Source organism: Urtica dioica, chromosome 6 (assembly GCF_054948205.1).
Source record: "Urtica dioica subsp. dioica isolate 48M chromosome 6, U.dioica_male_clone48M_v1_H2, whole genome shotgun sequence".
Classification (NCBI taxonomy): domain Eukaryota; kingdom Viridiplantae; phylum Streptophyta; class Magnoliopsida; order Rosales; family Urticaceae; genus Urtica; species Urtica dioica.
In genome coordinates this window covers 2,798,396-2,937,462 of record NC_142761.1, presented here as the reverse complement: position 1 = coordinate 2,937,462, position 139,067 = coordinate 2,798,396, and the positions used below count along the sequence as shown (strand labels likewise).

The 139,067-nt window shown below is 36.5% G+C and overlaps 16 protein-coding genes and 2 pseudogenes across 19 annotated transcripts; 5 read left to right on the top strand and 13 right to left on the bottom strand.

The window, feature by feature from the left end:
- Positions 1 to 17,390: 17,390 nt before the first annotated feature.
- Positions 17,391 to 22,648, bottom strand: SPL7 (squamosa promoter binding protein-like 7). The gene is made up of 10 exons (XM_089617169.1): positions 21,711 to 22,648; positions 20,831 to 21,003; positions 20,191 to 20,402; positions 20,027 to 20,101; positions 19,810 to 19,917; positions 19,499 to 19,616; positions 19,274 to 19,409; positions 18,864 to 19,026; positions 18,243 to 18,749; positions 17,391 to 17,719 (listed from the first exon to the last, which is right to left on the bottom strand). Exons 1-10 carry the CDS (start codon positions 22,322 to 22,324, stop codon positions 17,417 to 17,419), a joined length of 2,409 nt encoding a protein of 802 aa, XP_089473295.1. The 5' UTR covers positions 22,325 to 22,648; the 3' UTR covers positions 17,391 to 17,416.
- Positions 22,649 to 33,482: 10,834 nt separating this feature from the next.
- On the bottom strand, positions 33,483 to 36,286 carry LOC149392912 (uncharacterized; annotated as a pseudogene). The gene is made up of 3 exons (XR_016299954.1): positions 34,374 to 36,286; positions 33,891 to 34,298; positions 33,483 to 33,801 (listed from the first exon to the last, which is right to left on the bottom strand). The product of XR_016299954.1 is annotated as an uncharacterized LOC149392912 (transcript).
- Positions 36,287 to 37,785: 1,499 nt separating this feature from the next.
- Positions 37,786 to 41,482, top strand: SCL28 (SC35-like splicing factor 28). 2 transcript variants are annotated; one of them, XR_016299768.1, is made up of 7 exons: positions 37,786 to 38,202; positions 39,211 to 39,288; positions 39,432 to 39,593; positions 39,720 to 39,784; positions 39,929 to 39,956; positions 40,221 to 40,479; positions 40,707 to 40,848. XR_016299768.1 is itself a non-coding variant. In XM_089617231.1 (7 exons), exons 1-7 carry the CDS (start codon positions 38,033 to 38,035, stop codon positions 41,247 to 41,249), a joined length of 762 nt encoding a protein of 253 aa, XP_089473357.1. In that variant the 5' UTR covers positions 37,794 to 38,032; the 3' UTR covers positions 41,250 to 41,482. The 2 variants fall into 2 exon arrangements, 1 of the variants encoding a protein (XP_089473357.1); XM_089617231.1 differs by lacking the exon at positions 40,221 to 40,479 and adding an exon at positions 41,237 to 41,482 and having other exon boundaries at positions 37,794 to 38,202; positions 40,707 to 40,952.
- A 332-nt stretch (positions 41,483 to 41,814) lies between these two features.
- On the bottom strand, positions 41,815 to 43,584 carry LOC149392910 (Cox19-like CHCH family protein). Of its 2 annotated transcripts, none has more exons than XM_089617233.1 (3): positions 43,492 to 43,584; positions 42,844 to 43,044; positions 41,815 to 42,155 (listed from the first exon to the last, which is right to left on the bottom strand). In XM_089617233.1, the coding sequence occupies exons 2-3, from the start codon at positions 43,029 to 43,031 to the stop codon at positions 42,023 to 42,025; spliced, it is 321 nt and encodes a 106-aa protein (XP_089473359.1). In that variant the 5' UTR covers positions 43,032 to 43,044; positions 43,492 to 43,584; the 3' UTR covers positions 41,815 to 42,022. The 2 variants fall into 2 exon arrangements, with proteins under 2 accessions (XP_089473359.1, XP_089473360.1); XM_089617234.1 differs by having other exon boundaries at positions 43,498 to 43,564.
- Positions 43,585 to 43,978: 394 nt separating this feature from the next.
- Positions 43,979 to 44,351, top strand: LOC149392909 (Ribosomal protein L33 family protein). Its single transcript, XM_089616305.1, has one exon. It carries the CDS (start codon positions 43,980 to 43,982, stop codon positions 44,151 to 44,153), a length of 174 nt encoding a protein of 57 aa, XP_089472431.1. The 5' UTR covers position 43,979; the 3' UTR covers positions 44,154 to 44,351.
- A 6,982-nt stretch (positions 44,352 to 51,333) lies between these two features.
- On the top strand, positions 51,334 to 56,943 carry LOC149392908 (1-deoxy-D-xylulose-5-phosphate synthase 1, chloroplastic). Its single transcript, XM_089616304.1, has 9 exons — positions 51,334 to 51,812; positions 52,416 to 52,544; positions 52,642 to 52,806; positions 52,895 to 53,045; positions 53,123 to 53,394; positions 53,470 to 53,743; positions 54,463 to 55,052; positions 55,644 to 55,928; positions 56,601 to 56,943. Exons 1-9 carry the CDS (start codon positions 51,672 to 51,674, stop codon positions 56,748 to 56,750), a joined length of 2,157 nt encoding a protein of 718 aa, XP_089472430.1. The 5' UTR covers positions 51,334 to 51,671; the 3' UTR covers positions 56,751 to 56,943.
- Positions 56,944 to 60,917: 3,974 nt separating this feature from the next.
- On the bottom strand, positions 60,918 to 61,501 carry LOC149392907 (heavy metal-associated isoprenylated plant protein 19-like). The gene is made up of 3 exons (XM_089617862.1): positions 61,466 to 61,501; positions 61,300 to 61,381; positions 60,918 to 61,222 (listed from the first exon to the last, which is right to left on the bottom strand). Exons 1-3 carry the CDS (start codon positions 61,499 to 61,501, stop codon positions 60,918 to 60,920), a joined length of 423 nt encoding a protein of 140 aa, XP_089473988.1.
- A 267-nt stretch (positions 61,502 to 61,768) lies between these two features.
- LOC149392906 (adenylyl cyclase) lies at positions 61,769 to 64,204 on the top strand. The gene is made up of 8 exons (XM_089616499.1): positions 61,769 to 62,037; positions 62,335 to 62,445; positions 62,535 to 62,689; positions 62,780 to 62,873; positions 63,121 to 63,191; positions 63,283 to 63,389; positions 63,682 to 63,803; positions 63,904 to 64,204. Exons 1-8 carry the CDS (start codon positions 61,869 to 61,871, stop codon positions 63,987 to 63,989), a joined length of 915 nt encoding a protein of 304 aa, XP_089472625.1. The 5' UTR covers positions 61,769 to 61,868; the 3' UTR covers positions 63,990 to 64,204.
- A 719-nt stretch (positions 64,205 to 64,923) lies between these two features.
- Positions 64,924 to 66,402, bottom strand: LOC149392905 (uncharacterized). Its single transcript, XM_089617725.1, has 2 exons — positions 65,802 to 66,402; positions 64,924 to 65,382 (listed from the first exon to the last, which is right to left on the bottom strand). The coding sequence occupies exons 1-2, from the start codon at positions 66,081 to 66,083 to the stop codon at positions 64,996 to 64,998; spliced, it is 669 nt and encodes a 222-aa protein (XP_089473851.1). The 5' UTR covers positions 66,084 to 66,402; the 3' UTR covers positions 64,924 to 64,995.
- Positions 66,403 to 86,216: 19,814 nt separating this feature from the next.
- Positions 86,217 to 86,747, bottom strand: LOC149392904 (uncharacterized). The gene has a single exon (XM_089617861.1). The coding sequence runs from the start codon at positions 86,745 to 86,747 to the stop codon at positions 86,217 to 86,219; it is 531 nt and encodes a 176-aa protein (XP_089473987.1).
- Positions 86,748 to 87,354: 607 nt separating this feature from the next.
- LOC149392903 (CASP-like protein 1E2 pseudogene) lies at positions 87,355 to 88,297 on the bottom strand (annotated as a pseudogene).
- Positions 88,298 to 90,618: 2,321 nt separating this feature from the next.
- Positions 90,619 to 93,130, bottom strand: LOC149392902 (CASP-like protein 1E1). The gene is made up of 2 exons (XM_089616545.1): positions 92,666 to 93,130; positions 90,619 to 91,337 (listed from the first exon to the last, which is right to left on the bottom strand). Exons 1-2 carry the CDS (start codon positions 92,926 to 92,928, stop codon positions 90,998 to 91,000), a joined length of 603 nt encoding a protein of 200 aa, XP_089472671.1. The 5' UTR covers positions 92,929 to 93,130; the 3' UTR covers positions 90,619 to 90,997.
- Positions 93,131 to 97,221: 4,091 nt separating this feature from the next.
- Positions 97,222 to 99,678, bottom strand: LOC149392901 (CASP-like protein 1E1). The gene is made up of 2 exons (XM_089616390.1): positions 99,219 to 99,678; positions 97,222 to 97,836 (listed from the first exon to the last, which is right to left on the bottom strand). The coding sequence occupies exons 1-2, from the start codon at positions 99,479 to 99,481 to the stop codon at positions 97,497 to 97,499; spliced, it is 603 nt and encodes a 200-aa protein (XP_089472516.1). The 5' UTR covers positions 99,482 to 99,678; the 3' UTR covers positions 97,222 to 97,496.
- Positions 99,679 to 113,100: 13,422 nt separating this feature from the next.
- Positions 113,101 to 114,365, top strand: LOC149392900 (CASP-like protein 1D2). The gene is made up of 3 exons (XM_089616461.1): positions 113,101 to 113,437; positions 113,581 to 113,707; positions 113,889 to 114,365. Exons 1-3 carry the CDS (start codon positions 113,226 to 113,228, stop codon positions 114,111 to 114,113), a joined length of 564 nt encoding a protein of 187 aa, XP_089472587.1. The 5' UTR covers positions 113,101 to 113,225; the 3' UTR covers positions 114,114 to 114,365.
- A 639-nt stretch (positions 114,366 to 115,004) lies between these two features.
- Positions 115,005 to 116,676, bottom strand: PCB2 (NAD(P)-binding Rossmann-fold superfamily protein). Its single transcript, XM_089617235.1, has one exon. The coding sequence runs from the start codon at positions 116,433 to 116,435 to the stop codon at positions 115,203 to 115,205; it is 1,233 nt and encodes a 410-aa protein (XP_089473361.1). The 5' UTR covers positions 116,436 to 116,676; the 3' UTR covers positions 115,005 to 115,202.
- Positions 116,677 to 117,072: 396 nt separating this feature from the next.
- Positions 117,073 to 119,711, bottom strand: LOC149392898 (F-box-like protein). Its single transcript, XM_089617236.1, has 4 exons — positions 119,515 to 119,711; positions 119,225 to 119,383; positions 118,773 to 119,012; positions 117,073 to 117,662 (listed from the first exon to the last, which is right to left on the bottom strand). Exons 1-4 carry the CDS (start codon positions 119,584 to 119,586, stop codon positions 117,384 to 117,386), a joined length of 750 nt encoding a protein of 249 aa, XP_089473362.1. The 5' UTR covers positions 119,587 to 119,711; the 3' UTR covers positions 117,073 to 117,383.
- Positions 119,712 to 122,044: 2,333 nt separating this feature from the next.
- On the bottom strand, positions 122,045 to 122,488 carry LOC149392897 (uncharacterized). Its single transcript, XM_089617860.1, has one exon. It carries the CDS (start codon positions 122,486 to 122,488, stop codon positions 122,045 to 122,047), a length of 444 nt encoding a protein of 147 aa, XP_089473986.1.
- A 7,021-nt stretch (positions 122,489 to 129,509) lies between these two features.
- Positions 129,510 to 133,330, bottom strand: EMB2799 (NAD(P)-binding Rossmann-fold superfamily protein). Its single transcript, XM_089616398.1, has 9 exons — positions 133,074 to 133,330; positions 132,878 to 132,978; positions 132,631 to 132,806; positions 131,695 to 131,788; positions 130,565 to 130,697; positions 130,403 to 130,485; positions 130,215 to 130,300; positions 130,040 to 130,104; positions 129,510 to 129,921 (listed from the first exon to the last, which is right to left on the bottom strand). Exons 1-9 carry the CDS (start codon positions 133,258 to 133,260, stop codon positions 129,815 to 129,817), a joined length of 1,032 nt encoding a protein of 343 aa, XP_089472524.1. The 5' UTR covers positions 133,261 to 133,330; the 3' UTR covers positions 129,510 to 129,814.
- Positions 133,331 to 139,067: the final 5,737 nt, after the last annotated feature.

Below are 139,067 nucleotides of genomic sequence, written 5' to 3'. Positions count from 1 at the left end.
TGAACTTATGCGAGGAAACAGATCACGTGACAACTGCTACATGTGGAACCCCGCACCAACCAGCAAGTGTCTCTTGACCAAAGCAGATGAAACCAAGCTGTGGCATGAAAAGCTCGGTCATCTAAATCTCAGAAGTATGCAGAAAATTGTCTCTGAGAATGCTATCATCGGTGTCCCAAACCTGAAGATTGTTGAAGGTAAAATTTGTGGTGAGTGCCAGATTGGGAAACAGGTCAAGAAGTCCCACAAGATGGTGCAACATCTTACCACGTCTCGGGTTCTGGAACTTCTTCACATGGACCTGATGGGACCGATACAGGTCGAGAGTCTTGGAGGGAAGAGATATGTGTTCGTCTGTGTGGATGACTACTCCAGGTACACTTGGGTTGATTTTATTCGTGAAAAGTCTGACACTTTTGCTGTTTTTGAAGCTCTGTGTAAGAAGGTTCAGAGAGAAAAAGGAGAGAGCATAGGCAAAGTGATCAGAATTCGGAGTGATCATGGGAGGGAATTTGAGAACATAAGCTTTGCTAAGTTTTGTACTGAAGAATGGATAGCACATGAGTTCTCAGCTCCTATCACACCTCAACAAAATGGAATTGTTGAACGAAAAAATCGAACCCTTCAGGAGATGGCTAGAGTAATGATGTTGGCCAAGAATATTCCACCACATTTCTGGGCTGAAGCTTTAAATACTGCCTGCCATATTCACAATCGAGTTACTATTCGTCCAGGTACTTCCAGCACTCATTATGAAATATGGAGGGGGAGAAAGCCAAATGTGAAATACTTCCATGTTTTTGGTTCGGTGTGTTATATTCTTGCTGACAGGGATCCACGGCGTAAATTTGACCCGAAAAGTGATGAAGGTATATTCCTTGGATACTCTAGAAATAGTCGTGCATACCGTGTTTTTAACAAACGCACTAAGACTATAATGGAATCAATAAACGTGGTGATAAATGATGATAATCATGATGCTACTAACAGTCCTAATGATGAGGATGAAGTTTTTCCCAGTAACCCAGATGACAGGACAGATGTTGCTAACTCCTTGGACGACATCTCCACTGGAAATCCGAATGTCAGGACTGATGCTGATGACAAAGTTAACGACATTGTTCCAGTTGTTCCAGATGAAGGCTCCCCTCCTGAGACTGAACAAAGAGTCCCCTCTCGAAGAATTCAGAAAAATCATCCTGCACATGAGGTGATTGGCGAAATCAGTGAAGGAATAAAGACTCGTCCAAAACCTTCTGTTAACTACCGGGAAATGATTGGTAATCTCTGTTTCGTCTCTAAGATTGAACCAAAAAATGTTAACGAGGCTATTGATGATGAATATTGGGTCAATGCTATGCAAGAAGAACTGGTTCAGTTTGAAAGAAACCAAGTCTGGGAGCTGGTCCCCAAGCCTAACAATGTAAATGTCATTGGGACTAAATGGATTTTTAAGAATAAATCTGATGAACATGGTAATATAACTCGCAACAAAGCTAGACTTGTGGCGCAGGGCTATTCACAGGTGGAAGGTGTTGATTTTGATGAAACCTTTGCCCCTGTTGCGAGACTAGAAGCTATCAGACTTCTGCTTGGCATCTCATGTCACCTGCAATTCAAGCTCTATCAGATGGACGTTAAGAGTGCTTTCCTCAATGGGTACCTGAATGAGGAAGTCTATGTAGCTCAACCAAAAGGGTTTACAGATCCCAGCTCTCCACAACATGTCTACAAACTCAGAAAAGCTCTCTACGGCCTTAAGCAGGCCCCTCGTGCTTGGTATGAAAGACTTACCCAATTTCTTGTGCAGAATGGGTATACTCGAGGTGGCGTTGACAAGACTTTGTTCGTGAAAAAGGAGAATGGCAATCTTATGATAGCTCAGATTTATGTTGACGACATCGTCTTTGGAGGAATGTCGAGCAAGATGGTGGATCTTTTTGTTCGACAAATGCAGTCAGAATTTGAGATGAGTATGGTCGGCGAATTAAACTACTTTCTGGGCTTTCAGATCAAACAGATGAATGATGGTATTTTCCTTTCCCAAAGTAAGTATGCCAAAAACTTGGTGAAAAAGTTTGGCCTGGAGAAATCCTCTCACAAGCGGACCCCTGCCGCTACTCACATCAAACTCACTAAGGATGAGCATGGAGAATCTGTTGATCAAAGTCTCTACAGAAGCATCATTGGCAGTCTTCTTTATCTCACTGCCAGCCGACCAGATATAGCCTACTCTGTAGGTGTTTGTGCGCGCTATCAAGCCAATCCCAAAGCCAGCCATCTGGCTCAGGCTAAGCGAATCATAAGGTACATCTCAGGCACTGCTGATTTCGGTTTACTATATACCTATGATACTTCTTCTACGCTTGTGGGATACTGTGATGCTGACTGGGCAGGTAGCACGATTGATAGAAAGAGTACTTCTGGTGGATGTTTCTATCTTGGAAACAATCTCATCTCCTGGTTCAGCAAGAAGCAAAACTGTGTTTCCTTGTCCACAGCTGAGGCTGAATACATCGCTGCTGGGAGCAGTTGCACTCAGCTCCTCTGGATGAAGCAGATGCTCGCCGAGTATGATGTTGGACAAGATGTCATGACATTATTCTGCGACAACATTAGCGCCATCAACATCTCAAAGAATCCTGTTCAACACAGTAAGACCAAGCATATTGAGATCAGACATCATTTTATTCGAGATCTCGTGGAAGAAAAGAAGATCAAACTCGAATACATTCACACCGAGAAACAGCTTGCAGACATTTTCACCAAGGCTTTGGATGCTAACCGGTTTGAAAATCTCAGATCCTCTCTTGGGTTATGTGTTATTGATCAATAGCAATTATTGTTTATCGAAGGATTTTTTGGTCTTAACTTTTGCGCTAATCCTTCGCTGACTCTTGTTCGTGTTACTGGTGTGTTATTTCTCTCATGGGCCCATGTTTCTGGTTGGCCCATTCGACTGATTTGCCGGGCTATATTGCCAAGTGTTGTCTCTCAGGGCCCAGGAACGTTCAAGGCCCACTTGAAGTTGCGACGTCGTTTTTCTTGCCATGATCTCACCCATGCAGACGGTTGCTCTTCCGAGAAAGAAGGGGAAGTTATTTCCTGTTTGAATTTCGAAATTCCTTATTCTTCTTCAGTGCTCATAAGATTTGTTTCCCGAATTTGCTGTCTTACCCATTTTGACAGTTACCTTTGTGACAGTTTCCTCATTTCTTTTTCAAAAATGGTGGGTACAAGAAGCGGGATCAGTACCTCTACTCCCTCTGGAAAAGTCGAAGCCACAATGAGGAAGAAAAATGTCGGGACAAGAAAGCCCAGTGCTGAGAGCAACATGCATGGAGTTAGGGTTCGTGGTCTGAAACCCAGCATACGCGCCGATGGTCAGGCCGGAGGTGCGATCGCTGGGTCATCAGTACCACCTGAGAATCCATCTCTATCTGCCGCCAGACGCACAATTCTGAAGAAAGCTGCTCTCTCCATCACAGACATCACAGGAGGAGTTAGTTCCAGCAGCTCGTCTGAGGAAGAAAGAAGAAGTGCTGATGATCCTGAAGAAGAAACCCCATCTGGTGTTTCCCCCGTCGAAAGCCCTCACAAGGTTGTAATAGGTAATCCTACTGTCTCTGCCTCCTCTATTGATAAGGTTTCGTTGCCTCAAGAGCCTACTCCGGAAGATGCCATTGGGGGCATGTTAGGCTTAAGTAAAGATGTTTCGCAAGATGTGCCTGCATCTTCTCAGAGGCAAGAAAGAACATCCGACCCTATCCAGGATGTTGGAGAAGATATCCTTGCTTCTCTGAAAAGGAAAATTCAGAAAGATGATGATGTGTGTCTAGCCACTCTTCTCTCAGAGAAGAAAAAGAAGAAAAGAAAGCTGGTGGAAGAAGCTGCTCCCACTACCATCCCGGCTAAAAAGAAGATGAAGAAACCAGTAAAGATGGGTTTGAACAAGAAAAGGCTGAAGGGAAAGTCTGTTGAAAAGACAATTCCAGATGTTCTGAAAGACTTGGAAGAGGAAGAAGATGTTGCCCGTCCTGAAGGGATGTCTCTCATCTCCAGGAAAACTGTCGGAGGCCAAAAGCTTCCCAAAGATGTCCCCGCCGCTCCTCTAGACAATGTCTCCTTCCATGAGGAAGATCGTGTCAGAAAATGGAGGTATGTCTATCACAGATCCATTTTTCCGGAAAAAGAATTGTCTAAAGAGGCTCTGAAGATTGATGTGATCATGGAACTCTTGTCCGACGCTCAACTTGGGAAGACTGTCACTGGGATCGGTCCTTATTATCCCAGACTGGTAAAAGAGTGCATCGTGAATCTGTCCTCTGAGATTGACCAGCCCCATCACCCTGAGTTTGGGAAAGTCTATGTTCGTGGCCATTGCTTTGATATATCATCCTCTGCCATCAACGAGTTTCTGGGTAGAGGAAAAATTGTCACTGCTGATCGGCTTCCTTCCTTGGATGAGGTTGCCAAAGAGCTCACCAACGATGATAAGAAGACATGGCCCACCAAGGGTTCCCTGCCGTCCTCAGATCTCTCGGCAAAGTATTCTGTTCTGTACAGAATTGGGATTGCTAATTGGGCCCCTTCCTCTCACGGCTCAAGCATCAACTCCGACCTGGCATGCCTCATTTTCCAGATTGGCACTCGGGCGTCCTTTGACTTTGGGGAGTTTGTTTTCAGTCACCTGGCGAAGCATGCTAAGTCCTATGCAGTAAAGCTTCCTATTGGCTTTCCTTCGCTCCTGTCTGGCTTGCTGGTTGCTCAGAAGAAGGATCTGCTCAGGGCTGACGATGTTGCAGGTAAACCTCCCAGTGAACTCTCTTTCAGTCCTAAGTTGTTTGAAGGGAAACATGCCAGGGACCTTGTCATGCCTTCTGTCACAACATCTGTCCCGGCTGGCGGTACCATCAAAGTGGCTCCCCTGTCAGAAAATGCCAAGAGCGATATCCTCAAGGGCTTGTTGGAAGAAGTTGCTGCTCTTAAGGAAGTCATTGCCATCTCCTCTCGTAGAAAGACTGCGTGTGAGCGTCTTATCTCTGTCATGACTCTTCCTCCTACCATGGATGGTGCGTCCTCGTCTCAACCAGGTCCTGCCACTGGGTCTCATATCTCTGAAGCCACTGAAGACTCTGATTCTGAAGATGATGTGTATGAGGATGATCAGGATACTATTGGTTGATTCGATTCTGGTCTGTAATATTCTCTGTTCTAGACATCGTTTGCTACTTTTTCTTTTGTGCTTCAGACTGATATGTTTCGTTTTGGATGTTTGTAAGACAGCTCTATCGTACTTTTTCTGCTGAATGATATGCTGTTTTCCTAGTTCTCATTTCCTTTTCAGGCTTTTTGTTCCTCCCTCTGTGTTGGTCGATCCTTGCCTTTGGTATCTTTTTGAGGCAATCAGGGGGAGAGGCGTCATGAGGTCATTTATTTTGACTCTCTTTCTGGTTTTGACGCTTGTATGAGAACTGGTCCTGGAAGTGCTTGCCTAAAAAATAGCCAAAGGGGGAGATTGTTATTACGCTGTTTTGTTGGCTCTATTTTTTAGTGCAAGTAGTATGGAAAGATGTCGGATGTTATGTTTCATCTTCTGGTTTGACATCTTTCCTCGTGTGTGCAGACAGTATTTCAGGCAAGTTTCCAGTTTCGACAGATTGCTTCGCTGGTGAATTCTTGCTGAGTTATTGCCTTGCTGCTGTCTTCATTACAAGATATCTGCCTCGCTGGAGCCTTCATTGCAAGATATTCTCCGCTGCTATCTTCATTGCTCGAATATTCTCTTTGATGGAGTCTTTACATTGAGATATTCGCTTGAGGCCGGGTAAGGAAACCCGAGATACTTTCCAGGATTGTCCAGCTGCTATAAAAGCCGTGTGCTCTCCCTTAGCAGCTTCGACACTTTTGATCAAACACTCAGAGCTCTTAGACGTGCAAGACCGGCGGACTGGGAGGCTGTGTGTTTTGGTTTTAAGTGGTGTACTCTCTCAAACACTATTCTACAGATTGAGTGTATGTGAGTTTTGGGTTCTTGTGCTTTTCGTGATTGAAGGTTCACGTGCTTCTGAAGACTGAAGGTCAACCGAGCCAGGAGGTTGCTCGAAGGGTGGAATTGAGACGGAGCTCAAATTCAGGGGGAGTCCCTGTCTAGGTGATCACTGGTAGTAATAGTCTCTAGGTTTTATTGATTTGTTGATTGTAATCAGATATAACCTTGTGTGTACTATTGACTACAAGATAGTGAAAATCCTTTCCACTGGCAGCGTGCCCCCAGACGTAGGTGTGTTTCACCGAACTGGGTAACCATATCCTGTGTACTTTATTTCTGCACCTTTGTTGTTTATCCATATCTGTGTTCAAGCAAGTTGTCGGACACATTGTCAACACATTGTGTGCGACATCTTGCCCTTGCAACTAATCAGAATTTCAATGATGAAACTGCACTAAATTTAATCCCTTTTCTTTATGATCAGTGATGAATGGAAGCACTAAGTAAAATAGTTCACCATAATTAACAAACGAGTTTTTCGGTTGAGTTTGATTCACCGAATCCCAAAGCTCTAGTACCATAAAATAGATTGAGCTGGAGAGAAAATCTTTCAGATCATTCTTTCGATTGGTTTCGCTAGTGCCTCTAGTCCAAATTTCGTCTACAAATTGATCTTCACTTCTTTCTCTGTTTTAATGCTCATTGTCACCAATTCACAGTACTACTACGGCCACCAGTTTGGTCTAACATGGTTCAACCTCATTACCTCGATCTTTTATCGAATTATTTTTATTAAATAAAATGGAACTATACTTGTTATTAACTATATAAATTCATGACGCTCAATATAAGAAATCAAATATAGATATATGATTTACTGCGATGCACATAACAAATGTGCATTTGGTATACAACATTCAAGTGGATATAGGTATTCAGCTTTTTAAGTTCACGAAATTCTAATGTTTTGATATATTTGAGTCGGTAATGTTTTTTTACTTTGGTCCACGATGACCATATCGCAGCGAATTTGGGTTTCTTCGTGAACAAAATTGAAGAAATTGGAGTTTTGGAGATGCTTGAATGGAATAACTTTTATTACCGACAAGTGGTTTCTTTTTGTTTTTTTTTTTTTTTTTGAGAATCCTTTTGTACTCGTCACCGAGAAAGGAAAATCAACAGCTTTGCTTCGGTTCCAAGCAAGATGAAGATTTGGTGAATCTAAACTTTTTTTTTAGTTTTTTTTTTAAATGATATGAATGAGCATAGAATGATACATAAGCCAATGAGTCGTTTACATGCTTGAAAAAAAAGAGAAATTTGAGTAGAGTAAGAATTCTGCCTAAAATATCATTAGCAAAACGTCTGACCAACTATGAAGAACAACATGATTGAATAAGATTCACATGTTAAATCATTTTAAAACAGGTCATGAGCAACAACTTTTTTTCACACAGTAAGATTAAAAGCACTTCTAAACTAGCAAAATACCATTTATGATACAAGTTCTATTGCTTTATCACTTTCTTGTTTATTTGAAACAGCTTGATCTGTTACTTGGGTTTAAAGTATTCCAACAGCTTATAGCTTAGGATTTATTGTTTTAGACATCACACAAAGTGATACAGCTGGCACAAGTGCTTTTCTCCAATGGGAAGTCTGGTTGCGATACTAAAGTTAAAAACAGAGAGTAATTCTTTATTAACATATATATCCGATAATTATTTTCAACTTCATTCAACTCTTCTTTTTCTATATTTGCTTCGTTTGTTCTCTCTTTGTCTGGCTTTCTGGTTTGATATCTTGTTGTGTTGCTATGGAAACCGTTGGTAAGTGTTTAGTTTCATTGCATTCATTTTGTAACATATATTATTTATGGAGTACAAATCTCTCAATTATAGACTTATTATACTGCCGTAGATAATCAATATATAACGTCCTCTTATACGTTGTAAAATTAGATAATGTTTTTCTTTACAAATTTAAGAACAGAATTGGTGACTACAAATACGAATAGGCCTTTGCACGAAGGTCTTCTAAGTTTCGTCATGCAAATATTAAAAGAAATATTGCAGAATTATTTTTTCCTTATCGGCTACACTACATAGGGATGAACTGGTGGTCTTTAAACTTGTGTGTGGTTACGGTTTGACCTTCCAATATTTTTTTATTTTTTGTGCTCATTATTATAATCCGGACATCCACATTTGGTTGTTCAAAATGAATGAATGAATCTGATTTTGGTTGTTCAATATTCCAGTTTCATGGATGTCCTCATGGTCACGGCACAAGGATCCTCTCTGCCTGAGAGATGAAAAGCTGAATGAAAATAGAAAATGCAAAGCATGCTCAAAACCTGTGGTGGCTCCTTTCTACGTCTGCAATCAATCATGCAAATGTTTCATCCATAAATCATGCGGCGATTTGCCTATGGAGATCAACCACTCTTTTCATCCTTCTCACACCTTCCACTTGCACAGACCCGTGTCCATGTCATGTACAATTTGTCTCAAAGACTTCAAAGAACCTTCCCTGTTTTACAAGTGCAGAGATTGCAATCTCACAATGGACTTGGAATGTGCAACGATGATGATGTCATCGGTAGGGTCTGAACAAGGCCTCCAACACTTGAGCCATCCACATCCTCTGTCTCAGCAGATTGTTGCTGTCTCAGAAAGTAAGGCACTGAAATGCGTGGGTTGCGAGTCCATCATTTCAGGCACGGCTTATGGATGCGCTCACTGTGACTACTACTTGCATAAATGCTGCGCCGAGTCTCCACTGGAAATGTCGCCACATCTTCTTCACCCTCACCGTGACCACACTCTTTCATTCAATGTCAATGGAAGGAGCTTCAATTGCATAATCTGCGAGAAGAAAAAGAAAAGCCGGTGCAGTTTCAAGTGCGATCAGTGCACGTTTGCGTTGTGCTGGAAATGCCACCTCAGTGTGAAGCATATCATTACATGTGAAGATCATGAGCACAAGCTTTGCTTCATCAAGAGAACTCTAGGCGCAGAGGATGATATTGATCTTTGCGACGGCTATGATGCTTATTGCAATCGACCTGATCTTGTTGGGGACGCTGATATTTTGAAGGAGTTCAAACGCGGTGTTTTATCATCCAAACTGAAATGCGTGGATTGCAGTTTCACACTCCATTTGCTTTGCGGTCCCTTGCCGTCCAAAGTTAAGGATGAGTGTCATATACACCCTCTCACTCTTCGTGACTCGCTCATTGAAGACGATTCTGGAGAGTATTATTGTGATGTTTGTGAGACTGAAAGAGATCCCAGGATTCGCGTATACTATTGCGAGGAGTGCAAATATTTTGCTCATGTTCACTGCCTAATTTCTAAGGTGATTCACTTTCCACCATTAAAATTCAATATTAATTTTTACTAGATACAATTTTTGGTGAATTGTTTATAGTAATGACATTTAGTGTTGATAAATTTAATCTGACCCCACAATATTTGGGGAACTAGAAACACTATCAATTGCTACGTCTCTTAGGCTTTGTTTGGTAGGAACGAGGAAAAAATGAGTGGATGGATTAAATAAGATGGAAAAGAAAGGAAAGAAAAGTGATGGATTGTAATTTTCTCAAAAGTTGATTGGTATAATGAGATGAAAGATTATTTTTCATTCATTTGTTGTTTGGTATAAATAAATAAAAGAGAGGAAATAAGATTATTATTGTAAAATAAAACAAATAAGCTCTCCCTTCTCACAATCCTTCCAAATTGGGGGGATTTATTTTCTATGGGTCTCACGGATTTAAATCATTCCTACAACTATTTCCATGCTCTACTTTAAATATACCAAACAAGAGAAAATAAAAATCCTTCAACCCAAATCCATCTATATTAATCCATCCTTCCTAAAATCCACTCTACCAAACAAGCCCTAAGAGTGGACTTGAACTCATGACCTCTTCAAAATAATTAAAGGACTATTTTGAAGAATAGCCAAATTGGCTCAACAATATCAAGGGACTAGCCCAAGTTTCATTTTATTAAGTAAATAGCTCAACTTTAATAGACTACCTAAACTACCTCTCTCATCCATAACCTCTCTTAACCCTAACTCCTTCCCTCTCACCGCCGCCCCAAACGTCTTTGACGACGACTCCTCCACCACTGTCAATACTGGAAACTTGTCTGAATTAAAGACTGCACACAGGAGGAAAGATGTCATACCAGAAGTAGAAACATAACGACCGACATCTTTCCTCACAACTTGCACTAAAAAATAAAGCCAACAAAAAAACGTAGCAACAAAAATGTAATTATTTCTATTTAATAAATAAAGATATTCATTTTTATATATATATATATGGATATATTTTTTTTAAAATAATGTTTAATAAAGACCTTTTACAGGAAAAAGAAAATATAATAATTCTCTATATACATTTGAAAGATCTTAAACAAATATGTTTTTTATGATTGAATGGGTAAGAAGAAAGGAAAAATATATTTTGAAAGTTCATATATACCTAGATCTAACGCTGTTTAAATTTTAAAAGGATTACCATACCCATTGTGTTTCCGTGTTGTTAGATTTTGCGTGCATTGTGGGGAGAGCTCGAAGGTGTTAAGCTGAAGGCCCTCAGGAAAGAAACTTGCGAGGAAGAAGAATCGACAACGCTGACATTGAAGGATCTAATAGACAACCTAGGAGAGCGGGAGAAAAAATTTCTCGAATATTATTACAAATGGGAAAACACTACATCATCTAACGACAAAGGGAAATCGTCTAGGCTCCTGAGTGACGAAGAGATCGATGACACTCTACGGCTCTCTCGCTTCACACGTCAGGAATTCACCCATTTCGTTCGCAGGCTATATAATCATTTCCAATCAATAAGGCCTCTGGAACTGAAACCTAGCGATTTGGGGTTAAAGTTGGTCAAAGTGAAAGGCTACTACATACCACGCTTCTTGGTTGATGTACTCAAAACGTTGTTGCAGCATTTCGGAGACGATATAATTCCTGGGGATGAGTCTAAAGAGTTCGAAGGCTTCGTGCTTTTCATTATGTGTCAAGTGGTGAAAAGAATGAGCGATACTATGGTGAAGGACATAACCAATGAGCTTCTTCGAGAATGGTATTATCATTTGAGCTTCCTGAACCGCGTTGGTATGAACCTTGGGGCAGCTCGTAGGCAGTTCGAGAGGCTTGTGGAGGCATTCTTGGGTTTTCAGGTGCACAGACTGGAGAACGAAATCCCGACGGAGTTGCAAAGAAAGAAGGCGGAGTGGCAGAGGAAGATCACGGTGTTGGAGCGGAAGTTGGAGAAGTGCGAGGAATATAAAGGGTCGTCTGAGAAATCGGAGTACATGAAGTATTGCCTGAAGAAAGCTTCTGAATTGGAATGGAGGGATGGTCGTGCATGTTTTCCTGAACAACACGATCAAACTCCGCTGTTGATTTCAGAATATGAGTGGCCTTGAGGTTAGTTTGAACTTGATTAACTATTTTATACTGGTTCGGCTGTGTTTTTTTTTTCTTTTCAAGTTATTCAAAGTGTTGTACTTATGAGTTTAAGGCTAATTACTCTATGTAAACATGCTTTTTTTTATGTAATGAGAAGCCTGATTGAGACTAAAGTTGAAAATTGAGTGGAAAATAAAATTATTCAAATTTCTACATATGGAGTCTACGTTTTTCAAATTTTTATTTTATTTTCTATTATTTTCATTTTCCTTCAAATATTTCCTTGCATTTTCAGGTCTCTAAACATACCTTTAATTCATAGGGTTTTTTTTTTTTTTGGGTAGAACATATAGATGCAAACATATATAGGCTCATTTAGCCACCCTCGTTTAATATTTTTAAACCAACTATCATTTCATTAATAATAGCCAACTTCATACCACCACATTTCATTATATATCTCAATCACATTTAACAAAAAAAAAAGTCTAGTCTTAAAACCTAAACAATTAACCAAACATAAAAAAAAAAAAAAAAAAAAAAAAAAAAAAAAAAAAAATTGCACCTACCCTAAATAATATTAACTATAAATGTTAAGAAAATTAATTGTGGATGTTAATACAATTGATAATGAAAGTAAATACAACTATTTTAGGTTATATGATCCTTCAATATTTCAGGTTGTTGCTGCAGAATGGAAATCAAACTTATACTTCAACCATTTTGACACCACAATATGTTGCAATTTTAAGGTTTAGGGATTATGGCTACTAATGATTAGTAAAATTAACTATGAAGTTAATATCATTAGCCATGAAGATTAATAACATTAACTATGTGATTAATTGAATATGTGCAAGTAATTGTCAATTGAACTCTTTAAAATGTAATTTATGTAATGATTTTTAATTTAAATCTTTGGAAACCTCAAAATTGAAATGACAATGTGATTGCTTTGATGGATAATGTAATCATATTAATGATAATGGTAAATAATATTAACTGTGTAAGTCAATAACTAATAAATTATTAGATATTTGAGATTGTCTAATAATTTCTTAGTCATTGAACTCCATACCTCTATTTCAAGTTTCGGATTGGATAATAGAACTAAATTTTTTAGTTTGCTAATGTAGCAGAGAACTTCCGTTTTTGATAAATTATACTATCGATTTAACTGATTTTCAGTTATAAAAAAAAATTAAAAAAAAACTTTGATATTTTATCTCAATTTTACTCAAATCTTTCTTCACCCACATGTATAATTATATTTTAAAAAGAATATATGAAGTAGTCGAATGGTGGTATACCCTCAATTAAAAATGAAGATAAGGGCATTTCCTATACGACTCTCGGTTCATTTTTATCTATTTCCTGAGATGATGAAGAGTCGTAAACTTCTTTATGACGAGATAAAGACTATGAGTTGAAAGATTTTTTTCCCATTTGATCCATGTATGGTCATATAGTCTGACCCTAAATCGTGGATTATGAGTGTCGATCCATAAAGCGACACTAACATCGTCTAATAATAATTAACAATATAATTTCATTCTTCCTTGTAATTGCTTGTAACAATAAAGTCTCACGAAGACTATTGCTTGTAATTGCTTATTCATTAATAAAAAGTTGAAACGTTCATTCATTCTTCATTGTCTGTTTGAAGCTTTATGATAAAACCTTAGTCTTTAGTCCATAAAAAAACTTAACAACTTACGAAGAGACAAATGTAGATTTGCATGAACAAACTCTTCGTAGTTTGCTTAAAACGATATATTCGCAATCTAAGGGTCAAAGGACTATTGACCTCAGTATGATTGTTAGAAGAATCTATGATGTCTGGTTATGAGGCATTGAGAGTTGGAGACTCTATAGTTCTTCTAGGTATCTTCCGAAGGTACTGAATTGACCAGTGCACTTCTAGAGACAAGATAAGAACAAACCATTTAACCTCTTATGTCTCGAAGTCACTATGTATGAATTGCATCATGCTTACCTTAATCCTGAAATGAGACATGCCATTTCACACCTTAGTATTCTCATTTGAGAAAGTCAGAGTTCGGACTCACTATGTCATTCCGAACAGGGCCTATTGGTGAAGTACTAAGTTGTGAGTATGTCATGAGTAACTTTGTGAAGTTCTCATAGATATGGAATTCATGTACAAGATTGCTGAAATGCAATGTATGTCACCTCATGCTTTGTTCCTTGGAGTGTGAATAAATGAACTGGCCAGTGTCCAAATTGAGTCTTGATTCTTTTGGATGAAACAATGTGACTTGTTAGCTCCTCGTCAATACATTGTTTCTAACTTATTCACAAGCGACAAAGGAGTTGAGGAAATAACAGCTAGAAGGGTAAAATAGTAATTTTGTAAATCCCGACTAGCTGATGATATTCATGAAGGGTAAACATAGATAATATTCAGTGGATCCACTCCTTACAATTAGGTTGAATTCTTGAGTAGAAAATAAATTCATTTGAACCGATAGATTTTCAGTGTCAACTCTTTACTGGAGTCAGTTGACATTAAGCTAAACTTGGAAAAAGGTTTGTGAACTTTTGAGTCCAAGTATTTAGCTCAAGCTTTGTTCATTTGGATCCATGAGGTCACTGTCACAAATCATATCGAGTAGGAGTAGTTAAACTAGAAGCTAAGTCAAAACAAGAACGAGACAAGTTTTACGAAAATTGTCAAAATGGTATTTTTGTCCTTTTGGTCATAGGATGAAATGAATGTCAATAAATTTTTTGACATGGTCATATGATGACTCACATCCACTCGGCCAAGTTAATTTATTTGGGCCTTGTGGATTAATTTCATTTCATAAGAGTTTTATTGAAAATTCTTAATGAGCATTTCTCATGTTGTCATGAACAAATGAAGAAGCTTCTAGAAGCTCCTTCTAGAGAGCTTCTTGGCCGCCCATCACCCAAAGAAAATGGAGATTATTATGTGCATTAATGTATGAAGATACTTGCCAAAAGAAAAAGAGGAAACAAATTTCCTATACAAGGAAAGTGGATTTCGGCCAAACAAGTCAATGGAGAAGCAAACAAAAGAGGAAACAAATCCAAGGAGTTATGAAGACTCTCTTGGCCGTGTGCCTCTAAGGAAATAAGGGGAATATTGCTCATGAATATGTGATATTCTATAGAAGAGGAAACTACCTTATTGAAGGTAAAACCTCTCCTATAAATAGAGCACTCATTCCCTTCTTTCTATTCATCCCACATAAGTTAGAGATTGAGAGTTTCTCTCTCTACACCTTGTGGCCGATCTCCTCTCTCTTTCTCTAGTTATTTTTCGTTTTTGTTTTGGCACCTAGGTCCACACTTGACCTAGTGTTTTAGCTCTTCGACTTTGAGACTTGTTCTCGAGTCGTCGTGTTTAAAAGTGCCCACTCACTAATTCCTTTCTTTCTCGAGTGATTCTTGTGATAGAAACTTTCGTGGTAGCTCGAGTTCCCGAGGAAAGAAGAGAGAAGTGCTGCGAGGGGAGACGAACGTTTCAACCTTCCGAAGGCTTCTCAACGTTCAAGCTTCTAAAAGGTTAGTAAACATTTATGCCCTTTAATAGTTTTAATTACATGTACTTGCTCTTTGTCTAGGTTAGTAAAATCGTTTTACTTGTTTTAAAGAAAATTTTTAAATTCCACCGCTTGCTCGAAGCGTTAAACTTTTTCTTAACCCTAGATCAATTCCAACAATTGTACCACAAAATTAGATCCCATTTGTTTCCTCTAACTTTTCTCCATAATCTTAATGGTAACTCTATTGTAATTTCACTTTCATTTTTATCCCGGAACCCTCACTATTAGTATTCTGTTGAAGACAAGATTTTCAATTAATGATGGACTAAAACCTTTTGTTTTGCTTAGGCACTCTGGAAAGGTGATTAGAAAATTTGGTAGTTATATAAAGTATATATAATATACTTTTAAGAGACTTATAGTAAAGTGCTTGTTAATGCTTGAAAATGGATCAACACGAAAACCTGTCTGCGTTCGGTCTAAGGCCGGACCCTATGACCGCGCGGTGGTCAAACGGGGAAGTTGTCTCGACACTCGTCGCCTCCGTCGTGCCGGAAAGGGGTTTCCGACGGCTCTTCACCTGAAAAGAGAGAAACGTGAGCTAAAGAACCCCGGAGGGGTTTCCTCTGGCAAGCACTCAGACGCTCAACATTAGTCCGGGTGTTTTGCTTCAAAGTTCTAGAGAGAGAAGCAGAGGTTTTGTAAGTGTGAGTAAACTTACCTCCAAGTGTTGGAGATGAGGGTATTTATAGTGTTGTCTTGAGAATGGGGGTAGACTCATCATCTACTAGGGGTCCTTCTCTATTGTTTGAGGTCGGGATCTGGGTTGCTTGTATTGAGCAGGTCGCCTCTCTTTGGTAGGCTGCTGAGCAAGTCACTGGACAAGCCGCTGAGAAAGTCGTTAGGCAAGCCGCTGAGCATGTCGCTAGGCAAGCTGCTGAACAGGTTGTTAGGCAAGCTGCTGAGCAGGTCGCTGGGCAAGTCACCTTTTTTTGGCAGGACGCTAGGCAGGTTGCCTCTCTTTGGTAGGCTGCTGAGCAAATCGCTGGGCAAGTCGCCATTTTTGGCAGGCCACTAGGCAAGTTGCCTCTCTTTGGTAGGTTGCTGAGCAAGTCGCTGGGCAAGTCGTCCTTTTTTGGCAGGCCGCTAGGTAGTTTACCTCTCTTTAGCAGGTTGCTGAGCAAGTCGCTGGACAAGCCGCTGAGCAGGTCGCTGGGCAAGTCGCCATTTTTTGGCGGGACGCTAGGCAGGTTGCCTCTCTTTGGTAGGCTGCTGAGCAAGTCGCCCTTTTTGGAAGGCTGCTAGCCAGGTTGCCTCTCTTTGGTAGGCTGTTGAGCAAGTCGCTGGGCAAGCCGCAGAGCAGGTCGCTGGGCAAGTCGCCCTTTTTGGCAGGCCGCTAGGCAGGTTGCCTCTCTTTGGTAGGTTGCTGAGCAAGTCGCTGAGCAGGTCGCCATATCTTGGCAGGCTGCTGGGCAAGTTGCCCTTTTTTGACATCGGAGCGAGTTGTCTTTTTTCGGCGAGCCGCTTCCACTTGATCGCGCCTTTGAGCTTCCCGCCTCGTTTCTTGGGCCAGGCTCGATGTGCTTCTTTGATTTTTTTGTTAGCTAGGCTTTCATGTTTTTCGGCAAGAGAAAATCTCTTGTGCTTGTTGGTCGAGACTCGAGAGGAATAAATAAATGATATCCTAATAGGTGGTCATAAATATTATTTACACTTACACCTCATTATTATTAAAGGTGGGCATACTGACCGGTTAAAATTAATTTGTAGATTAATTTACATTTTAGCCAATTGAAATGAACCAAATAGTTAATTTAATTATTTGTTTTGGTCAAAATTACGCAAGCACTTAATTTTAATCAATTATTTTATGGTTAACGAACTATCAAGAAAAATAATATCGAAACTAACAGTTAATTGGTTCACCGTTCTAAAAAACAAGGTTAACTTGTTAAATCTTTAATCATTTTGAAGGGTTAACTGTTTCGTCCACTTTTATTCGTCAGTCAAGATTACTTTGAGCTTTGGTGGAATTTAAAAGCAATTCTTTATTCTCCTCTTTTTTAATATTTCATTCGTAGCATATACACTCACTCCTCTTTTGAGGACAATATAAAAGTAGGATAAATATAAAAGTAGGGTAAATAATAAGAAAAAAAAAATCATAATAATAAGTTAATAACACATTTGATATTTAAAACAAACCCGAATTTTATTAATCACCACCATTCACCAAGATGACAAAACATAAATGTGGAACAAGGAAGCTGAACCGAATCCTTGGCCAAGTTTTATGGGTTCAATACCTATGACTAAATTCATCGAGTCGTGAAACAACAGGCCATGGAAATTAACTCCAAGTTTGTCTATGTCAGTTCTAGTGTACAGCGAATATATACAAACGAACAAAAAAACACGTAAAATCTCCAAAAGAAAAAATAAATTCGCTCTACATTTTGTTAAACAAGCATCTACGGATTGAGACTGCGAATTCACTGACCTTGTGGGGGTGGAAGATAACCGAACAAACCCCTAAACAAACAGCCGCTACGGCGATCAGACATAACGTGGGTCGAACTCTCAACTCCGGCCCATACCCAAATCTCAAAGCTTCCATGGATCGAGCCCGACAATAAGAGGCCTCGTTCGACCATTTATCTGTACTCAAAATCGGAATTCTTTCACTTCTTTTGTCGTAAATCAAACCCACCGAATCTCCGGAGTTGCAGTCTACGGTTATCTCCGTGTCGTCCTGCAAATTACATAGCTGAATTTGTTATATATGTTAGACACAATATATAAAGTGTATTGCGTAAACTACAAAGGCATACCCTCACTTTTCAACTTCTTACTTGTGCAAAATAATACACTAACAATTTGAATTTATACAAAATAAAACTCACTTTTTAATTGTACAGATCTCCAAATTTATACATATTATTACATGATACCATTAGAGAAAAATTAAAGATTGAAGTTAAATAGTTGGGAATTTTATGAACAATATTATTCTTATCTAGTAAAACTAAAGGACATGCTTAATTTACGTAAATTAAAAAAGTGGGTTTAATTTTGCATAATTTACGAAATAAAAAAGAGAGTAAAGGTATTATTTTAGATGCAATCCAAATGTTAGGGTATGGTTTTACTTTAAAATGAAAAATTAAAGGTTTATTTTACACTTTACCCTAAAGTATATGACAAGAAATTACGGTGAGTTTAATATGTTATAACCCGGAACACAATTTCTAAATATAAACAAATATTATCAGTACCTGGAGGGGAAAAGAAGCAAGATCTTCATTTAGTAGTAAGTTTCTTGATGGCATGATTGGCTGTGAATTAGGCCAACGCCGTTGATGAGCGTAGTCCATATATTTTTGTAACATCTTCAAATCAGTGGCATTGGGTTTTATCTCAACAATCGAAGTCTTTAAATTTCGTAAGATCTTCTCCAGAATGGTGGTGGATTCGACCGCTACCAAAAATTTCAATAAGCATTCTAATCTTTGGACCTGAAAGGTTGTTGAAACCTGTTGGAAAGTCTCTAATCCGGGATTTTTCAGTAACCATGCTATGTCAACGATAAATTCGGAAAATGGTATTTGATTTAACGAAGAGGCTCCACAGGAGCTTGGCGGAGAGGTATCAGAAGAAAACCAGGGTGTCTCTGAGACTAAAGATCCGTCAAGTCTCTGTTGAATGAGCTTGATCTCCGAACAAGTTTCTTTGTCCCCAATCAATACGGGAATAAAGTTCGATAAGCCAGCTTCATTCTCGACCTAAAAATACCATATTATATCATACATATATAAATTAGCAATGTTAGTCATCTTACCAAAAAAATAAATTAAAAAATAGTTTTTTATTTATTTATTTATTAACAATAACATTACCTCAATAAATACGGGCCCGAAATGGTTGGCTTCCGTAACAGGGACTTGTATTTGGTACAGCTCACGGTGTAAATTACCATCACTCTTCCATTCAGTCCGAAAACGAGAAGAAGCTGGACTATAATTGTGTTCCAGATACTTTCCAGAGAAGGATACAAGAAACCTGCCATGGAAGAAACGGGAAGGAAAAAAAAAAGCATATAATTAGAAGTTCAACGTTTGAATGTTAAAATGATTTGAAATATTTATTGAGGAAGTGCTAGAATCATGTGTATGTGTGAAATTCAGATTGGACAAGCTATAAGAGGGAAAGCCACAAACAAGCAATATACATCTGTAAAATCTAAATACATAATCAAGAAATAATGCCATATTCCCTTTGAGGATAATTGTAAAATAACGAGTCGTACTGCAATTTTGGCTGTAACAAGTTACTACCACACGCAACAAACTCCATTGGCTTGCCTGCCTCGAAACATATCGGGTGAACATAATGAAGTATCGGAGCCCGCTCAACCACGCTGGCTTTAATCACGGATGAACCACCTATGCATGGCATAAAGACAATACATCAAAACACACAAACAGATTAATTTTTTGCAATATGCTTGATACTCTGTGGAGCATCAAATTACCTTCCAGAACATGGATAACCATATCGTTCAAATATACAAGTATATTTCCTCTTCCTGAAAGCATAGCCCCGGGTGCAACAACAAAGTTACGTACACATGATATAGGGTCTTCGGATAACTGCAAATTTCTCACATGATCTCTAAATTAGATTTACTTTCTTCACTTTCGAGAACAAAAAAGCTGGAGCGGAAAATGTCTTGACAAGATTTATATCTATAGATTTTTCCAACCACGTGTAAGCAGTTCTGATAAGCTACAATAGCATAAGCAACGAAGAAATTTTGTAAAGAGTTAATAAGTAGAGTTTTACCTTTATCCACATGAATCTTGGCATTGCGACAAACACGGTCAAGATGATACATCCAGGACGAATATACCCCTCCAACTCAATAGGCATGTTGGCCAGCCATTGGAATATCTGAAGACAGAGATGGCATACAGGTTTACTAAATATTTGCAACTTCTTACAGAAAAGTAAGTTATTTTTCTTTTAATACTAAACTGAAATAATAATCCGTTAATAGTACTTGGTGCCGAAGACGTCTAGGGAATTCAGCTGGATTCCAATCGTAGAGCTTGAATGAGATTCGCCCAGTCGGACACTAAATCACATTGAAATCAGTCGGCGATTATAAATTTGGAGCAACCAATCGATCAAATGAACAAGAAAATAGAGTTTCCGAACACCCACCAAAGACGAGTATGCACTCTTGTTACTGTAAGATATGGATACACCGTGCTTAGCATTATATTTCTCTGCTTCCATCTGGGTTTCACCGGAATCCGGCAAAGAGACGACGCCATCGCTATTCACATCGGGAGCCGTGTGAACGGGAGAAATACGCCCACCTGACTCCACACATGTTTCTTTCACAGCCATCTGACTGTCGGTTTGTGAAGAATCTGTGTATCACAAACTATCTTCCATGAGACCGGTGGAAAAAATCTTTCCGGAATTAAGGCCCAACATGAAGGGTGTTGTAGCTAAATAGCCAGGGTTTTCCAAATAGCTAAGGTTTGTCTAAAATTAATAAAATAAAATAAATTCATAAAACCAAAAAAAAAGTGGGTAAAATTTTTTTAGAGCAGTAAATTGCTTATATACAGGAGGAGACAATAATTTTATTGAGTGTAAAAAAAATGAACTACTATTTTTCTAAGAACCTACAACTTTGGCTATTTTATTAATCAATTAGTTTCGAATGGCTACATTGTATTTTTTTTCCAACATAAGCCCCTTTCGGGATGCTAATATGCAGTGTTAGATCCGAAAACTACAACATGGTGGCAGAAAAAGGAATTTAAAAAAAAAAAAAAAAAAAAATCAAAACCTTTTCCCGCCTCGCCATCGCCGCTGGCATCTTCACTTTGAATGTCATCCGGAGATTCCTTCCCAGCCGCTCCTTTAGACCCGACGGGCTTCCTACGCCGTCTGTTGTTATGACGCTCCAACTTTCTGCGGCAACTTCGTTTGCCTTCATCGAAGTCTGGCAATATGTGGAACCTGCAAAAGATTTTAAGTCCCGAAGAAACATCATGAGTTTTTTTTTTTTTTAATATAGATCAGAAGTCCCTCGCACATTTGGATTACACACAGAAATTGATTTCGCTCATTTGCATCTAAACTTGGTGCCATTTAAAACCATTGGAAAAGAAAAATAAATTTCTGAAACTTAGAACCAAGAAGGTAAAGACTAAGCAACAATCATAGTATGTAACTTAATCGGAGAAAAGAAACGGAGTTTTTTAGCCAAGTGCCAAAGCGGAAGTGTAAAGAAACAATCCTGAAACAAATTAAAGGAGGTATGCAACAGAAAACCAAAAGTCAAAGTTAAAAGCTACTCTTCTTTGTTCTGACATACAAATTCTAAATGTGAATAACATAAGTAAGTTGGATCCTGAAAAGGGCATTTATAAACGCCTAGAATAATGGATTCTCACTTTAAAGTGCCAAGTTCAAAATATATAATCTATCTAAAACCTGTCCATCAAATACTCAAATCATCAATTTCAATTGATCGAGCCCAAAGAGACAACTCAATCCTTCTATATCACGTCACATATTAACAATCAACATAAATAAACCAAACAGAAATTCTCACCTTAATCAAATCTAAACCTTTTTCCATTTCCAAACAATTAGCACAGCACAATTTACAAGACCAACCGATAAAACGACCTAAATATTCAGAGAGAGAGAGACGAACTCACTTCCCACACTGCTGACAGTACCGCTTATCTTCTCCGGCTATCTCCACCGTGGCGGCATTAGCGCACCGGAGACACACTCTATGGCGGCGATGATAGCCTTTCAGCTCCTTGATATCAGCACCGCACGACGGAACCTGGCACTTCGCCACTCCCGCCGCGGACCTAGCTCCGCCGCCGCCGGAACCTCCTCCGGCACCGGAGCCGCGCGTCCTCTGCCGCTTTTTCGCGTGCGCGGCTTCCTCTTCTTCGATCTCCTTCAGCCTCGCGTCCATCTCCGGACACGCGCAGGGGATCAGCCCCGCCAGGAAGTTCGAACACGTCATCCGAGGGTCTCGCTTCCGAACCTTCGTCGCCTCGTCTTCGTCGTCCGTCTCCGGAGCTCCGGCGTCCGGCGGCGGCGGAGGAGGAGCCTGAAGCTGCTCAGTCGGCTCCGCGGCGGCGTCGGAATTCCAATTGATGGCGAGATCGCCGTCGACGGTGAAGTCTAGGATGTCGCCCCAATCCCATAGGGCGGCGGGACCGATCGTTTCGTCGCCGGGGATCGGGATTCGATTCATGGCGTCTTTTTCCGAGTCGCGAGGCTGTGATGGAGACTGTGAAGACGATACTTCCATTAATGCTTGGTCCTTCTAATTCTCTCTCTCTCTCTCTCTCTCTCTCTCTCTCTCTCTCTCTCTTAGGGTTTCCGATTGAGAAAATGGCAGGTCACCAAATGCTCACCAAACGCTTACCAAACGAAGCTTTCGCTTTGGCTCAAAGTCTCTCTCTCCCTCTCTCTCTCTCTCTCTCTCTCTCTCTCTAAAAGCTTCTCTCTCTACCTGTATCGAAGTCCGTCTGTGCTTGTTTGGGCATCGCGTACACTTCGAATTGACGATTCCAATTTTTTTTTCATTTTCCTTTCTTTTTTGTTTAATTATCTTAAAATAATGACAGTTCTCTTTTCCAGGAAAATAGGGGAAATGTGTAATTAAATAATCATTAATTAATATTTTCGGTGACAAATATTTTTCGTGTAAACTACGGCTTAGCTGAGTTGCCAAACACCCTCGCTCTTGTTTTTTTAACCTGGGAAAGAAAGAGAGACCCTGGTTCTCACCATGAAAGGAAACACGGTAAAAAGAATAAGATTCATAAAGAGGGAGCTAGACATTGAGAGCCTTGCATTGAAATAAACTTCAATCAGTTTAATACAGCACATGTAAGTCTTACTAATATTTAAATTATTGTAGTACAATTTTATTTAACTATTTCAAATTATTTTTTTCGTCGGCGAATTATAATCTCATATTTTCTATGGGGAGAATTAGGCTTTCGACTTCTTTAAAAAAAGTTACGTTAAATTTTTTATTTTAACTATCTATAAATTGAGAAAATAATTAAATTAAGACAACACATTTGCATCATATTCAAATATAATAAATTGGTATTGTTTTTAATTGATATTCCACCGTAAATAAATAGTCAAGAGAAACACTTATTTTTACATTTTATTTTTTTACATGAGAATTTCACTTTAAAGCCGCTACGACCTTTCAAAATAAAGAAACGATTTCGATTTGTTGGTCCTCAAACTTCTATCCCGATCTCAAATAAACTTTGAATAATAATTACGAAATAAATAAATAGACTAGATTTGACAAATATTCACTAAACCATTTATTAAATTGAATCAATAAGATATATGAAGAGAACGAAATGAAATTAGGAATTAATTGACGAAGAACTAATGAATCGAGACTTAAAGAGCAGAGAGATTGTAGACGTAATCAGGATTACTCGTGTAGGAAAAAAATGTCTTATTTTGGTTCTTAAGCTCCTATTTATACAGGTCTTGAGCAAGGGTGACCGAACCCCTCTTCTTTCGGAGAACGTTAGGGTGGAAAGGTCTTTTTCGTCTCGTCATGCGCCACATAAATGATTGATCCGATATCAGAGGAGCGGTTGATTGATCTTCGAGATCCTCAATCTATGAACATCGTTGAAGGGTCTTCGTCTAATTATTCAGACCGAGCTAAGCCAAAATGGTTTAGCTCGCAAAACTTCCCACGACGAAATAAGCCAAAAAAAGGGCTTAGCTCTATTATTTTACTTGTTCATGACAAGATGAACCTAAAATGTTTTAGCATGCCTTGGGGTCACCTTTTGGACCTAAGTCATGTGCTAGATTTGAGTCCAGTAGTTTTTTTTTTTTTTTTACGAAGGAAGAAATCCAACACGAATAATTAGACAAATAATACCACAATTTAAATTGAACATTAAAATGTCTCGTGTACTTCACAAGGTACATGGAACGAGAGAAGATTAACCGTTCAATGTATGACGCGTGGTCATAGTAATCCGCGAGTATATGACAACATTTTCGGATATTTCACCTCCATAAACCACGCGCATATATTTTCACGCGCTAAGACGTCCCATCTTATTGGTTTAGTGGCGCCTGGTGAAACAACGACATGATAGCCCGCGTGTCCAATTTCCATTGAGAGTGTGAACATCGTGTCAAAAAATTACAAGAATAGTGGGACCGTGTGCCACGTGGACTGGTCCCACTAACTAGAAACCTTACAAGACAAAAGTGCTATCTCTTTGCAATTGCAATGACCTTTCGAGATATCTAAAGGCAAAATATATATAAAGTTTAACATGACAGTATTTTTGTTCTGTTAGCAATTATTTACAGTTAAATTTGTGGGAAACAAAGATAAAAAGACTGCTCGAATTTATATATAATAAAAAAATACGTATGATATTTATTATTTTTAAAATATTAATATTAACGGTACTTGCACATTTTTTTTTTTAACTCTTTCCAATTTACAAGAAACAAAATAACACAAAAGATTATCCACGTATATGATATAAACAAATACTTTATAGTATCGCTTTAACTTAAATGTGATGGATGTCTGAATTTATGATATTACCTACCACCACCGAATTATTTTTTAAAATATAAATATAGTCTCCAAGATAATCTAAGCTTGTAATAAATAAAAGACTCTTAAAAATTATTAGTTTAAAAGGACTACAAGCTAGATAACCTATTTGTATTTTTTTATATTATTATTAACACAAACATGCATAGCTAGATAAGCGTTTGTGTGTAGTTAATTCCAGATGTCTTTACTTAATCCATATCTCTGATTATATTATTTTCTCCATGTTGCTAATTGAGTGAACTTTAAACGAATTACCAAATCCAAACGCCACATTTGTTTATTTTTAATAACGAGAAATGCTGAGACATAAAACAGGCATGAAGCACGCACGTCTTCTCACATTGACCAGTTATGCGTTTACTTACTTGCGATTATTATTTTAATTGTTTTTCAGCTACAAAAAAATCTCCTAAATTATCGATATACATATATATATTTATATACATTTGCATTTTGGGGTTTGAACTTTGAATCAATTATTATATAACTAAAACAATATTGATTTTGTGGTACTTGTGATAAATCTAACAAGCCCCGTGCCGTGCCGATAAATGAATCTCTTATCAAAATTGGTGGTTGTAAACAGGGACGAAACCAAAAATTCAAATTAGGGGGTTAATATGCGGAAAAAAAAAATTGAGGGAAGGCTAATTTGTAAATATTTGGGTTAAATTTTAAAAAAAAAAAATTGTGAAAAAATGCAATTTTTTTTTGTGCTGAAGCTAAATAGCAAATTTAAAGTTATGAATTTGCAAAATAGCCAAGGTTTGTCTTAATTGAGTGAAGTAGGCAAAATGTATAGTAAGTTGGTTTCAAAAAAAAAAATTGAACCCAAGATTAATTTTTTTGAAAGTGATAAATTGTTTATAATAATTGTCAAAAATTTAATTCTGGCTGTAAAAAAAAATTTGAAAACCTAAATTTTGCTATTTTGCTGAAAAGTTGAAACATTGGCTATTTTGCTAATCAATAAGTTTCAAATGACTATTTTATACAATAAGTCTCATCCAATCTCTACAATTGAGTTGGTTAGAATATAAGAAAATATTAGACTTGTGTTAGAGCAGAGTTATTTGTGGTCGAGAAAACTTACATCCTCCTCAAAGATTCGTCCATAGTTACAAGGAATGAGGGAGACTCATAATAGTTGTAGGAGTCATTAATGCGAACGATGATGTCGAGGAGGCGCGCGACCCAAGACATGGTGAGGACAAGCACATGAGATTTAGCGTCCCTAATACAATGTGGGCAAGACCCACACATCCCGTCTCTGGAACCGGGCGAGACCTTGTTTATCGTCCGATGGGCGGGACGAGACCTCGCGCCCCACCCTAGACATGATCTCGCGTGGGGCAATGCCTCCCGTGACGCCGAGGTCTCATATGGCGCGCGAGACCTCACACAAGACATGTCTTGTGCATGGTCTCATTATGGTTTGTCAAAAATGTATTGTTTACGTCTTCATTAAATAAAAAAAATGCATAACCTAAAATAGAGACCACTAGTTGTGATAAACCTTGTACGAACGCGTAGCTCTCGCCGAGATTTTTATTTTTATTAATTCTTGTTAATTTAAAAAGACACCACACTAGTCAAGAAAATAGTAAATAATTATTAAATTTAATTTTAACACTTGGATCTATTTATTTATGAATAGTCTTTAAATGAAGTTTAACTGGATTAGCTTACATAATATCGTTGAAGACTACTAAATTTGTAATAAAATAACAAAACTTGACACTGTTAGTATTGTTTTTGACGCGCGCGCGCGCACGCGCGCACACACACATATATATATATATATATATATATAGAGAGAGAGAGAGAGAGAGAAATTTCATTAATTGGGCTTAATAAGTCATTAAATATCAAGATTAGACCCTAATGTTTAAAAATATCTAAATATGGACTTTTGGACACATTTTGGACCAAAATACCCCTGATTCAAAAATCTCACATTTTTCTCTCATTTTCAAATCATTTTCATCACAATTCTTTTCATTTTCGAATTGGTTGCGCTAGGATTAGAATTTTCGGTGGTCGATTTTATTTATGAATAGTCTTTAAATGAAGTTTAACTAAATTAGCTTACATAATATCGTTGAAGACTACTAAATTTGTAATAAAATAACAAAACTTGACACTGTTAGTATTGTTTTTGACACACGCACACGCGCGCATATATATATATATATATATATATATATATATATATATTAACTGATATCTATACATGGTCAACAAATTTAATGATGCAAATATCTGATTTGAAGATGATGATGATTTAATGAATATCTAAAATTTCAAATATTTGATAAATAGCTCTTTTTATTTTTATTTTTATTTTTATTTTTTAAAAGTAAAACGGTTAAGCAACAAGAAAACAAATTGTAGAATTGAAGTTCTCGAAGTAGGAATAAGAAAAAGTATATTCTCGAAATTATTTTTAGATACGGTAGCTTGGGTTATTTCCACTTCTACTTTTATAGAAAATTAATCCCATGATATTCATCTGTATAACGAGAGAAACAAAAGCAAATAAGGAAACATTAAATTAATAGTGCTTTAAAATATAACATTTTCAAAATAGCGGGTGTTTTAAATCATTTAAAAAATAGTAATTTTTCATTATTAATGGTTATTCTCCGTATGAATTCAAATTAAACAACAAACAAAGTTAAATGAAGCTCAAAATATTAAACCGTTTTTTTAAATATATATGTTGATGCAACTACTTTGCATTTATTGGCGATGTTTAATTGGCAAAATTGCTCATAAAAGGAGGATATCTGTTGCTGATGTGGAGTCTTCACGCGGCAGATAATATTTGATTTGTTGTAGATTTTGTGGCAACGTATTCTGCGACATTCTCGGAGTCATCAAATATCCTCGAGATTTTTCAGAGATCAGAAGATATGATATCCCTGATGCCAGCAACTGAATTGTGACACCCTAATTCGCCTCGAAGACTATATGTGGCGTCCTCATTTCATAGATTGTTTTTTGACGCTTTTGAAAACACTTTTTGAGAGATTTATTTTTTGAGTGTTTTAGCAGAGCTTAGAACGACCTGTGTTCAAGCTTTTAAGCTGTCTTTTACCTCTGTTTTGTTGTCTATATACGGGTATTTGTATTAGAAGCTAGAGGTTAGGTTTTTCAATTGTTTTTGTTGGGAAACACGTTTAGAAGTCTCGGGAGAGATATTCTGTGGGAATCAAGGGGATCTCGAGCTTAGGGGGAGCCTAAGTTGCTGTTGAAGAGGATAGACGTAGGTTGGGTAGCTAGCGAGGGAGTCACCGGGCAAAGGCCCTCCAGACGTAGGCACGAATTGCCAAACTGGTTTACCAATCTCTGTGTTCTTTATAATTTCGCACTTACAGCTTTTCTCTATTTGATCACTCAAATTTTAGTGTTTGTCACAGAATCAGTCACAACATATTTTGTGACATACGCACAGATTACGTAATTTCAATTGGTATCAGAGCGGTTCACTCCCCACCTTGAGTGTGATCCGTGGTGTTTACTGATCTGGTATTCGAGATGGATTTCATGAAGGAAGGTGGGTCGATTAGCCGACCTCCACTACTTGACGGCAGTAACTACTCCTATTGGAAGGCGCGTATGAAGGCATTTCTGAAGTCCTTGGATGAAAAGGCTTGGAAAGTGATTCTCACGAGATGGACTCATCCGACTACTAAGGAAGCCGATGGAAGCTCGACTCGCAAGCCTGAAGAACATTGGTCCCTCGATGAAGAGAGGCTTGCTAGCTCCAACTCGAAAGCACTCAACGTCATCTTCTCCGCTGTGGACGCCAACATCTTCAAACTCATCAACACATGCGAGGTTACCAAAGACGCATGGACAATCCTTCAAGTCCACCATGAAGGAACCGATACGGTACGTATGTCGAGACTTCAACTATTGACCACCAAGTGTGAAAATCTCATAATGGAAGAAAGTGAAACTATGAATGAGTTCAATTCTCGTCTTTGTGATCTGGCTAATGAATCGTTTGCTCTTGGCGAGAAAATTCCCGAAGAGAAACTTGTCAGAAAAGTTTTGCGATCGCTGCCCAAACGATTCATCTACAAAGTCACTGCTATTGAGGAGGCCAAAGACATAAGGAGCATGAAACTTGAAGAACTCATGGGTTTTCTCCGAACCTTTGAGATGACGATTGATCCGGAGCCCAAAACGAAGGGAATCGCCTTGAAAGCGGATGTCCATGAAGACCTTGCACCCTATGACGATGATGATATGGCTAAAAGCATTGCCCTGCTGGCAAAGAACTTCGGGAAATTTGGGAAGTACATGACGAAGCTCAACCACAATTCAACCGGGAATACCACAGAATCTACCCCAGACAAATTGCACAACAACAACCGGGCTCCAAACCCTCAGAGAAAACCAAAGGCTGCTGAGACATCACATGACCAGAGAGGCAAATCCAATGGGATACAATGCAGAGAATGCGAAGGGTTCGGTCACATACAGGCAGAATATGCGAATACACTCAAGAAGAACAACAAGAGCTACAATACTATTTGGAGTGATGAAGAGTCAGAGGATGCAGATAGTCCAACCAATCTCCTTGCATTCACCACTCAGAAAGTGACCGATCCTCAGTCTCATCAGGATGTCACAGAAAATGTCTCTGATAAATTCTATGATAACGATTCTTCCAGTGAGAGTGATGTTGAAATCTCATTGGAATCTGTCTCACAAGCCTATCATGAACTGTTTAGTCAGTGGACCGAAGTCGTACGGCTGAATGAAAACCTTCGCACAAAGGTTAATGTCATCTCTAAGGAAAAAGAAGTGCTTGCCTCAACCGTTGCTTCTCTTCAACGATCACTTCAGTCCGAAAAGATGCAGCAAGATAAGCTTCTTTCTAAATTTAATGCTCTTAAAAGAAATATTTGCATGCTCAATTCAAGAACATCCAATCTTGATGGCATTCTTTGCTTGGGGAAAGATGCAGGAAATCATCACGGCATTGGTTATGATGCCCGACAACTTGGTTCTATAACCACGTTTGTAAAAGGCAGCAAAAACCTAGAGGAGGGTGATGTCACAGAATATGCTGCAACACCTTCTGTGACAAGACGCAATCGGCGACGTTGGGCTTGTCATTACTGCCTAAAGCCTGGCCACATCAGACCTTGGTGCTACGGACTCCAGAAGATCTGAAGAAGCAGTCCCAGAGCCAGAGAAAGACCATTGCCTCTCCCAAGAAGATTTGAAGAGTTCGTGAACCAGACATCCGATGCAATGTCGCTTACACTTCACTCAGAGCAATGGCGGCCGAAGATTGGTATTTTGATAGCGGCTGCTCCCGCCATATGACCGGTCAAAAGAACCTTTTGAAGAATATCAAGACTTGTCCTAGTCACCATGTTACCTTTGGTGACGGGGTCAAAGGGAAAATCATCGGTGTAGGCACACTGAATGTTGATGGTCTGCCCCCTCTTGACAAAGTCCTCTACGTGCAAGACCTTAAAGCCAATCTTATCAGCGTCAGCCAATTGTGTGATGTCGAGCTCTATGTCCACTTCAACAAGACTACGTGCGATGTGACCAATGCCTCCAACAATCATGTTATGATAGGTAAACGCTCCTCCGATAATTGTTACTTATGGGTGCCTCTAGATGTGTTACCAAAAACCTGGTTGAAGACCAAACTCGAGGAATACGGGATCTCACAAGATATGCTCACTCTCTACTTCGACAATATGAGCGCCATAAACATATCGAAGAACCCTGTGCAACATTCTCGAACCAAGCATATCGACATACGACATCACTTCATTCGAGAACTTGTGGAAAAGAAGACGCTTACCCTTGAGCACGTCTCTACCGATCGACAACTAGCCGACATCCTCACGAAGGCTCTCGATGCTTCTCAGTTCGAAGCACTTCGATCCGCATTGGGTCTATGTGTTATCGAATCTTGAGTCATCACCTTTGTGAGCTATTTCCCTTACAAAAAAAAAATCGAAAAAAATATCAAAAAAAAATCGAAAAAAAATTAAAAAAATAAAGGGGAAAATATCGGCCCTAATTTCATTTTTGAACGAGATGTTTTTTTTTGGCCTCCTCAGATGCCATTCAGCGTCTTCTCTTTCTCCTGTTCTTGGTCGGGCTTTCTCCACATCCTTCTTCGGTTGCTCTTCATTGGACCGTCGTCATGTATTCACGCCGCCGCACCAGGTATTCCGGGCCCGCAGGTGATTAGGCCTAGGTGTCTCCGGGTGTCCTTGCAAACTCGCCGTCGGTCGCTGTGACTTCGCCGCCGGCCCCCGTGACCTCACCGCCAGCCTCTAGTAACTCTCCGCCATCTCTCGGGTCGGACTCTTCACTTGGGTCTTTCCGAGCTAGGATCCGAGCGTGGTACATGGCTAACCCCTCATACCCACGACCTGGGTCGTCCGTGGCTGTAGAAACCTCGGCTCAGTCCGCCTCTGTTGACTCCGTTGTTCAGGCCCAGACCTCACCGAGTCCTACTGAGACATGCTCAGACACGGCCCTTCCGCCTCGCCGAAAGTATCATCCCTTGAAGTCTCTACCTTACATTCAGTGTCGTACCCGGACTTCGGCACACTCCACGGCTCCGTCCACTGAACCCCCAACCGGAACCTCAGCCCGCGTCCCAAGTTCCAAATTCCGAGCCGCATATCTTCATCTCGCCAGTGGCTCGTGACTTGTGGGGGTCGATTACGCAGCGCGACATCCAAAGCAAGCTGTACCTCGACCGATCTCGATTTGAGTATGCCGATGTGCTTGATTGTCTGACTCATCTCTAGCTTCTTGGTACCGTCGAGGCACGACCTCGGTATTCTCGCTCGCTCCTGTTCGAGTTTTTGGCCAACATCCCGCCAAACATTGAGATGGCCAATCCACATGCTCAGTTCCAGACCTACATTCGAGGAGTGTCGATCGAGTTCTCTCCGGCCTCGATTAATGCTTTTCTCGTCCACCGTCCAACCGGTACTGTCGCAGCACCGCCTCCTCTCCGAGAAATCATCTCGAACCTCACCGGCGGGTCATTGACTAGTTGGTCGGCTCACTCAAGAGGATCCAGACTTTCTCTCTCGAAGCTCACTGAGTTCTACAAGGTACTGTTCAAGATAACACATCACAACTGGTTCCTAACCACTCACATCTCGAGCATTGAGAGGGAGCAGGTAGAGTAGCTATATTGCATCGCGCATGGCTTTTACATCGACATCGGCCGGATCATTTTCGACTCTGCTGTGCGCCACACGACGGTGACTTCACAGGTTCTCGTGATTGGCTTCCCTTACACTCTCTCAGCATATATTCTCTCTTGTGCGGACGTCGGTCGCGGTGACGATGAGCTTGGTCCACCTCAGCGCCCGATCAGGGTGGATCGCAGAATTTCCCCGTCGCGAGTTGTCACACGTCCGCAGCCTATGCTTCAGGATCTACTCCGCCACAGGGACATGCTTGCTCAGCTCTTGGCGACGACTGAGCTGCTGATTGCTACTCAGCAGAATCATCCTGCACCAGCCCCACCATCCACTTCCGCTGCCCCTACATGTGCTGGAACCGCCTCCGCATCGAACTCAGCCGCTGTTGACTCTGCAGACGAGTCTTCCGTCGGTTCTGCTGAGTTCTGAGACATGGTTGTTGCTCTGTTTTAGAGGTGATGAGCTTTATGTCTTTGTGTTGATTGGCCTGCGTTGTATTCTTTTCTTTTTGTCTTAGACTTTGGCTTTGTTTGTCTCCCGTTTCTTCAAGCATGTCTTCAGGCAAAAAAGGGGAGTAGTATCGAGGTTCATTAATATGTTGAGACTATGTTGATTACACTTATTTTTCCCATATTTTGTGTAATCTGAATTGATGCTCATCTTAGCGCGCGCGCTCGCGAGTTACACTTGAACCTCGCATTGATTTTGCCTAAAACACCGTCAAAGGGGGAGATTGTTGATGCAACTACTTTGCATTTATTGGCGATGTTTAATTGGCAAAATTGCTCATAAAAAGAGGATATCTGTTGCTGATGTGGAGTCTTCACGCGGCAGAGAATATTTGATCTGTTGCAGATTTTATGGCGACGTATTCTGCGACATTCTCGGAGTCATCAAATATCCGCGAGATTTTAAGCTGTCTTTTACCTCTGCTTTGTTGCCTATATACGGGTGATTGTATTAGAAGTTAGAGGTTAGGCTTTTCAATTGTTTTTGTTGGGAAACACGTTTAGAAGTCTCGGGAGAGATATTCTGTGGGAATCGATGAGATCTCGAGCTTAGGGGGAGCCTAAGTTGCTGTTGAAGAGGATAGACGTAGGTTGGGTAACTAGCGAGAGAGTCGTTGAGTGTAAAACCTTATTGTACCACGTTAACATAGTAAATTGCTTTCCACCGGGCAAAGGTCCTCCAGACGTAGGCACGAATTGCCGAACTGGGTTACCAATCTCTGTGTTCTTTATAATTCCGCACTTACAGCTTTTCACTGTTTGATCACTCGAATTTTAGTGTTTGTCACAGAATCAGTCACAACATATTCTGTGACATACGTACAGATTACGTAATTTCAATATATATATACATATATATATATATATAGAGAAAAAAATATTGTTTAAAACTTGAAAAATATTATTCTCACGATACAGACTCTATATACCTTATTCATGCAATTAGTTTCAAAAAAGCAATTTCACAAAATGCTGGCCTAACTCTAACCAACAATCGAAACTCTAACCATATACGACGACATGGCGACCGATCATGGTCTCCACTCGATAACTTGGGAACCCTTCGGGATGTTGTTCAAGAAAAAAAAAGGTTACATCAATCTCTCCCAAAGTTTAATAAGGCGGAGGCGGGAATTTAGGCGAAACCCATTTCTAGGCGGAGGCGGTAAGCCTTTAGGCGGTACGAGGCGTAAGCCTAAAAAATAATATAGAAAATATATAATATATATAAAATTCATATTAATTTTCAAGTTTTCATAAGTTTTAAAACAAAAACCAATCTAAAAAAAAGGAGTTTTAGACTAATATAAAAATGAAACTCGACGACACTAATCAAACAAATCATAGTCTAGCTCTTCGTTTTCTGAAAAATCGTCATCATCTTCCATGTCCTCGTCATCATCTAGGTGATCAAACAACGTTTTCTCCTTGCCTATGCATAATCAATTTGATTCACATTAGAACTTACATATGAGCAACAATTAAATCAATAATGTTCGTTAGCTACGTGATCATAGTTACCTCTCTTTTTCCTTTGTCCTTCGTTTTCACTAGGCCTCGTTCTTTTAGAACCAGAAGTAGTGGCTTCTCCACTCTCGCGTTCAGCCCGTTCCTCATTTTCAGCTTCCCCCATTAACCATTCATCATCGGAATCCAAGGCATCAACCACCAATGGATCAAATTCCTCACCATTGCTGATTTGTCGAGAAGTTAACTTCAAGTGGCGATCCTTTAACTTCTTGTTAAACATGATGAAAGCAAGCTTGTTCATCCTAGTAGTGGATAGCCGGTTCCTCTTTTTAGTGTGAATTTGGTTGAAGATGCTCCAATTCCTCTCACACCCTGACGCGGAACAAGTGAGACTAAGAACTTTGATCGCGAAAGCTTGAAGTTCGGGAGCATCATCACCAAATTGAGCCCACCAACGATCTACATTTATGGATGTAAAATTAAATAATATAAGCAATACATAATTAGACAATACATAAAATTTAAAAAACATACCGGGTGAACGTGTTTCGTAGCAAGCTTGTGCTGCCCTCATACCAAACATTCCTTGCTTGAGGTGGAAAGCTTCAAGTTGATCATTTGCTTTCATATAAGCATCATCGGGAATCATCCTATTCATGCACTTAAACAAACCGACCTTAACTTCTTTGTCAACATGGAAGTTAGGCCCGTAATGAAGCTGTTGGTTCAAGTAGTAAGCCACCGCATGTAGCTCATGATGTAGTTGACGCTCCCATTTTGTATCGATGATATCCCATATTTCTTTGTAGACAGCCTCTTGTCCATTAAATTCCTTCGCTATCTCCTCCTTTGCCTTGTCCATTCCATCGTAAATGAATCCCATTGCCGGAGCTCTTTCTCCATCAACCATCCTCAACACCTTAACTAGAGGCCCGGTGGTCTTTAGAGCATAGTTTACGCCACGCCAAAAAGCATCATCTCTAGCAACGACTTTCTTCATTTTTTCCCCTCGGATTTTTTTGCCCATGTACTAGAAGCCCATTCCTCAGAAGCAAACATTGCCTCTAAAGGTTGTCTCAACTCTTTAAACCTTTGCAACGTCAGGAAGGCAGTTGCAAATCTTGTGACGGCTGGCCGAATGATCTCTTTTTCAGTGAATTTCCTCATCAAGCTTAACACCCAACTGTGGTTTTAGATGAACTTGGCTACGTTCTTTGCTTTAAGTAAAGCATTTCGATGTTGCGGTAGGTCTCCAATCTTCTCAAGCATCAAATCAATGCAATGAGCTGCGCATGGCGTCCAATAAAGCCGCTGCCTTTTCTCCATCAACAGTCTCCCCGCGGCTTTATAAGCACTAGCATTGTCGGTTACAACCTGAACCACGATATCTTCGCCGACTTCTTCAACAACCTCGTCAAGCATCTTGAACAAAAAGTTGGCATCTTTGACATGTGCCGATGCATCTACGGACTTCAAAAACACTGTACCGTGCGGATTGTTAACAAGGAAGTTGATGATACCTCTTTGTTTTATGTCGGACCAGCCGTCTGACATTATTGTTACACCGGTTTGTGCCCACGTACTCTTCACTTCCTCCACCATCTTCATTGTTGTATTCACTTCCTCATCCAAACACCATGTCCTTATCTCGTACATCGAAGGCAGCTTTAATCCTCGACCGAAATTCCCAACGGAACGCATCATGCCAATAAACGATGGACTCCTTACCACGTTGAACGAAATCCCATTTTCGTAAATGAATCGCGCGATGTCGAGGCAGACTCTATTGCGATACTCTTTTATTGTACCTGAAGGGACATCTTTAGCATGATTCTCGTTGTTGTCGTCAGTCCTCGTAAATATGTCCATTGGTCCTCGTACACCTCGATTGGTCCCGGCAGAAGTACAACCAGTAACAGCCTCTTGAGTAGAGCCAAAGTATGAACCGTTCGCAATCTGCTCCTCTCGGTTTCTTGCAGCATTCTCCTTCGAGACTTTGTTAGCGTTGAGATTACCGGCACATCTCTTCTTCACGTCATCGGGAACCTTCTCGCAAGCTGTGATATTAGCATGCGTTCCCGCGAGATGGTCTTTCACCCGTGTAAGGCTTCCCTTAATAACCTTGTCGCAGAAAATACACACGCGATACGTGTAATTTTTCTTTTCCCCGGTCTGTTCATCAAAGACCATTTTCTCCGTAACATAGTCGTTAGAAAAGTCTTTTGGCTTTCGACCTTTCATTCCTATAAAAAAAAAAAAACATTGCTGTGAATTGCTTGTGACGCAGAGACTTTTGACTTGTGCAAAACTGTGACATGTGTGATTATGGCAAAAAAAAAAAAAAATTGCTGTGACTTATGACTTGTGCAAAACGTTTCCATCAACAGACACAAGCAAGTTTGAACGCACACATTGCCATCAACAGTCACGAGCTCGAATAATTATGGCAAAAAAAAAAAAACATTGCTGTGACTTGTGACTTGTGCAAAACTGTGACATGTACTGTGATTCCAAACCAAGAGTGAGTTCGAATAATTACCGAGTCAGTGAGGGAGGGACAGAGCAGCGTAGCAGCGTGAGGGAGGGACGAGAGCAGCGTGAGAGAGGGACGAGAGCAGCGTGAGACGAGAGCAGCGTAGCAGCGTGAGAGAGGAGCAGCGTGAGACGAGAGCAGCGTGAGCAGCGTGAGAGACCAGTTTGAGAGTCGGTAGAATATGGAGGGACGCTCAACGTGTGAGACCAGTGTTTTGCGTGAGATGAGAGACGGTTGACATACCAATATTTGTACGTACTTATAGTTAATTGTTATTAAAAAAAACTTAAAAACCTAAAAAAAGCCCGAATAAAAAAATGGCCCGATTATTTTGGCCCAGGTTTTTTTTTAAAAAAGTCTCATTTAAAAGGCTGTTTTGAGGCGTTTTGACCGCCAGAGGCGGGCGCCTTTTTCGGCCGAGGCGGAGAACGCCAGAAACTCACCCAGGCGTAAGCCTCGAGGCGGTCGTCGACCTAAAAGGCAAAAGGCGCGCCTTTGGGCGCGCCTCAAAACCGCCTTTTTAAAAAAGAGATTCTCTCCACTTATATGAAGTTTACGAAATTGGCACCATGTCGATGTCAAGGTTAACAACTATATCACAAAGGTAATGTGATATATAGGGTGTGTTTGGTATGCATCTCAAAAACAGTTTTTGAGATAAAAAAAAATTGGAAACAAAAAGTGAAAATTGTGCTTGGTAAAATTTTTGACAAGTTTTTAAAAAAATTTTGAAGTTCTTTTTAAAAGAATAAAGAAAACTGAAAACAAATAAAATGTGTTTTTGGAAAAAAATTTATTCTCTTCTCTCATCCTTCTTCTCACCCGCGCGCAAGACTTGAAAAAATAAAAAAGAAATCTGGCCATCTTCTTCAATCACCACCGAGCTTCACCATCGCCGCCAAATAGTTTTCATTTTTTTTCATTTTTTCAAAAGGTGTACCAAATAATTTTCATTTTTTTTTTCATTTTTTCAAAAACAAAAATGAAAACTGTATCAAACAGTTTTTTCAGTTTTTTCAATTTCTCAAAAACAAAAATGAAAACTGTACCAAACAGCTTTTTGAAAGCAACTGCAAAATAATTTTTCAGTACAACTATAAAAATTAGAAAATAGAAAACAAAAACTTTTTGAGTGAACTACCAAAGAAAAGAATTCAAATGGAGAAAGATGAAGAACGTCTAATTCAAAGCTCAGGCCAAAGCAACAAAATGGACTCTATTTGGCTCTATTCATTGAATTCTCTTGTGCTTTCGAGCTAACAAAAATTCAATACCCCAAATAATCTGTGCACTAAAATGAAAGAATTTGTAGTACTGCCATTTCAACTTAAATTACAGATATAGCAGCATAATTTCTTTAATTATAGAACTAATAATGAATTTTTTTTGTGCATTATATATTTTATCCTCGATCTCCGTTGAAGTAAACAAGCGTGCGACTTAAACAGTGTTTTCTTTTAACAAGATTAGTTTCTATTTTTCAATTAAATTTAAGAGGCAAATGAAATACTTTTCCCAATTTCACATTCACTCACTCCCTCCAAAAATAAAATCAATACATCATCGAAAGAAATCCTTTCTTTCCATTCTCACTCAGAAGCTCTTTTTCTCTGTTAGGGTTAGGGTTTGGTTGTAGCTCTCTAATCTTGCTCACATCGCCATGGGAAGAGACCGTAGCCGAAGCCGGAGCTACAGCCCTCGCCGCCGGAGCCGAACCCCGCCGCAGCGTGAGCGCAAGCGCCACGACGACGATCACCGCCGCGACCGCAGAGACCACCGCTCTTCCGGTCCCACCGGATTGCTCGTCCGAAACCTCCCTCTCAAGGCCAGGTATCTCCAATGCACCATTTCGTACTATCTAGCACTGCTTTTTAAATTCCACTTTGTATCGACTGTGTAGCAACGCTATTTCAAAAGAATTGGCGGGAATAGAGAAATATTGCAATGCCATAGTGTTGTTGAAATTGGAGTATAATTATCACGTATTCAATGTTCTTCATGTATAGTCTTGTTATTCGATTTGTTTGCTTGTCGCTTTTCAATGATCTGGATTGCGTGTATTGGATAAGTTTACGAATCACTATGGATATATCGCGTAAGTAGTTATAAATTGTATGCTTATATCATTGTGCGGTGCCAATTTATCTAAGCACTCTCAGAAATCTGATTATTATTCTTAGCGCCTTCTTTCCCTATATTGGCTTTTCATTAATGTGGTTCTGTATAGAACTGAAGACATTCGGATTCCTGATATCTTTCTTTCTGCATAGTCTTGTTCTTGGGCCTTTTTTTTCTGTCCTCTGTGTAGCTTTCATTAATGAGACTTGAATAAGCAGATAAAAACGGCATGCTTATCATTTTTCTGTTGCCAATTTATCTAAGCACTGACAAGAACCTGATTATTATTCTTGGCCCCTTCTGTTATGAGGAATCGAAAAGCTCAGCTATATTGGCGTTTTTCATTACACTGCTCTTGTACAGAACTAAAGACCTTTGAATTCCTTTTGAGCGATATGGTTCTTTTTGTATAGACTTGGGCTTTTGTAATTTGTATAATGGGGATTGAATATCAATTCCCCTTGGACGCAACAATTGGGTGCACTGGGGTAGTCTCCTGGTTGGTAATGGCCTCGTGGGTTTTAGTCGGGTCTTACTCGGACACCACGGTTATAACAAAAAATAAAAAAATTAATGGGGATTGAATAAGTAGACATGAATTGCATGGTTATCATTTTATCTGGTGCCAATTTACCTGCACTGCCAAGAACCCGATTATTCTTCTTGGCGCCTTTTGTTATGAGGACCTCATAAGCATACAATTACCGTGGTTTTGTACAGGACTGAAGACCTTCGGATTCCTTTCGAGCGATATGGCCCGGTGAAGGACGTGTATCTTCCCAAAGATTTCCACACTGGGTATATCTCTCTCTAGCTGTCTTCTTGTTTTTATTTATTCAGTGCCGTTTCTTTACGTACACGTTTTGCCTTTTTTATGTGATTGAGTGTGTTGAAGTTTTATTTTTTATTTTTTATTTTTATTTATTTATTTATATCTATAGGAAACCGCGGGGTTTTGGATTTGTCAAGTTTCGTGATGCAAGCGATGCTGCTGAAGCGAAACAGCAACTGAACGATTTGATGATTGGAGGGCGCGAGATAAGAATTGTGTATGCCGAGGAGAATAGGAAAACTCCTCGAGAAATGCATTTTTCGCGCCCAAGGTTTGGCAGATTACTTGTGCTCAATGATTTAATATCACAAACTATTATTATTAATTATTTATATTATTATTTAAATTATCTATTTTGTTGATTTGCTTCTCAAAAATAATAATAATAAATCAATAGTGGACGTTATGGAGAAAGCCACAGGAGAAGAAGTCCACCAAGATTGCCAAGACGTCGATATCACTGTTAGTTTTTTTTTTTTTTTTTTTTTTTTTCATATTAGTACGTGCAATTATTCTTATTTCTTAAAAATTCTCTTAATTTGCAGACTTTTTTTTTTTTTGTTTTTTTTTCCATTTCTGAATTTTCATGCATTTCTTTCTTCACAGCTTCCTCGCGGTCACCTTCACCTGTAAGGTATGACTTGAAGTTTCGAGTTGATATTCATATGATTGATTACAGTGAAAGTTACACACTGAATTATTCAGGGGTTGTTTAATGTATTGCAACTGTTTTAATTTTATCAGACCTTTGAGTGACTGATCTCAAGTAGCTTTCCCAGTTATAATTGCAAACACTAACACTTCAGCTTTTATTTTTATTTTTATTTTTAGTATTATTTTTTTGTCATTGTCATTAGATCAATTTAAATTTATATCTTGTTTTGCATATACGATCCAGTAATAAAGAAAGTAGAGCTTATAGTTGGCCAATGAAAGAAATGATCTTCAAAGAAGGGAAGGCTATTCAAAGTTTTTACTGGTAGAGGGTTGATGGCAATGGAATTGGCCAAGGAAAAGATAATAAAGGTTTTAGAAAGTTGCAAAGAAGCTATGAAGTTGTTCAGATGCTGATCAAGTGCCCTCACAATATAGAGCCTAACTCTCAATGTTTGGACAAAGTGTCCTATTTTTGTTCAGAAATCTTGAAAAAGGTTCAGGTAAAGGTTGCATTTTGATTCCTGGATGAGCATTTATAGTTGAATTTCTGTTATTTAAAAGCACGAAACCTAAGTTTCATTTTGTTCCCAACTTTTTGAAACGACAACCATGTTGAAAATAAATAATATACAAAGTTTGCTTGATTAAATTCTCGATCTTCTCTGTGGGGTAAAATTTTGATTTTAGTTTATTCTTTTATTGATATCTTCATCTGCTTTTTGAATAGGGACCGGGGATATAGAGACGATGATCATCGTTATCCGGTGCATTCTCGTTCGATTTCTCGATCTCCTCCAAATAAGCCAAGGAGGTCCGTTAGTCGTTCTTCGCGGCACAGGGACCACGACGAGTCCCCGAGCCCAAGGGCAGATAAAAGAACTCGAGCCGAAGAAAGAGTCCGTTCATCAAGCATGTCAAGGAGTCCAAGGGTTATGGACCAGAGTTGCTCAAGGTTTCGCTCACGATCCCACAGGTGAAATGTCAACTTGGTATTTAATAATACTTATATAGAAAAATTATACATTTGAACTAATTGGTTAGTAAAATAGCCAAAGTTACCATTGACACTGTTACTGGCACAATTAAGAAGTTTTTGCGAATTCATTATTTTCAATTGGGTGTATAGCTACAGCATCCTTGTTTATTTGTATTGTCCGGGCTATTTTTCAATTCTTCCTAATCTACCATTTTGATGAATAAATCAGTGAGGTTTTTATCGCTCAAGATTTTCCGATTTTTGTGATGTTTTATGCGCAGTCCTGCTCGCTGACAGAGCCGAGTTGGTTCGATGGCCGTTTCTGCTAAGAGTGTGGCTGTCAGAGGAATAGTAGAAAAAGACTTGTGGCTGCGTTCCTTTTTGTGTAAGAAACCTTATAACGTTCCGATTTTACTCACTGGAACGCCATTTTGAAGCTTTGCCAGCAAGTTGTTTCTATAACATAATAGAAGGCTTTTGTGGTTGACAGAATTTGCCATAACATATTGTTTTGTGTATTTGATCAATCTTACATCTTTTTGAGGACATCAATAATATGTAAATACCTAACTAACTCAATAGCTCAAAAGAGACCATATCTAATTGTGTAGGAAAAGTAGAAATTGAGAAACGAGTTGAGATATTGGGCACATATAAATTGAGAAACGTAATTGTGTGGGAAAGTATAATTACAGGGGTCAGTTGAATTGTGCAGTCATATGCAAAATGAGGACAAAGATTATCGTAAAACACTATAGGCCATAAATCCCTTGTGATCCAGAAATTTTTATTTATTTATTTATAGAAGTGGTAATTATATACCAAGCAAATCGAGAATGACAAAGCAAGAGAGGTTAAGTGCTCAAAAGCAAAAGTGCCAATCAAATAAGTATATGCAAGAGAATTTTCGTCAAACATGCAAGCGCAAGAGGTCAAATATAACAAACAAGTTCCGATCCCCGAACTGTTTGAAGGAACAAGCACTTGCTTTGCCGCCAAAAAAAAAAAAATTTGCAAAAATTTATTGTTAAAAATAAAGAGACTCGAAATGCAGAGTCGGGTTCTTCTCATTCAAGAGGGCACGATTTCTGGAAAGCTTCCTGTTCTTTGCGGCACAGATCGAACTCATTGGTGTGGTAATACATACATCCCACATAATCGTCCATCTCTTTCGTGCACCTATGATGAAGATCTCTCAACCTGCATTTAACGGAAGTTGAGAAGAAAAAGACGTCCTCGTTATGGTTAAAATAGTTTTTACGTGTCTCGGATTGAGCAAAAAGGGTTCAGGTATCATAATATCATACACTGCAGAGTGAAATATTGATGGGGTATATTTTAGCCTTATAAGTCAAAGTAACAAAGGCGTTACAATAATTTGAAAGCTTTTGACGCAAATCGGCACTCACAATTATTGATCAAATACACTACAATTTGATGCTAAAAGGCTCTTTGCAAAAACTCAACTACGCTTTTTTTCACAGAACATATGGACGAGATATACTAGCCATAAATGTAAGACTAACAAAGGGGTAGCAATAACTCAAATTGAAGCAAAAATCGGCTCTCACAGTGCTAACAAAGATTAGTATCTATCTAAAGCTAAACCTGGTTTAAGATTTATTCCACCGTGTCAGATTGTGAGCAGGTACATAGAATCGACGCTAGAGTGCGATTCTCATATAAAACTACGTGACAAAGTCCTAAAACCCGGGGACCAAGAAGCAAACTTGTTCACTTTTCCAAACACAAAAATCTAGCTATTTCGTTACCGACAAACAATCGAAACCAAGCTTAGTAACTAAATGAATGTATATCACTTATTTTCTTTCCCAAACACACAGGCTGAGAGTAGAGTTTAGAACAAAAACACGAATCAGGGACTTACAGGCCGAGAACACAGCGAGTGACTTGCTGGCCTTTGTCGAGGCATTTCTCGGGGTTCGGGTCCTTCTTCTTGCACTTCAAGAACTCCACGTTCTCGACCTGGCATCTGATCCCGATATGCTTCGAAGATGCCATCAGCACCGCAGAAGTCGGGATCGGCTCTCCCGTTGCATCCACAGAGCTCGACATCGCCGCAGAAATTCTGTTTCCGACAATGTCATTCGCCAAAGTAACAGAAATTGAATAAATAAATCAGAAATAGACAGCGTTTTCTTGCCATTCCTCATGTTTTATTGCCCAGAAATTGGCGTAAAGTTATTAATACAAAGGCAAAAAAAAAAAAATGGTTTAACCTAAGCACCTAAGAATGGTTGGAGTTCTGTGATAATGACTCCGAAAAAAGAAAAAAGAAAAAAAAATTCATTGCTTCAGTTCGCATTTTCATTCTATTAATGGCAGCTGAGAAAGTGAAGGTAAAAATTGGAAGCTGCGATTCGACAATTTCCAGGAAAAGGTAAGGATCGGAATCTCATAGCTGTTCTTCAAATTGAAAAAAAAATGGAAGCTGGATTTCAGATTTCGAGATTCTAAACGAAATTGAAAACAAAAAATGCATACATATCAACGAAGTTCTTGATTGTGTTCGTACCGTAACCTCGAGGGATTGATTGAAACCAAACGTCCTTCCTTGACTCTGAGTGAGCTTTTTGGGAAATTTCAGTTTTTAGGGCAATATAAGGATATTTATGAGAAAATCAGTAATTCTCATGATGTCGTTTCCTATTCTAATGTCGTTTATTGTATTTGTCGTTTGTTCGTCGTCTCTTTATGAAAACGACATTTTAGTATTTGGTGAGACCGACCGTACGAGATCACTCCCTAAACCCTTCTTCAACCTCTCCGAGATCTCGTTCTCTCACACACTCCGGCTAAACTCGCCTCCGAATCTCTCTCAGACCAAGCTTAGGTATTTCTCTCTCTCTCTCTCTCTCTCTCTCTCTCTCTCTCTCAATTGCATGTTAGATTGTTAGGCAAGAATTTGAATTGAATTAGGAAAAAATAGCAAATGTGCGAACGTTATTGAATAGCGGATTTGATTTTAGGGTTTTTTTGTGTGTGTGTGTGTGTGTGAAGGAAATGGGTGACAAGAAGAAGAAAGCGACGATTCTAATCAGACTGGTCTCAGCGGCTGGGACTGGATTCTTCTACGTGAAGAAGAAGCCTTCGAAGATGGTGGAGAAGCTTGAGTTTCGGAAGTTCGACCCTAGGGTTAATCGTCATGTTCTCTTCACCGAGGCCAAAATGAAGTAAATTTGTCTCGATTCATCTCTGTTTTGGATCAATATTAAATCGAGCTTTTGGCATTATTATACTGTAGACAATCTTGCCTCTTCAGTTGGTTGGGAATTTCGATGTCTTTATATCCTATAGATCAAGAAGAAAGGTGTTATCTTTGCGTAGAACCTGAATGGATGATTACATTGAATAAGAGAAGATATGATTGCTGTATTGTAGAGAATGTTATTAGGGTCACATCATTTCATGGCATCTTTTGAGATTGTTAGTGAGTCGTTTAAATTGTTTGATCATCAACATCAGGGAAGCAATTGTTCTCTCTCTTTCTCTGAAAAATGGTTCCATAGGCTTGACGGGGTTCGGAACCTATGGCCCGATCGCATATTTGGAACGTACCACACTTGCTTTAGCTTGTGATGTTTATATCGTTATTCGGTGATCCATTGTGAAGTTTCGGAGGGCGATTATACTGTCAAAGGCAGCAAATGTGGCTTCTTTCGAAGCTCCATCAACATCCTCGGCCACATGGTTCAAAGATAAGAGGCCATGGTGACCGAGAAATACTAAGCAATTACGGGATTTTCTTTGCCTCACAGGTTATTAAGTTCTCACCGAATTGCTAAAAAAGGACAACTTAATACAGAGAAGAATGCCCCGATCACTACTTTGGTATTATGTTCGCAGCCCGAAAAAGGATAATTCACAGTCCTAACTCTCAATCTAAGGGCAGGCCTGAGTCAGTGCTAATCTTTTTTCAAGACCTTGTTTCGAAATGCTTTGTATGTCAGACTGTGGGGGGATTTGGGCCGTGGGTTTCATAGTCAGGTTGCTGAATTCGAAACGCCAAACTGTCATCTTTGTCGTTATGCATCGGCACACATTTTATGCTCGCTTTGAACCACAAACCGTTGGAGTTTACGGCCACCAAAGTTGCAGAGTTTTTTTTTTTTTTTTTTTTTTTTTTTTTTTTTTTTTTTTTTTTTTGTAGTATGGTCGTTTAACTCCACGGTTTTACCGACGTTTACTGGGATGCATTTTTTGCCATCACATCTTCGCTAGTAACTTTGCCGAAAAACTCTTCGATTCAACGAGCACGCGGCTGAGAAGTACTGAATCGTTATTTGGAACACTATTTACGGTCTTATATGTCAGAAAAGTTGAAAGTATAATGACAATGCGAGCCGACACTAGGCCAAGCGACGATTGCAAAGTGCTTGAAATAGAGCGCCAGAATATTATGTAAGCTTCGCTTCAGGCCTTTTCCCGTTGCTGCAACATTTTGTCCTATGTTTCGTGTATCATTGTCCGAAAGCCTTTCATGAAAGGAAAACCAGCCTTTCCGACGCAACTGGTAGACCGGTTAATCCAAAAGACTCGGCAAAGCCCAAATTAAGTGAAAAGAACCAGAAATGTGCTACGGTTTTATTCATTTTGTTTTAATAAAACGTCACAGTTTTTATTTTTTATTTTTTATTTTTTTTATGCAATCATGTTATCATAGATGTCTGTGTAAAGGAGATTAGTTCTATCTCTAAGACCAACCGTAGATCTTCAAATTCATCTTCATTCTATATATTTGAATATGATTTGAATAGAGTATCTTGGTATTTGAAGATGCACTATCTCATCTCTATAATTTTTTTAGGGTAATTAAGCTATATAGTTTCCTGAAAATAGACAATTTATTTTTAGCCCACATTTTGTTAATAAATGGTAAATAGCCAGAAGGATTTATTTACAGCCAAAATATGACTAGACTACCCTTTTGTTTTCCCGCTCAGTTTCTTTCAATATTTACACGTAATCAAGTCAAATATTTGGTTATTAATGCTCGCGAATATCAAGGAGGTAATTATAACCGTGTAGCTGCGTTCACACTTAACCACAACCGCTCCCATTTATAGTTTTTCAAAAAAAAAAATGAAAGAGAACCGAGAGAGAGAGAGAGAGCCGAGAGAGAGAGAGAGAGAGAGAGAGAGAGAGAGAGGGAGTGAGAGCTCGAGGAAGAAGAGAACGCTCGACCGGACCACCATCAAACACCCCGTCATGAGCGGACCCAAAACCCGCGCGCGCTCGGACCGGGGAGTCGCCGGCAGTTGTCGAGAAGAGATTGACGAGGAGTTCGGCTTGAATCAAAGAGGACCGTCGGAATTCATCAAATTGAGAAGGTATTTCCCGTGAAAATTCATCAAATTGAGAAGGTATTCATCAAAGAGAACCGTCGGAATTCAAGAAATTGATTTTTTTTTCTCGTGCTCCCTGTTTGAATTTTCCGAGAAGAGAAGAATCTGCGTCCAAAGGTCCCGATCGATATTATGGACTCCGCGAAGAACAGTTTTTTTTTTTTTTTTTTTTTTTTTTTTTTTTTTTTCCAGTATGTTCGTGTAAATAGAAATCATATTTACAGTATATTCGTGTAAATACGAAGCTTATTTACAGTATATTCATTGTAAAAACAAAGCATATTTACAGTATATTCACTGTAAATACAAAGCTTATTTACAGTATAATCGTGTATTTGCACTGAAAAAAAATTCTGGAAATATTTTGAGCACGAAAATTCTGGAAATTATGAATATATGGAAGACAAATAATAGCAATGAATGAAGAATATATTTACAGATTTCATCCATAATTAATTGCACGAAAATATAAACTAATTACCTAAAGTCAACGACGAAAATTTCCAAATACATAACAATTAATGGTTGAGAACTTTCAAAATCTGCTCAAAATTCAAATTTGAAAACTTCCCTATTCGGTTTCAATATTTAATTCGAAATTAAAAAAAAAAACTGCCTAATTAAAATAGCGTAAGGGCAAAAATGTAAAACTAATTCAATTAATAAGTTGCCACGTAAGCAAGATGGCTATTTACGAGAAATTAACGAAATGGTGGCTAAAATTAAATTGCTACACATTCCGTGGCTTAAGCAGCCAATTATTTGATTTTTTTAATACCCAAAATTTTTAAAAATTATAAAATTAGCCCAAAATTTAATTTATAATTATAATTTAATATTTTTATATGTATTATGTATTTATTTATAAATTAGTGTATTCTAAAAAATATTAATTCAAATACTTGAAAAAAAATTAAAACTACTACAATAGAAATCACAATATTTTACACATACAATTAAAAAAAAATAAGACATTTAAAAATTACATAATTATAAAATTTAAGTCAGAATACTACATAGACAACAAAAATAAAAATATCAATACATAAAATAAAAAAACTTAAAAGGTACAATAAATAAAAGCAAACTACTTGGACTTATACGAACTACCACCGTCAGATTGGATTTCCTTATTCTTATCCATGAATTATTTTCTGACGGATACAGTACGAATCAAAGAAGAATTGGACAAATGAATCTCGTTCTTTGGATCCGATTTCCTTATCTCAACTACCACCGTCGGATTGGATTTCCTTATCCTTATCCATGAATTATTTTATGACGGCTACATTACGAATCAAAGAAGAATAATTGGACAAATGAATCTCGTTCTTTGGATCCAATTTCCTTATCTCAACTACTACTGTCGGGTTGGATTTCCTTATCCTTATCCATGAATTATTTTACGACGGCTACATTTTTTTTCTTCGGTGTCGGTGACGACGCGGAGGGTGCAGCAGCAGTGTTGGATGATGAGGGAGAGAGAGGTGAGCATGCGCTTGTGGTCGGGGCAAGAAGAACTCGAGGACGAAGTCAGCGGTGGTGGAGACGGTGCGCAGGCGGGTGGCGACGGCAGTGCGCATGTCGAAGATGGCGGCGTGGTGGGATAGCGGGTACTGTGCCTTGGGGAAGGCACGCAGGTCCGGGCAGAAGCACGGCTCGTTGGTGGTGAAGGCGGACCCCACGACCCCTTGCCCCCTCAGCAGGTGGTGCTCCGAGCAGGCCTCTTGGAAGCCCCGCACGCGCTGTCCACCTTCGACACGCACTCCGAGAAGCTCTCGTGGGAGTGCCGCATGCCCATGCCCGGCGGGGACGCACACGGGACCCACGCGCACGGGATCCTATTTTATCCATGGATTTCCTTATCGGATTGGATTAAAAGAAGCCAACATTTTTTTATATCGTTAAATAAGTACTTTTTCTTCTTTTTATACTAAGTTATTTCAACTGATTTTATTCAGTTTTTAAAGGAAAAAAAAAAAGTGATTAAGGAGTTGAGAAAAAAAAAAAAAGTGAAGGGAAGCACAACAAAAGAATTCTCCTTTTCATACTAAAATTTTTAGTTTTATCACAAGTTTGTTTTAGGAATTTGTTTATTATCATAAATTTACGATTTGTTTTTTTTATTTATTTATTTAAGTATTGTAAAAAAATGACCTCTTTTTTACGTGTCGCCCAAGACCCTCGAATACGTCGAGCCGCTTCTGTTTGATGTTTGAAAAAATGAGAAGAAAAAAGAATGGTCTCGGTTTGATGATGGTATCAAATCAAAGGTGAAAAAGAAATGAATCCAATAGATGCAAAGGTTTTTAGCAGAGTTGAAATGAGGCTGAAAATGACAGTTTTTGACTCAACATGAGTTTTGCGTGTCCATAATGGATCTGAGTTGATAATGGACGTTGCAGGTCAAATTTCATTTATGTTTTAGTGCCCATTTATTTTCCACCGTGAAAGATACGCAAAGCCTAGAAGATTATGGTCGAAATAAATCTCGACTAATTCTTAATCTTAGGTTGTTGTGTATTTACATTTTTGTCGTAAATACCTCTTTTTTTTTACAATATTTTATTGTTTACATTATTATCTTTATTTAGTTAGCAATTATTTGTCACCATAGATACATTGAAAATTACCATTTCTCGCCATTTGCCAAATGGTAGTGGTTTGTTTTCAGTAGTGTTTATTGTTTTTGAAAATTTTAATTTATTCATTCAGAGAGCAGTTATATGGGTAATCAATGAACAGAGCTCAGAAAATTTTAGTCTGTGCACAATTAATAGTGACAATTTCCAAAACACTTATCTGTTTAATGTTCAGCGTCCTGAGACATTAGTCCACAAGTTTGCATCGTTCTTAATAAAAATTTATCAAGCATGAATACTTTCCATTAGGACGGCGCAAAAAAACCGTAAAAACCGTAAATCGGACTGGATCGGTGATTTTTAAACCGCCGGTCCGGTTTAAAACGGTTTTTTTTCTTTCGGTCCGGTCTAGTCATTGCAAACGGTCCGGTCCGTTTTTTTTTAAAACCAATAAACCGGACCGGACCGGTTTATTTATAAAAAAAAATAAAATAATGTCCAATTAGCCAAATTAGGCATTTATGCATGTATTTACCTCCCGTACATGACTATATGTTTTTGTTTTGGTGGAAAATTGATGGTTTTATTTTTTAATTATGTAAAACGGTCCAAAACGGTGTAGAACGGTCCGGTCTAAACGGTTCAAAACGGTCCGGTCCTATTTAAAAGATTCAAAACGGTCCGGTCCGGTTTTTACAGTTTTTTGGTCCGGTCCGAATTAGATTTTTTTGAACCGTTTTGAACGGTCCAGTCTGGTTTTTGGCCGGTTTTAGACCGGACCGGACCGTGGACAGACCTACTTTCCATGTAACAAGAAGAGTAATGTTCAACGTCCTGAAAAATTAATCCACATTCACAATTTATTTTCAAATGTTTCAGATTATTTTTACTGATCGTAAAAAAATCGAAAATCACCGCATATGACAGCTTAGAAAATATTTCGTAGGTACGCACATAAATAATGAATAAAGTTCTTTTTAGTGTTAGATCCGATCCGATTAAATTTATGATTAGTCGTAATCGCAATATCGTTATTTCTAAATACTTTGTTTCTCCTAGGGAGCAATGTTAGATTACTTTGAACTAGAACTACGCCGAAATCAATCACGTCTCTTAATCTCTCTCTAAAACGTCTTTGTCATTGATTGCATTTTTTTCATGTTTAATCTTATAAACGATATACTTATACATGACTTTTAATGTTTTTTTTTCTTCATTTTAATGCTATATAGTTATGGGAAAGTTGCGTGAAAATAGTTTTAAAGGTCAACATTTTAATACTTGTTTCAATTCAAATCCATAAAAAAATAATGTATTTAAAATTGTAAATAGTCATTTAAATTATTTTTTTAAATATAATTTTAAACAATCAACAAAATTAAATAGAACCAAAATAATAAAATAAATTATAAAAAATAAAAAAAAATTATTTACGATTCACAAACTCGCCGTGACTCGGCCGACTCGGAGCCATGAACACCCTAAAAGACGATCGATCGGATCGAGTCCTCGCTCGCAAATTCCGACTCGTCTGAGCGAAACCACGCCTTTTTCTTCCGATCGCCGTTCTTGAATTGAATTCCGTTTGATCGCCGAGAAATCACAATTTTTAGATCGGAAAGTACAGTGATTCTCAACAACAATTTCGGTACACGTAATTGAATTAGATTCAATGCCTAGGATAAATTTCCTTTAAACCTACATGGTTCAGAAAACAACCGAATTCTTCATCATCAGAACGTTGAAGAAGAAGCAAATCCCCACAGGTTCGGTTTCTGAATCGTAATCTATTTTTAATTTCTAATTTTTTTTCTTCCTTCATTTTAATCGATTTTGAAAAGCGATTGTTGATAATAGTAAATAACAACGGTTCCCAAAATTCGGTGTGTCTGTGATTGAGATGAATACAGTGGAATCATCAACATTTTCCAAAAAGACTTGCTTCGGAAAGATAAGAATCTCACAGAGCCCTATGAATTTGGGTGAAGATGTTAAATGCAATGGATGAGATTGACACACGTTTTCAAGGCCTTTATTGGCTTTCCTCTTCTTCAGAGTAAAATTAATTTGATTGTTGAAGAGCAAGATAGTGAAATTTTAAGAAAGAGAAACGGTTTGACCATTTTTTTGATTCCAATGAACAGACAAGATTAGGCTAAAGTACATTGTAGGATAACACAAGATAAAGACAAAAAGTAGAACAAAAAAAAAAGAAAAAGATAGAAAAGAAACCAATATCTATCTTTCTATCTATTATCCATATGCGATTTCTAGTGACGTGGTCCAATAAATGAGAAGCAAAGCCACTACGGGTGTTCCATTTCCATCCTCTGATGGACTAAACTTTTCTTCTATATAAAATTATAAATACGTAAACCTGTGATATAATCACCAGTTGGGTATATATTAATTTTTTTTTAATTCTTCTAGTTGGTCCCAAAGGCAAAAAGGGAAAAATAGTTATTTATTCTTCTTAGTGGTCATTTTGGTCTTTAAAGTTCTCAGTGACTCTCTCTCTCTCTCTACATTCACTGGCTGAGTGGGAATTCGTACCCCCATCTTTCTCTCTGTTCATTTGCATTATAAAGTCTCAATCTTTGCAACTCGGTGTGTACCTTCTTGGGAAAGAGTCTCTTTGTTATTAATTAAGGTAGTTTAAGAATATTCAAGCAAAGAAAAGGTAGTTTAAGAATATCAAAGTCGCCCTTTTTTTTTATTCCCTGTGGTGGGTTGTGTTCGTTTCTGAGAAAGAAGAAGAAAGGTCGGAAATGGCTCTCTGCACATTGTCCTTCCCAGCTCATATCAGCCGAGCGACAACGCAAGCTTCAGATCCTCAAAAGCTCGGCTCTTTCTCATCCCATGTCTCGGTTGGGACAGATCTTGGGAATTCTCAGTTCAAGCTCAACCAGGTTCGTCGAAAAAGACACACTCATTACCGTTATATTCCCTTACCAACCATGTTGCCGTGTCTTGTCTCTGAAAGAATCCTTTTATTAATTTATATAAGTTTCTGGTTTCATTAGTTGATTAATTAATGGTTTCGGTCTTATCTTTTTTGTGTTTGAATAAAACCCCCTTTAAAGTATAGCCGTTGGATCTAAATCCAATAGATTATATTAGAAATAGGCCTGTACGACCAGCATGGGAATCCTAACCGGGCTGTGCTTTGTTTTCACTTTTGTTCCTTAAACTCAAAGTCAAACTAGTCAAGCTTTGATTAAAAAAAATTGTTTTAACGTGTTTGACAATTTGATTATAATATCATGGATTCATGGTTAATTAGTTATTGGTGTAGGAGGTTTTGAGTCCATATCATATATGTGGTTAAAAGCTCCCCAACAGGATGTTATTTTCTATATATATTGCCGTATCTTGTTTTGTTTTGTTTCTGTAATTCTCACAGCAAGTCATTTTCATTTCTGTTTTTCGTCTCTTTCTCCTAATGTATGAAACACATAGCTAATGAAATTTGTCATTTTTTTTTGTGTCTGTATTAAAAATATAACATACAGATTAAGAAGAAGCCAAATGGGGTTTATGCATCACTGTCGGAGAGTGGAGATTATTACTCCACAAAACCACCAACTCCTCTGTTGGACACCATTAATTATCCAATTCACATGAAAAACCTCTCTGTCAAGGTATATACATATACGTATATTATGTAGTGATTTTATAATTTCAATTGATTTTCTCCATCCGTATTAAATCTTCTTTACGTTGGTACATTTTTTTCAGGAGCTGAAGCAACTATCCGATGAAGTCCGGTCCGACGTGATCTTCAACGTCTCGAAAACCGGTGGTCATCTCGGCTCGAGCCTCGGCGTCGTAGAACTCACAGTGGCTCTTCACTACGTCTTCAATTCTCCTCAGGACAGGATTTTATGGGACGTTGGTCATCAGGTATGTTACTAATCCCAATCTTCATTAATGCTTTTTTTTTTTCAGTGGTTGCTTTAACGCGTTGAGCTTTGAATGATTCTCCACTCAGTCATACCCTCACAAAATCCTCACGGGAAGGCGAGACAAAATGAAGACGATAAGGCAGACCAACGGGCTGGCAGGTTTCACGAAGCGGGCCGAGAGCGAGTACGATTGTTTCGGTACCGGCCATAGTTCCACAACCATCTCAGCTGGTTTAGGTAAAATTCATTTTCTATATCATCCCATTATCTCTGGTTTTTTTTTTGGTTTTTGACGTCTTAACCGGCGGAAACAGGAATGGCTGTCGGGAGAGACTTGCAGGGAAGGAAAAACCACGTCGTGGCCGTAATCGGTGACGGTGCGATGACCGCGGGCCAGGCTTACGAGGCGATGAACAACGCGGGTTATCTAGACTCCGACATGATCATCATTCTCAACGACAACAAACAGGTCTCGTTGCCCACAGCCAGTCTCGACGGTCCGATCCCGCCCGTGGGCGCTCTCAGCAGCGCTCTAAGCAGACTTCAGTCAAACCGACCTCTTCGAGAACTCAGAGAAGTTGCCAAGGTGAAAATCTAGCTTCGAGACCCGAACTCGAGTTTCAAAAAGAGACGATCCTCTTACACGTTTTTTTTTTCTCAGGGAGTTACGAAGCAAATCGGCGGTTCGGTCCACGAACTGGCTGCCAAGGTCGACGAGTACGCCCGCGGAATGATAGGCGGGTCTGGGTCGACTCTATTCGAGGAGCTCGGGCTTTACTACATCGGCCCGGTCGACGGACACAACGTCGACGACCTCGTCGCTATTCTTAACGAAGTGAAGAGCACGAAGACGACCGGTCCGGTTCTGATACATTGCGTTACCGAGAAAGGACGTGGCTACCCTTACGCCGAGAAAGCCGCTGATAAGTACCACGGTACGAGCCCCTTTTAGTTCGCAAAAAGTAGAGAAAGCTCAAGGAACTGTTTAGGATAAAACTAGTATAGGTAGGGATTATGATAATTAGGCGTTGAAATATAGCATAGTGATTGTTAGTGTTTCCAGTTCCCCATATGTTGTTGGCTCTAGATAGGTTCAAAGTTGTAGGCAAGAGTAAATAGGTTAGGGTATTTTAAACATATAGTGAACATAAATTAGGTATAATAGCTTATTTTCTGGAAATGATCTCAACTAGTAGCAATTTTAATAATTTTGATCAAGATAGTGCAACTATATTTTTTGAAACTTTTATTAATAACTCTAAACATCAAAGTAAACGGTTGTCATAAACTATAGGCTTACAAGTCTACAATTAACAACAATTGTAGATATATAAATCTACGCTTACTAGTAAAAGTGTTCAAAAACATAATTGCTACTATTTTAGATCGAAATATCAAAATTGCTACTAATTGAGGCCGTTCCTCCTTATTTTTTCCAAAAAATTTGAGGCCTTTTCCCCTAAAATTTTGAGAGGTCTTTTTTTAGGCATTTTTTCCACAAAGAATTTGGGGCCTTAAGCCTCGAGCCGGCCTTGATTTATTATGTTGCCTATATTCGTCTTTCTCTGTAATTTCCATCATTCTGTTAATTTTCATCAACTCTCTGCTAATCACTCTCTCTCTCTCTCTCTCTCTCGCTTGCGATTCCTTGCAGGGGTGACGAAGTTCGACCCGGCGACGGGGAAGCAGTTCAAGGCGAGCTCGAGCACGCAGTCGTACACGAGCTACTTCGCGGAGGCTCTGGTGGCGGAGGCGGAAGCGGACAAAGACATCGTGGCGATCCACGCCGCGATGGGCGGCGGGACCGGCCTGAACCTCTTCCTGCGGCGGTTCCCGAACCGGTGCTTCGACGTCGGGATCGCGGAGCAGCACGCCGTGACCTTCGCGGCCGGCCTCGCCTGCGAGGGAGTCAAGCCCTTCGTCGCCATCTACTCCTCCTTCATGCAGAGGGCCTACGACCAGGTCATCCACGACGTCGACCTCCAGAAGCTTCCGGTGAGGTTCGCGATGGACCGAGCCGGCCTCGTCGGCGCCGACGGTCCCACTCACTGCGGAGCTTTCGACGTCACGTTCATGGCGTGCCTCCCCAACATGGTCGTCATGGCTCCCTCCGACGAGGCCGAGCTCCTCCACATGGTCGCCACCGCCGCCGCCATCGACGACCGTCCCAGCTGCTTTCGGTATCCCAGGGGGAACGGGATCGGCGTCCCGTTGCCCCCGGGTAACAAAGGCATTCCTATCGAGGTAAACTTTGTTTTTTGTTTTTTTTTTTTTTTTCTTCGTTGCGACTCGAATTGAGTACCGTAGTTTATTTTACGTGTTTATGCTAAGGATTTAAAATACCGGTTGCCCATAATTCGTCGTGGGTCAAGTTTACGGAAACTACCAGTGGAAGAAGGTAGCGCCAACATAAATTTTTTTCGAATTTTGCTAGAGTATACGACATTTCATTTGTTTCTCATTTAAAATTGAGTATGTAGAGTAAAAAATTTAGACGGGTGAAGGTTGAACCGGTATAAATTTTTTGAATTTTGACAGTATCTGAAAATTTCATTGTATTTTCATTTAAAATTGTGTATGTAGAAGGGAAAAAAAAAAAAAAAAACTCTGTAATTTTCCGGATTTCATTAGTGTTTTAGCTGGTATTTTTGACGATTTTTTTTCAAAGTAATGAAAAACCGTCTTTTCGCATGCTCGGTAACGACTAAAAATCTAAATTATTGACGGCTTTCCGACGATGTATAAATGATTTTTTTTTTTGTTTTTTTTGTTTACCATTGAGTTGTCACCTTTTATCTAAATCATTTTTTTTTTTAATTTGGGAAACTGGAATAGGTGGGGACTGGTCGGATTTTGCGGGAAGGCGATAGAGTGGCGCTTTTGGGTTACGGGACGGCGGTGCAGAGCTGCATTGAGGCGGCGGCTTTGGCGGAGCAGGAAGGGCTGCAATTGACGGTGGCGGACGGGCGGTTCTGCAAGCCGTTGGACCATTCTCTCATACGCTCTCTCGCTAACAATCACGAGTTCTTGATCACCGTCGAGGAAGGCTCCATCGGTGGATTCGGCTCCCATGTCGCTCAGTTCCTCGCCCTCGACGGCCTTCTTGACGGCAAGCTTAAGGTACAATTTTCATTTTGGTCCCTTTCCATCTCATGTTTCCAATTTATTTACTCGTTAATAAGTAAAAGAGAAATTTCGCTGCATAGATCTCAAAGTTAACAAAATACCAAGACTAAACCTCCTACTTCATAAATATCGGACAAATATGTCATTCTGACCATATAGTATCATATGGCATCGTACGTCACGATGGTCAGAAGAGTATTTTTGTCCGAAATAGTCCATTTTTAGATAATATTTTGTTAATTTTGAGGTCCATATATTGAAACTTCGCAAGTGAAACATGGCTATAAAAGTTTAATTTATTTTATTTATCTACCCTATAGTATATTTCATAAAATTGACGTTGTATTTTATTTGATAAGCATTTTTAACGTTGATTAGACAATGAATTTCATATTATAGACCAAAATGTCTAATAGCTCAAGGTACAATTTTCATACCGGTTCCTTTCCAAGCAATGTTTTCAATTTATTTATTCATTGAAGTAAAATAATGCTATAAAAATTTAAAATTATTTTAATATACTCCATAGTTTCTTTTATAAAATTGGCAATATATTTTATTCAATTAACATGTTTGAAGTTGATTAGACATAAAATATCATATTAGTGACCAAAATGTCACATTGATAATATTTTAAACAAATGTTGGAATTATGTGTTTTTTCAGTGGAGACCGATTGTCCTCCCGGATCGGTACATCGACCACGGAGCGCCGGCGTATCAGCTTGCCGAGGCGGGTCTCACGGCCTCCCACATTGCTGCGACGGTTTTCAACGTTCTCGGACAGACTCGAGAGGCTCTTAAAGTCATGACATGAAGATCAATTCCTTTGACATTTTTTTAGTTTGTTCTCTCTCTCTCTCACTCTCGTCAATAATTTGGAACAACATTTTAATCGTATCATTCAGTGATCCTTTTGTAAAAAGAGAAAGAAAGTATGCGATCAATCATCATCAATAGAAAGAAGAAAAGAATGAGAGTACCAGCTATGTGTATGCTTTATATGATTATATCTGTTGTCTCTCAATACCTCTTTTTTTCTATGTAGAAAAGTAACAAGTTATACAAGTAAAAAAATAAAGATTAATCAAGTAAAGTGCTTCCAAATAGTAAATGACGTTTATGACAAAGAGAACAAATTCGAAGTATGTGCATGATTTAATTGATTAATCTGAAAAAAATATGGTTCCCTCTCATATGTGTTTAGGTCACGTGTATATAAAAACACGTGAATTATTGAGTTCTATATGGTGTGCATGTGCACTACACGTCACAAGTTTTACAATCTTGATTTCATTAAGTGATGGCCTCTAGTTTTCATGCCCACCCACACTTTAGATTATCTGAAATTTTTGGACTTTAGCGTTAGGTATATTAGCATACGTGGTACCATCTGTGTCTGTAAATATTTATTTATTTATTTTTTTTTTCATAGATATGTGTCACGTTATGAGAAGCTTTTATGATCTAAAAAATTATTGTCCATACTCCATATACATCCTCAGTGGAAAACTATTCATTTCATTTATCTTTTACTATTATCATATTTGGGATTGTTGTTGCTTATTTATTGGATGAGTCAATGCATTGAGAAATATAAAACATAAAATTGTAAGTCGTAATGTGTTTATCAGGCGTTTATGCAATATTGTTGTAGAAATTGTTAATAATCTGTGCGACTATTTTGGCCAATGAACTTCTAATCTTAAGCGAAGTGTGGAAGCTTAACAAATCCGATTCTAAAGAGTTTTTAATAACTAGAACTATATACAGCGTCGCACACAGCCTTAGAAGTTCATGCACTCGTATTTTAGATTTTAAGAAGCCGATTTGTATTGTTTATTCTTTTGAGTGTGTATTATTCATCTGCTAGGGTTTTTTTTGTACCGGTGTTTGAGCGTACTACAAGCAAAGGGCAAGTTGTATTCGGTCAAGAGTTGTACGGAGTCGGATGGCGTGGATGAAGGGCAACCCGACGCGCTCCGATGGCACTTCTCTAAGGACGGTGAGTATTCGGTCAAGAGTGGTTACCGGGTGGCCACGGCGACGCACGGGAGCGCCGTCGCCTCTACTTCCGAACCGGGAATTACCAAGACTTGGTGGAAAACTCTATGGAACCTATCGATCCCGCCTAAAGTCAAGCTTTTCGCATGGAGAGTTTGTAAAGGGTGGATCCCGGTGAAATCGACTCTTACACGGCGGAAAGTGTGCCACGATGAAAAATGCCCGGTTTGTTTCGGTGGACCGGGGACTATAGCCCATGCCATTTGGGGTTGTAGGTGGCCTCGGAAAGTGTGGGAGCTCACTTTCTTCGGGGACTTGGTTAATTCTTTCCGGGGAGACGATGTCATTTCTTTCTTCATCACCGTTATGGAAGCCGTTGAGGTACGTAATTTGGAATTGTTTATTGTTTTGGTTTGGGAGATTTGGAACCATAGGAACAACGTCTCGATGGGAAAGGACAAGTGGACCCCGGGGGATCTTGTGGAGTGGACCAGGGGTTTCCTCGATTCGTACCGGAAAGCCAACTCCGATAGGCCGCAGCCACCCGCGTCCCACTTGCCGTCGGGGTCGGTTTGGCAGCCCCCACCGGCGGGGATTGTGAGTGCGTGTGTGTGGATGCGGCCGTCGATAACCGTAATGGGAAGTTCGGAACCGGGTGTGTGATACGAGATCATCGGGGGTGGGTTATTGCTTCGGAAGTCTTGGCGAGGGACGTTGGTTTCACGCCGGTCCTTGCGGAAGCTTTTGCCATTCTCGGGGGTCTTCGTTTGGCAGCGGAGCTGGGGTGTAGTCGGGTTGTGGTTCTCTCGGACTGTCTTGAAGTTGTCCAAGCCGTGAAGAAGGGGACTACTCCGGCCTCGGAACTCGGCACACTCCTTGAGGACATCAAGATTAGTAAGTCTCTTTTTTCTCATTTAGAGTTTACCTTTCTTCCCCGTTCTAGTAACATCGCTTCCCATAACTTGGCTCGCTATGCTCTCAAGTTTTCCTCGGCGTCGCGATGGTTGGGGTATGTCCCGCCATGCGCTATGAGTGAGGTTATTAAAGATATGAACCGTTGTAACCACGGTATTCCTCCGTCATAAGTGAGGTTTTTTAATGAAATTTTGTCCGTGGTGCCGGCCACGTTTACTAAAAAAAAAAAAAATTTATTATAGAAAAATGGGAATTTTAGAGTTATCCTTTTTACTTTACTTTTTGCTAAGAATAAGAAGGTTTTTACTTTTTTTCAAAAAGCTTTAATCGGTACACGCAAGAAATAGCCCAATTAAGCGGCATTCTGTTCAATTTCTCATAGAGAAAAATTCTCACCGATACGATTCGAACAAACCTGTAGATATCGAGGTTCCACCATCGGTCTTGCCCGATACTGTATTTGAAGCAATTTTTCGAATTTCTTATGATTTGCAATTGAAACAAGTTCTTGATAATGGTAAAAAAAGGGCTTTGAATGTGGAGACTATTCTTATTTTAGTTGAGGGTTTTGAATTAGCCACTCCCGATCGTATTTTCCCCGAGCTTAAAGAAAAGATGGAAAATCTGTCATTTAAGAGCTATCGCCCCACTAAAAAAAAATTATTGTGATAAGTCCTGTTCCTGGTAAAAATTATAGTGAAATCACTTTTTTTATTCTTTCACCGGACCCTGTCATTTAGAAATATGTTCGCTTCTTAAAATACTCTACATGTCTTTGAACGGCTTTGGTGGTTACGGTGTAATTGAGGTTAAATAATAAATATTTTAGCCACTGAAAAAAGAATTAGTAGGCATCCCTCAAAAAAAAAAAAAAAAATTAGTAGGCAAATATATCCAGCAGAAAACGTAAAGTATCTATGCCATAATTTCTATTTACATAGTAACAACAGGGCCGGCCCAATATATAATGGGGCTTTAAGCGAAATTCAAAAATTAGGCTTTTGAAAAAAAAAACGATGACATATTATTAATTATTTCTAATAAAAATTAAAATATACATTGTAATCATAAGATCAAAGACAATGTCTATCATTATATATATATATATATATATATATATATATATATATATATATATATTTGATTATGAAAAATAGCATATAATAAATAGAACTCCATAATTCAAATTTTAATTCACATGTTAAGTCTCTAACTCTTTTGAACCTCTCTTAATGCATCTTTTATTTTAAACGGCTATTATCAATCTTCATGCTGGTTGATACCTGAAAAACTAGTTTTCAAAGCTTCAAAATCAGAAAAGACTCCTATAGATTTATCTCTTTTTCAGACGCAATCACATAAAAAAATTAATGAAAAGTCGCTGAACAAATTCATTTAAAAATCTTTGTGGGTGGACATAATCGGAAGCGAAAGTAGACCTTATTTGATTTTAAGTTAATGATCACTTAATAATCAAATGGGCCAACAACAACGTTTAGCCAGCAAAAAAACACATACACCCATAACAACAACATTGGACCGTACTTGAGTATAAATGTCCAACAACAAAAGCAATTAACAACAGCAAAATTACGTGATGGAGAGTAACATCAATTCGAGGTCCATTTACCACATAACATCAAAATTAGGGCCTATTTGTTCTCACAAAATTAAGAGGCCTTAAGCGGCTGCTTAGGCCGCTTAACTATCGGGCCGGCCCTGAGTAACAACATACTTGTTGAAGTGTGGTTATACATATTTTTTTCAACATGTTAACACCGAGAGCAATTCGTTTATCATGCTTAGTTGATTGAATATTTACTTTTTTTTTTGTTTTTTGTTGGAAACAAACAATAGAAATCTGACCAAAAAAAAAAAAAAAAAAAAAATCTCACTCCCGAAATTACTTGTAACGCTTATTTTACGATAGTTGTGTTATACATGGAAGCTCTAAACTCACAGTACCCAAAAAAAAAAAATGTATTACAAAAATTGATCTATATTAAACATCCAAAAGAAATGTTACAACTAAATATGATAAATCTCTAAAAAAAATGTATAATATCTACATTATGTAACATGCATGTGGATTCTCGTCGCTGAATATTGTCGCGTAATATTCGCTGCAAAGTTCCGAATTCACATCTTTCGAACGATCCAAAAATCTCTTTTCTTCTTCATTATTGTTGAAAATGATAAAATTATTAGGACCATGTTTTGGTTCCTCAGATACTATTTCCTTGTCCTTGACAATAATCTCCACTTTTTTCCCTGTTTTTTTCCTTAATTTCTTCAATATTTTTTGTGGGTCAATTTTACCTTTCACAACAACCTTATGATTCTTCATGTCCGTTGTAAACATCTCAATCCCTACATTAAAACAAAAAATTTAAAACTAAAAAAAAAGAAAAAAAAAAAATGAGAACACAAACATAGAATTTGATTACCTTTGAGTTTGGATATGATTTTGGCAACCGTTCTCTCACATTCATTGCAATGCATTGAGACTGAGAATTCTGCAACTATTGTCTAATTCCCATTCAAAAAATATTAATTATAAAAAACATGTTCTTAGTACTTTGTTAACAAAAAAATCAATGAATTAAGACTTACTTTAATTTCGTCTGGATTCTTCTTTTTCTTTCCCATTTCTCTTCGTTCACAAACGTGACAAGAAGATAAACACAAGAATAAACATTGGAAACGAAAAATTGAAAAGGTCTGACTCAATAACCATAATTTTGTTGTAAGCGGTTACAAAGAAGAAACTCTAGAAAACGACATCAAACTTGGAAACGACAAATAACTAAAAGAGAGATAGAAAAACGACGAAGATTTTTACCACAAGACCACAGTAATGAATCGTGGACTTGCGTCACATCGAAGCAAAACTTTTTCTCCTCCTTCTCTCAACCAAAACCCCCTCTTCGTTCTTCGCCGCTCAGAGAAGTGTTTAAACGAAACGCGCCGAGGCAACTCAGTGCCGGATCGCCTTGAATCGGTTCATTTCGTAGCCATGAAAGCCCTAACGAGCGCTCGAGCGCTCTCGAAGCTTTTCAAATCTAGTCTTCTTCTCAACTCGGACCGAGTCCTCGCTCGCGATGTCGCAGTCGCCGAAGCTTCGATTCTTCTCCAATGCCGAAGCCAAAGCACGCTGTTTTCGCGATCTTCAGCTTTGTTAACTGGTACGCTTGAGAGTTAGCTTTGGATTTCTGCTGAACTGAATCGAATTTGTTTGTTTTGATTGCCGAGAAAATCACGCTATAAGAGCAGTTTATTGTTTTTTATCACTCTAATTTAAGCTTATTTAGATTGGTGACTCTCATAATTTTTTTTTTAAGGAAAGAAATGAAAAATCCTGTTATCATTCCCCTAGAAAATTTTGAGCTTCTGTATGAAACTTGAAAAAAATATTGTAGGCTCTAGATGAGCATATTTGTGTGTATATGCATATGCAATGAATTGGATCGTTAATACTACAGGAAAGAATTTGGAAGTACGGAACTTCTCAGCCGATGCGAGTACTACTCCGAAACCAAGAGCGGTAATCAATTCAACAAGGTCAACTAGAATTAAGGAAGGAAATTTCACAGGTTGGTGATGTTTTAATATTTTAATTTTTCTTGTTGAATTGATATGACGATTCCTTTTGAAGCAGCCGGTTTGTTCATATGAAATGCAGAGGAAGCGAAGGAAATATATGACAAACTTTTTGAATCCGCGATCGTTCAGAGAGCTCGGGCACCAAAATCTTGGACGCGGTCGTTGGTCCAAAAGTGCCAAAATCACGACGATATCAAGCTCTTGTTCAACATGTTGTTGAAGCTTAGGGAATTTGTCAGTTTTCTAAATTTTATTTTGTTTGATTTTCATTAGCTCTTATGCTTTAGATAAGCTCTGGTTTGATTTTTTTTTTCTTCGTTACAGAGATTATCGAATCTTGGCATCTATGAGAACTTCGATTTGAATTTCTGTCGAGATGTTACAAAAGCATGTGTTCGTGCCAAAGCTATTGGCTACGGTAAGTCGTACAAAAATGTATAGAGGCGTTTTCTCTACTTTTATGGACTACACTATCTTTTCTAAGCTATGCATGTCAGGAGTGAGAGACTTGTTTTATTGATGGAAAATTATAATTTTAAATGTAATACAAGAATATAATTTGCTGGACTTTCGAGATGTTCGCGCTCTCCCAAACCTTGTTTACTTGCCTCATTTGAAGGATTATCATTTTCTTTTATTAAATTATTTGGCTTATGTTTTTGCAGGTATGAAAACCATGTCCAAGCACAATGTGTACGGATTGACTCCTACGACTGGAACAGTCAACGAATTAATGGTAATGAAACATGAATTTTCTACATAATTTTATCATATTATGCTGTATTAAATTCGGTTGTGACACCGATAAAACCAATTTCTATTCTCAGCGATACGCTAGGAAGCATAATGATATTAAACTTATGGTGGACATTATGCAACGAATTAAAAAGAACGGCTTGGTATTGCAGCCTATCACTGCCGATCTTGTTTTCAGGTATGGAATTTCTATTTCCATGAATTTCAGGACATATATGTATAAGCACTTGTACAAAGGAGCCAATTTTTTTACCCTTGATTCTCACGGGCATAAAATAGTATCTTCTTAGTTAATAATCCCAATCACTTGTAATTGATTATTTTGCAAAGTGAAAACCCAATGTAATGAATCACGACTTCTGAATGCGACCTAGAAATCGTGAATCCGAAATCTTTTATTTTTTCACGTGATTTTCTTCGAGTTGATTACGGTGAGTAGTTGGTTTTAAAACTGAATTGAACCATCGCAGCATTTGCTACGATACTGATAACTGGGGACTACTCAAGAAGTATTCAGGACAGTTTATCTCCGCTAAAGTCAAATTACGGCCAAAGGCCCTTCAAGTATGGACGGACTTCGCAACTAAAAAGGGTGTGTCCATTTTCCCAATCTTCCTCTTTCTCTTTTTTTTTAATGCAATTTATCATTTTGTTTTCTTTTTGTAATTTTTTTAATTCATTTTGGTTTTTAGGAGATGAAAAGACACTAGAGAGAATCAAGGAATTGAGAGCCGCTGCAACTAAGAAGAAAAACTCTTCCAAGCTGAAAACAGAGTAGTTAAATGGACATGTTGGCGACGCTGCTTGTAAGCATTCAATAAATTATTAAAGAATTCCCGGCAGATTTATTTTTTCTTGGCTGAGGATTTAGGATGAAAGTTTTTTGAGCCTCTAATCCAATCGAGTTCCGTGTAAGACCTTGAGAATGTGGCTATTTGTTTACCAAGTAATTGGGTCTAATCTTTCACTAAATTAACTTGGAAGAACTTTAAATCAGCTAGTTACTGTTTTTACTTATTTATTATAATTATTAAATCTACATGACTTTTTGAAAATAGTAAATTTAAAATTTTGCACATTTATACCCAACTTATCTCTATCATAAGAAAAATGTTACTACCACCACCAACTCTGCTAAGAACTATCTTAGTTACTTCATTGATCTTCCTTGTGTTTCTGCAAATCGTATTAATAAATATTTTCAAAATATATACCTGAAAGGAAAGAGTACACTCTCTGAGAGGCCTCTCCTACTAAAAGTTACATGGCATACCTTATTTATTTATTTTTTATTTTAAAAAACTTGTTTTTATTTACCTTAATTATATCTTAACAATGAATTTTACTGATATTATTGTAGTACAGTGAATTTACTTGCCCTATTATTAAAACTTAAATGAAAGAGCCTTGGTAGCAAAGTTTCCTGCCATATTCTGTTATGATTATTATCATTATGGACAAGACAAGCAAATATTTTGTTTCCAAATATGACCAATTAACATGTACAGAGAAATGATCTTGTTTTGTTTGACAGTTACCAAAACCGTTGCGTAAACAAAATGCCTTATGTCACAAAGCAGTACAAAAACAAATATACCCTGCACTGATTTCTAACCCTTGTAAATGGTACATTGAAAAACCCTTGACCAGCATTACATTTCTAAATCCCTCCCAAGTGCATTCTCCAACAAGTATTGGGATTTTGAAACCCAGTTAATGGTAATAATAATATAATATAAACAAGTAAAGTATTTCCCTTTAATAATATATCAGTATGAAATGATCTACAACATCAAAATGTCTCTCTTGATGTCTTCAATGGCTGTAGAACCAGAGTCAGTGTCATTGAGAAGAGCCGTGACTGTGATAGCCAATTGAGCACTATCATCATCACCACCAGCCACGTTGGCAACCAAAATCTCAGCCCTGTGGGACTGGAACACAGTGAAAATGTTTGCCAGGAAACCTTGTCGTTTACCAGAAACGACAATCCCAAAGAAGCCAACTCTGCCACAGACAGAGATACTGAGAGAGAGAGAGGAGTCCTTGGTGTTGGTGTTGGTGCAAGGCAAAACCATCAAACCTTTCTTCTTCTTCTCCATCGTCTTTTTTTTCTCCTCCAAGTACTTTATGTACTCGATTGTTCCATGAACTACCTTCTCCTTTGTACTCTATTCCCAAAATAACCACACATTGTAAGTCCTTCCCAAAAAAGGTACACAACAAGATATAAAAGAAAAAAAAAAAAAAAGAGAACCCATTGAAGAAATATCCTTTGATCAGCTTTAATGGCGTTTGGAACTAGAGAATGAAATTGAATTAAAGCCAGTGTGACATTAAATGCAGATGGGACATTCAAACAGTACTGAAATATATATAAAAAAAAGTTATTTTAAGTAGTCCTAAGATAAACCGACCAACCATGTAGTAGAGATTATTTGAGAGGGACTTTTGTAACATTAATAGTAGTGTAGATGAACATTTTTTTTTTTGGGTGTAAAAACCCAAATGATCAAGACATGTAAGTTTGGTTCATTTATATAAAAAAGGGTATTAGAATTGAGATTATTTTATCAAATAAAAGGCAAACCTTTGGGTGAAGACCAGGGACAAGGGATTCGAGAAGAGTATAATTCTCGTTCATCTTCAACCTCCTATCTCTCTCCTTCTGAATATCGGGCTTTCTTGAGCTTGAATCCTCACGAGTTGACTCACTCAGACTCAGACATGGCTTGAAAAGCGACAATGGTGGGATTATAGAGTCGCTATAACCCTCCATTATTCCCAAAACAAGCTTGTTTATTTCCAAATCTTCTTCTTCTTCTTCTTCTTCCTCTTCTTTGATGAACTTTCGTTTCCCTTTGCTTTCCATTGAGAGTGTGAGACAAAATGGGGCTTCTGACTTGTTTGTATTGATTTTAAAAAGAAATCCTGATTAGTACAAAAATAAAATAAAATAAACTAAACTGTTAGAATATTTATATTTCGCTTCGTCTGAGATGGAGATTTTGTTGCAGAGCATAGACCAGTGGGAGCGAAATGAAATGTGCTTTTTTGTACGTCCAAGGCCAACTACTATTGTATGATTTTGATTCTCTTTGATTTTTGGTCTTCATTTATTTTTGTTTATTACATTTTTTTTTCCATTCTCAGAAGTCCCCATTGTTCCTATAATTTAACAATCAGAGAAACTAGAGTAGTACTGGAAATGTTGCCCTGGTTTTATTCTTTAATCTTTGAAAAATATTTGGTTTCTTTATTCATAAGTAAAAGCTTTTGATATTTATGTGTTTGGTTATAGATAATTTTTTTGCTCATGATATGACTGAAAGAAGTACAAAAAGACACCAAAATCAATCTTTTTTTTTTCCGTCACAATATACTATTTATAATTGCTACATAAATATTTAGTTAATGTAAATATAATTTAATATTACTCTTATTATGCTTGTGAATAAAGTACTGTTTTTGGATAAAATGCAATGAAATAACATGCTGGTAACTTTTGGAAATATTCTTGATCCTCAAATAACAAAAATCACTTTCCTTGGAGTAAAAAAGCACGTGGACTTGACTTCACTTTTTATTTTTATTCTCTTTATTTTTAAATATGTCGTATCTGTTAATGTTTACTTTACTTGGCCATGATGATGATTAAAAACCAATTTTTGCTCTATGGAATCAGGAATTTTCCTATTGTCTTTCATTTTTTCTTATTTCCCCAATGTGATAATGTCGCAACGATTGGAGCTATTAGAGACTAGAAAAACCACATAAAGAGGATAGAAAAAAAAACTTTATTCATGTATTTCTTAGCTAAATGATAGAAAAGGGATTAAGCTTCTTTTTTTGCTCAATTCCCAAATGTGATATGTAAGGTATTATTTTTGTTCACCACCGGGAGAGAAACAAGTATGTAAGTTGCACTATTTAATTTTGAAGTTACATTATGTGACTATATACTAAACAAGATACATATGTATTATAGTGCCGCTTCTCAAAAAAAAAAAGAAAGTATCTCACCTCACAGCAGCTAAATATAATATAGAAATTTAATAACCTACATAATAAGAGTGGGCTTATTATTTTGAAAATATTTGAAATTAGACTTTAATCCATTTTTGAAAAAAAAAACAATACCCGTAAGACTATTTAAACCTCTCTCTCTCTCTCTCTCACTAATTCCGTGCAATTTAAGATGTTTTTCTGATGGTATTAAATAGTTTCCAATGGTTTAAGATGGTTGAAGATGGTTTTCGATGGTTTAAGATGGTTTTCGATAGTTTTTTATTAGTTTAAAGATGGATTTTGATGATTTCCGATGGATGTTAATGAATTTCGATGGTTTAAGTTGATTCCAAAATATTTCAGAGATATTTTTGTCTAAGAATAAGTTAAAAGTTCAATTTGAGATATCCAATCTTGATATTTTTATAATTATTAGGTCTACAAATAAAAATTTCATATAAAATGGAAAAGAAATTACGTGACATATCAACATTTAAAAAAAAATCCAAAAATAACGGATTCAATAAAAAAAAAAAGTTATACTGTTTGAAAATTCATTAAGAATAAAGATTGTTTACCGTTTCAATTTAAAAAACTAATATGCATAAGTCAGTATTTTTGGAATGCGCATTTCAAAAGTTAGTATTTGTCAAAATTTTAATATATTTTCCGTGATTCCGCCCACGTTATATATATATAAAAAAAAACAGATTAAGCCTTCGAAAAAGTTAAGAAATGAGTCTTTTTTTAATAGAAATTTTAAAAAATCAAGCATAAATATAACTAAAACTAAAATCACTAATTAAAATTTGAAGCGATTGGCCTTATGGTCATGCAAGCCATGACCTAGTGTATATTGCCTCTGAACACAATTGAATAATCATCTAAAGAAAATTTCGATCCGCACATATTGAAACAAAACATCAGGTATTGAAAATAAGATCATAATTCGGCTGAAAAAACTAAAAAACACTGAAGGTGTATCCAATGAATACTTGTTTACCATGAATGAATATAAAAATGTAAGAAAACGAAGAAAATGTCAATCAATTCAACAAAATATACAGTAAATGGTATGTTTGCGTACTTGTACCAAGTGAGAAAAGAATGAGATATTGTGGAAGCAAAAACATGGACCATCCGAGCTAGATATCATATAAGATTTGATTTTATATAAATTAAACCTAGACACAATACAAAGATTGTTCTATAAAGTCTTCATGATATACAAACACACACACACACACACTAGGGAAGATTCACATGCTATGCGCATGCGCCTCTCCGATTTATTTTGGAATGTGGAGGGCTTTATTTTCGTTGGTTTTCACTAAAGATTTAAATTATATATATTTTACATAGCATATAAGTACACTTATTTCTTACATTGCATGCATATATAGTAACTAAGGGTGTAATCGAGTTGGTTAACCAGTTCTTTCATGTGGTATCAACTCGAACCGATACAATAAATTTTTAATTTTTTAAAACTCAAACCAACCCAATTGAAAGATAAAACAAAATCACGTACTAAACCAAGCAAGATATAATCGGGTTGGTTTTTGTTGATGTTTGACTTCGTCCTCCATTCACACATAATCGTTCATGCCCAAATTGGAAGCAATTTGGCATGAGCCCATGAAATTAGTCTATTAAGACCACATGGTGGATGTTGCATACACTCAGCCCGAGGTCCCGAAAAATGATCGAATTGGCCGAGCTGGCTTTGGCAAAGGCCAGCTCGATCCGTATTCGTGAGCTCACTTTAATGAAGGCCAGCTCGCTCAACAAACTTCTTAACCACTTCCCTGAAAACCCGGGCAACGTACTTCATCCACATTTCGAATCCTTCAACCGTTCATCCCAGACCGGGTCAGAGGAGACACGTGGCCCCCAGGAGACCGACGTAGCCCGGATCCGACGCGCGATGTGGCCCTAAAAGACCGGAGCTCGCAAATCACCTCATGCAGCTATAAATATGAGATCATGGAGCGGATTTACACAAATTACGTCCTGCCAATATTATTATCATTTTCATCTTGTGTTATTGAGCCCGTGTCTTTTTAGTGTACAACTTTTTGTTCATCATATCGAATATTCAATAAGAAGGCCCAAAACCGCCTTTAGTCTATTTATTTCCTTACGTGTTTTAATTCATTATTTTGAAATTGGATTTAATCTCGTTACATAATTTCTGAGGCCCATCTCTACAAATCTAAATCGACTCATCTTCATCACGAATAGTTGAGACTGCTCTGAGGTGATTTTTCACGTCAACAGTTTCTTCAGATTATTTGTCTGGACAAACAACTTCATAACCCGCATAAAATCATGTATATATGTATGTATATAATTATGTAAATATATGTATATATATATATATTATATCTAATACGTTATGTTGAATCATGATAAATAAAATCAAAATTTTGCTTATCTTGAGAAAGTTTACATATTAAAATAAAGTTACCATATTATGAATAACCAATTCTACATGTATTCTCAATCAATAAAGTATAAGGAGTATTATTCAATTAATTAAAGCCCATATCAATACTATTTGTAATTGTGAAAGAAAAAGATTTACCCCATTATGTTGTTTCAATTCAACTCGATCACAAGACTATAAAAAACCAAACCATACCAACAGACTTGCGGTTTGAGTTGGTAACAACCCAAACTTCTTTGCATTTCGACAAGACTTAAAAAAATTCGGTTTGATATAGATTACTAGATTGTTTGATTTGGGCTCTCATGAACATCCCTAATAGTAACTATTGTTTGAAAGTTTTCACACGCGCGCGTGTCACACATGCACTATAAATAAGAGTTGAGATTTGATTTGGCGTTTTTGGAGGTACTATTAAAGTTAGATATGAGAATTTTTTTTATGTTTAAAATTAGACAAAATTTAATACTAAATGTTGAAGCAATACGCATGCGCATAGTGTGCGCTATTTGACCATTTCATACCGGTTCATTATTTTTTAAAATATATGTAGTCATAATATTAGACTATTTCAAACAATTTCTTGTATTAAAAATATTGAAATTTATGTTCTCTTATTTTTATATATATGAAATATATATTAATTTATGCTTTGAATTTGAATATCACTTTTTAATAAGAAATTAAATGAAAGAATTTGTTTGTAATCGATCATTTTATGGCTACGTTCCCTCTAATAAATTCATGCATAACTTTCTCATAGTATGACGTATTTTTCTTAATTATTGAAAAATTAGCCTATAATTTTAAGAAAAACTATACCAATGAAGCTGCATGTAACAAAATTATACCAATTAAGTTGCATGAAACGTTGAAATTGCATATTAGCCAACGTTTCAAAGTTTTTTTTTTTTTTTTTTTTTTTTTTTCATAAAATAACCAATATGATGACATGGCAATTGAATTAGAATTTGTTATGACAATTTTATCCTTATAAATTATTTATTCGATTTTTTTTTAAAAATTAAAATAAAATATTTGATAGACATTCACGGGTGATATATTTTTATTTATTTGGTATATTCTTCATCGTAGGAGTTTACTGCTTTTATTATTAGACTTCTCTTTTTAAAGACTATATGTAAATAGAAATATTTAAGTCTCTCTCTCTCTCATTACGCCACGAACCATTGATGAGGTCTTCAGTGATTTCAAAGGCTGACGCTCACGCTTGGTGAAAGCTCTCACTATTGGTTATGTCTCTCTCTACCTATTTTTTAATTTCGTTAATTAGTATTCTCGTTTCACAATTTCTCATTTGAGTAATTCAAGGACTTGGTTGACGGCGGTCCAACATTTGCGCCGCGACATGGGTTGAGTGCGAGCTGAATCAACGGCCCGAGGGTGGACTGCGAGCGGACCATGACGACTCTCCGACCTCAGCCTCCATCGCCGAAGCCCCCTCCGCCGGTGAACTCACGGCGCGCGATGGGAAAAGGATGAGGTCAATCTCTCCATCTCCATCCTCTCTGTCTTGCGAATTTCAAGTGTCTATTTGTTTCGAGACTTTCAGTTTCTTCTGGTGGAATTGAAATTAATGAGAGTTAAAATTAAAATTTGAATTTGAAGCGTTGTGGTATTTGTGTTTATTTTGTGTTAATATCGGTATATCTGTGTTGATAAATCTATTGCAGAAACACAGCATGAATGAATTTATGAGATTACGATGCAACTTTCGATATTTTTTGGTCGGTCTGATCGGCAAGATCTCAATATATATAACAATAAGAAGAGTTAAATTTTGTCATTTATTTATTTTATTTTGTTAATTTATTCCTATATGGTAATTGTTTATTTAATGAAGGGTATTTTTGTCTTTTAATATTCTTTTATTTTATGAATGGCTATATTACAAAATTTACTAAACGTTTACTAAATCTTTAAAACCACATTTGAAATTGACTACGTTGCTAAATCGTCTTAATTTTAATATAGAGGTCCAAATAAACCATATGTCTAGCTTTGCTATTTAAATATGCCTTGAATAGTATAAATCTTGTAAATTCTTGAGTACCCATTTTTATGCAGCCCACTTACATATTTGAAATGATGATTATTTTTTTTGTTTCATAACACTTAATGTATGTTTTGTAGTTATTAATTTAAATTTGATTTAATGTAACTTTCTTTACATTATTTATAAAAATGCTCGATGACAAGGGCGGATGCCCACCTGACCTTATGCATTTTTTTTGTATAGTTTTTTTTTTTTTATAAATTTTTAATCTAGAAATATATAATTTTTTTTTTTTTCATATTTGTTGCTCTAAATAATTTATTTCTCATGCATAGCCCTATAGAATTTAAAATATTTTTTGTATAAATTTTTCCCCTCTGATTATAACTCTCGGCTCCAGTACCGCTCAATGATTGTTTTTTTTTTCTTTTCGAAAACTACTCGTATTAACATATTTTAAAATTTGACTTAATTCTTATTATTTTACGTAAGTTATTTCCTATGATAGTCTTGAAATATTAATAATTTGAATTGTTTGCATGTAAAATATATTTGTGCCCTTCTAGATTTCATTGGTGGGGTGTCATGTTAAGAAATCAGATATTGATCAGTCATTTAGGTTCTGTGACTTGTATTTATTTTTTGAAGTAGACATTTATTTAAGTTCTGTGATTATGGTCCAAACATGCATGATGTTGTAATTGGCGATGGAAAACGACAAAAAATTAGGTTTTGTTGTGTAGTTGATGTTATTGATGTTTAGGCAGAATGCCAAACCCTTTTATTTCCTTTTATTTCCTTAAAGAGGAAATGACGGTATAAATATCTAATATTTTTTGAAAATATACACTTAATTTGATTTTTCGCGAAAAAAATGTTAATGCGATTTCTCGGATAACATTCATGAGACAAGGCGTCGAGGCGCGAGCATGCGACAAGTCTCGATCTAGTGTTGTCGGGATCATTTTTCCTCGGATCTGGAAAGAGCAGTGAAGACTTGCTTCCTCTTGAGAGTCTTTCGGATCAGTGATTATATGTTCTTCTCGCTTTTTTCATTGTTTTCTTCGGATTCCTCGTCTTCTCTTTGTTATCTTCTCTTCGTCTTGACTCCTTCTTTTCTTCTTTCCGTCTTCGTCTTTGTCTTTTTCTTGATTTTTTCTCCATCTTCGTCTTTATCTTTTTCTTGATCTTTTCTGGTATTCTGGGCATATTGAGTGCTTTGAGACTTTGTGGTTGTTTTCTTCTTTAATCTTTTGGGTGTTTGGAAATAAATCTTATGCTTTTGTGTTGGGTTTTGAGAGAGAGAGAGAGAGAGAGAGAGAGAGAGAGAGAGAGAGAGAGAGAGAGAGAGAGAGAGAGAGGTTGTAGTCTTTTTCTTCTCTTTGAATTGTTTTTGTCCTTCTATATCATGTGTGATATTTATCGGGAGAGTTGTGTTGTCAATGGTACCCACAAAAAGAGTTGTAGTCTTTACTTTTGTACTGGTGATGTAATAAAGTCTCATGAAGACTCTTGCTTGTAAATGCTTATTCATTAATAAAAAGTTGAAACGTTCATTCATTATTTCTTGTGTGAAGCTTTATGATAAAACCTTAGTCTTTAGTCCATAAACAAACCTAACAACACATGAAGAGACAAATGTAGATTTGCATGAACAAACTCTTCATAGTTTGCTTAAAACGATATCTTCGCAATCTAAGGGTCAAATGACTATTGACCTCAGTACGATTGTTAGGAGAATCTATGATGTCTGGTTATGGGACATTGAGAGGTATCTTCTGAAGGTACTGAATTGACCAGTGCACTTCTAGAGATAAAATAAGAACAAACCATTTAATCTCTTATGTCTCGAAGTCACTATGTATGCATTGCATCATGCTTACCTTAATCCTGAAATGAGACATGCCATTTCACAACTTACGTATTCTCATTTGAGAAAGTCAGAGTTCGGACTCACTATGTGATTCTGAACATGACCTATTGGTGAAGTACTAAGTTGTGAAGATGTCATGAGTAAATTTGTGAAGTTCTCATAGATATGGAATTCATGTACAAGATTGCTGAAATGTAATGTATATCACCTCATGCTTTGTTCCTTGGAATGTGAATAAATGAACTGGCCAGTGTCCAAATTGAGTCTTGACTTTTTTTGGATGAAACAACGTGACTTGTTAGCTCCTCGTCAATACATTGTTTCTAACTTATTCACAAGCGACAAAGGAGTTGAGGAAATAACAACTAGAAGGGTAAAATGATAATTTTGTAAATCCCGACTAGCTGATGATATTCATGAATGGTAAACATAGATAATATTCAGTGGATCCACTCATCACAATTAAGTTGAATTCTTGAGTAGAAAATAAATTCATTTGAACCGAGAGATTCTCAGTGTCAAGAGCAAGTACATATAAATTAAAATTATAAACGAGCAATATAAGTTTACTAACATTTGAGAAACTTGAACGTTGAGAAGCCTTTGGATGGTTGAAACGTTCGTCTCCCCTCGCAGCACGTCTCTCTTCTTTCCTCGGGAACTCGAGCAACCACGAAAGTTTCTGTCACTAAAATCACTCGAGAAAGAAAGGAATTAGTGTGTGGGCACTTTTAAACACGACGACTCGAGAATAGGTCTCAAAGTCGAAGAGCTAAAAACACTAGGTCAAATGTGGACCTAGTTTCGAAAACAAAAACGAAAGAAAACTTAGAGACAGAAGGAGAGAGGGGCGGCCAAGCTAGAGAGAGAAGCTCTCAATCTCTAAAACTTGGGATGAATGAAATGAGAAGAATAAGGCCTCTATTTATAGGGGAGGGCCGATTACCTTCAACAAGATAGTTTCCTCTTCTATAGAATATCACATATTCATGAGCAAAATTTGCTCCTTACCCCATAGAGTCACACGGCCAAAACCAATCCAAACAAGTCATTGGATTTGTTTCCTCTTTTATTTTGCTCTATCCTTGCCTTAGTTGGCCGCCCATATCCCTTCCTTGTATAGAAAATTTATTTGCTCTTTTTCTTTTGGCAAGTATCTTCATACATTAATGCACAAAATAAACTCTATATTTTTCTCTCTTTTTCGCTAATTGTCTTTTTCTCTCGCTAATACTTAATCGTCGCTAATTTTTCGTCGCTAATCACCCTTTTAGCGACGAATTTATCGTCCCTAATTATTTGGTGCCAAAACTTCTAAAGTTTCGCGGCAAAGACAATTAGCGACGATATTTTCGTCGCTAATTATATCTATTCGTCGCTAAGTTCGCGGGAAAACAATTAGCGACGATATTATATCGTCGCTAATAGTTTGGAATTAATATCGAATTAATTTCGAATTTTAACGAAATTTAAAGAGGGAAAAATCCCCCCAAAATAATTTAAATGAAATGATTTAGCGACGATAAAATCGTCGCTAAATGTGTAAAAAACTATTAGCGACGATTAAATCGTCGCTAAATGCCTGGTTATGAACTGAAAATTTAAGTTCATTTAGCTACGAATTTTAAACATTTAGCGACGATTTAATCGTCGGTAAATGTCTTTAAATACCAGATCGCGTATCAGTTTCCCCCATTTTTCCCCGACCTAAAAATCTTCATTTCTCCAATCTCTCCCAGAAACCCAATTCTCCTCCGACGAACCTCCGTCCTCCGCCGTCGTCCGTCGTCCCCGAAGCTCCGGTAAGTCGCTCTCTCCTCATGTCTCTCTCTCCTCACATCTCTCTCTCCTCACGTCTCTCTCTCTCCTCAGATCTGTCTCTCCGAAGCTCGTCGCCGTCCACCGCCGTCCTCCGCCGTTCCGCCGCCGACGCCGAAGTCTAGCTCGTCCGCCTCTTCCTCCGCCTGCACGGCTCTTCCTCGATCCGCCACCGCAGGTAAGTTTATATATATATATATATATATATATATATATATATAAGTTATATTTTATATATTTACATAATTTAGTATATAATTAAGGATATAAGTATTTATATAATTAGTTATAATTATATAGGATATAAGTATTTACATAATTAGTTATATATATAATTATTTAGGATATAAGTATTTAGTATATAATTTATTATATAATTTAGTATTTAGGATTTAATTACGATATAATTTAGGATGTTTGATAATTTAAAATTGTAAATTAGAATTAGAGATTAAATATGTATATAAGTATAGTAGATTAGAGATTAATAAATTAGGAAATGTAATTTTGTTAATTACGATTAGAAAATTTAAAATTGTTTAATTTTGTGTAGTTGGCCTCGACGTTAGGAGATCGATATAGTTTGTCGCTTAATTCGCATCCAATTTCGACCGATTCTCTAAAGCTAACAAACTTAAATTAATGAATTAGTTTAACGAAAATTAGGTAGTTTATGTGAAATTAATTAATTGGTTATGGATTGAAATTGGATTTAATTTTTGTTAGAAATGAATAAAAATGTGACAATAATTAATTGGTTATAGATTTAAAAATGAATAAAAATGTGAAATTAATCAGTTTATAGATTTAAAAAAGAATAAAAATGTGAAATTAATTAGTTGGTTATGGATTATGTATTTTAATAATCGAACCACTGAGGTTCGATTTATCGTTAGTTTTAGGATGTTTCTATGCATGTTTTAAAGTTAAAGGCTTGATGCCGGGTTGTTAAGTTTATAGGGGAGGTTCTGCCGAAATTTCGGTAGGATAGTGAAATTATAAAATAAAATCTGGAAATTACTAAATTTTTAAATGTTGAATCTTTAGGTAAAATAAAATGAGTTATCTTTAGGTAAATTTCAGATGGCTACGGCTACAGGAGCCGGAGGCAGCGGAGGCGGGGATGACTACCTATCCCGTCTCCCGAATTATTACGAGTCGGCGCCCGTACGCGATGGCGTCGAAGAAGCCGACGAGGATATCGAACCCGCCGTGCGTGGGCCGACGCTCGGGAAACGATCTGAGCGTGCACGGCGCCCCGGGGTGAAGGAAGTCGTTATTTATAACGAGGAGTTTCAGTCGTTCTTGCAGCCAGAGCGAGAGATGGATCCGGATCTCGCGACGTTCGCGAACACGCTCGGGTTGGTCGTCCGAGACAAGATCTCGCCTACGGTCCCAAGGTGGACGACTGCGAACGTGGGGCCGGCGAAGGAGGCCGAAATCCGATCAGCGATTCGAGACAAGTACGACATTCGAGTCGATGGCGACGCAACCGGGAAGAAGAAGGCGATTGTCGATGCGGCAATCATTCGAGACGCAAAGACTCGTCTTCGCGATTGGAGGCATACCTTGCGGTCATGGTTCGACATCGACTGCAAGAGCAGTGTACAGGTGGCGCGGTCGATGAAACCGAGGACCGTTAAGCTCGACACCGACTGGGAGACGCTTATAAAACGATATTCGAGCGATGAGTTTAAGGTAATCAAATCATTTACGTTAAATATGTGTTTACCCTTTTATTATACAATTTGTTATTTACGTGTACGTTTACTATATTACAGGCCATACAAGCGAAGAACAAGGCGAATCGCTCGAAGATGAAGACGAAGAGTCGACAGGGGACGATTGGATTTGTGAAACCCCGAAAACTAGCTTATTAAAAATTTAGATATTTCATAATCATATATGAAATTTCAAGTTCAAAGTGAGTGCTTATATAGTATGTGTCAAATGTTTTTTTTTTCTTTGTTTGTTTTAATTATTAGTTATGGTACATGTTTTGTGTGCCTTAATAATTTGTTGTGTATAAGCATGTTAGATGTTATGTTTTGTGTGTGTGCTATTGGTGTAATTATTCACACAAATAATAGCAATATTATATATATATATACTCTTTTATACGTATATAGCTTTATAAAAAAAAAGATACGTAGAAATAAAAAAAAGATACGTAGAAATCATATAAATGTATGTAGATATGTGTGCATTATTAATACAGGAAGAAAATAAATAATATTTTTTTACTTATATATTTTGGTATAGAATCACAATACTTATGATAATATGTATATATGTAAATAAGTATGTTAATATAGATGCTTTTAGATATAAATTGCGTTTATGTTATATATATATATATATATATATATATATATATATATATATGTGGTATAGCGATAAGTTACTTTTTTTTACAAAAAATTGGCTACGTAAACCACCTAAACTATAAGAATTGTAAATTAGCCAACTTTTGGTAAATAATTTGTAAATAGCCAACTTGCATACGTGGCAGCCTATTAACTACCTAAAATATATGTTTGGTTGTGTTAAATAAGGCTTTTATTAATTTGTTAATAAGTTTACTTGGCTATTTACAAGAAATTAACCAAATGTGGGCTATATCTCAATCCACTATATCCGTGTGGCTATATAACTTAATAACCTTTTTTTTTATATATATATAATGTATATGTGTATATATATGTATGCATATATAGTTTCACATTATTTGTCGCATGCTATGACGTGAGATAGGATTTTAAGGAATACAATTATTTATTTTGTATTCAAACCTTTTGACTCTTGGTTCCGGTTTTAAAAATAGTAATAGTAGTATAATAATAATATCAAATCCGTTTTGGTAGGATCAGTTACCGAGTCTTTAGAGTATTTGATATATTTTATCACTTTATTTATTTTTATCACAGCATATGTATATATATAGCCTAGGTTTTTTTTTTCACGCATATGCTCACCCTCTCACTGCTTCGCTCCCTCACATCAGCCTCACGCTGGTTTCTCATCATTCCTCATTCTCCTCTTTCACTTTCTTCCCCCACAAAATAAACCCTAGCCACCAAGCAATTTTTTAGATCTATCTTTTTGGAGTCTAAAACTCTTAGGAAGCACGTTTTCATCCTCTCTATTAAGGTATTTCGTGTTCCATCACTAGATTATACTAGAATATTTTTCTTCTCTCTTTTTATAAGCAAACTATTTTTTTTAAAGTGGTTCTGGGTCGGATTCAGAGAAAGCCGATTTTAATACGCTTACTACGGTTTTGATATTGATTATTTTGCGTTGATTCTTTTTGGAAACACTAGTTTAAGATGTCTTCTTTTTAAATCTGCAATCGAAAAATATTTTCAGGCTGTACATAATATTTTATGAATTTATTCCGATCAGTGCGCGTACCAGTTTTACAGTTTTGTTCAAATTTTAGAAATCGTTTTTCAGACGCTTAGTGTGAATTGCTCGTTAATTATTTTTATCCGAAAGTTTTTGCAATGGTTAGCACTATGTGTCGTTTTTCTAAATATGTAATTTATTTTAAGTTTCAATAAAAAAAGTTTTACGGTATAAGAATTTTGGAAAGGATGCGCATATTGGTTTTTACAAGTTTTTTTTTTAGCCAAATTGTTGCATCTTATTTTATTTTTAATAAATAGTTAAAAATTTATTTTGGCCGTGATGCCTTTACAAAAAGTGCTCAAAATTATATTTTATACGTACTGGATGTTTTTACAAATGTTTTTCCAGATTTTTAGTTTTCCCCGAAACCCTAATAGCCAAGGGTATTTTAGTAATTTCACATCGGATCTCGTTTCTGAAAATTTCCAGAAACTAAGTCATGTATTAAATCCTTTTCTTACCTGATAAGTAATAGTCAACCTTTTCCGTTTAGGTTCCGAGTCATTAAGAGCATCATTTTCCTTCGACGGTCTTCGATCGTAATTCCGATATCCAGGTGAGAATAATCTCACTGCAACACGGATTAGTTAATATATATATATATATATATATATATATATATATATATATATAATATGTATTATATGATATGAAGTATTTATGTATTGTGTGGATTTTTGTGTGTGCGTGTTTGTTCGGAACGTGCTTGTTATGATATGATATGACGATATGTGAGTTTATGTTATTATCTTATGCTGTGTGTTAGAATATCTATAACACGTCTTATGTTTCTAGCTATGTTATCATGTATGTTTTTATCTTATGTCGCTCATGCTTTTAACGTAATAAACACGATTAATAAGTTAAGTAAGCAAGAGAGTCGTACCGCCTCGAATTACGGAGGTACCTAGAGGAATTTCTCGAGCCGAACTACGGGCTCACATAGAGAGTTCCTCATATGTTTATGTATGTGACGGGGCGTACTATGGGAGGTCGCAGCCCCATGGTTCGTTACCAAAGTGTACACTGAAATCGGTACGGCTACTCTAGGGGACCCCCGAACTAAAATACGATAGACTTTTAATAGGGTATTCTCATGTCACAGTTAATACGAATAACAGGTTCATGCATTTTATTTTTATTGCTTATGTTTTGTGAGTTATAGTTATTCTCGCTGAGCGTTAGCTCACTCTATGTATATACGTCCGTGTTGTAGGTAAACAACATATGAACAAGTGAGGAGGGTGGATCAGCGGCGGCGATAGCGAGAGGGTTGGGTTATGGTTGCCGTTTTCGAAAATAAAAAGACTTCCGCTTTTCTTTCAGTTTTGCAATAATCCAAACCCAAGGTTTTATTGTTCATAGTTTAAGTTATGTTTTTCAATTTCGTTAAAGGTTACGACTTTATTTATGGTATTTATTTTACGATGGTATTTTGTTGGTTTTAAATTTCCATTATGCAACTTCGACTTTTTGGTTGTTTTCGTTCATCAAGTTTAAATGAAAATTTATTTTTAGGTTACGAGTTTTCAAACTTTATATTTTAAGTTATGTTTTTAAAAAAAAAAATTTACCTCAAATTTTCTTAAGTTTTAAAAAGTAAGATAAGTAAGACGGTACGAAAAGTCGGGTCGTCACAGGATTCTTGACCCACCGCATGAAGAACGTAAGTTTTATGTTTATATGATACTTCAAATCGTTAAAACTATCTAACTTTTGAAATTTTGTTTACATGCAGAAGAGCGTCGAGACATGCGCTTTCGAGAGCTTGTTTGCGAACTACAAGCGCCAACATCAGTCCGACAAGTCCGAATGGCTGACTCCTGAAGCCTCCGCACGTTATGTAAGTTTACATTTATTTTGTCTTATTTTTCCGATTAATATATACTAACTAGTTAATTATATCAGGATCGACTGGTCGATAGGTTCAACACGTTGCGAGCGGAGGCTGAGCAACAAGGAGCGGACGTTGATATTTCCGTCCTAGAGCAGCAGGCGATCCACGATATTATGGGTTCGCGGACTGATCAGTTGACCGGCGTCGGACGTTTGGTGCCACAGTGAGCACGGATGGCGGCTGACCTCGCCGAAGTCTACGGTAGTTCGGAGGTTGGGACGTCGCATCCAGGATATATCTCCCAGGAGGTGTTCACGTCGACCCTCGCCTCGTTCGTCGAGGCAATACAGAGTCAGGTGCCCGGCCTCAACCCGAGCTCGTTTATGCCTCAATTTCCGCATAGTTCGCAGTAGGCTCCGTCGTCCCACAGCCAGCAGACTCCGACGGCCGGTGTCCAGACTCCGACGCCTGGCGTCCACACTCCGACGGGCGGCCATCAGATGACTCTCGATGGTAGCCAGCAGACGACGCCCGGCGGTCCGAGTCAATCTACTGATCATGAGCACATTGTTCCGCCGCAGCTTGCAGAGTTTCAGCGCCAGCAGAAGAGCGTTTCACGTCGAGGAGGGGGAAAACGAGCGGCATGACGACAAAGCAAACGCCGCGACTAGTGTTTTATTAGATATTTTGTGTATTGTAGATTATTATTTACATATTTCTCGATAATCGAAAACGTAACCGGATTTTATATATAAGTTGATTTGGATAATATATTTTGGTTTTTATTTGATTTTTCATGTTAGAATTTCATAAACGAAAAACAAAATAAAAAATAAATAATTAACGACGATAAAAATTAATAATTTTAAAAATCGAATTTTTTTTTTTGTAATTAGCGACGACAAAGTCGTCACTAATTATTAAAAAATTAACTTATTAGCGACGACTTAATCGTCGCTAATTCGCGCGCGAAATTTTCCCGCGCGAATTAGCGACGATTAAGTCGTCGCTAAATAATTAAAAAAAACTCCTAGTTTAAACATTTAGGGACGAAAAAATCGTCGCTAATATCGTCGGTAAATATTTAGCGACGATTAATTCGTCGCTAAATATATTTAGGCACAGACATTTAGCAACGATAAAAATCGTCGCTAAAATCGTCGCTAAAGAGATTTAGCGACGATTATGGGGTTATTAGCGATGAAAAAAATCGTTGGTAATAGTGAGATTTGTTGTAGTGTTGGGGCTCAGAGTCGTTAGGGACTCCGCTTTCAGAACTATTTGTGGCTCAGTCTCTAGAGTCGTTTTGTGGCTCAGCCTTCAGAACTGCTTGGGGCTCAGCCCTCTGAGCCGTTTTGTGGCTCAATCTTCAGAGACGTTTGGGGCTCAGCCCTCTGAGCGATTTTGTGGCTCAATCTTCAGAGACGCTTGGGGCTAAGCCCTCTGAGCCATTTTGTGGCTCAGCCTTCAGAGCCGTTTTGTAGCTCAGCCTTCAGAGCCGTTTGAGTAAGTTTTTTTTGGGCATTTTCCTTGTCGTTAACTTGGTAAAGAGTGTTGTTTTTCACTTGTGAAAAATGACGGCATAACAAAAATACTTAATGTTTGATTTATGTTGTACCGTTAAGTAAAGTTAGTTAAGTTTGACAGAAATATGCATGGCAAATATTTGATTTATGTTGCACCGTTCAATAAAGTCAATTAAGTTTGACGAAAATACATATGATAGATTCATATTAATCACGATTTAATATTTATAAAAAATGAACTAAACATTAATAATATCATTTTATTAATAAAAATTTAATTATAAACGAATTCTATAACATAATTAATTATTTAAAATGATTAATTAATATTTATTATTTAAAATGTTTTTAATAATAATATTATTTCTGAATTATAATATTAAAGTTATTAATTAATTTTTTTTTCTATATGAATGGTATTATTAATGCTTAATTATTTTTAAGGAAAAATATTAAATTGTGTTTAATATGTGACTGCTACGTGTATTTTCGTCAAATTTAATAATTTTATTTAACGGTGCAACTGAGATTTGATATTAAGTATTTTTGCAAAAAAAAATAAGAAGAAGTATTTAATTATATATATATCTGAAAACATGAAAGTATTATTTATGCCGTTTATTATTATTATTATTATTTTTTTTGTATGACTCATGATTTATTGGCAGTAAATGCACATCTCACCTAATTGCTAATTCTTTTAATAACGAAAGTGACAGTGGGCTAGAACTATTTGTATAGGGAAAATAAAGTTCTATAATAATACGACCAAGAAAATGACGTTGGCAAATAATATACGATTGACGTAATATAAGTCAGATAAAAAAAAAATAAGGGCCAAAATTTTCTCCCATATAATTGGCTAAGTTTTAGACAAAATTTAGGACAAGTGATCAACAATAATGCTTAGGAAAAAACAGGGACCGTTGTTGTTTATAGATCAACTTTGTTCAGTTTGTTGGTACAACCCCATATATATGCCCATATATAGTGGTATTTGCATCTTATGTCACAAATTGACAATCCAATTGCAAATAAGTCACACACAAAAATTTTAGAAAGTTTTAGAGGAAGATGAAGTGATTTTTAATGAGGTATTGTAAAAATTCAGAAGACATGAAGTAACTAATAAAAAGATTAAATGATGAGAGAGAGTAATTTGAAATTTGCACATGTGACACGAATGTAAATATGTGACACAAATGCAATTTTGACAACTTTGTGATACAAATGCAAAAACTGGACGAATTTGTGACATTGACGCAAATTTCCCCCATATATATGTGTGTGTACGTACGTAAATGTTATTTCATATATATTATACGCAGTTATACGTACATGCAATTATACAGAAATATCTAAATATGAAAATACGTGGGAGGGATAATGTGGGTTGTAAAATATACCTCGGGTATAAATGGCTTACATATATGAATTTGTATGGATCCACAATTCATTTCAATCATTGTAAAAAAAAATCTCTCTAGATCTAGATAAATCAGAAAGATATATAGCTAACTCTAACACTACTGAGCGCACTTTGAATATATTTTTCATCACAAAATAATAAATGAAGAAATTAATTAATTTCATTGTCTTAAGTCCATAAGTGATTGAATGGATGGATGATAAAGTCAACTTACAGAAAGGCAGCCAGACAAGTAATTTCAGTTTCATTTATGAGAGGCAAGAGATGAAGAGGGAAATGGGAGGTGTAGGGTTTCCTCAAGATGAACATAAACAACTTTACCCATGGGTATTAAATAGTTATTTGAAAATATAGACATTGATACTATGATCGTTCCATTGAGGTAATCGACGGTAGATCGATATTAATAGTTATTTTAAATATAGATAAGACATTGATACTATGATCGTTCCATTGAGGTAATCGACGGTAGATCGATATTAATAGTTATTTTGAATATAGATATTGACTTTAATTATAAGAAATTATTGAGATACTAATTACGATTTAAAAATAATATCTATTGCTAGTAGAATAATAAATATTTATAATTTGCGTTGTTTGAATTGAAACAAGAATCAAATAGAATTAGAGCATCTCCAATTCCAATGGAGAACCTTAAAACTCTATAAATAAAATTAGAATTTTTCACTGATAAAACATTAAAACTCTAAAAATTCTATGTTTGGTGTAATCTTTACATCAAATGAAGAGTGATACACCATTGTTCATTGGGCTATTTTGAAGAATAGCCAAATTGACTCAACAATATTAAGGGATTAACCATTGTTTCATTTTATTAACTAAATAGCTCAACTTTAATAGACTACCTAAACTACCTCTATCATCTACAACCTCCCTTAACCCTAACTCATTCCCTCTCACCGTCGCCCCAAACCTCTCCGACGACGACTCCTCCACCACATTCGCCATCACCACGTCCTCTACTCCGGGATCTCGAAGCTCCGGCGAGTCCAAAGACTGGATTTTTCGCATAACCTTTTCACCGGCGAGATTCCGGCGACCGAGCTCACTCGTCTCCCGAGACTGCTGACTCTCCGCCTCGAGTCGAACTGGTTCGACGGAGACCTCGACGAATCCTCGCCGCAGAAAAAGAAGAAGAGAAAGAAAAATCTCCGATTTTGTTGATTCACTGTGAATTCGCGAATAGGTTAATTTAATTAACGTACTGGAGTGAGTTAGATTAATTAATTAACTGATTCGTGAATGATTTGAAATTCACAAAAAATTTACAAAAATAAGAACTTCAGTCAATTGATATTCAAAGCATTCAATTAATTAACATAATTCATAATTCAATCATTTAGTAAATTAACTTTACTCACAACAAAATCAGAGCATAAGCTAATATTCAATCAATAAGTTAATTAATTAACCTAACTCACTCCAATACGTTAATTAAATTAACCTAACTCACTCAATCTGAAGTAGTTATATATGATAATTAAGTAGTTAAATATGGTTAAACTAGACTAATTTGTAACGATTACGTAATGTAAGACGTACTCGAAATAAATTTGCTGCAAAGGGAGACTATAGTGCGGGACCCTTACAATTAATGAATTCAGAAAAATGTTGAAACAATTTTTTTTTTTTTTTTTTCATATTCGGGAATAATTTGTGTGAAATATTGATGTAAAGTGGCACTACATATTTGCATGTTTTAGTTGGATCACAGTCATAGTATTATTTTGGAAAGTTTCTCCTCATTGCATGTATCTATTTTAATATCACCACCAGCTTCTTTATTTTGCAATGAAACTTTTGATAAATATATAGTTGACTAATATTAAATAGATATATCCCAAAAAAAAAAAAACAATTAAATAGACACGGAATGACATTTCTAACATTACCTTCGAAAGATTCCTCCTAAATTGTCTTTATGAGTATTGCTTTCTCATGATTCATAGTCAAAATTCCAAATAAATTTTCCACACAAACAAACGGCAAAGAAATAAAATATCTAACAAAAAAATCACACGTTCATAGAACCTCCACTAAACAACACGTAACGTAGTAGTATCAGAAAACTTACTATATAGTACACAAAAAATCAATACAAAAGCTGATTAATTATTTGATAGAAATAATAGTAAAATAGCCATATATCTGACAAAAAATTTAAAACAAAATGTAAAGTTAAACATTTAGCTTAAGTTAATTATGCAATTTCAATTATTTTGTAAAACCATAAATTTCACTGTTTGAGTTTACGCTATCCCTGCAAAACTTTGAACCTCCCATGATATAGTCGATCCGGGATTTTGCTTGGGGAATGTCGTTATCGTCCTCCTTTGCCTTTCCCCTTTTTGGGGAGGGATTTCCTCGGGTTCTGTTATTGTTAAATTCCTTCTTCTGGGGCGGTGGTCACAGGTCGACATTCTTCAGCTCTCCATTTTTATACTTCTCGATAAGTACCTTTCGGGCTACGACACAGTCCAGAGTGTCGTGTGCGTAATTTTTGTGGAAGTCGCAGTATTTTTTCTTGTCGCGCGGCCATTTCGGGGTGCCTCCTTCGGAAACTCCCTCGTCGTTTACGTTAAAGGCATGTTCTGGAATGTTTGAAGGCTTCCTTCATTCATTGTTTCGGTAAGGTCTCATTCCAGGTGTCCTGGCCATGGCCGAAACAGATGTCATAGAAGGGACCTTCCTTGGATTATGTTTCTTTGACAGGAGGGCCCTTTCTTCCTCAGCTTTCGCGTAGTTTGAGGCACGATGAATTGCATCCTCGATGGTGGGTGGTCTGTTTACGATCATTTCCTCTCGGAATCTGGACTCATGCGACAGTCCATTTTTTAGAGCGTTCAGAGCCGACTCTCCCTCGACGGAAGAGATTTTTGACATGACAGTCTTAAACCTTGTCATGAAGCTTTTCAGGGTTTCGTCTCGGGCTTGTTGGGTGTTCCATAGGTCTGTCATGGTCGCCTCATCTTCTACTAGCATCGAGTACTGTTTGATGAACGCGGCCGACAGCTGTTGAAAAGAACTTATCGACCCTTCTTCGAGACGTGAAAACCAATCCAAGGCGCTTCCTGACAGGTTCTCAGCGAATAACTGGCAATACCCTGCTTCTCGCTCGTTATCTTGCACACATGCTCGCCCCATCGCGATGGGAAAGGCCGTTACATATGTTTTCGGGTTGGAAGTACCAGAGTACACAAAAAATCAATACATAAGCTGATTAATTATTTGATAGAAATAATAGTAAAATAGCCATATATCTGACAAAAATTTTAAAACAAAATGTAAAGTTAAACATTTAGCTTATGTTAATTATGCAATTTCAATTATTTTGTAAAACCATAAATTTCAAAGTGGCTAAATTGATAGAGTTTTTTTTTTTATATTTAAATTTATTATCGTTATTTTAATTGAAATACAATGATGAGGACGTATCATAATTTAATTGAAGATATACAATAAATTAAAAGAGAGAAACAATTAAAAAAATTACATATATAATCCCAAATGGTTTCAAAACGCTCTTGACATTTCTTCATATGTAATCGCTTTCTCATTCCTCCTCCAATTTCTAAACAAATTTTCCACATAAAACAAAACAAACAAAAACAAAGAAGGAAATTATCTAACAATCACACATTCGTACGAGCTCCAATTACATAACAAGTAGAGTAGTAATACCCAAAAACATACGAGATATATCAATTTAAAAAGCTAATCAATTAACTATTTTTTTTAAACATTTTTTTTATTACTTTCCGTGATGGAGGCGCTTGGCGGCAAGGGCGATGAGCAAGACGAGGGCAGTGGAGCCGGTGAGGGAAATGAGGAGAGCAATCATGCCTTGGTTGCAAAATCTTCCGAAATTATTGCACACTTTGTTCCATCGGACGAGCGAGTTTCCCTCGTATCCCATCAATCCTATGCTTCCCGCCGCGCCGATGCTAGAGAATAGAAGCGCCACGATGATCACGTCGAAGATGAAAACCGCGAGGAATATTCCGCTCTTCTTACCTCCGCGGATTCCGAGGCTAACCACTAGGGAGATCGCCACGTACGCGCATGCCACCGCGTTTGCCACCACAAAATACCTAATAAAAAGATTGTGTAAATTAATTTTTTGTTGGAAGTTGAAATGTAAGTGATTGTTGTGGATTTCTCAACCAAGATTTAGACATCTCCATTTGATATATATGTGACAAAAGTTGGGAGATGGGACAAACTTGGTCACTCTCGTGCCCATATTTTGACAAATCTCTATTTGGGGCAATAATACAATTGTCACATACGGTTTATCTTTATATGAGATTTTTCGTTTATTCTTCTTCTTTTTTCCTTTTTCTTTTTACTATATTTCTTTTGGCTATTTCATAAGTTAATAATAAAATAATTATCATTTGTAAATTGATGCCACAATCAAGCTTAAACCATAAATTGGTTGATTTTTCGCCAAATATTCTTTTGAGATGGAATTAACCAAAAAAAAAAAAAAAAACCTCTAACAGATACTAGTCCAAAAAGTTTACGGTCATTTCCTCTCGGAATCTGGACTCGTGCCACAGTCCATTTTTGAGAGCGTTCAGAGCCGACTCTCCCTCGACGGAAGAGATTTTTGACATGATAGTCTTAAACCTTGTCATGAAGCTTTTCAGGGTTTCGTCTCGGGCTTGTTGGGTGTTCCATAGGTCTGTCATGGTCGCCTCATCTTCTACTAGCATCGAGTACTGTTTGACCAAACACTGGCCTCGACCTGTCCATCGAACTGGCAATTCCGGCCGTATTGCTAGGATCGACCGTGTCGGGCGACATGTGTATCCCGAAGAATCTTAGTCGTCTCCCGGGTGGGGCGAACCTTCGTCCGTTTGCGGTGGGCGGACCGGTCGAACTCAGCAGAATAGCTCGCTCAGCGTCGAGCTGCTCTTGAAGTGATGATTGCGCAGTTGTCAAGCTATCGAGCTGGGATCGGGTTGATCTCTGGAATTCGGCAGTGGTTTCAACGAGTTTCAGCAGAAGAGCCCGTGTCTCCGGATCGGCTACAGAAATCTGGATTTCGTGCTCGCTGTTAGAAGACATTCTTTCAGATCCGATCTGTGTTCTTCGGCGTTAGGTTTCTGATAAGTTTCCCACATACGGCGCCAAATTGTTGAACCGATTTCTCGTCCCAATAATCTATACCAGATTTATTCGAATTGTCTCGTATATTTATTTATATGAGTTAAGGGTCTCAGAATCCGATTATGAAGATTAAATCGAAATCCGAAAGAAATTAATAGATAATATGAATTTGAATATAGAAACAGCGAAAGGAAATTCCTTTTATTGATTATCGAATGTAAACCTTACAAGAATAGGAAATTGTTTGAGAATAAGCAGGAAAACTCCAAAATGAATCTAGAAAAATATATGGCACTCTCTCAAAAAATTCAGTGGTTGTAAATGGAAATGGAACGAGCTTTTATAGCTAGCTCGCTGATTCTCCTGCCTCTTTAGATCGATGCACGTGTGCGTGCAGAACTGGTCTTCGGTCCTCCAATCTCGCGTACACCCTCATCTTTAAGCGATTTGACTATTTCTTAGGACACCAATCATTCAGATTAAGTGGCGGGACCGTCCAGGGACATTTATGGGCCCGGGTCGAGTTAGGATTCGACCTTCGATGAAGTATTCCTGGCTATTGTCTTGGGCCGATCTCGTCTGTGCCTGGGATTTTTAGGCCGAACTGACGATTGTCTTGAGCCTTCACCCCCCCCCCCCCCCCCCCTTGGGCCGAACTTGCCTTGGGCTTAGTTCGTCCAACTCGTCCGGTGAAAGGGAGCGATATCCATTCCCACACGAGACACTTTTTTTTTCCTTTCGTTTGTAAGACCAATAATAACGACTTCTCTCAATTCTAGTGTCGAGCCAAGTACCATACATACATGGTTGGTAGGAAAGTTATTAGTCAAAATTAACAATCGGTCAAGAGTAGTTCTAATGAAATTCTTTACTTAGGTTAGGCAGTAGTTATATATGATAATTAAGTAGTTAAAGATGGTTAAGCTAGACTAATTTGTAACGATTACATAATGTAAGACGTACTCGAAATAAATTTGCTACAAAGCGAGGCTATAGTGCGGGACCCTTGCAATTAATGAATTCAGAAAAATGTTGAAACCGTTTTTTTTTTTTTTTTCATCTACGGGAATAATTTGTGTGAAATATTGATGTAAAGTGGCACCATATATTTGCATGTTTTAGTTGGATCACAGTCATTGTATTATTTTGGAAAGTTTCTCCTAATTGCATGTATCTATTTTGATATCACCACCAGCTTTTTTATTTTGCAATGACTCTTTTGATAAATATATAGTTGACTAATATTAAATAGATAAATCCCAAAAAACAAAAAAAAACAATTTTTTTTTTTTTAGTAGGAGCACTATCGGCCAAGATTACATGATATATTAGCAGTGCAAAGTGCAGGTGACACTATCGGCCAAGATTACATACTTATTAGAATAAATCCTAGGGGACATGCATTTCTGCATCCCATGAGAGTTTGAACCCATGACATCTCCGTCGAGGTGTGTGTAGGATTACCGCTAGACCAAACTAGTTACCACACAAAAAAAAAACAATTAAATAGACACGGAATGACATTTCTAGCATTAGCCTCGAAAGATTCCTCCTAAATTGTCTTTACTGTTATTGCTTTCTCATGATTCATAGTCAAATTTCCAAACAAATTTTCCACACAAACAAACAGCAAAGTAATAAAAATATATAACAAAAAAATCACACGTTCATAGAACCTCCACTAAACAACAAGTAACGTAGTAGTATCAAAAAACACTATAGTACACAAAAAATCAATACATAAGCTGATTAATTATTTGATAGAAATAATAGTAAAATAGCCATATATCTGACAAAAATTTTAAAACAAAATGTAAAGTTAAACATTTAGCTTAAGTTAATTATGCAATTTCAATTATTTTGTAAAACCATAAATTTCAAAGTGGCTAAATTGATAGAGTTTTTTTTTTATATTTAAATTTATTATCGTTATTTTAATTGAAATACAATGATGAGGACGTATCATAATTTAATTGAAGATATACAATAAATTAAAGGAGAGAAACAATTAAAAAAATTACATATATAATCCCAAATGATTTCAAAACGCTCTTGACATTTCTTCATATGAAATCGCTTTCTCATTCCTCCTCCAATTTCTAAACAAATTTTCCACATAAAACAAAACAAACAAAAACAAAGAAGGAAATTATCTAACAATCACACATTCGTTCGAGCTCCAATTACATAACAAGTAGAGTAGTAATACCCAAAAACATACGAGAGATATCAATTTAAAAAGCTAATCAATTAACTATTTTTTTTAAACATTTTTTTTATTACTTTCCGTGATGGAGGCGCTTGGCGGCAAGGGCGATGAGCAAGACGAGGGCAGTGGAGCCGGTGAGGGAAATGAGAAGAGCAATCATGCCTTGGTTGCAAAATCTTCCGAAATTGTTGCACACTTTGTTCCATTGGACGCGCGAGTTTCCCTCGTATCCCATCAATCCTATGCTTTCCGCCGCGCCGATGCTAGAAAATAGAAGCGCCACGATGATCACGTCGAAGATGAAAACCGCAAGGAATATTCCGCTCTTCTTACCTCCGCGGATTCCGAGGCTAACCACTAGGGAGATCGCCACGTACGCGCATGCCACCGCGTTTGCCACCACAAAATACCTAATAAAAACGATTGTGTAAATTAATTTTTTTGTTGGAAGTTGAAATGTAAGTGATTGTTGTGGATTTCTCAACCAAGATTTAGCATCTCAATTTGATATATATGTGACAAAAGTTAGGAGATGGGACAAACTTGGTCACTCTCGTGCCCATATTTTGACAAATCTCTATTTGGGGCAATAATACAATTGTCACATACGGTTTATCTTTATATGAGATTTTTTCATTTATTCTTCTTCTTTTTTCCTTTTTCTTTTTTCTTTTTACTATATTTCTTTTGGCTATTTCATAAGTTAATAAAAAATAATCATCATTTGTAAATTGATGCCACAATTAAGCTTAAACCATAAATTGGTTGATTTTTCACCAAATATTCTTTTGAGATGGAATTAACACAAAAAAAAAAAAAACCTTAACAGAAATTTGTCCAAAAAGTTTTGAATCCGGCTCAAGAAAAATGAACGCAAAAAGTTTTTCTCCTCTTGTTCTCGATAAATTTTAAGATAAAATTGTATGATCTTTATCAAGAAGATGTTATTTACTCCCATATACCACGTATTAATTAGTATTATACAACCCGGATATAGCGAATGATATTTTTAAAACCCAAATCAGGTTATAGACAAATTTCCTTTCTAGCTACACAGCCGACAAAAAACTACTAAATATGTAAAATAACAATTTATCTAAGAATAAAATAGCCAAAATTTACAAAAATTGACTAGTCAACAAAGTTTTTGGCCATGTAAATAAATTTATATTGTATGCAGTGTAAACAATTGTATAATAATCGGCCAAAATTTGGCTCTTAAGCTTATAAATAAAATATTGAAACTTTAGTTAAATTTGTGTACACAATTACTTTTACAAATGACTTTTTATTAAAGGTATATAGCTAAATAGTCAATTTAAAATTATGAATTTGCAAAATAGTCAAAGTTTGTCTTAATTTAGTGAAATAGCTAAAACGTGCATTAATCTGATTTAAAAAAAAATTTGATCCCAAGATTAATTTTTTTGAAACCGATAAATTGTTTATGATAATCATAAAAATAAAAAAAAAATAAAAAAAATCTTGGATGTCAAAAGAATTTTGAAAACGTAAATTTGATTACTGTGCTGAAAAGTTAAAACTTCGACTATTTTGCTAATCAATAAGTTTCAAAAGCTATTTTGTACAATTTTTCATTTTATTAATTAGTTGCAGAATAACCGTCGTACTACTAACACTCCATAAATCAAAAACATGCACTTATCCAAAAACTTGAACACAAATCAGTCCAAATATAAAGCGAAATCATGAGAGAGAGAGAGAGAGAGTTGCGTACGTGAAGGCAGACAAGTGGTGCCATTTAGCGGTAACGGAGACTTTCATGGGAGGCAAGGAATCCAAAAGCTTGACGGCGACGAGCTTGGTCTGGTTATCGACTCCCATAATCACCGCCGCGGATAGAGTTAGCACCGTCACCAAAAGCCTCAGCAACGTCTCGCAACTCCCTATTCTCCTCTTATTCGCCACCGAACCATTCCCATTCCCGTTTTCATACCCACCACCATTGCTACTACTCATGCTTTTCGTATTCCCTTCCATTTCAGTATGAATTTGATCCCACAGAGAGAGAGAGAGAGAGAGAGAGAGAGAGAGAGTTCTAACTTCTAAGAGGTGTATTTGCTAAGAGAGTAGGGTCTGAATGAATCCTTAAATACTGAGAGAGAGAGAGAGAGGTGTAATTTTCGGGCAGTCTCAAGACTCAAGAGTGAAAGTGTGAAACAAGAATTTGGCAAAGACTAATAAGAAATAATATATTGCATGTTTTAGTTGGATCACAGTCATAGTATTATTTTGGAAAGTTTCTCCTCATTGCATGTATCTATTTTAATATCACCACCAGACTTCTTTATTTTGCAATGAAACTTTTGATAAATATATAGTTGACTAATATTAAATAGATATATCCCAAAAAAAAAACAATTAAATAGACACGGAATGACATTTCTAACATTACCCTCGAAAGATTCCTCCTAAATTGTCTTTATGAGTATTGCTTTCTCATGATTCATAGTCAAAATTCCAAATAAATTTTCCACACAAACAAACGGCAAAGATATAAAATATCTAACAAAAAAATCACACGTTCATAGAACCTCCACTAAACAACACGTAACGTAGTAGTATCAGAAAACGTACTATATAGTACACAAAAAATCAATACAAAAGCTGATTAATTATTTGATAGAAATAATAGTAAAATAGCCATATATCTGACAAAAAATTTAAAAACAAAATGTAAAGTTAAACATTGAGCTTAAGTTAATTATGCAATTTCAATTATTTTGTAAAACCATAAATTTCACTGTTTGAGTTTACGCTATCCCTGCAAAACTTTGAACCTCCCATAATATAGTCGATCCGGAGTTTTGCTTGGGGAACGTCGTTATCGTCGACCTCCTTTGTCTTTCCCCTTTTTGGGGAGGGATTTATTCGGGTTCTGTTATTGTTAAATTTCTTCTTCTGGGGCGGTGGTCACAGGTCGACATTCTTCAGCTCTCCATTTTTATACTTCTCGATAAGTACCTTTCGGGCTACGACACAGTCCAGAGTGTCGTGTCCGTAATTTTTGTGGAAGTCGCAGTATTTTTTCTTGTCGCGCGGCCATTTCGGGGTGCCTCCTTCGGAAACTCCCTCGTCGTTTACGTTAAAGGCATGTTCTGGAATGTTTGAATGCTTCCTCCATTCATTGTTTCGGTAAGGTCTCATTCCAGGTGTCCTGGCCATGGCCGGAACAGATGTCATAGAAGGGACCTTCCTTGGATTATGTTTCTTTTACAGGAGGGCCCTTTCTTCCTCAGCTTTCGCGTAGTTTGAGGCACGATGAATTGCATCCTCGATGGTGGGTGGTCTGTTTACGGTCATTTCCTCTCGGAATCTAGACTCGTGCCACAGTCCATTTTTTAGAGCGTTCAGAGCCGACTCTCCCTCGACGGAAGGGATTTTTGACATGACAGTCTTAAACCTTGTCATGAAGCTTTTCAGGGTTTCGTCTCGGGCTTGTTGGGTGTTCCATAGATCTGTCATGGTCGCCTCATCTTCTACTAGCATCGAGTACTGTTTGATGAACGCGGCCGACAGCTGTTGAAAAGAACTTATCGACCCTTCTTCGAGACGTGAAAACCAATCCAAGGCGCTTCCTGACAGGTTCTCAGCGAATAACTGGAAATACCCTGCTTCTCGCTCGTTATCTCGCAGACATGCTCGCCCCATCGCGATGCGAAAGGCCGTTACATATGTTTTCGGGTTGGAAGTACCAGAGTACTTGGGGAGTCTTATCCTTCCGGTGTCCCCAACTCTGACTTGGGTAATACATGGAGCAAAAGGGGTTCGCCCAGTATCTGCCACCAGCCGATCGATCTCGGGGGCCGAGCTCGTGGCATAGTGCATTCGGGAGTCTACAGCCCGGAACTTCTCCTCCACCATCTGGCGGAAGGCATCGAACGCGGGGTGATCATCCCTCGGGATTTCTACGGCGAACTGTTCTCCCCCAGTTCGGATTTCTCCTCCCTGAGGGTTTCTTTCTTCCGGGCGAACTATCGGCTCGAAATAGTTCGGTTCCTCAGGAGCTCCTTCCTCTCGGGGGAGGTTGATGAATTGAGGAACATATCCAGGAGGAGGGCCTCCCGGAGGCGGGGGCTGTAGGTCGCCTTGAGTCGGTCGAGCTCGCCAAACACTGGCCTCGACCTGTCCATCGAACTGGCCAATTCCGGCCGTATTGCTAGGACCGGCCGTGTCGGGCGACATGTGTATCCCGGAGAAGCTTAGTCGTCTCCCGGGTGGGGCGAACCTTCGTCCGTTTGCGGTGAGCGGACCGGTCGAACTCAGCAGAATAGCTCGCTCAGCATCGAGCTGCTCTTGAAGTGATGATTGCGCAGCTGTCAAGCTATCGAGCTGGGATCGGGTTGATCTCTGGAATTCGGCAGTGGTTTCAACGAGTTTCAGCAGAAGAGCCCGTGTCTCCGGATCGGCTCCAGAAACCGGGATTTCGTGCTCGCTGTTAGAAGACATTCTTTCAGATCCGATTTGTGTTCTTCGGCGTTAGGTTTCTGATAAGTTTCCCACAGACGGCGCCAAATTGTTGAACCGATTTCTCGTCCCAACAATCTATACCAGATTTATTCGAATTGTCTCGTATATTTATTTATATGAGTTAAGGGTCTAAGAATCCGATTATGAAGATTAAATCGAAATCCGAAAGAAATTAACAGATAATACGAATTTGAATATAGAAAGAGCGAAAGGAAATTCCTTTTATTGATTATCGAATGTAAACCTTACAAGAATAGGAAATTGTTTGAGAATAAGCAGGAAAACTCCAAAATGAATCTAGAAAAATATATGGCAATCTCTCAAAAAATTCAGTGGTTGTAAATGGAAATGGAATGAACTTTTATAGCTAGCTCGCTGATTCTCCTGCCTCTTTAGATCGATGCACGTATGCGTGCAGAACTGGTCTTCGGTCCTCCAATCTCGCGTACACCCTCATCTTTAAACGATTTGATTGTTTCTTAGGAGACCAATCATTCGGATTAAGTGGCGGGATCGTCCAGGGACATTTATGAGCTCGGGTCGAGTTAGGATTCGACCTTCGATGAAGTATTCCTGGCTATTGTCTTGGACCGATCTCGCCTGTGCCTGGGATTTTTAGGCCGAACCGACGATTGTCCCCCCCCCCCCCCCCCCCCCCCCCCCCCCCCCCCGGGCCGAACTTGCATTGGGCTTAGTTGGTCCAACTCGTCCGGTGAAAGGGAGCGATATCCACTCCCACAAGAGACATTTTTTTTCTTTTCGTTTGTGAGACCAATAATAACGACTTCTCTCAATTCTAGTGTCGAGCCAAGTACCATACAAACATGGTAGGTAGGAAAGTTATTAGTCAAAATTAACAATCGGTCAAGAGTAGTTCTAATGAAATTCTTTACTTAGGTTAGGCAGTAGTTATATATGATAATTAAGTAGTTAAATATGGTTAAGCTAGACTAATTTGTAACGATTACATAATGTAAGACGTACTCGAAATAAATTTGCTACAAAGCGAGGCTATAGTGCGGGACCCTTGCTATTAATGAATTCAGAAAAATGTTGAAACCGTTTTTTTTTTTTTTTTTTTTCATCTACGGGAATAATTTGTGTGAAATATTGATGTAAAGTGGCACTATATATTTGCATGTTTTAGTTGGATCACAGTCATTGTATTATTTTGGAAAGTTTCTCCTCATTGCATGTATCTATTTTGATATCACCACCAGCTTTTTTATTTTGCAATGACTCTTTTGATAAATATATAGTTGACTAATATTAAATAGATAAATCCCAAAAAAAAAAAAAACAATTAAATAGACACGGAATGACATTTCTAACATTACCCTCGAAAGATTCCTCCTAAATTGTCTTTACTGTTATTGCTTTCTCATGATTCATAGTCAAATTTCCAAACAAATTTTCCACACAAACAAACAGCAAAGTAATAAAAATATGTAACAAAAAAATCACACGTTCATAGAACCTCCACTAAACAACAAGTAACGTAGTAGTATCAAAAAACACTATAGTACACAAAAAATCAATACATAAGCTGATTAATTATTTGATAGAAATAATAGTAAAATAGCCATATATCTGACAAAAATTTTAAAACAAAATGTAAAGTTAAAACATTTAGCTTAAGTTAATTATGCAATTTCAATTATTTTGTAAAACCATAAATTTCAAAGTGGCTAAATTGATAGAGTTTTTTTAATATTTAAATTTATTATCGTTATTTTAATTGAAATACAATGATGAGGACGTATCATAATTTAATTGAAGATATACAATAAATTAAAGGAGAGAAACAATTAAAAAAATTACATATAATCCCAAATGGTTTCAAAACGCTCTTGACATTTCTTCATATGTAATCGCTTTCTCATTCCTCCTCCAATTTCTAAACAAATTTTCCACATAAAACAAAACAAACAAAAACAAAGAAGGAAATTATCTAACAATCACACATTCGTTCGAGCTCCAATTACATAACAAGTAGAGTAGTAATACCCAAAAACATACTAGATATATCAATTTAAAAAGCTAATCAATTAACTATTTTTTTAAACATTTTTTTTTTATTACTTTCCGTGATGGAGGCGCTTGGCGGCAAGGGCGATGAGCAAGACGAGGGCAGTGGAGCCGGTGAGGGAAATGAGAAGAGCAATCATGCCTTGGTTGCAAAATCTTCCGAAATTGTTGCACACTTTGTTCCATTGGACGCGCGAGTTTCCCTCGTATCCCATCAATCCTATGCTTCCCGCCGCGCCGATGCTAGAGAATAGAAGCGCCACGATGATCACGTCGAAGATGAAAACCGCGAGGAATATTCCGCTCTTCTTACCTCCGCGGATTCCGAGGCTAGCCACTAGGGAGATCGCCACGTACGCGCACGCCACCGCGTTTGCCACCACAAAATACCTAATAAAAACGATTGTGTAAATTAATTTTTGGTTGGTAGTTGAAATGTAAGTGATTGTTGTGGATTTCTCAACCAAGATTTAGACATCTCAATTTGATATATATGTGACAAAAGTTGGGAGATGGGACAAACTTGGTCACTCTCGTGCCCCATATTTTGACAAATCTCTATTTGGGGCAATATTACAATTGTCACATACGGTTTATCTTTATATGAGATTTTTCATTGGGCAATAATACAATTGTCACATACGGTTTATCTTTATATGAGATTTTTCATTTATTCTTCTTCTTTTTTCCTTTTTCTTTTTTCTTTTTACTATATTTCTTTTGGCTATTTCATAACTTAATAATAAAATAATCATCATTTGTAAATTGATGCCACAATCAAGCTTAAACCATAAATTGGTTGATTTTTCGCCAAATATTCTTTTGAGATGGAATTAACCAAAAAAAAAAAAAACTCTAACAGATATTAGTCCAAAAAGTTTTGAATCCGGCTCAAGACAAATGAACGCAAAAAGTTTTTCTCCTCTTGTTCTCAATAAATTTTAAGATAAAATTGTATGATCTTTATCAAGAAGATGTTATTTACTCCCATATACCACGTATTAGTATTATATAACCCTGATATAGCGAATGATATTTTAAAAACCCAAATCAGATTATAGACAAATTTCCTTTCTAGCTACACAGCCGACAAAAAAAACTATTAAATATGTAAAATAACAATTTATCTAAGAATTAAATAGCCAAAATTTACAAAAATTGACTAGTCAACAAAGTTTTTGGCCATGTAAATAAATTTATATTGTATGCAGTGTAAACAATTGTATAATAATCGGCCAAAATTTGGCTCTTAAGCTAATAAATAAAATATTGAAACTTTAGTTAAATTTGTGTACACAATTACTTTTACGAATGACTTTTTATTAGAGGTGATATAGTTAAATAGTCAATTTAAAATTAAGAATTTGCAAAATAGCCAAAGTTTATATAAAATTTAGTGAAATAGCCAAAACGTGCAGTAATCTGGTAAAAAAAAAAAATTGATTCCAAAATTAATTTTTTTTAAAGTGATAAATTGTTTATGATAATCGTAAAAAATTTAATATTGGGTGTCAAAAAAATTTTGAAAACGTAAATTTGATTATTTTTGCCGAAAAGTTAAAACTTCAACTATTTTGCTAATCAATAACTTTCGAATGACTATTTTGTAACATTTCATTTTATTAATTAGTTGCAGAATAACCGTCGTACTACTAACACTCCATAAAATAAAAAATAAAAAAAAAATAAAAAAACTTATCCAAAAACTTGAACACAAATCAGTCCAAAATCAAAGCAAAATCACGAGAGAGAGAGAGAGAGAGTTTGCGTACGTGAAGGCAGACAAGTGGTGCCATTTAGCGGTAACGGAGACTTTCATGGGAGGCAAGGAATCCAAAAGCTTGACGGCGACGAGCTTGGTCTGGTTATCGACTCCCATAATCACCGCCGCGGATAGAGTTAGCACCGTCACCAAAAGCCTCAGCAACGTCTCGCAACTCCCTATTCTCCTCTTATTCGCCACCGAACCATTCCCATTCCCGTTTTCATACCCACCGCCATTGCTACTACTCATGCTTTTCGTATTCCCTTCCATTTCAGTATGAATTTGATCCCACAGAGAGAGAGAGAGAGAGAGAGAGAGAGAGAGAGTTCTAACTTCTAAGAGGTGTATTTGCTAAGAGAGTAGGGTCTGAATGAATCCTTAAATACTGAGAGAGAGAGAGAGAGAGGTGTAATTTTCGGGCAGTCTCAAGACTCAAGAGTGAAAGTGTGAAACAAGAATTTGGCAAAGGCTAATAAGAAATAATATATTGTTGAAAAGAAAAAGACAATAAAGAATCGAGGTGGTGGGAAAGAAGGGTCATGAAGAGAAGAGTCGTTGGGTCGAAGTAATGACCAGTCTTTAATACCAAGTCTATTATCTATCTACACTAGACAGTGGAAGAAAGCGTATACAATTGCAGGAGTTTAATTATTATTATCATATTCTGTAAATATATAGAAGTATTTTATAAATTAAAAAAAAAAACAAACAAACCCCTTTTATAAAAAGAAAAATTAAAAAGACAATTTTCTCCTAGCACTTTATTCTTCTTTCTTTCTAATAAGCCTTTTTCTCTTACAGTATATTGTAAAATAATATCTTCATTTTTGTCTGTTAATAATCTCTTTTTTTTTAAAAAAAAATTAATAGGATGATAGTCTAAAGAATTTCGAATATCTGCAAAGAAATACTCTTATTATGTGTTAGCTGTACACAATTAGACCAATGCACATTTATACATCATCCTAGGGTTCTACTTTTATATAAATGAGATTATTTATATCAAGTTTATAACTACTTGACTTTATTCTTTAATTTCTCTCAAATGGTAGGTCAATAACAATGTCTATAAGATTTATTTTTTAGGAATTGTGGTAATAGTTACTGTTATCATCATGTCAAATTTTTATAAATTACGGAAAAATTCGATTTAATTAAGTATGAGAGAGTTAGTTATATAGTCCATTTAAATCCTTACATTGGAATTTTAGTTGGATTATCTAAAAAATTAAGAAAATAAGTTAAATTAAAGAAGAGCATCATATTATGGAGAAATATGCATGAATTACACTATTTTTTATATTTAAATAATTAGACTATAATTTTAATAGAAGATAATCATTTAGTTAGTTGTAACAGTTCTTCTTAAAATATTTATGAGGGATAGGCTAGTAAAACATAAAAGGAAATTTAACAATAAACAAATAACAATGGTAGGATTATGGTAATAAGACTTGACAAATGCATGGTGTAAAGTCAGCATTAACTAAAACTCAGGATATATCATTGTTATTTTCCTTTTTTTTTAATAATATATTTTAAAAGAGTTGGACAAGATAACATCATTATTTATTTCCTTTTTTTTCTCGATAAATTTCAATAAATTAGTTTTTCAGGGTTAAAATACACAATCGAATAAAATTGCACCTTCACTCCAAGCAAGTGCTATTTTTTGGGGTTAAAATTTGAATTGAAAGCTAGATGGTATGCAATTATATTTTATTTTTGGTATACATACATAGTTATATAATAATATTAATGGGATAGGACCAGACATATAATGCAAAGAATTGCGTGCCACGACCTTGGAGCTATATTCTAAATGGCCAAAATAACATTTATTTATATTTAAAACTAAAAGAAAAATAAGCAAAATTAAACAACCTCATATGTGTGAACCTACGCATTCCAGCACTGTAATACGCATTCATGTTCACGCCAAATATATTAAAATACCATATTATAATCCACATGTAATTTAAAGCCATGTGCCCAAAATTAGCCATCGACAAAAAAGAATGATAATAATCGACTCGAAATGATTGACACTTTGGCCCTTTATAAAACTCACAGCATTTATAATAATAATAATAATAAATTGACGTATCAAGTGAGATTATGTGATGATAAACAAAGGTTAGACAGTTGGGAAGATCTCGTGGCATTAATGATTATAATAATATCTCGTAGTTAAAAAGTTGAAATTAATAAATGGATCGAGACAACGTCAGAAGACGGCTGGAAAAAGAATTTGTTGCTCAATTTACTTTAAATCTCTTCTCGTTTAAGGTTAAAAATATCGCTCATTTGGTCTTAAACATATAGACTTTCAGTGAATGAGACCCATCCACTACTGAATTATTGTTACAATGGTCTATAATTCGAGTGGATTAGTCTTAGTCAAAGAAAGTCCGACTTCACTTATAAAGAGTAGCTAACTCATTTAATTGGCGGTTATATGAGAAATTAGTAAAAAAAAATATCAAAACGGGGCTAACATTTATCAAATGAAGAATGGTATGAGAACATATGCTCCACGGTTATCATCGCATAACCATTGAAAAATCGTGTGTCCGATCACCCAACGATCAAATAAATTAGATAATATAAAATCAAAGAGATAGAACTCGATGCTCTCACACACATACAAGTTTATTTACTCGGACTCAGCTATTCAAGAGACAATCCAATGTAAACCCTCATTATACTCGGAAGGTATGAGCATAAGGAAGTAGAAGAAATTTCATGAAAGGATTAAGTCTCTACTTGTAAGATAAGAGTAGAAAAGACTTAATGAAATTTATGCTTGAAAGGTATGAGTAGAAAAATGTAGATGGATGAAAAATATTAAGTCTCTACTCTTAAGTTAAGGGTATAAATTCTTGACAAAATTTCATAAAATCTATACTCTTAAGGTAAGAGTAGAAAAGACTTGGATAATTTTTTTTTTAATTTAAATTTTATGAAAATATTAAGTTGTTACTCATAAAGCCAGAGAAAAAAAAAATTAGAGGAAAAAAAAAACTTAGGTTGAAATTTCCTGAGAATCTTTAATCTCTACAATGTATTATCAGAAAGGCGAACATGAAACTTCTTGAAAATATTTAACATTTACTCATAAGGTAAGAGTAGAAAATCCTCGATAAAATTTAAAATATATATATATATATTAGGGTAATTTAGCAAAATAGCCAACTTAAACGTTGAGAATTGTTAAATAGCCAAGGTTTGGTAAATATTAGGTAAATAGCCATTTTTATATATTTACAAACGTAAATATCAAGTAAATAGCCACTGCCATATTAAGCCACGTCATCATTTATGGCTATTTACCTAATATTTACCAAACCTTGGCTATTTAGCAATATCAAACGTTTAAGTTGGCTATTTTTCTAATTTTTTGTATATATTAAGACTCTACTCAAAAGGTATAAGGTGAAACATAGATTATAATTCATGATAACATTATATGGTCATAAGATAAAAGCATAAAGACTTAAATGAAACTTTAAGGAAAATGTGAAGTCTCTAATTGGAATATTGGATGGTAAATTATAGTAATTTCGTCCATAATATGATGAAGAATCATTTCAAGATGATCAAAAGGTACTTCAAGCTTCCTAGGAGTAACTAGTTGGATAGACACAAATACCACCTATATATATCAGAGAAGGTCAAATGTATAATTGCATAAACCTGGTCAAATACCACCTAATAAACACATAATTTCTTAGTACTCCACAAACAAAAGCCCACAATGGCTCATTATCAAACTCTTTTTCCAACATGTACCCATTCTGAAAGATTGATGAAAAATAGTAATGATAGAACTAAATACATAGCATCTCGCTATCTTTGAGCAAAACACTATAAAATTATAGAGGCCACTGTTGAAATGGAAAAGTATTATAGTTTCGTCGACCTTCTAGCTTTGTTAGTCGGAATGTCGTTGTTAAAAACCCGAGTTAATAACTCGAGGACCATAACTTGAGAGACAAACAAGTTCATAAGGTAAGAGGAACAACCGCCGAGCAAAATCTAAAACCCTAGAGAAGTTTTTGGTAATAAATATAAACGTGGCCAAGAAATAAAATAACCATACGATGTCACGAACTCGGTTATTATAAAAAGACATTTGAAGTCACGAACTCGACGGTTACGATTAAATTGCGAGAAATTATGTGTTTGATAAACCCACGAACTAAACACTCACCACTATAAATGACAAACTTGAAGATCCAGATAAAGTAAAACCTCTCGGTTACACTTGCTATATCGGCCATTTAATTTGCTCATTAATCTTCAATAGTTCTGATAAGCATAAGCGACTTTTCACATTACCTAACAAACTTAGCATTCAACTATTACACCTAATCGGTTAATTATAGCCATGCACGATAGAAAATGGGTGTTGAGTATTAATTAAGAGAGAGATGAAACAAAAAGATGAGTGTGTGTGTGTGTGTGTGTGTGTGTGTGTGTGTGTGTGTGTTTGGCATCAACGAATCCAAATATCCAAAAGCCCATGATGTATTAATTGCCAAGAATTTCTTACACACGATGAAGATACATAAATAAGGGCTTACCGTTACAGACATATGTTATATCTGTATCAAATATTTTGGTTAATTTTTCGTAGTAATTAATTGTGCAATGTGACGCATGAATATTAATTAACAAGTGGTTGAATTGAAATTCAAGAAGCCAACACATATAGGGTTGTTTTAAAAGCTTCCTTTTTTATGAATCAAATTTGGTACTTGTAGCTGTAATTACTTATATTTAAAAGCATACATCGTATGAGTGTGTATAAAAAATAATGGAAAGATTAAGGCGTTTAGCTGGCTATTGGATTTGCAATGCTATCAAATATCAACCTATATATTCCGTCGTCAAATAAAATCGTATGTTTGACATTTCAAAAATAGTTTTATGAACGCCATTCCAGGGGCTTACGAGGAATGAGGAATATATAAATTCCATATAATATATTAAACCAGTTGTTGGGGAAAAAAAATGGGCAGCTAGATATTCATGTCATCACTTATATTATATATGTGGCCATGTGGGTTTAAGTTCAATAATAAAATTACTATGTAATTTATTGTGAGCTGTGACAGATTGATCATACAACATTGATGAAATTGTGGTGAAATGATAGTTGTTTTCCGGAGTTAATGGGATTTGGTCAGTAGACATTTATATAAGAGAAGAATTTTCTTAAATTAAAGAGAGAAGACATTAAAAAAAAACAAAAAATTTGTCGAATAAGCCACCCAAAGTTTAAAAATTGCTAGATAGTCAATTTTTTGTATTTTTTTGTAAATAACCACTTCAACTTATTTACGGCACTAAAAAAACAGAATATCCAAAACATTCTCATCTAATTGAAAAATATAACTTAAATTATTTGCTTCAAAGTATTATAACTTCTGGTTACTATAATTTTTAGCTTTCAGAAACTTGTAACGAAATCTAGTACCCATACCCTATGTACTTCTCCCAGGCATTAGATTTATTATGTCGTTATTGTTTAAAAAAGTTTTTATTTATGATTTGATAATGACAGAGCAAAGCCAGGCTAGCACATATACCTGACAGCCCGGCAAGAATTTAATTTAGAGCAAACAAAAATACAGAAATATAAAAAATAATACCAAAAGCCAACTAGGAAAATCAGGGATTACATTCACACCTGTTATTTAATTCTACAATGAAATTTCACTTTCAAAGTAACTAGTTTGTAAAAAACAATAAAGATTTGACTTTTAAAAAAGGATAAATTAGGTAATTAGCCACTTTAAATTATTTACATTAAAGCTTTAGCCGAATTATTTTAATATTTAACCATTTAAAACACTATACATTTCTATTTAAAAGAAAATTACTTAAAAATTGTAGTTTTAAAGTGGGTTATTGAAAGGAAATTCTGCTTAAAAAGAACAAATCACGATTAAATCTCTTTCGGGTCGAAGAGGAATAGTTATATTATTTTTATTTAGCTCAATTATAGACATGCTTTTTTCTGTATTTAATCTCGATTTGATCTTAAACATGCATGCATGGATGAAACCAAATACGTGTCAATCATTAACGCAAGTAAGTAAGATATATTTTATATGCAATTCGGTCAAATGTGAAAACTTGAATTGAAGAAATAAAGATGAGCATTTCAAGATATATAAAAGAAGGTCCAATTCCAAAGTACGTGTAAGCTTAAAAGATCAGATTAGTCAGCGCAGAACTGTTTGAATTTAAACGTTTTGTATACGTGATCAAAGTCCAAACAAGCCATCCCTTATACTTATCCAAAATGAAAGAGGGAAAAAATATGTGTTAAAAGTTACCATGATCTTTTTTTTTATATTACGCTTAAAAGTTAAAACCCTGAACAGTAAGAGGAAGAAAAAAAAAAAAAAAAAAGGAATCATCAATATATGTTTTTAGACGCAGATATAGCGATCTTGCCATGTGATAGATATATATATATATATATATATATATATATATATATATATATATATACATTGAGTTATATTGTCAATTAACCAAATAAATCAACTAAGATTAATGTGACAACTAGCAACTATTCATTATTTCACTAAGTTGAATATACTCTGGCATTGTTTTATTTCTCCCTTATTTTCGCAATTATCTTAATACTAGATTTTATTGACCTAACGTGTACGACAGAGCTATGTATGTATGTATTAAATAAATCAATAAATAAAATAGTACTTGTTGTTAGAATGGGAAAGCGGTTAATTATCACTGTCCCAATAATTTGTGGCTTGAGCTTTCTGATTGATCAATTATAAGTTATATCTGCGGATGTCAATTAGTATTATATATATATAAGCTTTTTCATATTTATAATCTAGCTAGTGCTAAAATATTACAATAATCATTATAATATTACTGTATATGTAGCTACAATATGTGGTCATCTTATTAAACCTCTATTTTGACCTAATGATACAACTGTTTTAGAAGAAAAAAAAACAATTTTTTGTTTGTATCATTTATAAAAAGAAGAAGCAAGAACTCCTAATTAACCCTGATATTTTTCCAATTTAAAAAATTAATATATAAAAAAAAGTTGACATAATTTTGAATTATGGTTTCTGTATACAAATATAGATATATATATATATATATATATATATATATTTATATATATATATACACACACACACACACATAAATATAACTGTTTCAAATCACACATAAAAACATATATAAGATCTTATATGATAAATAGAGTGTAAAACATAATATTATCATTAAATAAATAATGAAGGTTATTATGTTTTAAAGAATTTTTGTAATGAATTTTATCATTTTGGATAATAATAGTACAAAGACTTTTTAATAGTATCTCCAATAGAGACATCAAATTTAGTGTAATTTTCACACTAATTTGGTGTAACTTTTACGCCAAATATATTTTTTGCTCCAATGTATTACACTATATCTTACGCTAAAAGGAATATTCTAATAATATGTTTTTTGTTTAGGCTATTTAATCTAAATGTTTTTAGATTAAGTGTCTTAATTTTATTAGTTATTTGTAATATCTAATTCGATATATAAAAATGTAATTGTATTTTATTTATCAATTATATGTAACAAATAGTATAAATCAATAAAAAATTATTTAAAAATAAAAATATAATAAATAAAAGTGAAAATTAACAAATTTAATTACATATATAATACAACATTTTTAGGAAATAAATAATACAATGTAATTTCCGTTTTTTATCTTTGTATTAATATTTTCTTGTAATGTTAAGACTTTTGTAGTGATAGTATTTGTAGTATTATCTTTTAATTATCGGCTTATTTAGGTTTGATATCTATAAATTATTATTATTAATTATCGGCTTAATTTGATTTCATATCTATAAACTTTTTTAATTATTGGTCGCTTAATTGAAGTGGTATTGAAGAAATTAATTTGAATTATAAAAAAAATTCAAACAGTTAAAAGCATATTGATTAAACTTGGATTAATTAAACATGTACTTTTAATTAAAGATTATGAATTAATTAGATTATAATGATGCTTAAATATTTGATGAATTCTTGACACTAAATGAACAGCGCTACATCAAATTTGATGTAACACTGTCTATTTGGTGTCAAAATTACGCAAAATATAGAGTTTTAGAATTTTGGTATTTTTATCATTAGAGAACTCTAGCACTATTTATAGAGTTTTTGAGTTATCCATTAAAATACTCTAAGTCAATGATATATTATCAAATATATCCAGGAGGAAGAAAACTACCCACCTAACTGAGATTATAAGGGATTTGGTTTTCCAATACCACATGGCTGTACGTCTCTTTTCTTTCATTTTCTGTTGATTATCCAATTTTATACTTTTATCAATCATTGAGCCCGTTCGGTTTATCCTAATCATATCCCTACCACACACAAAAATAATATATATATATATATATATATATATATATATATATATATGTGTATATATACATTTAAAAGGAAAATTATCAAACATATTCCTTCAATCTTAGTCAAATAATATAGTTAATAGTCTGCAATTTTATTAATATCACATCTACCCCTAAATTTATTGTTAATGATGTAACTAACCCTTATGTTATTTTATGGGCAAAATATATATCCCTTAATCTAAAATGTTGTGTGAGAACTTCCGATGACCGGAATATAGACCATACTAAGATTAGAGCAACTCATTGGCTCTTTTTTTTTTTTTTTAAAAAAAACTCCTCAAAAGTTATTGAACGAACTAAAGTGCTCGAGAACTACCAACCGTTGTAAAAGACGTTCGAGTGTTTGCACCATCAAAAGATTACCGAAAAAACTAGAATCTAAATACCCAATAGATGACTAAGTCATCTTTGAAACATAAAAAAAAAAAAAAAAAAAAAAAAAAAAAAAAAAAAAAAAAAAAAAAAAAAACATCAAAGCTTAAACATCCTAATTGATGCAAAAGATAAACTAAGTTAAAACTAACATATTCTCTAAAAATACACCACAAAAAACAACAAACACCAAAACGCATGGAGGAGTAGCGGCAGAACGGGCTTCGGAGACGGGGGAGGTAGAGGGGAGAAGATGACCGCAAGGACGTCATTGAGAGGGTCGAAGATAAGACCAAAATCGAGCACCGTCGAGATGGGGGAGACGGAATCCGACGGGATGGACGCGGCAGAATCCAGCGAAATTGGCATGAAATGCTCCAAAAATGATGATCTAAAGAAGATGACCAAAACTCCTCATCTTTCCTTAGGTCGGAGAATACCGAAAAGTGGTGTCTCACTCTTTAAAAGGAGAAGGGTTGTTGAGAACCAAAAATCCCTAAATTTTTTATGGAGAGAAAAAGTATATTAAAGTCTTGTTATTACATTTTTATTTCTTTTTATCAACCCATTATATATATATATATATATATATAAGATACTTTTATTTTTAATATTCTATATCACTCTAATTTTGTTTTGGTCATCAAAATTATAATTTAGTTTTTGTTTAGTTAATAAATAGTTTGGTCCATATTACTTTTAAAAAATCTTAGATGATAAAAAAAAAACACTAAGATAAAAAAACATGCAACATTTTGAAATCACTGAAACACTAAAATAAAATAAAAAATTATTAATCTATCTCTAAATATTTTGTTACTTGTTAAAAAAAAACTATTGATAATAATTTCGTGAGTCTTAAATCTTAATCTAATGAAATTGAAAATTCTTTAATAAACGGACGACATGTGCCACAGAAATCCATTCCTCACGCTTCTACCGTCGTTGCAATGACAATGGGTCTGATAAAAAAAATGCAATGACAACGGGCAATTGTGGGACCCACTGCATTTTTTTTTCTTTCTCCCCTTTACGTTTTCTTTCCCTTATGTTTATCTTCAGACAAAAAACAATTTAAAAATGAAAACACTAAACCAATGAAAAAAAAAAGAAAGTAAAGTGATTAATGCATGATGAACTCTACTTTAAAATATTTAATTTGTAGGTATAATCATTCTAAATTGGTATTAAATATTCTAACAAAAAAAGAAAAATTACAAATTTAAAACAAAATATAAAAAGATGCAAATAAATTCTCTCCACTTATATTTTGACAACTATTAACTTTTTTTTTTCTTTTTCTATATCTAGTATTTTCATATCAATTTTGATATCATGTTCTCTATGTCTCTAACCATTCCCACTGCTTGAAGCAAATAAATGGATTTTGTTTGAATTTGTACTACAAATCTACCATTTTTATCTATAATTTTGCTCTAATTCTCCCTGTCTCTCCATCTCCTTCCTGCTTTTCTCTTTATTTTTATAATATTCTATCTCTCTAATCTATTCTTCTTCTTCCTCTTATTTTCTACACACACACACACACACACACACACACACACACACATATATATTATACATAAAATAAAGGAATCATCATTACCAGTATTTTAACTTTTTTTTAAGAAAAAAATAAGAAATGAGATCTTAAACACAAGTAGTATTCATTCGTACTGATTTTTTTTTTCTTCAAAAAGATAAAAATATCTCTAAAAAACTTTAAATACATTTTTTTTCAAATCTAAATATTTCTGGATATGTCTCTATATATTTCTTCCTTCAGACTAAAATATATTAATTATTCCACAACAACGCGCGAGACATAATGCTGGCATAAATATACACACGCTCACGTGTGTATATATATATATATATATATATATATATATATATATATATATATATATGTTTCTTTCTCTCTTTATATTTTAATTTTTTTTGAAAATTTTCTTTTTTCTTTCAAATAAATTTTTTTAGAGTATTAATTAAATGAATTTTTATTTTAACATCTCTCTTTATTTTATTCTTTTTTTTTTTTTTACTTTTTTTTAGTAAAGTAACAAATTAAAATCATATAAATACATATTTGAAGAACATTGAAATCGAAGTTATATAAATACGCGTTCCTAAAACTAGTCTACGTATATACACTAAAAAAACTTCAAATTTCATATTAATCACAAAGTTTCTAAATTTTATAATTTTCTAAAAGAATTTCAGGATTCTACACAAAAGCTGTTAGACGGCGACTAAGAAGTAAGAACGCTGATAAAAATAAAACATGCATGGATTTGTAAAAGTTTTTTATAAAATCAAGTGAGTTTCAAATATCTAAGAAAGGGTTAAGTAGAAATCTCTCTCCTCCATTCTTCATCGCTCTCCTTGAGCATATTTTTTCTTTTTTCTTTTTTCTTTACGCCTCTACGGAGCATTTCGTTGAATAACTTCTCTGCTCATGAAGTTTGCTTATGTTTTCTGATTTTTGAAAAGTTTAGGTAGCAAGGCTATATCTTCATCGGCATGGCTATAATCAGGGCCGGCCTTTACCCTTGGTGAGTTAGGCCCACGCTTAAGGTTCCAAAAGTTTAAAAAATAATAAAAGCTTAAAAAAAACCTCATCTCGTAATATTAAAGACCATAATTTGATCGACATGTAAATATTGACTCATTTATTTATAAATGTAATTTTTTTAAGAGATTTAATTCTTAAATTTTACCTAAAGCCTCCAATTGTGTTAGGCCGACCCAGACTATTATAAGCTAAAATTGCAATCGTGGCTATGCGAATGAAGTTAATAAAGCTCACTCGGAACTTGAAAATCTGAAAGAAAGAACCCAACTTTTGTTTTCCTTCCATTTGAAGAAAATTGAAACCGGGACTGAGAGATGACTCATGCTTTATTGCCTTTTGCTTCTCTTGTGTTTGAGAAAGCAGAATGAAAAATCAAATCAAAGACGACTCTTAGGGGTATTTTCTTGATTTGTTTACCAAGAATGTGACACATGTATATATGTTAAATATGGATTTGCAAGGACTGAAACTGTAATTAACGACTTCAAAGTTGAACATGAAAGTTTTGTTTAGAAAACTTCAGTCGAAGGACTCATTATTACATGTGTAAGAATTTAGGGATCTATGTAATTTAATCTTACTATTAGTAAGTTCATGGCTTCAATGCTATTCCGTTTATGTGTTACATGTGCGTTTCTATTTTGCGTTACTATTTTTAACTATTTTCACCTTAGTATTTATTGAACAAATATATACCTCTTGCAAGTAGTACGCAAAAATGTTAACATAGTAATAATGCATATAATTACAATTTGAAACAGATTTTATACAGGAAGCTAGGAATTTATCCTATGGAAATTATAAATTTTTTATGTATAAAAATAAAGCAATTTGTCTTACTTAATCTATAATATATTAGTATCTTTTTTAAGGAGATAAATACAGATTTGTACTTTTTACATAGATTTGTACGTACGAGTTTAACTTTTATAAAAACTAGGGTTTTTGGTCAAAATAATATTATCATTAGCCTTAATTTTTTAGCTTTAATTTTTTATGTCCATGATTATATACACACGCAATTACTCATATTTTCAAATATGAGATCACAGTCAGTCGGTCGCATTTATGAATTTCTAATAAACAAGATAGAATAATCCAACTATTTCAAAAAACAAAATAAAAAAAAAAGATAGAATAATCCAACAAAAACAATTGATAAGTAGCTAGGTTACTTGAAAATCTAAAACATATATAAAGATGACTATGACAATTTTTTCAAAAAAGAAATATTTGCTTTCAACTAGTATGGACTAAGCCACATAAGCAAAAATTTAAAGGATAACCTCTATTATGGTATATAATCATGACGTGCATGTACACGACATTATTATAAATATGATATGTCATTCAAACTTCCATTCACAACTACTACTAAAATACTAATATAGTTAGTCATGGAAAGATTGAATATTTATAATTTAAAAGTACATTTCTTGAAGATTCATTATTAGGATTAGCTTATAAAATTATCCGCCTATTGATAAATAAAAAAAAAAAACTGCTATCATTGATATGTGATAGTGAAAAGATAAGAAAATGACCCCCTCTTTTTTCTTTGGGGTATTGTATGTTATTAACTTTTGGTATTATTAGCTTTAATAAGAAGGTTTCAATGTGAAAAAACCATAAGGAATAAAACTCATGTTTTATTGTCTTTACGTGGACCCATAAAATTTCATTCGGTTTCATTTTCGTCATTATAAAAATAATACGCGTAATATAATGTCGATTTAATACTTTTCGGTTTGTTGAATATTATGAAAATGACCATTTTTTTCCTTATAATTTTCCCACGCTTTTTTTTTATTTGTCCAATCTAGCGTACTATTTTCAACATTTCTCGTGTTTGTGCGCATTAGTGTAATGTATCAATAAACCACCAACTTTGTAACTTTATTATAAGCTCTTTTTTTCTTGCAAAAGACTAAAACGCCCTCCTTAAGAAGTTATCCAAGAAAACGCCATAAAATATAATAAATAAATAAAAGAGTTAAAGCCGCTATATTTCAGGCCCCATTTTCACAAAATTCAAACAAAGTAACAAGTTATATAAACACACACACACACACACACACACACACATATATATATATATATATATATATATATATATATATATATATATGTGTTCATATATATATATATATATAATTCCCACCATACATGACCAAGAAACTCTCCAAGTTAGCATCTTCGACTCCTAATAAAGCAATAATTATAACAATAAATTAAGTGTCCACACTGATTTTCTTACCTATCCAAATCTTCTACGAATTAAAAACAAAATGGGAGGGAGGGTCAATGGTACAGACATGCAAGCATTAAAAAACAATTAATATCATGGTTTCAGATTACAAAATCAAGTTGCGTATAAGAATTCAAAAAAAAAACTCAATTCTCTCTCAAAGCATACATTCAAACGTACGTTGTCGCATATTTAGACGACTATATATATACACGTTCCATAAATCACAAAACACAAGACATAAAAAACAAACTTCGTCCTATCAGCTCTAAAGAAGAAAAGGAAAGAAAGAAAGAAAGAAAGAAAGAAAGAAAGAAAAAAGAAAGAAAAGAAGGCATGGCATCATCAACAGAACAAGGTGACGAAGCGAGTCGTTCTTCGACAAGCACGGCGAGTAAAAATTACTTCAAAGTTGACGTGGTTCTGAGGGTTTTGGTGTTCGCTTCGACGCTCAGCGCGATCATCGTGCTTGTCACGAGCAAGCAGACCGTTCTCGGCCTTTCTCCGAGGCCGTTCGTCGCCAAGTTTAACCACTCTCCGGCTTTCATGTGAGCGCTTAAAAAATAACAACAATTATAACAAAAACAGACCACTAACTACTTTTTGAAAGTGACTCAAATCTGTTATTGGAATGATTACCAACTCGGTTGGTGTTGCTTATAAACTAGATTTTTTTTTTCTTTTTTTGCAGATATTTTCTGGTAGCATTATCAGTAGCAGGGCTTTACAGCTTGATCACCGCACTGGCTTCGATTTTGATCATCTTTAAGCCCCAATACTCAACCAAGTGTTTGCTCTACCTCGCCTTCTGGGACGTCGTAAGATCTCTCTCTCTCTCTCCTATTATTTTTGGGCTGGTGTTCGTTTGAGATTCGTGGGCTTTGATACCATGTAAAAGTAACTCATGATCTTATAAGTTTTTGATAAGACTAATAATTTTTTTTTTTTTGATAAGTTGAACCAAATATAATTTTTTTTTTTTTTTTTTTGGTTATGCAGTTGATGTTGGGATTGGTTGCCTCGGCCACGGGAACCGCGGGAGGAGTCGCGTACATCGGGCTAAAGGGAAACAAGCACGTTCGGTGGATGAAGATCTGCTCGATTGTCGACAAGTTTTGCAAGCATATCGGGAGCGCCGTGGCCGTTTCCCTCTTCGCATCTGTTATTCTGCTCGTTCTCGTCTGGCTCGACCTCAAAGCCCTCCACAAGCGCATCCCCAAGTAGAAATCTTCCATTCCTTTAATGATTTGTTCGTGTGACATTTGTTGTTGTTAGTGTTGTAATGCAATTTAATTGATTCTGAATTGTTAGTGTAAAAAGAATTGTTGGTGGCTTTTGTGAAAAGCTTGGGGCTTGGGACTGTCTTCTTCTTAATTCTCATATTCTTGTTTCTCTGTCTCCTCTCTCTCTCTCTCTTCTCTCTCTTTCTCTCTGTAAAAGCTGAATGAATTGTTAGTATAATTTTTTTTTTCTTCATTCCAACTTTGCTCTCTTTGGTTCCTCTGTACAAATCTGAACTGAGAATCCAAAACTCTGTACTCAATATTGTTTTTTCTTTCTAAAATTCCTAAAATATCTTTAATTTCATCAATGAACTATAAATTTGTTTTATTATATTAAATATCATTCATACAAAACCAATTAACAATGAGATCTTATAAACCTGACAAAGTTCCATAAAAACATATTAACAAAGTAAGATAGATCCACTTAGTAGAGTAACCAATTCTCAATTCTTCTAAAATCCTTAAATCAACCTGATTTTCGTCAACTAACTATGATATCCTATCATAGAGTTTGATCTCAGAATCAATTAGGAATGATATCAGTAGCTTAAGACCTTATTTATAAACCTGGTAAAGTCCCATAAACACTTTGGATCTTAACATAGTAAGATAAATCCACTTCGTAGAGTAACTATTGTCAATTATTTTCAAATTCCTAAAGTAACGTCATTTTTATCAACTAAACTATAATATCGCATCATAGAGTTTCATCTCAGAATCAATTAGCAAACACTCGGGTAACTCGAAGACTTATTTAAAAACCGGATAAAGTAAGATCAATCCACTTTAGTAGAATAACCAACCATCAATTTCTTTGAATATCCTTAATGTTATTTTTCAGAACCAATTAGCAATGACACGAGTAACCTGATAAAGTCCCGAGTTAGGATCTCAACATATTAACATTTTAATGTAAGATTAATCCGCATAGTAATAGAATCACCAATATATATCAATTCTGAAACAGTATTTGAGATTCAGAAAGAAAAAAAGAAAAAAAAAAACAAGAAATGAACCTTTTTTATTTCTAGAAAACAGACTGCTCTCCGAGTTCCTGCCCAGCCATGCCTTCCCTCAAAACCCGCTCGAAAAAATCCTCCAAAGTATCGTTCCCGTAGCTCGGAGTCATCTCCGCGCTGTAATCCCCGGTCTCGGGGTCCAAAACCAGCATACTTTCAGCAGCGTAGTACCTCCCGATCTTCCCAAACTCCGCGGCGTCTTCCAGATTCGGGAAGATCTTTTTCAGGCCATCGAGCACCGAGATCGCGAAGTCCATGATTCCGATCGGGACCTTCAAGAACTTCGGATCTCTCCCGAGCAGCCTGAACAAGATCTCCCCTTGCTCCAGCGGAGTGTAGGCTTTCCCAGGACCGCCGATCGGCAACACCTTGTTGACCTTTTCCGGCGCCAGAACGCAGTCGGCGATGAACGAAGCCAAGTCTCGCTCGCTCATCGGCTTGCAAGCGCAGAGCTTTCCGTCGCCGAACATGACGTATGGTTTTCCGTCTCTGACGATCTCGACTTGTCCGGCGAGGCTCTTGAAGAACGCCGTTGGTCTGACGATGCTGTAGGTGAACCCTGGGTTTTGTTCCGATTCCTTTTCGAGCTCCGATTCGAGCTTGAGCTTGGCTCGCTGGAATTCGAGGAGAGGTTTTTGGACGCAGATCGCGGAGAGGAGGACGAAGTGAGAGGCGCCGGAGTTTTTCCCGGCGACGAGGCTGTTCTTCGTGGCTTCGTAGTCGATCTTCCACGAATCCTTGACTCCGCCGGTACGGCTAGCCAGGCACGAAACGACGACGTCGATCGGAGCGGAGAGGCTTCGAATCGAGTTTTCTAGGGTTTCGAGATTCGTCACGTCGGAGAAGATGACTTCCGCTCCGTTTAGCTCGGCGAGAGTCTCTTCCTTGCTGATTTTGCCTCTGATTCCGCTCTTCTCTCTCGCCACGGCCACGACGTTGAAGCCTCGTTTGACCAGCTCTTTGACCACGAATTTTCCGATGTAGCCTGTCGAGCCTACGACGAGGACGTTGATTTCCGTCGGATCTTTTTCCCTGAACGACGAAGCTCTGTTCTCCGTCGTCGTCGTTGAGGCTGAGGCTGTTATTACAGAATTGGGGATTTTTTCAGTCCTGAGCTTGAAGAGAGTTTTCTTGACGAGTTTCTGAGAGGAGAAATGAGTGGACGTGAGAAATGAGCTCTTTTGGTTCTTCGTCGCCGAATTGAGATTGAACAGTGCGTGTGACGGGCATTGGAGAGCCATTGCGGAGAAATGGAAGTGAAGGCTGAGAGGTTTGGCTATTGGATGAAGCTATAGTATGAGTGGCTTTGATGTTCTTCCATGGGGAAGAGAGAGTATAGAGCTTGAGAGAATCTGAGATGATATGTGTGGATATGATTATGATGTTCTCTCTCTCCCTTTGGGAAAATCTTTTTTGCTGATGACGTGTGAGTTAACGGGCATTTTTCTGATGCATGAAAGTTTCTGTCGTTTTTAGTAAAGAAACGACATGATTTTACATGGAATAGAATGGGGATTCCTCCATAGTAGAATGGCTACGACAGAAAAAGTCACTTCTAGCTGAGTTTATAGAGAAATTGCCTGAAATAACTCTTTTCCGTTTTGTTCCTATTAATAATTCCACGTTTACTTATAATTTAACGTTGAATTTGAATATTGATTTATGACAAAATTAAAGTACGGCATAAAAACTTAGCGCTTAAATTGAACATCATTGCATAAAAAAGCTTTTAATTGACGAAGAAGAAGAATGTCTCCAATGCTAAGCTAATAATCAACATCAACAAGCTATTAAATATTCAATATATATCAACAACCTACCATAGGTTTTTCTTTTCATTTCTTTTTTTTGTTTTTTTGGTCTAGAGAAGATCAAAAGTTTCTAGTTCCTCCAAACGCGTTTCTCGGTACAGAAAGCCAAAGAATAACAAACAAGCTATTTTCCCTCCATTTTCCTGGATTATATAATTGACTACTGCTATATGATACAAACAGGGATTTACATACAAGCAGATATATTTCAAACTAGGAACAAATTTATTGATACAAAATTATAAACAACTGTACACCCTTCTTAGCTTATTAATACATACATAGATACATAATATACATTCATTATTGGACACAAGAGCCACAAAGTCTCTGATGAAGAGAAAAACCATTCAATTCACTTACCAGCAATTTGCTTTTTCAGCCCTGAGCCTGGGCATTAAGGCAGTGCCAAGGAGTGAGCGAAGGGTCGGGCGAGGAGATCTGAACCCGCAAGACCTCGTGGACGGCGCCGCGAGTGAGGACCCCGAGAACCTCCGTCTCGGCGGGGCCCACGAGGTCCGCCAGGGACAGCTGGCGCGACCGGGACTCGTCTCTCATCCGAAACCCGTAGAACCACCGTCCCAGCTTCCACCACTTCACGCAGATTTGCCTCTCCGAGATCCCACGCCGCCGAGCTATTTCAGCTACAATCTCTCTCTGTTCGAAGAATTCGGATCACGAGAAGAAAAAAAAAATGTCCTGTTTTATGCGAAATATCGGAAAAAGTACGTCTCTTTGCTCTTGTATTCAAATCACACATCAAAAAATGTCCTCTCAAGACGACAAAATTAGAGGGAAAAAAAGTCTTTCTAGCCTAAATAGATCCGAAAGGAAAGTCGAATTTCACGCCAAAATACAAGTGCTGGAAAAATAACTAAAAAATAAATATATATTTTACAGCAAGAAATGAATTGAGCAAAAGATGTAGGGCAATTTTACAATGTCACTGGCAAGGAAACACCCTAAATACTATGACAAAACTTGGGAAATACTGTGTTCTGACTCAAATTTTTATTGCCAGATTTAACGCTCAAATAGTATTTGTCCAAAAAGACAAGCAAAAAAGAAATTAACAATAACAAAAATGACTTTGCTAATCAAGGCTAAAATTCTGCGGTAAGAACAATTTTTTTTATGCATTTACCGGCACTCTAAGAATCAGTTTTTTGTCAAAATTTACACCTAAATGGAAGTGTGGATCCATGAGGTAAAAACTAAAATAAATAAGTAACAATAATAAACGAATTTTGCAAAGATATAGGGCAACTTTACAAAATCATGAGTGAAAAAACCAAAATATACTCTTCAAGAAAAAATTTCGAAAAATGTTTTTCTAGTCTTGACCAACCAGATCCGATAAAGATCATAAAGCATACAGATCAGTACAGTAGGGGCTCAATTTTTTATTTAATTTTTTATTTTTTTGTTGTCAAATTTAACACCTAAATAGAAATGTGAGGTAAAAAAAAAAATTAATAGCAAAAAATGAATTCAGAAAAGATATAGGGTAATATTACAAAATCCCTGGCAAAAAAACAGCCTAAAAAATTCCGGTATGACGAAAAATTTTTAAAAAAAATGTCTTCCTAGTCTTGCACAATAAGGTATGAAAAGATCATAAAGCGAATCAAACAATTTTTTTTTGGGGGGGGGCTAGATTCAACACTCGAATGGTATTGCCAAAAAAGAATCTAACGAATTCTACAAAATAGTATCGAAAAAAAAAAATTTAACAAAAACCAAAATGACCAATTTATATGTATTTACCGGCACTCTAAGCCAGCTGATGGAATAGTGCAGGCCAACCAAATTAAGCAGAGAGTTGAGCCTTGGGCTGAGAAGAAACATCTCAACGTCCTTGAACCCGAGTTGCATCGCAAATAAATCCTCAATTGCTTTCAAATAGTCACCGGATTCGATCGATTCCGATTCCTCCACAAAATTCACAACTTTTTCAGCTCTATTTGCCATCTCACTGTGCCTTTCAATGTAGAAACCCCTCCACTCCTATAACCACTATTGTTTTAGGTTTACAAACTCACAGACATGAAAATTTTAAAACCAAGAACAATTTTTTTAAAACTTCCTAATTATGAAACCAGTTAGCACTTAAATACTATTCAATGGTTTTTTTTTTTTTTATAAATTGAGACTTAAATAGTGATAAAAAGCAATAATTGTAATCGAAAATACGAAGAGAAGAGAATAGGGAAAAGAACCGTGATGTTGATGGAAGATGATGACGATGACGAAGACGATGGTTCGAGTAACCCTAGAAATGGCCATCGATGCTTAGCCAGAGACTCCCAAAGGCAGTCGGACTTGCACAATTCCCGCCAAAACCTCGAACAACTTCCCAGCGAACACAGCTCCGAAACCTGTAAAAAAAAAAAAAGGGAAGAGGAAAAAGAAAAACAGAGACGAATTCGATCGAGTGAGTGATATGCGAATCGGTGGCGAATGAAATCGATAGAGCGTTGATTGAATGAACCGTTAACAGAATTGAGACCTGGAGAGAAGAAGCGATTTTGATGGCGATATCGTCTGGGAGAGAATTGAGGATGATGTCATATTGCGTCATTTTTTTCTTGGGAAAATCTCTACTCTCTGTTCTCTGGAGAAACCGAGAAAGTGATGAGATTCTTTCTTTGATTCAGTGCGTCTCAAACCATGGAAGTACGTGTAACCTGGCCAATTGTAATTCTCTTTCTATCATGATCACGCAATGATAGCGAAACGTTTACTGTTTCTATGTTTTTATTTTATTTTTCGTGAACTACGTTTTGGTTGTAGAAGTTTGGTGTCGTTTCTCATTGATGAAACGACATATTTTTGTTAGCGCATAAAATAACATTTTAATGCCTTTTTTTTATACAAAGAAATTTTTTAAAAGAACTTCTAGTTTATCTATTGTTTATTTCTATTCCATATAATGACAATATTGCTTTGAAACATCACACCAGAACCAAAATACTCTTTGAAATCAATTCTTAACTTTCCAATTCATATTTTTTTATTTAAGGTTTTATTAACAATATGAACTAGAGGGGTAAATCATGCTTTTCTTTTATAAGCGAAAATTTGTCTTTGTTTGGCCGTAACTCGAATTCACGGAATTTAATTGGTGCACGTAAAAATACTCACTACTTGAGTTACCTCACTTAATTTGATCAACTATGTCCAATTTTACCGAATGTTAAGCCGTTTTTTGGATTCAACATTTGTCGACACGTGGTGTGCTTGGAATAGTCACGTGTCTAGTCTTGGATGGGCCCAAAATCACTATTCGAGATTCCAAAGGGCTCAAGGAACTTTAGGACAAGGCCCAAAACATCCGAGAGCTTCAGAGAAATTTGTGAATCGTGATTTGGGAATAGAAGTCACTCTTAAAGGTTCCAAAAGGCTCGAAGAAGGTTAAGACAATGCCTAACGCGTCCAAGAGCTTCAGAGGATCCTGAAATCGGGTAGCGGGTCGATGAAATTTTCCTCTTACTAAGTGAAGAGCATGGGAATTAATTTCTCAAGCTCTTGGACACTTTTAGAGAATGAAATGTAATTTGGCTTTGTTGCCTTTGATTTGTGAGAGAGAGAGAGAGAGTAAATATTATCTCTTCCAATCTATAGAGAATGGAAGTGATTATTTCTCTTTTTGTGTTTTTATTGTGTGAGTGGAGTGATTTTTCTATTTGTTTATTTTGGGTCTCAAATCTTGTTTAAGAAAAATCTAGAGAGAGAAGTTGGAGAAATATTTGACATGGGTTTTTCTAGTTTTTGCTTTTCTTTTTTCCTTGCAAAATGGTGAAGTGAGGGGGGCTATTTATAGTTTTGAGGTTGTGTGGCCATGTGTGTTTGTGTATTGGAGTTGTGCCTTTAGGGTGGATGACATGGCAAGTAAATTTAGTCAACAAAAGAAAAGGAAAAGCGGATGACATGCCTGGGTGAATGCCTCATGCTTTGGGCAGAAGCTTTTGTGGGTTAGATGTATGGGCGGATGACGTGTCATAGAAGTATTGGCTTTTTGCCTTGACTTTTGTGTAAAAAATTTCCACCAGGTACGTAGACCAAATATTGGTCTTGAATGGGCTTTGTGATGTTTCACGTGGGCCACTCTTGAGTTTTTCATTGATTTGAGACACGGGGGCTTGAGCGACTCGATCACAGGGATCGAGCGACCTTAAACCACAGGGGTCGAGATTTTTAGAGTCACGAGGGCCTTAAGCGACTCGATCACGGGGATCGAGCGACCCTAAACCACGGGGGTCGGGATTTTCGAAGCCGCGGGGGCCTTAAGCGACTCGATCACGGGGATCGAGCGACCATAAACCACGGGGGTCGGGATTTTCGAAGCCGCGGGGGCCTTAAGCGACTCGATCACGGGGATCGAGCGACCCTAAACCACGGAGGTCGGGATATTTGGAGCCACGGGGCTAAGTTCATGCTAGAGGAAACAAATTGGATCATTTTTCATTGATAAAAGTCTTTTACTAGGTGGATTACAAAAGGTTTCCTTTTGCGGGGATTACATGTGATGGGACACAAAAAGAAGGGGACAAAAGAAAGAGCATGTGGGGTCCGATCTTCGATGCGGATCTCGCTCTTGCCTGGGCGGCTTTGAGATTTTAGGTGACAACGTTGAGAGGAGCTCTTGTCCTTTGAGCCTCGTTCTCATCGCTCCCCTTGTCGGCTGCTTTACCGTGCCGGCTTGTCGAGGCTTCGGAGTTGTTGACCATTTTAAGAACGAACTCTTTCAGTTCTCCTCCTCGGATTAATGACTCGATTTGTCTCTTTAAATCGATGCATCCAGAGGTCACATGTCCATAACACTGGTGAAACTCGCAGTACTTTGACCGGTCTCGTTTAGAAGGTTCACTTTTTAGAGGCGCGGGGTCAGTAAACTTGTCGCGAGCTAGCGCGAGGATCCTCTTAGGCGGGGCATTCAGCGGAGTGAAATTTGAGTGGTCTCGAAACTTTTCCACCAACAGATTCTTTGAATTAGTATGAGGTCGTTCGGAAGCGCCGGTACGCGCCTTTTTCCTTTTCTAGTCGTCGGACTCGTCATCCTCCTTTCGGCGATTTGCTTGGACGCTTGTCCTTCGGATCTGGACAAACTCTTCCAAAGTGATGTATTTCCCAGCTCGGGCCGTGAGCTCGGTCATTGTCTTTGGCTCTTTCTTGATCAAGGAGTTGAGGAAGTCACTAATTAGGAGTCCGTCGAGAATCGCCGAAATGGCTTCGCCATCTTCAAACTTGTCAACTCTGTTCGACTCCTCACTGAAACGTGACAAGTATTCGCGTAGAGATTCGCTTCTTCTCTGCCTGACTGTTCGGAGGTGGCTCTTTCCCAGCTTTCTATCTCTAGAGCCGCTAAAGCGGGCAAGAAAGTTTTGTTGCAACTCCTCGAAAGATCGAATTGTCCCGGGCCTTAGCTTGAGGAACCATTGGTAGGCAGGACCACTCAAAGTGAGGCAAAATGCCTGACACATGATTGCCGTTGAGTGTCTCCCCACTTTCTGTTAGGAATATTGCCCACTTGAAGATAATGAATAAATTATTACTAAATTCGATAATAAGATTACTCTATTAGCATTATATGATTAGTGGGTTGAGTTCTAAACAATTAGAATCAATAACAACTATCTTCCATAGCCTCCGTATTAAACTGAGTCACGTGCTGGGCACCTGAGTTCGGGCGGTGAGCTAAAATGAGGTCGATGACTGATATACGCCTGGAAAGCTATATCTAAAGTCATATATGTGGAACACATAGGTGAAGGCTGATCACTATGTGGGAGCATTCTACACTTGTGGTAAGTGTACGACTTGGACAGGTCTTGGTGTAGATGTGTCGTTTAAGGACCGTTACGACACACTAACCGAGGCCACTATGATGGTCACAGTGAGACTTGATCTAAATCCTAAAGTGATCATGGACACTGGGTTATGTTACTGAGCTCTTTGACTCATTCGCTAAAAGGCTATTCATGCTAATCACAGCTTATGTCTTGGGAGTTTTCTCAGAGCATAATTCGAGTGGGAAATGATTTACAGATACGGGATCCAGCCTTCCTGAAAGAAGGTTAATGTTCTCTCACCTAAAGGTTGATTCCAGAACCGATAGATTGCTAGCACTTTCGAAGTAAGTAACGTTCGAAAGAATCTTTCGCTGGGGAAGCAACAATGCTTAGGGCTGATATGTATCAAGAGAAGTATAACGGAAAAATTGACTTCTCTTGACACGGGTTGAACCTGGAGGATCTTGATCACGAACTGACTATATCAGTGGACACTCGTCACGATGAGTAAATATAATTCTAGTATAAAGGAGAGTTCAATCTTGGCTTACAAAGTGGAGTATTTGATCAAGATTAGACGAATCGATGGAAAAAGAGAAAGGACTATTTCGTCTTTTTCATCGGATTTGTTAAGCTTCTATTACTAGGTCTATAGTCTCCGATTCTGCTCTGATAAAGGCGGATAAGAACTTTCGTATAATAATGTTTATCATTATTAATCTCACTTGCTATAATTGTGATTGACAGCATTAATTCTGGAAAACGGGTATTCGCAGAATTAAATAAATATTTATGGTGGAATTGTTTATTTATTGTTTGATCAAGTAAATAAACAATTATTAATTATTTGTATATTGTTGGACCAAGTAAATAAATAATTAATTGGGTTTTAAGCAATTGTGCCTTGCACAAAATATGAAAATCGAATTAGGGCTTTTGGCACTAGGAATTTGTGCAAATCCCCTTGGCCGTGTGCCATCAAGTTCGAAATTTTCATAATTGGTATTTACCAATTTTTTCTCTTTAGTTGTTTAAATAAAGGAGAGAGAATAATATAAGATATTGTCCTATATTTTCTCCTTATTTAAAGGAAAGTATTTAGGAGAATATATGAGAATATATTTAAAGGGAAATAATATATTCTCCTTTATTCTCACACTAAATAAAATATCCTCTATTTAAATAGAGAATAATATCTCATAGATATTGATCTGATGGATGAGAGAAAAAGTAGGATTCACTTGTCGAGATCCAAGGGCCTAGATTAAATCCTCTAGTGTGAACACAATAAAATGAAATAATATATTCTGGAAGATTCCATGAATATCTCCTTTTACTACTATAAATAGGGGTTCATGAGAAGGCAAAAATTAAAGATTTTGACCTAATAATTTCGTGGCTCTCTCTTGGCCGTGCGAAATTCTGCTTCTCTTCCCCTCGGAAATTCGTTTCCATTCTTAGTAAAATAAGATAGAGATCTCGAAACACCTAGTTTCGTGATCTAGTGAGATAAAGACTGTGCCCACTCATCTTTCTTATTCGTCTCGGAGATTACGTTTCGGAAGACTAAGGTGTCATCCTCGAGTTCTTCATCAAGACGACGCAAGGAGTACGCGATTGGTTTGGAGCGTTCTGTAGCTGAACCGAAAATCAATGTAAGTATTCGTTTTTCGCTCAAATCGGTTGCTTGATAAACATGCTCTCGTGAATTAAATTAATTAAACATAACTAGATCTTGTTAATTATAACCATAATTTAATTAGCTTATGATCAGCGTAATTACTTATTTTTCCGCATTAATATGGTTATATAGTGGAATCATCTCAAGCGAGTCGCATCAGAGCGATTGTTCGTGTCTGATGCGCGCTCGATTCCCCAACACTTTCATCCACATCTGATACTGTTGGATGTGGCAAAGTGGGCCGGACTTTCCATCGTAAGCGGGGATGCGTGGCAGAAGGAAGTCGCGCGCAAAATCCTCTGTGAGGATATTCGCGGTGAATGAAGATGCAGCGTCTTCCATCACGTTGCGGATGTCTGGCGTCAAGGTTTGGGTTGCTCTTATGCCTCGCACTTCGTCCATCAACTCTTGAAAGAGTGTCATCACGTCTGTGTTGTTAGTGGGGGTTGCTGCGGGGGCAAGTCTCATCGTGCGTCCTCTCTGGTTAGATGCCTGGTCGAGAGGCGCGATGTGTAGTAGAGTCGGATCGACCGGGACCGGTCCCGTTGCCGCTCGAGGGTTCGCCGGTTCGAGGGCATCGGGATTCCATGGAATCTCCCATCGAGCATTTAGTTGTTGCCTTTGGTCCTCACCATGGCGGGTCCCGGGTCTCGGGTTGTGGACTCGTCTTGATGGCGTGAACCTTCGAGTATCGCCGTTATCCGCCATGTCCTCTTCGTGGCCTCGGCGATCGAAGGTGGACGGACGCGATCGATCCGTTCTAGCCTCGAAGGAGCGAGAGCTTCGTGAGGCGGCCGGGTGGTTTCTTGGCCTTGGCTCGACCATCATTCGGCCAGCCTCACGGCATCTGTGATGCTCATGAACTCTTCGTGCTCCTTCAAGGTGGTTGTGGCCAATGTGACGAATGCTCGGATCGTGAACGTCATCGCTTTCTCCTTGAATGGGCTCGGGTGCTTCGCCTTCGGGGTTGTCATCGGGGACTTGCTCCGAGTCTTCAATATCCGCTCCCAGCGGGATATACTCTGGTGCGTCATGCTCGTCGAATACGTCGTTGATTAGGGTGTCTCGTCCTCCGAGTCTCGCGACAACGCCGGCGAGACGAAAGATACTCGTCTCGATTCGCTCCATTTGTGCGTCTCGGTCGCCTTGAATTGGTGCGCGGAGAGCCTCCTCTCGGGGGGTGTCGCTCTCTTGGACTTGAAGGGCTCGGGCCCGAGTGTTGAATGCGATGCTTCCAACCGGAGGGGCGTCGCTCTCGGAAATGGCTAGGTGGCTAGCCATTTGTTGATGGTGAGTCTTATAGTCTTCCACAGAAGAAATGAGTTTGCCGGTGGAGAGCTCGTGGTTGTTCTCGAGATCCCCTCCTTCTAGCGCCAAAATGTTAAGCCGTTTTTTGGATTCAACATTTGTCGACACGTGGTGTGCTTGTAATAGTCACGTGTCTGGTCTTGGATGGGCCCAAAATCACTATTCGAGATTCCAAAGGGCTCAAGGAACTTTAGGACAAGGCCCAAAACATCCGAGAGCTTCAGAGAAATTTGTGAATCGTGATTTGGGAATAGAAGTCACTTTTAAAGGTTCCAAAGGGCTCGAAGAAGGTTAAGACAATGCCTAACGCGTCCAAGAGCTTCAGAGGATCCTGAAATCGGGTAGCGGGTCGATGAAATTTTCCTCTTACTAAGTGAAGAGCATGGGAATTAATTTCTCAAGCTCTTGGACAATTTTAGAGAATGAAATGTAATTTGGCTTTGTTGCCTTTGGTTTGTGAGAGAAAGTGTTTGAGAGAGAGAGAGAGTAAATATTATCTCTTCCAATCTATAGAGAATGGAAGTGATTATTTCTCTTTTTGTGTTTTTATTGTGTGAGTGGAGTGATTTTTCTATTTGTTTATTTTGGGTCTCAAATCTTGTTTAAAAAAAATCTAGAGAGAGAAGTGGGAGAAATATTTGACATGGGTTTTTCTAGTTTTTGCTTTCTTTTTTCCTTTCAAAATGGTGAAGTGGGATGGCAATTTGACCCGTTACCCGCGTTCCGGCCCGTTACCCGATTTATTCGGGTCGGGTAATACCCGTTCTTTTTTGGTAAACGGGTAATACCCGTTAAGGTTTTAACGGGTCCGGGTACGAGTAACGGAATAATCATCCCCTACCCGGTTACCCGGGACCTGACCCGTTAACTTTTAAATATTTAAAAAGATAATAAATTTTTATATGTTGCAATGAAGATGACCAAATTTACAATGAAGATGATCAATTTGCGATGAAGACTTCTTTTGTATTTTTATTTATTTATTTTGAATTTTAATGTTCTTTATATTGTAATAGCACTTTGATATTTTTCACCTAAATTTTATTATTTTTAAACTTTATATTGTTGATGGATTTTTATTTTATAGGGTAAGCGGGTCTACCCGACCCGCTACCCTTTTTTTAAATCAGGTAAACAGGTAACGGGTCCAATACTTTTAACCCGCTTACCCGGCGGGTATCCCCGTTACCCGGCCCGTCTCAAAATCCGGATAAACGGGTCCGAGTAACGGGTAAAAAATTATAGCGGATACGGGTAACGGAATAGGTGTACCCGGCTTTACCCGTACCCGTTGCCATCCCTAGCCGTGTGTGTTTGTGTATTGGAGTTGTGCCTTTGGGGCGGATAACATGGCAAGTAAATTTTGGTCAACAAAAGAAAAGGAAAAGCGGATGACATGGCCTGGGTGTAAAGAAAAAATTTCGGTTAAAAAAAAATTTTGATTTAAATTTTAATCGAAATTGTTCGATTAAAATTAACCGTACGGTTAATTTTAATTGAATTTTCGGTTAAAATTAACCGTACGGTTAATTTTAACCGAATAAAAATCAATTAACCTAGGTTAATTGAAACACACACTGACACACACAACCACACACACACAGCCACACACACACGTCACACAGCCACACACAGCCACAGCTGCCACACACACAATTGCCCACTTTTCGGTTAAAACAATTAATTGCAATTAATTGTCCACTTTTCTATTTCGGTTAACAATTAACCGTGAGAAACAAAAATCGGTTAAAGGTTAATCGAAGTTAACCGAATTTTCAACTTTACCCGGGTGAATGCCTCATGCTTTGGGCGGAAGCTTTTGTGGGTTGGATGTATGGGCGGATGACGTGTCATAGAAGTATTGGCTTTTTGCCTTGACTTTTGTGTAAAAAATTTCCACCAGGTACGTAGACCAAATATTGGTTTGGGCTTTGTGATGTTTCACGTGGGCCACTCTTGATTGCCTGAAATCAATACCACCAATTAACACCGAACAAAAATACTTTTAATCATTTCAAAAAAGCTTCAACAATTGTAATAATTTCAAGAGAAATATTACTCATCAAAGCATGTGAGTCTCATAATACGTGAATATGTGCAGCAATGTCGCATCATTAGTGAGCGGTAGTAGCGCTGATGAACTTCTCTTCAATAGTTTTTTCAAGCAAAAAATTTATATTATTTTTAAACCGGCTCAATAATTTTTATTTTATTTTTTATGATTTTGGAAATAAAAAATATTTAATAAGAAAGAGTGTACGCGTGATCAAACATTTTCTTGACAACTTCCAGTACAAATAGTTGGTTAATTATGTGACGCGTGCTTAAACGACAATACACAGTCAAAGCTCACAAACAATGCCATGATCAAAATGAGTAGAAACAATCGATTGCTTGTGGAATCTTCATTGGAAAAGAACACCAACTTTCTAACTTAATAAAAAATAAAAAAAAACTTAGACAGAAAGAAGAACTCAAGACTTTATAAAAGAGGTCATTGCAATTATTCAAAAACTCAAATTAAGGGCCAATATTTGGCAAAAATACAAGAACTACACCATAAATTCCAATCATCAATTGATCCCCCAACAAACCATAATGAAGTAAGAGAAGGATGGGAAATATAGAGAATAGTAAATATTTTTATTTTAACGGCAGCGATACACGGCGACATAGCCGCCACGTCGCTGAGGCATGCAAACCGCCATGATGGCGAGAGCGAGGACGATCACCATGATCACGCCGGAGAGATCAATTCCATCGTCTTCACTTGAGCAGCAAAGTTTTCCCATTTTCTCTCAATATTATGATGGCTTTTCAAAGAGAGAAATGAAATGAATATTTTTCAACTATAGAAACAAACTTTGTTTCTATAGCTACGTTTTTTTTTCCCTTATTAGGTACCCAAGTCACGTTGACTTTATTATCTTATGGAGGTGCTCACAATTTATTCTCCAACTTGCTCACTTTGTTTTTTATTTTTATTGTTTTAAAAAATTGTTTATGTCGACCTCATTTGAGATTGAAAGGTTTAACAAATTGACAGGTGAACTAAATGATAAATATTGACTACTCTAGTCTATAACACAATTTGTGGTGCATAGAAACTCGAATTTATTTTCTCCAAAAGCCAAAAAACTCAAATTTATACAAATGGGCGTTTTAATGAATTGTGTCTTGTTCTCACCTCAACACCAAGCTTTGCTCTCTCCTATATATGATCTGTCTCCATTTAATAAAAATTTGTTGGGGAAATAAATTAAATTCTCGTTCTTCAAAGGTATTGCTGGATCAGAAAGTTCTTGAATTAAGCATTGAATGAAACAAGGATATTGATTATGTGATATATTACCAACAATGTTATTGATTGCAAACAGACAAAATAGCTTCTTTTAAATATAGAAACAAAAACTAGATTAAGAAAAAAAAGTTGTTTACAATTATATTTTTGTTTACTTAGGAATCGAATATGTCAAGTTGCTTACATTGATCAACCAACAATAGATCGAAAGAAAAAAAAAGAAGTGAAAAACAATTTTATCATCGACTAAATTCTGTGCTTATTCTCGGATATACATTCATGTATGTTGATCATGATTCCATGACTAAACACTAATTTTTTTTTTCCAATGCTATAAAACAATAGGCATAAATCTCAAGCTGATTAAAAAAAAAACTGTGGTCTTCTGGTCTTAAGATGACCCTTCCAAGTAAAATATGGTCTTACCAAAGATATTGCATATAAACAGTACAAATTCATTGTAGCTTTTCTATATAAATAGAAAATATTGTACAAGCAAAGATATTGCATATAATTTTTTTTTTTTTTCATTTATATTATTGCATCCAAAAACAGTTAGAAAAACACCCCTCGTCCTGTCAAACTCTGTACCAAATATTACAAATCTGCGAAACTATATTCAACCAAGGCATTTACAGAGAGAGCTGTGGTCAATCCTCAATCAGCGAGACAGTCAATTCTCTACAGATTTTCAACATGTCTAACCTGATTCAACATCAAGTTTACTTCAAAGGGTCTCGAGAAATTGAGCGAAACTGGGATATTTCGGCTCCCAGCCTAATTCCCGACGGGTTTTCGAGTTGTCTAATCTCTTCCCTAAAGGATCACTGGTTCCTGCACAGAAGACAAAAACTTGTAATATATTTGACATCGTTAAGAAGAAAATTCGGTTCCGATGTGTTGCTCAATCCGTCCCCGAAAAAAAATAAGTAAATAAATAAATAAGTATTACCCGTAAATGAATCGAACTTTTTATCAAACTTCCCACTCTCATTAACCAAGTCCATTACTTCTTGCCTGAAAAATAAAAATTCGACTACGTGAGAGAAAGAATAGGGAAAAGAAATCCATGGTATAAATCAACGATTGGGCTGTAAAAAATATCTGTTCTCCAATATCTGCAAGACCTCGAGAGAGGGTGATTATCGCAGCCCAAGAAAACTTGGCCCCGAAGTTTTTTCTTCAAGATAGTAACTGACAGCGAAGCAGCGTCCTGTACAGAAGATGAACACAAAGTACAAATTCATCAATATCACGCTCTAAGTATAATTGAAAAAAAAGGGTTCATAAAAATACAAAGAATGAAAGTACTTACCTCATAATGAATAAGGTTCAGAATGTGATCTGGACGAATATCCACGGTGCCTTTATGTAACCAATACGTATGTGCACCTCTGTCTGCTTTGTAAGCTCGTCATTAAGGTCCGCTTGGAGATCAAAAAACACTATTTTCTATTCCACGTAGTGTTTGGAAAACAGGATTTCACAAAAAAGGATATGTAAAGCCCGGCCAATCTGACGACACAGCCTCCGAACTCCAAAACTACACTTTCCGCTTTGAGAAGAATGTCCGTCCTAGGACTTCTTCCGATTGGGACTGTCGGAGTGTCCTAAATACAGAAACACCTGAACGTTAATCCCATGAAAAGAGAAAAATACACTCCTACAAGCAGTAACAGAGCCAGAATTTGATAAGATATAATATTAGAGAAAAAATTTCCCGGGGGGAGTCGCAAATATGAAAAGAAAAAAAAATCATATAATTTATGGCTAAAAAAAATGGGTCCATCAGGTATATAGCCATATTTATAGTTTCACATTGCTATATAGCCAACGTTTCTTAAATCTTAGGTAAATAGTCACGTTCATGTATTTACACGTGTAAATTGACGTAAATACCCCGTCCTTTTATGATTATTTACCTAAGATTTACGGAACGTTGGCTATATAGCAATCTCAAACGTTTTAGTTGGCTTGTTACCTAATTTCTTGAAAAAATATCAGGGGCTGCCTACAAGCAGTGACAAAGCCAGAATTTGATAAGATATAATATTAGAGAAAAAAAAAATTCCCGGGAAGAGTCGCAAATATGAAAAGAAAAAAAAATCATATAATTTATGGCTGGAAAAAAAAAATCAGGGGCTGCCTATGAGTTATCTTTAAACCGGCTCAGAAATAACAATGGGAAACAAAGATAAGCCAACGCTGAGTGAAAAGTCATGAACTACTTCTCTCATTACCAATTGATTTTCAGAAGAAACTCTATGATACTTAACCAAGCCCTCACAGCCCGAAAGCAGGAACCACCGTGGATGATAAGGATCCCGGATCATAAAGCTAACGGGACTTAAATAAAGGTTTATAAGGTCATCGGTTACTCTTGTCATTCTCGATTTCTTTTGAGCTAGAACCCCGTGATACTTAACACTGAGATACAGAACATCATTTCAATGGTTTACATCAGTGGCGATGATATTCTTACTCCATCGCCGGTAAGAGAAATTTAATAAATTACCAATGACATTCATGGCTACCATTTTCAAGCCATGGAAACTAACTAGGACGTTATAAATCTATACACTTAAATCTGTATGGCGAAACATCTACCTCGTCGCACTGTCCATTGTCGTAGCAATCGTACGGCGCAGAGCTCGAAGTAAACAAGAAAGACCCTTCGCCGTTCCAGCTCATAGCAGCTTCCCTATACATTCAAGAAGCAGACTCAACTAAGAAACCGATACGCTATTAAAAAAATAAAAAATAAAATAAATATATAAAAAAAAAAAAAAAAAAAACCACACACACACACACACACACAAAGGCATTGATTCATGAAGAACGGAAAAAAAAATATATACGATGGCCCAGAAATGTACCCTCATTACCTTCTTCTCATGTGATCGGAGAGTTACATAAAACTGAAGATATATTTCTGCTACACTGACAGTTATGGTTTGACAGCTTTCGTATTTTACAAAGAATCCATGAAGTTTTGCATCACAAACTCAAAATTTGACCAGCGACTCTACATTCTAATCTCGAGAAGTAAAATAATTCAACTACACTGGATTTTCAAAAAATAATAATAATTACAAGTAATCAATGTATTTATAGCTTTTAAGAGCAACTCCAATGCGTAAAGTGCCAAATTTTTACACATCCTAAAAAAAAAAAAAATTCTCTATTCACATCATTTATTCTAGCATCTTACAAAAAAATACTCCACAAACTAGTGACATTAAATTTTATTATTTTATTAATTTAAAAAAAAAATAGTGTGGGTATCGGTGCTAGAAAGTGACATCATTGCCATAATCAATACTACCCATAATGTTAAGTCATCCAAAAAAAAGGTGACGTGATATTGTCACTTCAGCAATAGAGCAACTTTAGTTGCTTGCTTTCGAGTTGCTCTTAATATCACAAACTCAAATAAATTTCTGACTAAATTTTCAAAAAAAAAAAACAGGTCAACTATTCTACATTCTAATCATGATTGATATACTATTCAACTATCTATGATCAAAAAAATGATTCAATTACCTCACATCTGCTGAATAATCTGGGGACCTAGATGGAGGGGCACAGAATATAACATAAGGAAATTTATGAGCGAAATCCGTAGAGTCCTTCAAAGACGGTTTGATTCCCATCTCAGTCAATTCTTCATGGTGATCAGTGGTCACGGTTTGCCCGTATATTTCACTCCCAGGATTCTCCTAATTATAATTTAATTTGATTAGTTTAATCGAACAATTGATTAACCAAAAATATTAAAAATCGCAATCACCTCTCGCCATTTCTGAGCCACCAAGCGTCCCAAAACCCCAGGACCAACTATGAGCAAGTCGGTCTCGCCCATCGACGAACCAGACGACGAAACCTTCGATTCTGAGCCGAAAAATAAACAAATCGAATAAAAAAAATATATATTTATTATCCAAATGAAGATAAGATATAAAATATGAAGTGCATTTCGGATTGACCTTGGAGAGAGAGCGAAGCCATTGTTGATATTGAGAACGAGCTCTTCTTGAACCTTCGGGGACCGAAATTGGGAGTTTTGAGGAAAGTCTTGTCGGTGACGTAACGGTGGTTTGAGAGGAAATGACCAAAAAGACCCTGAGGCCTGACGGTGACGGTTATTGAGGCGAAACAGAGAGTGCTTCCCATTTAATGTCTCCTTTTGGGATTTCCTTTGGAGAAGTTTTTGTTTTTCTTTCAGAGAATTAGAAGGACAGAGGACAGTGAGTGAGTCTTTCGTGGTAATGGTGTGTGTGCGCTTCATGGGACTGGCTATGGAAGTGTTCTGCTACGCCAATGGATGGTTAACACGTGGATGGGGGTTGATTGATTTTCCGGTAATTGCTGACTGAGAGCGTGGTACTTGTGGCCTTTTTGTCAATTTGTCGTTAAAAATGGCTATTCCAAATAAAAATACAAATAATAAAGACTTAGATTATAAAAATTAAGATCCACAAAAAAACAAAACTTCTTATTTAAGAATATGCTTCATAATATGTTGGCGCAATAATTTATATATTTTAAATTAGATGAAAAATATTTGATGATATATCCAAAAATATCTAAGTTTGAATAAAATAAATCTAAAATTTTCTGAATACATGTTCATAAATATCATGTCTATATATAATAATAACATGAAAATTGGATCACATGCACACCTACATATTTACAACAAGAACAATTAATGAATTATTAGTTTTTACTAACATGATGTAGATTGTATTTGAGGAGACCTTGCGAGATCTACGTTTATAGGGGAAAAAAAATCATATATCGAATCTAAGGTTCAGATCTAAGACATAAAATTTAAAATCAATTTGATCAAAGATCTATTACAAAAGTCAGATTCATGTCTGAAATATTAAAACATAACACTTATGAGAAATTAAAAACAATAAGAAAAACAAGGATTGGAGACGCTCGTTTAATGTTGGTGTGCATGACGTAGACGGGGTGATGGCGATGTCTTTGAGCTCCCAACGACCGCGAAGACTGGAGATCTTCATATGACGATATAAACTTGACAGAAGATAAAAAAAACAAAAAAACAAAAATTACTTTAGATGAGAGCTCTCTGATGAATATGACACATGGAGTTTCATACCAAAAGAGGAGGCGGCACTGGAATTTTAAGTCCTAATAAATTTGTTGGGTGGGAAAAAACGAGTGACTAATGTTTTCTCATACTTGTTAACATCACTTAAATTGATGGCCTTTGAAAATTTGTTAAATCATGGGTAAAAATAATCATAAAATTGATTCTCATTACATCTCACGTTTTTTTAGTCGTGTTGTTTAAGTATCGTGGGGTTTCGTCTTCAAATAAATTGACGATTAGAAAAAACAACTCATGATTTTTTTATAAAGAGCACAAATGATACATCTCCAGCTGATGTGAGATTTCTCGATACACCCCCTCGCATTCATGGTTGAACAATTGGGCATGAAATTTGAAAAAACGTGTGGCCCAGCATCGATAACATGTTTAACTTGGATACCATGTAAAATTATCATGGGATCCATCTTCAAAATTAATTGGCAATGAAGATAGTAGTATATTACATTTATAAGAAGCATAAAAGGTACATCATTCCTCGATGTGGGACTTTTTGATTTTTGTTGTTTTGAAAGGTGGAGAGTTGGTTGAAGGTGTTCTCAACTTCGATCTTCGATTTATGCTAGAGTTCTCCAAAATAATAATTGGTTTTGTTCACTTCATACACCCAAATCAAGCATGAAAAGAAGTCAAGATCCCTTAACTAATTTTGATGAACCATGTCCAAAAAAATTATGGCTTCTATATTGTCATCATTTCAACGAAAATAAACAGAAAATTCTAATGAATATTTATTTTCCTTTTTTGGTTGCGCCATAATCATTGCACAAGTTTTGCTAATCCTTGAAATTTGATGGTTAAGACGGATTAAGAAAATGAGTAAAAAAAAATATGCCTCCATGAGCCAATGCATATTTGCCAACGATATAAGGAGTGAAGGACATCATTAGCTTAAAAGTCATTAAAACTATAATTGATAGACTAGGAATATTAAGGTAACTATTCAGGGGCGGACCCAGGGTGGGGGTTGGAACTTTTTGGAAAATTTCCGTAAATACATCATTTTTAGTATAATAATTTATTAAATACCTCAAATTTTATAAAACTACATAACTACCTCATTTATTTTATAAATTCCACAAATATTTTATTTGATTTGATTTGATTTTAAAATAATTTTGCCTATTATTGTAGATCACTAATAAATATTAATAAAATTTAAAAAAAAATGTAGAAAAAAATACTAATTTATGGAATCACTTGGTTTGTTGTAGTTTGTTTATTACATGGTTATCTTATTCTCTCGAGTAATCCAACTTTTTATTTTTTATTTAAATAGTATTTTTGAGCTAATCAGTATATGGATGTATATGAGTATAGTGCATTGCATTTAAAGATAAATTTTGAATATAAATTAGTGTATACAAAGATTTTTTTCTTTTAATTATTTTGACTCGTGTTGAAGAATTTTGCTTTCAAATTAATTTAGTATTTAGAGATAATTTAAATATATATTTAGGGATCTACTTAGTATTCTTTTGATTGATTACATAATATTTTCCAAAATTTCTGCACCTGCCACAACTTTTTCCTTATACTTTTTTTTTAATATAAAATCAAGTCATTTTATATTTTGATTTAATTAAATGAAAGATACATTTTGATGTATATATATATATATATATATATATATACAGGCACGAAGCCACATGCAAGTGAGGGGGGGCTATAGCCCCCCCTCAATTTTTTTTTCTTTGTATTTTTTGCCCATTTTTATTTTATTTTTACATTTTTTTACCCTCAAAATTTGCAAATTAGCCCCCCCTGAATTTTTTCTTGCAAATTAGCCCCCCCTAACCTAGATTTCTGGCTTCGTCCCTGTATATATATATATATATATATATATATATATATATATATATATATATATATATATATATATATATTATGAATTTAATTTAGATATTTTACACAATTTATTTATTTTCGGTCATCTTCAACTTCAATTCCTGGTTCCATCTTGTAACTATTAATCTTCTTATTTATATTGCAATAGTTGCTATCTCTACCGGAAAACACAAGTAAATATGTAAATGAAATTTTCTCCATTACGCAATGATTGCGTAGACAATAAACCACAATAGATACATAGTTAAAAAAAAAAAAACTCAATTTTATACGTGGGTTACTCTAAGTGGTGATCAATTAATTGTCTCAACAAAGGTGGTCTTATAATAACTTGTTTATCTAATTAACACTGTATATACAGATAAACATTAAAAACCCGACAAAACAGTTATAGAAGACGATTATGCAAACTGTACCAACTTAGAAATTAGAACACGTCTAATACCTACTTCAATACGTTGAAAGAGAATAAAATAAATAATATATGGTCATAGTATGTTCACCTACCTTAACTACCTTGATCTTGAGTCATTGCATTCAATATTTTCATCTTCTTATTCCTAAATTATACTAACTCTTTTTATTAAAGACGATGCGATTATCTAGCAATTTTTAAGTTTCAGTTTAGTAAAATAGTCAACTTTTAAAGTTGTTTTTCAAAATAAAGGCAAAGTAGTCAAAAATTTGAAAACCCCAAAAAAATACCCATAAATTGTAAAATTATCCCTCGACCAAAAACCTTAACACGTTCGAAATTGTTGTTCGATCGTCGTTGTCATCTCGAAATTTCAAATCTCGGAGCTTGTGCGTGCCTACTCACTCCGATACGTCCAATTCGCCACCACAATCGTAAAATCCTCTCTCGACCAAAAACCCTAAAACGTTCGACATTGTTGTTCGATCACCGTCGTCATCTCCGTCGAACGTCGTCGTCATCTTCGTCGAACGCCGTTGCCATCTCGAAATTTCAGATCTCGGAGCTCGCAAATGCCTACTCATGATCCACGACAGAGGGAGAGGATAGGGTTCGCCGTCGACGACATTAAAGACATAACTCCAATCGAGAGCAAAATCGCGGAGGAGACGAAAACGGTCGAGGAGTAGAAATCTAAGGTTATGGTTTTGTGGCTATGTGATTCTTCCAAAGGAGAGAGCCTCCGCGACTTTTGACTTGGTTTAGGGCTGGATCGAGTCTGAGATCAAAGGTTAGCATCGATCGTCATCATCGCCGTCATCACTGTCTTCTTCTTCTCCTTCTTTTTCTTTCGTTTCCTATTTGAGTGTTTTTGTTATCGAACAGTGGATTAACATTGTTTAAAGCAGTATTAAATATTTTTCGACACTTAAATATTTTGACACTTCGTTGCCTTCAAACTTAAATTTTAGATAAGTCTGTTAAGTAGATTAAATTTTTTGAAGACACAATTAAATTTTTTGAAATCATGTACCTCGACTAAAATTATGTTACTTTTTTGTGTGTTTCGAAACTGGATTAATAAAATTGAAGGGATTATTAAATTTTTTGAATATTTGTTGGTTAGTTTTGACGATAGAATTGATAGGTGCGTTAATCATGCGTAAAACTCCTATTTCCCGAACCAAAACCGACGAGTCCTCAAGTATTTTAATGATTTTTAGTAGATTTTTGAGTAATTTCAGGTTCATAGGAGCATTAGAGCGTCTACAATCAATTTAGTTGAAAGAGGACGGGATTTAGAGACAAAACGGTCAAAAGGGTGTAAAAAAGAGATGAGCAAGAAAATTGGCGATCACGCGCGCCGCGCGAATCCCCTCGCGCGCCGCGGGAAGCTAGAATGCGAGACCGCGCGCCGCGTGCCTCTAGTCGCGCGCCGCGCATACGGGGACACAAACCGGGAAATTGCACAGAGTCTTATGCGTGGAGCGCGCATAACCGGGAGCCGGGTCCGCGCGCCGCGCGCCTCCGGATTACTGGAATAGGAAATTAACGTTTTTTGAAGATTTTTGACCCTTGGATTGAATTGAAAGGCTCAGATGACTCCGAAAAACACACATTCATGGCTAAAAACAACTCTTGTAACCTAATTAACTCATTCTAGTTTTGTTTTAGTTTTTTTTTTTACTTTTGGCTGCACTTTTTCTTTTTGAGAGCTTTTGTTTGGGAACGAAGTTGAGTCGACGATCCGACGAACAAGCAACCGTGAACTCCCGTTTTTAATAGTTTTTCCTTCTTTTCCTTACTCTCTATTACTCTTATTTCTCGTAATTATGATAGTTTCATTCTTCCAGTCATGAATCTCATAGTGTTTTTCTTATTTATGATTATGTTGATTATTGTTTTGATTATTATGTAGTTAACTATGGATTCCGTTAGAGGCTAGATTTTTAGCGGGGTTGCGATGTAGCCGGATTGAATTGAGTTAGGGGGTTTCGTTAGGGTGAAATTATGCTTTGAATTACTTAATTATTCATGCTTGTGTGGATGTGTTCTTAATGCGTTCTTTAGATTGCCCATCTTTAGGATTGTTTTTAGGAATTTTCTGTCACTCGAGAGAGGGCGAAAACTCATGCTCATAGTCCATGCTTCGTTTTGTTCTTAGGTTGCTAGACGGCTTAAGCTTAATGTGATCGTTTGAATTCTCGTGTTTATTGCTCGTGATTGTTTTAATAGAATTAGAGGCCGAGAGGATATATAATCCATCAATTGCGTAGGTTGCTAGATCACTCGAGAGAGGCTAGTAATATCGTAGGGAGAATGAGATTAGCGTGAGTGGAGTAGGCCAAGTTGTTGGAACCCGAACCCCCCGAGTCTTAATTTTCCGGTGAAGTCGTAACCCCAATTTTCTCTTATTAGAAGTTTCGTGTTCAATTTCCGTTGCAGTTTTTGTTAGTTTAATTGTAGTTAATTATAGCACCACACTCTTCAATACAGTGAAATCAATTTGCCTTAGGTTGTTTAATGTCGCTATAGTAACTAGGCTCTGTGGGATCGATATCCGTTACTTACGTA

What these genes read in the sequence shown, in the direction of transcription:
- SPL7 (XM_089617169.1), bottom strand. Translation starts at nt 22,324, where the DNA reads ATGGAAGTATCGTCTTCACAGTCTCCATCACAGCCTCGCGACTCGGAA. An exon ending in CGATGGCGAGGCGGGAAAAG is followed by an intron (nt 20,403 to 20,830) that starts GTTTTGATTTTT and finishes TGTGATACACAG; the next exon opens with ATTCTTCACAAACCGACAGT. An exon ending in CTAGACGTCTTCGGCACCAA is followed by an intron (nt 19,918 to 20,026) that starts GTACTATTAACG and finishes CTCTGTCTTCAG; the next exon opens with ATATTCCAATGGCTGGCCAA.
- SCL28 (XM_089617231.1), top strand. Translation starts at nt 38,033, where the DNA reads ATGGGAAGAGACCGTAGCCGAAGCCGGAGCTACAGCCCTCGCCGCCGG. An exon ending in ATGCATTTTTCGCGCCCAAG is followed by an intron (nt 39,594 to 39,719) that starts GTTTGGCAGATT and finishes ATAAATCAATAG; the next exon opens with TGGACGTTATGGAGAAAGCC. An exon ending in GCCAAGACGTCGATATCACT is followed by an intron (nt 39,785 to 39,928) that starts GTTAGTTTTTTT and finishes CTTTCTTCACAG; the next exon opens with CTTCCTCGCGGTCACCTTCA.
- LOC149392910 (XM_089617233.1), bottom strand. Translation starts at nt 43,031, where the DNA reads ATGTCGAGCTCTGTGGATGCAACGGGAGAGCCGATCCCGACTTCTGCG. An exon ending in ACTCGCTGTGTTCTCGGCCT is followed by an intron (nt 42,156 to 42,843) that starts GTAAGTCCCTGA and finishes CGTTAAATGCAG; the next exon opens with GTTGAGAGATCTTCATCATA.
- LOC149392909 (XM_089616305.1), top strand. Translation starts at nt 43,980, where the DNA reads ATGGGTGACAAGAAGAAGAAAGCGACGATTCTAATCAGACTGGTCTCA.
- LOC149392908 (XM_089616304.1), top strand. Translation starts at nt 51,672, where the DNA reads ATGGCTCTCTGCACATTGTCCTTCCCAGCTCATATCAGCCGAGCGACA. An exon ending in CTCAGTTCAAGCTCAACCAG is followed by an intron (nt 51,813 to 52,415) that starts GTTCGTCGAAAA and finishes TATAACATACAG; the next exon opens with ATTAAGAAGAAGCCAAATGG. An exon ending in ACAAAGGCATTCCTATCGAG is followed by an intron (nt 55,053 to 55,643) that starts GTAAACTTTGTT and finishes AAACTGGAATAG; the next exon opens with GTGGGGACTGGTCGGATTTT.
- LOC149392907 (XM_089617862.1), bottom strand. Translation starts at nt 61,501, where the DNA reads ATGGGAAAGAAAAAGAAGAATCCAGACGAAATTAAA. An exon ending in AGAATCCAGACGAAATTAAA is followed by an intron (nt 61,382 to 61,465) that starts GTAAGTCTTAAT and finishes AATGGGAATTAG; the next exon opens with ACAATAGTTGCAGAATTCTC. An exon ending in AATCATATCCAAACTCAAAG is followed by an intron (nt 61,223 to 61,299) that starts GTAATCAAATTC and finishes GTTTTAATGTAG; the next exon opens with GGATTGAGATGTTTACAACG.
- LOC149392906 (XM_089616499.1), top strand. Translation starts at nt 61,869, where the DNA reads ATGAAAGCCCTAACGAGCGCTCGAGCGCTCTCGAAGCTTTTCAAATCT. An exon ending in GAACAGTCAACGAATTAATG is followed by an intron (nt 63,192 to 63,282) that starts GTAATGAAACAT and finishes TTCTATTCTCAG; the next exon opens with CGATACGCTAGGAAGCATAA. An exon ending in ACTGCCGATCTTGTTTTCAG is followed by an intron (nt 63,390 to 63,681) that starts GTATGGAATTTC and finishes GAACCATCGCAG; the next exon opens with CATTTGCTACGATACTGATA.
- LOC149392905 (XM_089617725.1), bottom strand. Translation starts at nt 66,083, where the DNA reads ATGGAAAGCAAAGGGAAACGAAAGTTCATCAAAGAAGAGGAAGAAGAA. An exon ending in TCCCTGGTCTTCACCCAAAG is followed by an intron (nt 65,383 to 65,801) that starts GTTTGCCTTTTA and finishes TTTTGGGAATAG; the next exon opens with AGTACAAAGGAGAAGGTAGT.
- LOC149392904 (XM_089617861.1), bottom strand. Translation starts at nt 86,747, where the DNA reads ATGGGGCGAGCATGTGTGCAAGATAACGAGCGAGAAGCAGGGTATTGC.
- LOC149392902 (XM_089616545.1), bottom strand. Translation starts at nt 92,928, where the DNA reads ATGGAAGGGAATACGAAAAGCATGAGTAGTAGCAATGGTGGTGGGTAT. An exon ending in CACCACTTGTCTGCCTTCAC is followed by an intron (nt 91,338 to 92,665) that starts GTACGCAACTCT and finishes CGTTTTTATTAG; the next exon opens with GTATTTTGTGGTGGCAAACG.
- LOC149392901 (XM_089616390.1), bottom strand. Translation starts at nt 99,481, where the DNA reads ATGGAAGGGAATACGAAAAGCATGAGTAGTAGCAATGGCGGTGGGTAT. An exon ending in CACCACTTGTCTGCCTTCAC is followed by an intron (nt 97,837 to 99,218) that starts GTACGCAAACTC and finishes CGTTTTTATTAG; the next exon opens with GTATTTTGTGGTGGCAAACG.
- LOC149392900 (XM_089616461.1), top strand. Translation starts at nt 113,226, where the DNA reads ATGGCATCATCAACAGAACAAGGTGACGAAGCGAGTCGTTCTTCGACA. An exon ending in AACCACTCTCCGGCTTTCAT is followed by an intron (nt 113,438 to 113,580) that starts GTGAGCGCTTAA and finishes CTTTTTTTGCAG; the next exon opens with ATATTTTCTGGTAGCATTAT. An exon ending in ACCTCGCCTTCTGGGACGTC is followed by an intron (nt 113,708 to 113,888) that starts GTAAGATCTCTC and finishes TTGGTTATGCAG; the next exon opens with TTGATGTTGGGATTGGTTGC.
- PCB2 (XM_089617235.1), bottom strand. Translation starts at nt 116,435, where the DNA reads ATGGCTCTCCAATGCCCGTCACACGCACTGTTCAATCTCAATTCGGCG.
- LOC149392898 (XM_089617236.1), bottom strand. Translation starts at nt 119,586, where the DNA reads ATGACGCAATATGACATCATCCTCAATTCTCTCCCAGACGATATCGCC. An exon ending in AAATCGCTTCTTCTCTCCAG is followed by an intron (nt 119,384 to 119,514) that starts GTCTCAATTCTG and finishes TTTTTTTTACAG; the next exon opens with GTTTCGGAGCTGTGTTCGCT. An exon ending in TCAGCTGGCTTAGAGTGCCG is followed by an intron (nt 117,663 to 118,772) that starts GTAAATACATAT and finishes TTCTTCGAACAG; the next exon opens with AGAGAGATTGTAGCTGAAAT.
- LOC149392897 (XM_089617860.1), bottom strand. Translation starts at nt 122,488, where the DNA reads ATGTGTCAGGCATTTTGCCTCACTTTGAGTGGTCCTGCCTACCAATGG.
- EMB2799 (XM_089616398.1), bottom strand. Translation starts at nt 133,260, where the DNA reads ATGGGAAGCACTCTCTGTTTCGCCTCAATAACCGTCACCGTCAGGCCT. An exon ending in GATTATTCAGCAGATGTGAG is followed by an intron (nt 131,789 to 132,630) that starts GTAATTGAATCA and finishes TTGAATGTATAG; the next exon opens with GGAAGCTGCTATGAGCTGGA. An exon ending in GATAATCACCCTCTCTCGAG is followed by an intron (nt 130,105 to 130,214) that starts GTCTTGCAGATA and finishes TTTATTTTTCAG; the next exon opens with GCAAGAAGTAATGGACTTGG.